General features: G+C 44.0%; 3 protein-coding genes across 5 annotated transcripts; 1 reads left to right on the forward strand and 2 right to left on the reverse strand.

Moving 5' to 3' along the window:
• Positions 1-7,780: 7,780 nt before the first annotated feature.
• On the reverse strand, positions 7,781-98,646 carry ptpdc1a (protein tyrosine phosphatase domain containing 1a). Of its 3 annotated transcripts, none has more exons than XM_064967374.1 (12): positions 98,455-98,646; positions 95,987-96,296; positions 83,715-83,804; positions 75,435-75,606; positions 54,275-54,355; positions 51,705-51,823; positions 42,705-42,842; positions 33,393-33,712; positions 25,554-26,840; positions 18,636-18,821; positions 16,614-16,724; positions 7,781-12,068 (listed from the first exon to the last, which is right to left on the reverse strand). In XM_064967374.1, exons 3-12 carry the CDS (start codon positions 83,794-83,796, stop codon positions 11,949-11,951), a joined length of 2,616 nt encoding a protein of 871 aa, XP_064823446.1. In that variant the 5' UTR covers positions 83,797-83,804; positions 95,987-96,296; positions 98,455-98,646; the 3' UTR covers positions 7,781-11,948. The 3 variants fall into 3 exon arrangements, with proteins under 3 accessions (XP_064823446.1, XP_064823445.1, XP_064823447.1); XM_064967373.1 differs by having other exon boundaries at positions 95,978-96,296; XM_064967375.1 differs by lacking the exon at positions 95,987-96,296.
• LOC135540973 (uncharacterized) lies at positions 67,071-75,429 on the reverse strand. The gene is made up of 3 exons (XM_064967127.1): positions 71,703-75,429; positions 67,453-71,564; positions 67,071-67,297 (listed from the first exon to the last, which is right to left on the reverse strand). Exons 2-3 carry the CDS (start codon positions 69,256-69,258, stop codon positions 67,265-67,267), a joined length of 1,839 nt encoding a protein of 612 aa, XP_064823199.1. The 5' UTR covers positions 69,259-71,564; positions 71,703-75,429; the 3' UTR covers positions 67,071-67,264.
• A 5,965-nt stretch (positions 98,647-104,611) lies between the features above and the next one.
• On the forward strand, positions 104,612-108,185 carry barx1 (BARX homeobox 1). The gene is made up of 4 exons (XM_064967128.1): positions 104,612-105,339; positions 106,665-106,956; positions 107,246-107,330; positions 107,500-108,185. The coding sequence occupies exons 1-4, from the start codon at positions 105,132-105,134 to the stop codon at positions 107,665-107,667; spliced, it is 753 nt and encodes a 250-aa protein (XP_064823200.1). The 5' UTR covers positions 104,612-105,131; the 3' UTR covers positions 107,668-108,185.
• The last annotated feature ends 35,994 nt before the right edge of the window (positions 108,186-144,179 follow it).

Genomic DNA, 144,179 nt, shown 5'->3' on the forward strand with positions numbered 1-144,179 from the left:
GCAAATATTACTGACACTGAATGGAAGAAAACTTGGTAGCTCCCTCACACATTCCGTATTACTGACATTGAATGGAAGAAAGCTTGGTTGCTCCCTCACACATTCTGTATTACTGACATTGAATGGAGAAAGCTTGGTTGCTCCCTCACACATTCTGTATTACTGATACTGAATGAAGAAAGCTTGGTTGCTCCCTCACACATTCTGTATTACTGACATTGAATGGAGAAAGCTTGGTTGCTCACTCACACATTCCGTATTACTGACATTGAATGGAGAAAGCTTGGTTGCTCCCTCACACATTCTGTATTACTGACATTGAATGGAGAAAGCTTGGTTGCTCCCTCACACATTCTGTATTACTGACATTGAATGGAGAAAGCTTGGTTGCTCCCTCACAAATTCTGTATGTCAATTAAAGTACCATAAATTCACTTTAAAATATTGCACAAAATATACCCTTGCAATACCTTGTCTAAATTCATGGAATTGGAGGACATATGCCTTTTCTGTGATAAAGAAGAAACTATTATACACATTTTTTATAAGTGTGACTTTATGAATGTAAAGCTATTTTGAAGCAAGTTAAGTATCTACATGTTTTATTTAATTAATTAAAAAACATTCAAATGAAAACAATACTACTGAAATAGTCATTAATATCTTCATTCTCTCTGGTAGATTTTATATACACAAATATTTGAATTCTGTCCTCAAATGCAATATATTTTTACTTGAAATCCAATATTTAATCAAATCTCTAGAATTAATCAATAAAAAACCCCCACTGTATTCTTACAACTATCACAGGTTTCCACAGATGATGCCATCTCAGATGCACACTCCACACTGCCCTTTCCCACCTGGACAAAAGGAACACCTATGTGAGAATGCTATTCATTGACTACAGCTCAGCGTTCAACACCATAGTGCCCTCAAAGCTCATCACTAAGCTAAGCACCCTGGGACAAAACACCTCACTCTGCAACTGGACCCTGGACTTCCTGACGGGCTGCCACCAGGTGTAAACGGTCCTCAACACGGGGCACGACAAAGCCTATTCCCCCTCAGGAGACTGAAAAGGTTTGGCATGAGTCCTAAGATCCTCAAAACGTTCTACAGCTGCACCATCAAGAACATCCTGACTGGTTGTATCACTGCCTGGTATGGCAACTGCTCGACCTCCGACCGCAAGGCACTTCAGAGGGTAGTGCGTACGGCCCAGTACGGCTCACTGGGACCAGCTGCACCATCAAGAGGCGGTGTCAGAGGAAGGTCCTAAAAATGGTCAAAGACTCCAGCCACCCTAGTCAAAGACTGTTCTCTCTGCTAACGCACAGCAAGCAGTACCGTAGAACCAAGTCCAGGTCCAAGAGGCTTCTTAACAGCCTCTACCCCCAAGACGTAAGACTCCTGGACAATAATCAAATGGCCACCCAGACTATTAGTCTCCACATTGACTCTGACGTACCCAGAGTATTAGCCTCCACATTGACTCTGACGTACCCAGACTATTAGCCTCCACATTGACTCTGACGTACCCAGACTATTAGCCTCCACATTGACTCTGACGTACCCAGACTATTAGTCTCCACATTGACTCTGACGTACCCAGACTATTAGCCTCCACATTGACTCTGACGTACCCAGACTATTAGCCTCCACATTGACTCTGACGTACCCAGACTATTAGCCTCCACATTGACTCTGACGTACCCAGACTATTAGCCTCCACATTGACTCTGACGTACCCAGACTATTAGCCTCCACATTGACTCTGACATACCCAGACTATTAGTCTCCACATTGACTCTGACGTACCCAGACTATTAGTCTCCACATTGACTCTGACGTACCCAGACTATTAGCCTGCACATTGACTCTGACGTACCCAGACTATTAGCCTCCACATTGACTCTGACGTACCCAGACTATTAGTCTCCACATTGACTCTGACGTACCCAGACTATTAGTCTCCACATTGACTCTGACGTACCCAGACTATTAGTCTCCACATTGACTCTGACGTACCCAGACTATTAGTCTCCACATTGACTCTGACGTACCCAGACTATTAGCCTCCACATTGACTCTGACGTACCCAGAGTATTAGCCTCCACATTGACTCTGACGTACCCAGACTATTAGTCTCCACATTGACTCTGACGTACCCAGACTATTAGTCTCCACATTGACTCTGACGTACCCAGACTATTAGTCTCCACATTGACTCTGACGTACCCAGACTATTAGCCTCCACATTGACTCTGACGTACCCAGAGTATTAGCCTCCACATTGACTCTGACGTACCCAGACTATTAGTCTCCACATTGACTCTGACATACCCAGACTATTAGTCTCCACATTGACTCTGACGTACCCAGACTATTAGCCTCCACATTGACTCTGACGTACCCAGAGTATTAGCCTCCACATTGACTCTGACGTACCCAGACTATTAGTCTCCACATTGACTCTGACGTACCCAGACTATTAGTCTCCACATTGACTCTGACATACCCAGACTATTAGTCTCCACATTGACTCTGACGTACCCAGACTATTAGTCTCCACATTGACTCTGACATACCCAGACTATTAGTCTCCACATTGACTCTGACGTACCCAGACTATTAGCCTCCACATTGACTCTGACGTACCCAGAGTATTAGCCTCCACATTGACTCTGACGTACCCAGACTATTAGTCTCCACATTGACTCTGACGTACCCAGACTATTAGCCTCCACATTGACTCTGACGTACCCAGACTATTAGCCTCCACATTGACTCTGACATACCCAGACTATTAGTCTCCACATTGACTCTGACTATTAGCCTCCACATTGACTCAGAGTATTAGCCTCCACATTGACTCTGACGTACCCAGACTATTAGTCTCCACATTGACTCTGACGTACCCAGACTATTAGCCTCCACATTGACTCTGACGTACCCAGACTATTAGCCTCCACATTGACTCTGACGTACCCAGACTATTAGTCTCCACATTGACTCTGACGTTCCCAGACTATTAGCCTCCACATTGACTCTGACGTACCCAGACTATTAGCCTCCACATTGACTCTGACGTACCCAGACTATTAGCCTCCACATTGACTCTGACGTACCCAGACTATTAGCCTCCACATTGATTCTGACGTACCCAGACTATTAGCCTCCACATTGACTCTGACGTACCCAGACTATTAGCCTCCACATTGACTCTGACGTACCCAGACTATTAGCCTCCACATTGACTCTGACGTACCCAGACTATTAGCCTCCACATTGACTCTGACGTACCCAGACTATTAGCCTCCACATTGACTCTGACGTACCCAGACTATTAGTCTCCACATTGACTCTGACGTACCCAGACTATTAGCATTACTTACCTATTTTTTACTTTACACGTATTCTTTCTTAAAACTGCATTGTTGGTTCAGGGCCTGTAAGTAAGCATTTCACTCTTGTATATGGCTCATGTGACAAATAACATTTGATTTGTACATTTTTAAACCCTAATTTTATTTTATTTTAGGTACTTTGTTTTTTTTAAATTTTACTTCAATGTTATTTTATGTTTCTTCAGAGAAAAGATGTGTATTGATGTCCTATGTTTTATTGTTGTTGTAATTTCAAACGTAATAACAAAGTACATCATATGAAATGGGATGCAACTAAATGAAACGTAGCATCGTCTATATCCTAATATTTTCAGTAGCGTAGGATTTTTCTCTCGTTACTGCGTCCTCCTTAGCCACATTAAACAACATATTACCACAGAGAATAACTGCAGTAGAGTTGCTGACGTTATGCAAATAGTTCGGAAAAGTGGAGGGAAAAAACCCATCAGACTTGGTGTGAATGGTTTACTTTGTCAAAATCGGAATCTGTATTTATTTTCTGAATTCCTCTCCAATCTGACATTTCTTAACTTGTATACTAGACTAATATTTAGAGGTAATAACGAATAATAATGAAATGCTACTGATAATAATGAAGTGTAATAGTATAATATACAAGTATAAAGTTGCAGGGAAAAGCCAAGTGTTTCTTTGGAGCCCCCCAAGTTAATTACCATAATCTCAGATACCAAGATCGTCACAGGTAAACGTGACAAGACAATCAGGATTCTCATATAAAAAAAATCTATGTATATAAGTTTCTCCCAACTACAGTCTTGTTATTTACCCCATCCAGGTAGTCCTACCTCAATGCATTTTTTGTTTGCTTCATGTTTGTCCAGCAGACACTTCATCTGTTTGGCGAAGCCCTCCTTTCTCTGCTCATACACATCAAATAGCTTGGACACTGCATGGGTGCTGTGGTGGCCAAACAGTTTACATCCTGCGCAGATCAACGTGTTATCCTGCAGACACACCTGGAAACAACCAGACAACAAAAGTTTACACTTACATTTGAGTCATTTATCAGCGGCTCTCATCCGGAGTGACTTACAGTTAGTAGTGTTTTATATATAAATAGGTAGTGTTTATATATAGGTATTGTTATATAGAGGTAGTGTTAAATATATAGGTTATATATATATATATATATATATATATATATATATATAGAGGTAGTGTTTTATATAGAGGTAGTGTTACATATGTAGGTTATGTTATTTATATATATATATAGAGGTAGTGTTTTATATATATATATAGAGAGAGAGAGAGAGAGAGAGAGAGAGAGAGAGAGAGAGAGAGAGAGAGAGAGAGAGAGAGAGAGAGAGAGAGAGAGAGAGAGAGAGAGAGAGAGAGAGAGAGAGAGAGAGAGAGAGAGAGAGAGAGAGAGAGAGAGAGAGAGAGAGAGAGAGAGAGAGAGAGAGAGAGAGAGAGAGAGAGAGAGAGAGAGAGAGAGAGAGAGAGAGAGAACGCTACATGCCCGAATGCATAGTGCCAACTGTAAGGTTTGGTGGAGGAGGAATAATGGTCTGAGGCTGTTTTTCATGGTTTGGGCCCCTTAGTTCCAGTGAAGGGAATCTTACCGCTACAGCATACAATGACATTGTAGACGATTCTGTGCTTCCAACTTTGTGGCAACAGTTTTGGGAAGGCCCTTTCCTGTTTCGGCATGACAATGCCCCCATGCACAAAGCAAGGTCCACACAGAAATGTTTTTTCGAGATCGGTGTGGAAGTACTTGACTGGCCTGCACAGAGCCCTGACCTTAACCATATCGAACACCTTTGGGATGAATTGGAATGCCGACTGTGAGTCAGGCCTAATCGCCCAACCCAACATCAGCACTAATGCTCTTGTGGCTGAATGGAAGCAAGTCCCCGCAGAAATGTTCCAACATCTAGTAGAAAGCCTTCCCAGAAGAGTCTGGCTGTTATAGCAGCAAAGGGGGACCAACTCCATATTAAGGCCATGATTTTGTAATGAGATGTTCAATGAGCAAACTTTTGGCCATGTAGTGTACTGTATATATAGAGGCAGCCTATATGGTCTTGATCAGAGCATTGTGTTCTCATACAATAGAAAATGGGTTAGGGTTAGGGTTAATGACACTATTCCCTATATGGAGCCCTATGATCCCTGGTCAGATGTAGTGCATTATATAGGGAATTAGTGTTGACTGAGAACACATTCTCATTTACAGCAATAACCTGGGGAATAGTTACAGGAGAGAAGAGGGGAAATGAATGAGTCAATTATAAGCTGGGGATGATTAGATGGCCATGATGGTATGAGGGCCAGATTGGGAATTTAGCCAGGACACCGGGGTTAACACCCCTACTCTTACGAGACATTTGGATGAATGTGAAAACTAAACATACCAGATTCATGATTTCATTATGATCAGGGCACATGAATTCCTTCAGAGCTTGCTGCTTAGCCTCGTTACTCTCTGTCCTTTCTTTCAATATCGCCACAACGTTCTCAACAAACATGTTCCTCTTCAACCCGTTGAGTCCCTTGTCAGGTAAGATGTTCACCTACAATAGACCGGTTGTGTGGTTAGAATCATATCTTACAACACAGTGATTTGATTTGGCCAAATGTGTAGGTTGTCAGATATCGTATGTCCAAGGAAAGGGGGTGTTTACAGAGGACACTGGAGTAGGCAACAACAGGCATTATGGCAACAAACATTATGGCATTACTTTTTTACCAATATTAGTGCACGATACTGGAACTATGGTACCATTTGGAAGAATAGAGACAGCAGCTTCTCTTACCTTTCTACACATGGGGCAGATGAACTTGTCCTGGGGCTTGTTGCAGTTCTGGGCGATGAGGGTCTGGTGAATACACTTCTTGCAGTAGTTATGACTACAACACAACTCTATAACAGGTGGACTGAAGACGTCTAAACACACAGGACAGCTCAGCTCTTTACCTAGTTGGACTTCCATTCTCAACACTGCTAATAGATACCTGTCCAGGCTGAAGCTTCAGGATGATCTGAGGAGAGGACAGATGCATTCCTAGTAGTATGGTCCCTGGAGGTTCCGGAACACGCCTGTCACTCATTGTGAGCACTTAGCCACGTTATGATTATAGAATCCATAGAATAATAGAATTCAATTATTTAGTCATTCTAATTCTATTGAAAGATGAAGATAATGGTTTCCTAGCAACACACCATTATCTAGATATTTTGCCAGGGGTTAGACATTAGACAGCTTCTATCTCAAGGCCATCAGACCGTTAAACAGCCATCGCTAACATTCAGTGGCTGCTGCCAACATACTGACTCAAATCTCTAACCACTTTAATAATTAAAACAATTATGTAATAAATGTATCACTAGTCACTTTAAACAATGCCACTTTATATAATGTTTACATACCCTACATTACTCACCTCATATGTACAGTATATACTGTATTCTATACCATCTACTGCATCTTGCCTATGCTGCTCGGCCATATATTTATATGTACATATTCTTTTTCATTCCTTTACTCTTGTGTGCATAAGGTAGTTGTTGTGAAATTGTTAAGATTACTTGTTAGATGTTACTGCACGTTCGGAACTAGAAGCACAAGCATTTCGCTACACTCACATTAACATCTGCTAACCATGTGTATGTGACCAATAACATCTGCTAACCATGTGTATGTGACCAATAACATCTGCTAACCATGTGTATGTGACCAATAACATCTGCTAACCATGTGTATGTGACCAATAACATCTGCTAACCATGTGTATGTGACCAATAACATCTGCTAACCATGTGTATGTGACCAATAACATCTGCTAACCATGTGTATGTGACCAATAACATCTGCTAACCATGTGTATGTGACCAATAACATCTGCTAACCATGTGTATGTGACCAATAACATCTGCTAACCATGTGTATGTGACCAATAACATCTGCTAACCATGTGTATGTGACCAATAACATCTGCTAACCATGTGTATGTGACCAATAACATCTGCTAACCATGTGACCAATAACATCTGCTAACCATGTGTATGTGACCAATAACATCTGCTAACCATGTGTATGTGACCAATAACATCTGCTAACCATGTGTATGTGACCAATAACATCTGCTAACCATGTGTATGTGACCAATAACATCTGCTAACCATGTGTATGTGACCAATAACATCTGCTAACCATGTGTATGTGACCAATAACATCTGCTAACCATGTGTATGTGACCAATAACATCTGATTTGATTTCTGACTGTACTTATGTGTCCACCCAATAGAACCCTATTCCCTAAGTAGTGCACTACAATTGGGCCACAACAAAGCCTATTTGTAATACAATCAGTGTGAAATAATTCCACACGCAGCATCACATGTTAAGCACATTTAATTTATTTATAACGAATGTAACAATGAGAGAATTGTGCTTCTTGAACAGTTAAACAGTACAACGTTGCTACAACGTACATCTGAAATCACCATCCCTTTAATGGAGCTGCAGCTCCCGTCCCTTTAATGGAGCTGCAGCTCCCGTCCCTTTAATGGAGCTGCAGCTCCCGTCCCTTTAATGGAGCTGCAGCTCCCGTCCCTTTAATGGAGCTGCAGCTCCCGTCCCTTTAATGGAGCTGCAGCTCCCGTCCCTTTAATGGAGCTGCAGCTCCCGTCCCTTTAATGGAGCTGCAGCTCCCGTCCCTTTAATGGAGCTGCAGCTCCCGTCCCTTTAATGGAGCTGCAGCTCCCGTCCCTTTAATGGAGCTGCAGCAGTTTACGTCCCTTAGTTAAACTGGAGGGCTTCTGTCAGTGTTACACGTCTGCAGTGGGCAACCGGCCCATCAAACAGACCTACATTACGTTGACAAAGTGTTGTCTTTACATTGACAAAGTGTTGTCCTTACATTGACAAAGTGTTGTCCTTACATTGACAAAGTGTTGTCCTTACATTGACAAAGTGTTGTCCTTACATTGACAAAGTGTTGTCCTTACATTGACAAAGTGTTGTCTTTACATTGACAAAGTGTTGTCTTTACATTGACAAAGTGTTGTCCTTACATTGACAAAGTGTTGTCCTTACATTGACAAAGTGTTGTCCTTACATTGACAAAGTGTTGTCTTTACATTGACAAAGTGTTGTCTTTACATTGACAAAGTGTTGTCCTTACACTGACAAAGTGTTGTCTTTACATTGACAAAGTGTTGTCCTTACACTGACAAAGTGTTGTCTTTACATTGACAAAGTGTTGTCTTTACACTGACAAAGTGTTGTCTTTACATTGTCTCCTGGGCCTGCATCCCAAATGGCACCCTATTCCATATATAGTACACTACTTTAGACCCAAAAGGAATAGTAGTGCACTATAAAGGGAGTAGGGTGCCATTTGGGACGCCAGTCCAGTAAGTGAGGTCAGAGTAGTCTTAGCGGCGACGGTGTTCAACAATCTACAGTGTTTCCTTTGGAGACAGCAGTACAGATCTTCATATCAGGCCATTATAGTAGTTAACTAATAAACACAGTGACATTATAGATCCCCATATCAGGCCATTATAGTAGTTAACTAATAAACACAGTGACATTATAGATCCCCATATAGGGCCATTATAGTAGTTAACTAATAAACACAGTGACATTATAGATCCCCATATAGGGCCATTATAGTAGTTAACTAATAAACACAGTGACATTATAGATCCCCATATCAGGCCATTATAGTAGTTAACTAATAAACACAGTGACATTATAGATCCCCATATCAGGCCATTATAGTAGTTAACTAATAAACACAGTGACATTATAGATCCCCATATCAGGCCATTATAGTAGTTAACTAATAAACACAGTGACATTATAGATCCCCATATAGGGCCATTATAGTAGTTAACTAATAAACACAGTGACATTATAGATCCCCATATCAGGCCATTATAGTAGTTAACTAATAAACACAGTGACATTATAGATCCCCATATCAGGCCATTATAGTAGTTAACTAATAAACACACTGACATTATAGATCCCCATATCAGGCCATTATAGTAGTTAACTAATAAACACAGTGACATTATAGATCCCCATATCAGGCCATTATAGTAGTTAACTAATAAACACAGTGACATTATAGATCCCCATATCAGGCCATTATAGTAGTTAACTAATAAACACAGTGACATTATAGATCCCCATATCAGGCCATTATAGTAGTTAACTAATAAACACAGTGACATTATAGATCCCCATATCAGGCCATTATAGTAGTTAACTAATAAACACAGTGACATTATAAATCCCCATATCAGGCCATTATAGTAGTTAACTAATAAACACAGTGACATTATAAATCCCCATATCAGGCCATTATAGTAGTTAACTAATAAACACAGTGACATTATAGATCCCCATATCAGGCCATTATAGTAGTTAACTAATAAACACAGTGACATTATAGATCCCCATATCAGGCCATTATAGTAGTTAACTAATAAACACAGTGACATTATAGATCCCCATATCAGGCCATTATAGTAGTTGAGGCAGAGAGCGTTTAAATGCAGAGGTGGTTGGAGGCAGGTTTTGATGAAGTCGTCCTAACCCACTGGGGACACACTGGTTGAATCAACGTTGTCTATGCCCAGTGGGAATGCCATTTCATACAGTACAATGTTTTCTCATGTCTCAGTCAGGTGTTTTTGGTGTATTATTTAAGATGAGGACAAAATGACAGTATTGCTTTAGAAGGACAATCACTGTGACCAGCTCGTTTGCATTACTTACGATAGAAAGAGCATTTCCAGTTGCATTTTAATCTAGCTAAGCAATTTACTCATTAACATATCAAGTTCTGCATTTTGTCGGTCTGCATCCCAAATGGCACTCTATTCCCTATATAGTGCACTACTTCTGACTAGAGCCCACGGCACAATATAGGGAACAGGACCCTGGTCTAAAGTAGTGCACTATATAGGGAATAGGAATCTGGTCTAACGTAGTGCACTATATAGGGAATAGGACCCTGGTCTAAAGTAGTGCACTATATAGGGAATAGGACCCTGGTCTAAAGTAGTGCACTATATAGGGAATAGGGTCCTGGTCTAAAGTAGTGCACTATATAGGCAATAGGGTGCTATTTGGGACATCCTGTTTCATCATGTTTTTCTAATCAAGAGAGAAGTTCAATAAATAAGACATTGGTTAGTTTTAGACAGTGAAAATATATTTTGGTTAAAATTAAATCAAGTTTTTATTTTTTTTCTCTTCTTCAGCTGAGCAAAGCAGAAGTTCAATTCTTCACGGAAATAAAATAACATTTACCTTCATTTCATCAGGATTCCCTTTCCAGTCAATGCTGACAAAAACCAACGTACCGACCAACACCCTATTCCCTATATAGTGCACTACATACTTTTGAAAATGACTCATTGGGCTCTGGTCTAAAGTAGTGCACTATATAAGGAATAGGACCCTGGTCTAAAGTAGTGCACTATATAGGGAATAGGAACCTGGTCTAAAGTAGTGTACTACATAAGGAATAGGACCCTGGTCTAAAGTAGTGCACTATATAAGGAATAGGGCCCTGGTCTAAAGTAGTGCACTATATAAGGAATAGGGCCCTGGTCTAAAGTAGTGCACTATATAAGGAATAGGGCCCTGGTCTAAAGTAGTGCACTATATAGGGAATAGGACCCTGGTCTAAAGTAGTGCATTACATAGGGAACAGGGCCCTGGTCTAAAGTAGTGCACTATATAGGGAATAGGGCCCTGGTCTAAAGTAGTGCACTATATAGGGAATAGGGCCCTGGTCTAAAGTCGTGCACTATATAAGGAATAGGGCCCTGGTCTATAGTAGTGCACTATATAAGGAATAGGGCCATGGTCTAAAGTCGTGCACTATATAAGGAATAGGGTGCTATTTGGGACGACCATCCGTTTCCACAGCAACACCTACAGTAGTAGATGGATGAGTCATGTAGCTGAAACATCACCTGGCACATTAACACAGTATGGCAGTTTTACATTAAAAACAAACAAAAACAAACCTTGATGCTGAAATCACATCACGTTGTCATACAACATCATCATTATTTCATCTAAAGCTTGGTAACAGTAGGGAACGCAGCGCAGCAGCAGTATCGTCCGTTAGCTAGTCAGGACAGAGCTTAATGGAAAACTCCACCTAAAAACTCTCTTTTGGTATTTGTTTCATTAGTCCAATGTTGACATAGTCCCAAACTGTTTTGCTTGTCAGCAATCAAGTTTCCAAGATATGTAACTTTCAAAATATAGAAATCATCCACATATGACGCAATTTGAAAGTTACATAACTTAAAAACTTGATTGCTGACAAGCAAAACAGTTTGGGACTATGTCAACTATGGACTAATGAAACAAATTCCAAAATATAGTTTTGGGTGGAGTTTTCCTTTAACGTTGGGCCAGGAGAGAGAAAGAAGGGGAGGAGAGGCGGGAGGAGGTTAGCTGGTCAAAACAGAGCTGGGTTAAACTAGAAGCAAAGAACAGGGGGGGTGGGGGGGAGAGGAGAGAAGAGCAACATCAGGATGAGTGGTTGGTCGACTCCATCTCCTCCTCAGCTCTGTCTCTCAGCTGATGCAGGATGGGAGTCAGGGTGGCCATCAGTGTCTGGTGTAGAACATTGTCACTCTCTGAGGAGATCTGGGAGATAAGACATAGAACATGGTCACTCTCTGAGGAGATCTGGTGGATAAGACATAGAACATGGTCACTCTGAGGAGATCTGGGAGATAAGACATAGAACATGGTCACTCTCTGAGGAGATCTGGTGGATAAGACATAGAACATGGTCACTCTGAGGAGATCTGGGAGATAAGACATAGAACATGGTCACTCTCTGAGGAGATCTGGTGGATAAGACATAGAACATGGTCACTCTGAGGAGATCTGGAAGATAAGACATAGAACATGGTCACTCTCTGAGGAGATCTGGAAGATAAGACATAGAACATGGTCACTAGGGGATCTGAGGGATAAGACATACAGAACATGGTCACTCTAGGGGATCTGAGGGATAAGACATACAGAACATGGTCACGAGGGGATCTGAGGGATAAGACATACAGAACATGGTCACTCTAGGGGATCTGAGGGATAAGACATACAGAACATGGTCACTCTAGGGGGATCTGGTGGATAAGTTATAATGAACATGGTCACTCTAGGGGATCTGAGGGATAAGACATACAGAACATGGTCACTCTAGGGGATCTGGTGGATAAGTTATAATGAACATGGTCACTCTAGGGCAGGGGTGTCAAAGTCAAATGGACGGAGGGCCAAATAAAAAATTTAGCTACAAGCCGAGGGCCGGACTGTTCGAATGTTCATTGAAAAATTTTTAAATGACGCATATAGTCTAGTGAACCTAATTGAACCTACTGAAAACCTAACAAATATATTCCAATATGATCAGATAAATAAAGCAATATTTTCTTATGGCTCTGTCAGTAATCTTTAATTTTCAACAGACACAAAAGACAAATTTCCTTTATATAAAAATCCCCATAACATGAACATTAAATGAAAGAAACCGGTATTCAAGGCACCATCAGTAGCCTATATTTTCTATTTTAGCAAAAGTGGGCTAAATTTACTTCAAAGAAAAAAACAATAATAGCAATTTTCTATCATCCACTCAACTGAAATATTTTTAAAATATAATTGGATTGAAATACAATAAAATAAAGTGCAAAAATCTATTAATCAAAAACAACACTTTGTTTAAGGAGAAGTAACATGCAGTGAAAACAAATATTAAACTTTAACTTTTAAACTTGAACTGAGTAAAAACTCTAAATATGTGATTGCACAGTAATGTTCACTTGTTTGAGGTTGAGGGTGATACTTGGTGGTGTCCCATCTTTTCCACAAGTTCATCAATGTTCGGGGTAAGGCTCTGAGCTGAGGAAATCCTCAGAATTGAGTGGAGGTGTTCAGCAGTAAGTCGACTTCTGTGTGATGTTTTGTTCAGGTTCATCAAAGAAAAAAGTTGTTCACACAGGTATGTGCTGCCAAACATAGACAACGTTTGAGCAGCCTGGATGCGCAGCTGGGGCATTGTGTCGGGGAGGAAACGGGCGAACTCCGCAGCACCCACTGCCGCATATTTTGCCCTCAGTGCATCATTGCATTGGAGGTCAATCAACTCCATTTGGAGGTTTGGTGGTGAGCTTTCCACGTCAACAGCAAATGGGTTACCGAGCAGTTCCAACCTGCTTTTTTGTGCTTCAAAGTCAGCAAATCGGCGTCGAAAGTCAGCGGCAAGCATACCTATTTTATCAGCCAACTGTGCGCTCGGGAACGCACTGGTAGAGAGCTTCTCTTTCATGGTCTGGCAGCTGGGAAAGTGGCTCAAATTTTCTTTCCGCATCTGCGTCTCCCACAGAGTCAGTTTGGTTTTAAATGCCTTCACTGTACTGTACATATCAGAGAGGACATGATCCCGACCCTGCAGCTGCAAGTTCATTGCATTCAGATGACTCGTAATGTCACACAGAAAAGCCATTTCACACAGAAACATTTCGTCTCGGAGTTGTGTTGTGTCTTTCCCTTTGCTGTCCAAGAACAGACAAATCTCCTCACGAAGCTCGAAACATCTTTGAAGCACCTTTCCCTGGCTTAGCCATCGCACCTCTGTGTGATAAGGCAAATCACCATGCTCCGTTTCTAACTCCGTCAGAAATGCCTTGAACTGGCGGTGATTCAAACCTTTGGCTCTGATAAAGTTAACTGTGCGCGTGATGATGCTCATTACATGCTCCATTTTCAAGGCTTTACCGCACAACGCTTCCTGGTGTATGATACAATGATAAGCTGTCAGCTCACCTGTCGCGTTTTCCTCTTGCATCTTTTCCCGTATCTTCGCCACCAGTCCGCTCCTGTGTCCACACATCGCAGGTGCTCCGTCGGTTGTCAAACCCACGAGTTTTTCCCAAGGCAGCTCCATCTCATTTACACATCTTGACACCTCTTCATACAAATCATGCCCCGTAGTTGTGCCATGCATAGGACGTAAAGCCAAAAACTCCTCTGTCACGCTTAGGCTGGAGTCCACTCCGCGGATGAAAATTGACAACTGGGCAATGTCAGAAATGTCGGTGCTCTCATCCACAGCCAAGGAATATGCAATGAAATCTTTTCCCTTTTTCACAAGCTGCTCTTTTAGATTGATGGACAACTGGTCTACTCTCTCGGCAATGGTGTTTCTGCTCAGACTCACATTTAAAAAGAGTTGCCTTTTTTCTGGGCAAACTTCGTCACAAACTTTAATCATGCAGTTTTTGATGAAATCCCCCTCCGTAAATGGCCGGGCTGATTTAGCGATCTCTTCTGCCAAAATAAAACTGGCCTTGACAGCAGCCTGGCCTTGTGATTTGGCTTTTTTGAACAGAGCCTGTCGAGATTTGAGGCCTCGTTTTAATTCCTCTGCCTTTTGTAGCCTTTGTTCCATGTCCATATTCTTGTTTTTGTCCGCGTGTTTCGTTTCATAATGTCGTCTCAGATTATACTCTTTCAGTACCGCCACACTTTCTCCACACAGAAGACACACAGGTTTTCCAGCTACCTCCGTGAACATATACTCCGACTCCCACCTTGTTTGAAACCCCGGTTCTCAGTGTCCACCTTCCGTTTTGCCATTTTTGATGGGTATCTGAAAGTTAATTTTACTGTGATGCTGACGACTGCTGTGCCAATAAATATTGAAATGAAGCAGCCTACTGCTCGGTGCGTCACCGTTGCATTGTGGGAAATGTAGTATTGGTGCGTGTAAAAGATCTGCGGGCTGCCGGCTTGCTGCGGTCTGCGGGCCGGTTCTAATAATAAATCAAGATCATCCCAGGGGCCGTAAAAAACCTTCTCGCGGGCCGGATGTGGCCCGCGGGCCTTGACTCTGACATATGTGCTCTAGGGGATCTGAGGGATAAGACATAATGAACATGGTCACTCTAGGGGGATCTGGTGGATAAGACATAATGAACATGGTCACTCTAGGGGATCTGAGGGATAAGACATAATGAACATGGTTACTCTATATCCTTCCTGTTTGGCCCTGTCCGGGGGTGTCCTCGGATGGGGCCACAGTGTCTCCTGACCCCTCCTGTCTCAGCCTCCAGTATTTATGCTGCAGTAGTTTATGTGTCGGGGGCTGGGGTCAGTTTGTTATATCTGGAGTACTTCTCCTGTCCAATTCGGTGTCCTGTGTGAATCTAAGTGTGCGTTCTCTAATTCCCTCCTTCTCCCTTTCTTTCTCTCTTTCGGAGGACCTGAGCCCTAGGACCATGCCCCAGGACTACCTGACATGATGACTCCTTGCTGTCCCCAGTCCACCTGGCCGTGCTGCTGCTCCAGTTTCAACTGTTCTGCCTTATTATTATTCGACCATGCTGGTCATTTATGAACATTTGAACATCTTGGCCATGTTCTGTTATAATCTCCACCTGGCACAGCCGGAAGAGGACTGGCCACCCCACATATGCTCTCTCTAATTCTCTTTCTTTCTCTCTCGGAGGACCTGAGCCCTAGGACCATGCCCCAGGACTACCTGACATGATGACTCCTTGCTGTCCCCAGTCCACCTGGCCGTGCTGCTGCTCCAGTTTCAACCGTTCTGCCTTATTATTATTCGACCATGCTGGTCATTTATGAACATTTGAACATCTTGGTCATGTTCTGTTATAATCTCCACCCGGCACAGCCAGAAGAGGACTGGCCACCCCACATAGCCTGGTTCCTCTCTAGGTTTCTTCCTAGGTTTTGGCCTTTCTAGGGAGTTTTTCCTAACCACCGTGCTTCTACACCTGCATTGCTTGCGGTTTGGGGTTTTAGGCTGAGTTTCTGTACAGCACTTTGAGATATCAGCTGATGTAATAAGGGCTATATAAATAAATTTGATTTGATTTGAAATTTGATTACTCTCCGAGGGGATTTGGGAGGGAACACACCACGTCACACCAATGCTAGTAATGGATATGTTCCAAACAGCACCCTATTCCCTATTTAGTGTACCTTTGACCAGGACGCACAGGGCTCTGGGTGACAGTATGTTAGTATGGGTATTCAGCTCAGGACCCACAGGGCTCTGGTCTAAAGTAGTGCACTATGTAGAGAACAGGGTGGCATTTAGAACACGCAAATGGCTTTCTTATTCTGAATAACAGGGAAGTCCATCTGTCCAGTACTGACCTTAGTGAACACCTTGATGGTGTGATTGAGGAAGGCAGCTTCCTCCTTGTCAGGTAAGGCCAGCAGATGAGCAGCACAGTCCAGGATGCAGAGCAGGGTCAGTCTGTGGCCCTGGAGGCGAGGGAACAACAGACATATAATTAGGCTTCCAAAATTCACAGGTTTTCTCCTGCTTGGAGAGATTATGGATTTCCTGTTTATTATATATATCACCTGACCCGGGAAGGAAGGTATAGAGGAACGGTTACCTTCACCACACAATAACCTGTTCCTTTGTAGCTCCGTTGGTAGAGCACTGCGCTTGTCACGCCAGGGTAGTGGGTTCCACTCCAACGACCACCCATACGAAAATTATATGTATCCATTATTAAATCATTTTGGACAAAAGTCTGCTAAATGCATAACATGTATTATTTGTTATAAATTCTACGGTTTACACACTCTATGTGATAAGCCACACCGACCACGCGGCAGCCCATTTTACATAAGTGATATCCCATATTAACCACGCAATAACCCATATGAAATAAGTGATATCCCAACCGAAATAAGTGATAACCCATATTAACCTCTCTGTAACCCATATCAACCACGCTGTACCCCATATTAACCACGCTGTACCCCATATTAACCACGCTGTAACCCATATTAACCTCTCTGTAACCCATATCAACCACGCTGTACCCCATATTAACCACGCTGTAACCCATATCAACCACGCTGTAACCCATATTAACCACACTGTAACCCATATTAACCTCTCTGTAACCCATATTAACCACGCTGTAACCCATATTAACCACGCTGTAACCCATATCTACCACGCTGTACCCCATATCAACCACGCTGTAACCCATATTAACCACGCTGTAACCCATATTAATCACGCTGTACCCCATATTAATCACGCTGTAACCCATATCAACCACGCTGTAGCCCATATCAACCACGCTGTACCCCATATCAACCACGCTGTACCCCATATTAACCACGCTGTAACCCATATCAACCACGCTGTAACCCATATTAACCACACTGTAACCCATATTAACCTCTCTGTAACCCATATTAACCTCTCTGTAACCCATATTAACCACGCTGTAACCCATATCTACCACGCTGTAACCCATATTAACCACGCTGTACCCCATATCAACCACGCTGTAACCCATATTAACCACGCTGTAACCCATATTAATCACGCTGTACCCCATATTAATCACGCTGTAACCCATATCAACCACGCTGTAACCCATATCAACCACGCTGTAACCCATATTAACCACGCTGTACCCCATATTAACCACGCTGTAACCCATATTAACCACGCTGTACCCCATATCAACCACGCTGTAGCCCATTTTAACCACGCTGTAGCCCATATCAACCACGCTGTAACCCATATTAACCACACTGTAGCCCATATTAATTACGCTGTAACCTATATTAACCAAGCGATAACCCATATTAACCAAGCGATAACCCATATGAAATAAGTGATAACCCATATTAAGTGATAACTCATATCGACCACGTGACAACCCATATCAACCCATATCAACCACGTGACAACCCATATCAACCACGTGATAACCCATATCAACCACGTGACATCCCATATTAAATGAGTGATACCCCACATTAACCACACAATAACCCATATTAAATGAGTGATACCCCACATTAACCACGCAATAACCCATATTAAATGAGTGACCTGCGATAACCCATATTAAATGAGTGATAACCCACAGTAACCATGCAACAGCCTATATTAAATACGCAACAACCCATATTAAATGAGTGATACCCCACATTAACCATGCAATAGCCCATATAAATTACGCAACAACCCATATTTACAAAAATGTCTAAAAACCTGTTTTCACTATCATTATCGGATATTGTGTGTAGATTTTTATTTATTTGATCCATTTTAGAATAAGGCTGTAACGTAACAAAATGTGGAAAAAGCCAAGGTCTGAATACTTTCCGAAGGCACTGTATATGACATCATCATACCTTCTCCAGAGAACTGAGTGCATGCTGAGAGTTGTAGTTCTTCTGGCCCAGGGCCTGGACATCCTGAGAGGAGATGATTGGCTCTTTGAGCTGCTCCAGCCAGGACCACATAAGACCAGCCAGCACCATAGGGTCTCTCTCTAGACTCAGCCTCTCCCAGGCTCCTTCTCTGGAGTTCAGCTCTGTCTGCCGGACCACACACACCACCGTATTAGTAGTCAACATCACACCTGGGTTCAAATACTGCATCTGTGTTTCATTGAGCTGTCGATTGCTATGGAACAATAGAACAATTCAAATGGTGCCAACCTGGCACTCCAGGCAGGCGAAAGCAAACGCTGAAAGTATTTCAAATAGTATCTGTCAAACTGTCATGTCTTACCTACCATCAGTCAAACTGTCATGTCTTACCTGCCACGTCAGTCAAACTGTCATGTCTTACCTAGCATCAGTCAAACTGTCATGTCTTACCTAGCATCAGTCAAACTGTCATGTCTTACCTACCATCTGTCAAACTGTCATGTCTTACCTAGCATCAGTCAAACCGTCATGTCTTACCTACCATCTGTCAAACTGTCATGTCTTACCTAGCATCAGTCAAACTGTCATGTCTTACCTAGCATCAGTCAAACTGTCATGTCTTACCTGCCACGTCAGTCAAACTGTCATGTCCTACCTACCACGTCAGTCAAACTGTCATGTCTTACCTGCCACGTCAGTCAAACTGTCATGTCTTACCTAGCATCAGTCAAACTGTTATGTACTTGAGTGAAGACCCAAAAGCGGTTTTAACAGAAAACAGAGTTCTTTAATGAAAAAACAGGAATGGCATAAATCCTCTTCCAACGTAGTCAATGGAACAAAAAGAACGTTAGTATAATGCAGGATGCACCTGCCAGGCAGACTCCGACAGGATAGGACAAGGTGGAAGCAAACGAGACGACAGCTTGCTTCTGGCATCAAAAACACAAACAAGAATCAGACACTGAAAGTAGCAGGAACAGAGAGAGAAATAGAGACCTAATCAGAGGGGGAAGAGAGAACAGGTGGGAAGGAGTGAATGAGCTAGTTAGGGGAGATGTAGAACAGCTGAAGAATGAGAGACAGAGAAGGTAACCTAAAAAGACCAGCAGAGAGAGACAGAGTGAAGAGAAAGGACAGGAACAGACATAACAAGACATGACAGTACCCCCCCCCCCACTCACCGAGCGCCTCCTGGCGCACTCGAGGAGGAAACCTGGCGGCAACGGAGGAAATCATCGATCAGCGAACGGTCCAGCACGTCCCGAGAGGGAACCCAACTCCTCTCCTCAGGACCGTACCCCTCCCAATCCACTAGGTACTGATGACCACGGCCCCGAGGACGCATGTCCAAAATCTTACGGACCCTGTAGATGGGTGCGCCCTCGACAAGGATGGGGGGGACGAGCGGGGGCGCGAAGAACGGGCTTAACACAGGAGACATGGAAGACCGGGTGAACGCGACGAAGATAGCGCGGGAAGAAGTCGCACTGCGACAGGATTAATGACCTGAGAAATACGGAACGGACCAATGAACCACGGGGCCAACTTGCGAGAAGCTGTCTTAAGGGGAAGGTTCTGAGTGGAGAGCCATACTCTCTGACCGCAACAATATCTAGGACTCTTGGTCCTACGCTTATTAGCGGCCCTCACAGTCTGCGCCTATTACGGCAAAGTGCCGACCTGACCCCCTTCCAGGTGCGCTCGCAACGCTGGACAAAAGCCTGAGCGGAGGGACGCTGGACTCGGCGAGCTGAGATGAGAACAGCGGAGGCTGGTACCCGAGGCTACTCTGAAAAGGAGATAGACCGGTAGCAGACGAGGGAAGCGAGTTGTGGGCGTACTCTGCCCAGGGGAGCTGTTCTGACCAAGACGCAGGGTTACGAAAAGAAAGACTGCGTAAAATGCGACCGACAGTCTGATTGGCCCGTTCGGCTTGACCGTTAGACTGGGGATGAAAGCCGGACGAGAGACTGACGGAAGCCCCAATCAAACGGCAAAACTCCCTCCAAAATTGAGACGTGAACTGCGGGCCTCTGTCGGAAACGACGTCAGACGGAAGGCCATGAATTCGGAAAACATTCTCGATAATGATCTGAGCCGTCTCCTTAGCAGAAGGGAGCTTAGCGAGAGGAATGAAATGAGCCGCCTTAGAGAATCTATCGACAACCGTAAGAATAACTGTCTTCCCCGCTGATGAAGGCAGTCCGGTGATAAAATCTAAAGCGATGTGAGACCACGGTCGAGAGGGAATGGGAAGCGGTCTGAGACGGCCGGCAGGAGGAGAGTTCCCAGATTTAGTCTGCGCGCAGACCGAACAAGCGGCGACAAATCGACGCGCGTCACGTTCCCGAGTGGGCCACCAGAAACGCTGGCGAATGGAAGCGAGCGTACCCCGAACGCCGGGGTGGCCGGCTAACTTGGCAGAGTGGGCCCACTGAAGAACGGCCGGACGAGTAGGAACGGGAACGAACAGAAGGTTCCTAGGACAAGCTCGCGGCGACGGAGTGTGAGCGAGTGCTTGCTTTACCTGCCTCTCAATTCCCCAGACAGTCAACCCGACAACACGCCCCTCAGGGAGAATCCCCTCGGGGTCGGTGGAGACCTCAGAAGAACTGAAGAGACGAGATAAAGCATCAGGCTTGGTGTTTTTTGAGCCCGGACGATAAGAAATCACAAACTCGAAACGAGCGAAAAACAGAGCCCAACGAGCCTGACGCGCATTAAGTCGTTTGGCTGAACGGATGTACTCAAGGTTCCTATGGTCAGTCCAAACGACAAAAGGAACGGTCGCCCCCTCCAACCACTGTCGCCATTCGCCTAGGGCTAAGCGGATGGCGAGCAGTTCGCGATTACCAACATCATAGTTACGTTCTGACGGCGATAAGCGATGAGAGAAAAACGCGCAAGGATGGACCTTGCCGTCAGAGGGAGAGCGCTGAGAGAGAATGGCTCCCACGCCCACCTCTGACGCGTCAACCTCAACAACAAACTGACTAGAGATGTCAGGTGTAACAAGAATAGGTGCGGATGTAAAACGATTCTTAAGAAGATCAAAAGCTCCCTGGGCGGAAACGGACCACTTAAAGCACGTCTTAACAGAAGTAAGGGCTGTGAGGGGAGCTGCCACCTGACCGAAATTACGGATGAAACGACGATAGAAATTAGCGAAGCCCAGAAAGCGCTGCAGCTCGACGCGTGACTTAGGAACGGGCCAATCAATGACAGCCTTTACCTTAGCGGGATCCATCTTAATGCCCTCAGCGGAAATAACGGAACCGAGAAAAGGGACAGAGGCGGCATGAAAAGTGCACTTCTCAGCCTTCACATAAAGACAGTTCTCCAAAAGGCGCTGGAGGACGCGTCGCACGTGCTGAACATGAATCGAGAGAGACGGTGAAAAAATCAGGATATCGTCCATGTAAACGAAAACAAAAATGTTCAGCATGTCTCTCAGGACGTCGTTAACTAGTGCCTGAAAGACAGCTGGAGCGTTAATGAGGCCGAAAGGAAGAACCCGGTATTCAAAGTGCCCTAACGGAGTGTTAAACGCCGTCTTCCACTCGTCCCCCTCCCTGATGCGCACGAGATGGTAGGCGTTACGAAGGTCCAATTTGGTGAAAAACCTGGCTCCCTGCAGGATCTCGAAGGCTGAAGACATAAGAGGAAGCGGATAACGATTCTTAACTGTTATGTCATTCAGCCCTCGATAATCCACGCATGGGCGCAGGGACCCGTCCTTCTTCTGAACAAAAAAAAACCCCGCTCCGGCGGGAGAGGAGGAGGAGACTATGGTACCGGCGTCGAGCGAAACCGACAAATAATCCTCGAGAGCCTTACGTTCGGGAGCCGACAGAGAGTATAATCTACCCCGGGGGGAGTAGTTCCCGGAAGGAGATCAATACTACAGTCATACGACCGGTGTGGAGGGAGAGAAGTGGCCTTGGAACGACTGAACACCGTGCGCAGATCGTGATACTCCTCCGGCACCCCTGTCAAATCGCCAGGCTCCTCCTGTGAAGAAGAGACAGAGGAAACAGGAGGGATAGCAGACATTAAACAGGTCACATGACACGAAACATTCCAGGATAGGATAGTATTACTAGACCAATTAATAGAAGGGTTATGGCGCACTAGCCAGGGATGACCCAAAACAACAGGTGTAAAAGGTGAACGAAAAATTAAAAAAGAAATGGTTTCGCTATGATTACCAGAGACAGTGAGGGTTAAAGGCAGCGTCTCACGCTGAATCTTGGGGAGAGAACTACCATCTAAAGCGAACAAGGCCGTGGGCTCCCTAACTGTCTGAGAGGAATGTCATGTTCCCGAGCCCAGGTCTCGTCCATAAAACAGCCCTCCGCCCCAGAGTCTATCAAGGCACAGCAGGAAGCAGATGAACCGGGCCAGCGGAGATGGACCGGAAAGGTAGTGCGTGATCCAGAAGGAGAGGCCTGAGTAGTTGCGCTCACCAGTAGCCCTCCTCTTACTGATGAGCTCTGGCTTTTACTGGACATGAGGTGACAAAATGACCAGCGGAGCCGCAGTAGAGACAGAGGCGATTGGTGATTCTCCGTTCCTTCTCCTTGGCCGAGATGCGGATACCCCCCAGCTGCATAGGCTCAGCATCCGAGCCGGCGGAGGAGGGTGGCAGTGATGCGGCAGGTGGCAGTGATGTGGAGAGGGGAGCAACGGAGAACGCGAGCTCCTTTCCACGAGCTCGGCGACGAAGATCAAACCGTCGCTCTATGCGAATAGCGAGAGCTATTAAGGAGTCCAGACTGGAAGGAACCTCCCGGGAGAGGATCTCATCCTTAACCTCGACAAGGAGACCCTCCAGAAAACGAGCGAGCAAAGCCGGCTCGTTCCAGTCACTAGAGGCAGCGAGTGCGAAACTCAATAGAATAATCCGTTATGGATCGATTCCCCTGACATAGGGAAGACAGGGCCCTGGAAGCCTCCTCTCCAAAAACAGAACGGTCAAAAACCCGTATCATCTCCTCCTTAAAGTCCTGATACTGGTTAATACACTCAGCCCTCGCCTCCCAGATTGCCGTGCCCCACTCACGCGCCCGTCCGGTAAGGAGAGAAATGACGTAGGCGATGCGGGCTGCGCTCCTGGAGTAAGTGTTGGGCTGGAGAGAGAACACCACATCACACTGAGTGAGGAATGAGCGGCACTCAGTGGGCTCCCCAGAGTAACACGGCGGGTTGTTGATCCTGGGCTCCGGAGACTCGGAAACCCTGGAAGTGGGCGGTGGATCGAGGTGGAGTTGGTGAACCTGTCTTGTGAGGTCGGAGACTTGGACGGCCAGGGTCTCAACGGCATGTCGAGCAGCAGACAATTCCTCCTCGTGTCTGCCTAGCATCGCTCCCTGGATCTCGACGGCGGAGTGAAAAGGGTCCGGAGCCGCTGGGTCCATTCTTGGTCTGATTCTTCTGTTATGTACTTGAGTGAAGACCCAAAAGCGGTTTTAACAGAAAACAGAGTTCTTTAATGAAAAAACAGGAATGGCATAAATCCTCTTCCAACGTAGTCAATGGAACAAAAAGAACGTTAGTATAATGCAGGATGCACCTGCCAGGCAGACTCCGACAGGATAGGACAAGGTGGAAGCAAACGAGACGACAGCTTGCTTCTGGCATCAAAAACACAAACAAGAATCAGACACTGAAAGTAGCAGGAACAGAGAGAGAAATAGAGACCTAATCAGAGGGGGAAGAGAGAACAGGTGGGAAGGAGTGAATGAGCTAGTTAGGGGAGATGTAGAACAGCTGAAGAATGAGAGACAGAGAAGGTAACCTAAAAAGACCAGCAGAGAGAGACAGAGTGAAGAGAAAGGACAGGAACAGACATAACAAGACATGACACAAACTGTCATGTCTTACCTGAAAAGTCAGTCAAACTGTCATGTCTTACCTAGCATCAGTCAAACTGTCATGTCTTACCTACCGTCAGTCAAACTGTCATGTCTTACCTAGCATCAGTCAAACTGTCATGTCTTACCTAGCATCAGTCAAACCGGCATGTCTTACCTAGCATCAGTCAAACTGTCATGTCTTACTTAGCATCAGTCAAACTGTCATGTCTTACCTACCATCTGTCAAACTGTCATGTCTTACCTAGCATCAGTCAAACCGTCATGTCTTACCTACCATCTGTCAAACTGTCATGTCTTACCTAGCATCAGTCAAACTGTCATGTCTTACCTAGCATCAGTCAAACTGTCATGTCTTACCTAGCATCAATCAAACTGTCATGTCTTACCTGCCACGTCAGTCAAACTGTCATGTCTTACCTACCACGTCAGTCAAACTGTCATGTCTTACCTAGCATCAGTCAAACTGTCATGTCTTACCTAGCATCAGTCAAACTGTCATGACTTACCTAGCATCAGTCAAACTGTCATGACGTACCTAGCATCAGTCAAACTGTCATGTCTTACCTAGCATCAGTCAAACTGTCATGTCTTACCTGCCACGTCAGTCAAACTGTCATGTCCTACCTACCGTCAGTCAAACTGTCATGTCTTACCTGCCACGTCAGTCAAACTGTCATGTCCTACCTACCACGTCAGTCAAACTGTCAGGTCTTACCTAGCATCAGTCAAACTGTCATGTCTTACCTACCACGTCAGTCAAACTGTCATGTCTTACCTAGCATCAGTCAAACTGTCATGTCTTACCTGCCACGTCAGTCAAACTGTCATGTCCTACCTACCACGTCAGTCAAACTGTCAGGTCTTACCTAGCATCAGTCAAACTGTCATGTCTTACCTACCACGTCAGTCAAACTGTCTGTCATGTCTTACCTTGCATCAGTCAAACTGTCATGTACACCTACCACGTCAGTCAAACTGTCATGTCTTACCTAGCATCAGTCAAACTGTCATGTCTTACCTGCCACACTGAGACCTTGTAGTGGAGATCTTCATCATTCAGGCCCAAAGCCAGAGCTCTGGCCACCAGCAGACGTCTGGCTTCCAGGGACAGCTCAGCATACAGGGTGATGACAGGGACCTCTGTCAGGCTCTCCCTGTCCTCTCTGTCCTTCCGTTCCTCTCTGTCCTCTTTTTCTCCAGCCTTCCCCCTCACTCTTTCCTCTCTGTCTCCAGCCCTGTCTACCCCACACACAGACTCCTCTCCTGTAAGGCTCATCACAGGCATGTCTCCTCTCCACGGCCTCCCCTCTGACAGCTCTTCTCCCGAGGGCTTGGACAGACTACCCCCAAACCCAAAGGACAGACTTCGCTGGCCCTCGCAGAGCTGCTTCCGTCGCTGGAAGAGAGGAGACATGTTCTTCTGGGTGTGGTGATCACTCGCCTTAGAACTCCTTTCCTGTCCTCCTCGCCTCTCCTCCCTTGTCTGCTCTCCCATGGAGAAGGGGTGGTGCTGTGGAGGGAGGCTAGGGGATGTGGGGGGCTCCCAGGCTGTGGCTAGCTGGTGCTGGGTCAGAGGATTGCCGCAAGGGATGCTCCAGATGTGGTTCTGGTTCTGCTCCTGGTCTGGGTCTCTTCTGGGGTCTAGCTTATACAAGGCTGAGTCACTGTAACTCAGCAAGCGTTTCCCCGGATGCAGAGGCTTCAGGAGGGAGGCTGCCACCCCATTCTGCCGCTGCCACAGAGGGTCCAGCTCCTGGTCACTGGACAGAACCGGGTCGTGAGCCAGGGCTGGGCTGAGAGTGGGCTCTAAGAGTAACGATGGTTCCTGGAGTAGTGCTAGGTTTGGAGTGAGAGGTCGTTCCATGTGTAGTGTGTGGGTTAGGGCTGTCTCAGGGCGGGGACAAGGCTGGGTTAGGGCTGTCTCAGGGCGGGGACAAGGCTGGGTTAGGGCTGTCTCAGGGCGGGGACAAGGCTGGGTTAGGGCTGTCTCAGGGCGGGGACAAGGCTGGGTTAGGGCTGTCTCAGGGTGGGGACAAGGCTGGGTTAGGGCTGTCTCAGGGCGGGGACAAGGCTGGGTTAGGGCTGTCTCAGGGCGGGGACAAGGCTGGGTTAGGGCTGTCTCAGGGCGGGGACAAGGCTGGGTTAGGGCTGTCTCAGGGCGGGGACAAGGCAGGCGGGGTGAAGGCACAGGGATGCCCTTCCCTCTCATCTCCTTCCCCAGCAGCTGGATGGCCTGCTGGGACACTGTCTTCTCTACCTCCGCCGTCAGGTCTGGAACCTCCAACACCGCCTCCTCCACCACCACCTTCAATCACATCATCATCATCATCATCAACAGTCAGGTCTGGAACCTCCAACACCGCCTCCTCCACCACCACCTTCAATCACATCATCATCATCATCATCAACAGTCAGGTCTGGAACCTCCACCACCACCTCCTCATCCACCACCTTCAATCACATCATCATCATCATCAGTCAGGTCTGGAACCTCCACCACCACCTCCTCATCCACCACCTCCTCATCCACCACCTCCACCACCACCTCCTCATCCACCACCTCCTCATCCACCACCTCCTCATCCACCTCCTCCTCATCCACCACCTCCACCACCACCTCCTCATCCACCACCTCCTCCACCACCTCCTCCTCCACCTCCTCATCCACCACCTCCACCACCACCACCTCCACCACCACCTCCTCATCCACCTCCTCCTCCACCACCTCCACCACCACCACCTCCACCACCACCTCCTCATCCACCTCCTCCTCCACCACCTCCTCCTCCACCACCTCCTCATCCACCACCTCCTCCACCACCTCCTCCTCCACCTCCTCATCCACCACCTCCACCACCACCACCTCCACCACCACCTCCTCATCCACCACCTCCTCCACCACCTCCTCATCCACCACCTCCTCCACCACCTCCTCATCCACCATCTTCAATTACAACAATATCATCATCATAATCAGGTGTGCAAACATTTAAACGAAATTGAGATCCTTAACATTAAGAAAAATCCCTAAACAAAATGCAGTATTTTTATTTATTTATGTAGATGCAGAAAGTAAACAGCATAGTGGGTCAATTCCCTCAACAACTAAGAGCATTGAATCGCATGTCTTAACTTCTCTGCTGTCTTGGTGCCCTGCCTACCACGCTGTGAACAGCGTGAGGCCAACCTGTGCACATGCGCAGATACTGTGTGTGAATGTGTGAGAGCGGAGCGTTGCATCTCGCTCAGCTCAATATTCTAGCCTATTAATTGATGATAGGCCCTGCTTTACTGAAGATGCGAAACATTGCAAGCCAAGAAATTGCAAGATATAGCTTCTGATTGATGATAGATAGGCATAGTACACAGTTCTAACTAGGTCTGCCTGGTGGCCAACTTACCTATACTGATAGATAGGCATAGTACACAGTTCTGACTCGGTCTGCCTGGTGGTCCAACCTACCTATACTGATAGATAGGCATAGTACACAGTTCTGACTCGGTCTGCATGGTGGCCAACCTACCTATACTGATAGATAGGCATGGTACACAGTTCTGACTCGGTCTGCCTGGTGGCCAACCGACCTATACTGATAGATAGGTATGGTACACAGTTCTGAATCGGTCTGCCTGGTGCTCAACATGGCTACTGTGCCCCTCCCCTCACTAGCTTGCTATGCCAGGACAACAACCTCTCCCTCAACGTCAGCAATTCAAAGGAGCTGATTGTGGACTACAGGAAAAGAAGGGCCGAGCAAGCACACATCCACATTGATTGGGCTGTAGCAGAGTGGGTCAAGAGCTTCAAGTTCCTCGGCGTAGATATCACAAAGGAATTAACATGGTCATCCAGGACCTCTATACCAGGCGGTGTCAGAAGAAGGCGCTAAGAACTGTCGAAGACTTAAGCCACCAAAGCCAGAGACGATTCTTTAATGCTTAACCATCTGAAATGGACACAATGTGATACCATAATACCATATACCATAATAATGTACTACCCATCTATACCATAATAATGTATTACCTGTCTATTATACCATAATAATGTACTACCTGTCTATTATACCATAATAATGTACTACCCATCTATACCATAATAATGTATTACCTGTCTATTATACCATAATAATGTATTACCCTTCTATACCATAATAATGTATTACCTGTCTATTATACCATAATAATGTATTACCTGTCTATAATACCATAATAATATATTACCTGTCTATTATACCATAATAATGTATTACCTGTCTATTATACCATAATAATGTACTACCCATCTATACCATAATAATGTATTACCTGTCTATTATACCATAATAATGTATTACCCTTCTATACCATAATAATGTATTCCCCGTCTATAATACCATAATAATGTATTACCTGTCTATTAATGTATACCTGTCTATACCTGTCTATAATACCATAATAATATATTACCTGTCTATTATACCATAATAATGTACTACCCATCTATACCATAATAACGTATTACCTGTCTATTATACCATAATAATGTATTACCTGTCTATAATATCATAATAATGTATTACCTGTCTATTACACCATAATAATGTATTACCTGTCTATTATACCATAATAATGTATTACCTGTCTATTATACCATAATAATGTACTACCCTTCTATACCATAATAATGTATTACCTGTCTATAATACCATAATAATGTATTACCTGTCTATTATACCATAATAATGTATTACCTGTCTATTATACCATAATAATGTATTACCTGTCTATTATACCATAATAATGTATTACCTGTCTATTATACCATAATAATGTAGTCCCCGTCTATTATACCATAATAATGTATTACCCTTCTATACCATAATAATGTATTACCTGTCTATTACATAATAATGTATTACCCGTCTATACCACAATAATGTATTACCCGTCTATAATACCGAAATAATGTATTACCTGTCTATTATACCATAATAATGTATTACCCTTCTATACCATAATAATGTACTACCCATCTATACCATAATAATGTATTACCTGTCTATTATACCATAATAATGTATTACCTGTCTATTATACCATAATAATGTATTACCTGTCTATTATACCATAATAATGTATTACCTGTCTATTATACCATTATAATGTATTACCTGTCTATAATACCATAATAATATATTACCTGTCTATTGTACCATAATAATGTACTACCCATCTATACCATAATAATGTATTACCTATCTATTATACCATAATAATGTATTACCTGTCTATTATACCATAATGATGTATTACCCTTATATACCATAATAATGTATTACCTGTCTATTATACCATAATAATGTATTACCTGTCTATAATACCATAATAATATATTACCTGTCTATTGTACCATAATAATGTATTACCCTGCTATACCATAATAATGTATTCCCCGTCTATAATACCATAATAATGTATTACCTGTCTATTAATGTATACCTGTCTATACCTGTCTATAATACCATAATAATATATTACCTGTCTATTGTACCATAATAATGTACTACCCATCTATACCATAATAATGTATTACCTGTCTATAATATCATAATAATGTATTACCTGTCTATTACACCATAATAATGTATTACCTGTCTATTATACCATAATAATGTATTACCTATCTATTATACCATAATAATGTACTACCCTTCTATACCATAATAATGTATTACCTGTCTATAATACCATAATAATGTATTACCTGTCTATTATACCATAATAATGTATTACCTGTCTATTATACCATAATAATGTATTACCTGTCTATTATACCATAATAATGTACTACCCATCTATACCATAATAATGTATTAACTGTCTATAATACCATAATAATGTATTACCTGTCTATTGTACCATAATAATGTAGTCCCCGTCTATTATACCATAATAATGTATTACCCTTCTATACCATAATAATGTATTACCTGTCTATTATACCATAATAATGTAGTCCCCGTCTATTATACCATAATAATGTATTACCCTTCTATACCATAATAATGTATTACCCTTCTATACCATAATAATGTATTACCTGTCTATTACATAATAATGTATTACCCGTCTATACCACAATAATGTATTACCCGTCTATAATACCGAAATAATGTATTACCTGTCTATTATACCATAATAATGTATTACCCTTCTATACCATAATAATGTACTACCCATCTATACCATAATAATGTATTACCCTTACATCCCATAATAATGAATTACCCGTCTATAATACCATAATAATGTATTACCTGTCTATTATACCAAAATAATGTACTACCCATCTATACCATAATAATATATTACCTGTCTATTATACCATAATAATGTATTACCTGTCTATTATACCATAATAATGTATTACCTGTCTATTATACCATAATAATGTACTACCCATCTATACCATAATAATATATTACCTGTCTATTATACCATAATAATGTATTACCCGTCTATAATACCATAATAATGTATTACCTGTCTATTATACCAAAATAATGTACTACCCATCTATACCATAATAATATATTACCTGTCTATTATACCATAATAATGTATTACCTGTCTATTATACCATAATAATGTATTACCTGTCTATAATACCATAATAATATATTACTTGTCTATAATACCATAATAATATATTACTTGTCTATAATACCATAATAATATATTACCTGTCTATTGTACCATAATAATGTACTACCCATCTATACCATAATAATGTATTACCTGTCTATAATACCATAATAATGTATTACCTGTCTATTATACCATAATAATGTATTACCTGTCTATTATACCATAATAATATATTACCTGTCTATTATACCATAATAATGTATTACCTGTCTATTATACCATAATAATGTATTACCTGTCTATTATACCATAATAATGTATTACCTGTCTATAATACCATAATAATATATTACTTGTCTATAATACCATAATAATATATTACCTGTCTATTGTACCATAATAATGTACTACCCATCTATACCATAATAATGTATTACCTGTCTATAATACCATAATAATGTATTACCTGTCTATTATACCATAATAATGTATTACCTGTCTATAATACCATAATAATATATTACCTGTCTATTGTACCATAATAATGTACTACCCATCTATACCATAATAATGTATTACCTGTCTATTATACCATAATAATGTATTACCTGTCTATTATACCATAATGATGTATTACCCTTCTATACCATAATAATGTATTAACTGTCTATTATACCATAATAATGTATTACCTGTCTATTATACCATAATGATGTATTACCCTTCTATACCATAATAATGTATTACCTGTCTATTATACCATAATAATGTATTACCTGTCTATAATACCATAATAATATATTACCTGTCTATTGTACCATAATAATGTATTACCCTTATATACCATAATAATGTATTCCCCGTCTATAATACCATAATAATGTATTACCTGTCTATTATACCATAATAATGTACTACCCATCTATACCATAATAATGTATTACCTGTCTATTATACCATAATAATGTATTACCTGTCTATTATACTATAATGATGTATTACCCTTCTATACCATAATAATGTATTAACTGTCTATTATACCATAATAATGTATTACCTGTCTATTATACCATAATAATGTACTACCCATCTATACCATAATAATGTATTCCCTGTCTATTATACCATAATAATGTATTACCTGTCTATTACACCATAATAATGTATTAACCTTCTATACCATAATAATGAATTACCCGTCTATAATACCATAATAATGTACTACCCATCTATACCATAATAATGCATTACACGACTATACCATAATAATGTATTACCTGTCTATAATACCATAATAATGTATTACCCTTCTATACCATAATAATGTATTACCTGTCTATTATACCATAATAATGTATTACCCGTCTATTATACCATAATAATGTATTACCCTTCTATACCATAATAATGTATTACCTGTCTATTACATAATAATGTATTACCCGTCTATACCACAATAATGTATTACCTGTCTATTACACCATAATAATGTATTACCTGTCTATTACACCATAATAATGTATTACCTGTCTATTATACCATAAGAATATATTACCTGTCTATTATACCATAATAATGTATTACCCTTATATACCATAATAATGTATTACCTGTCTATTATACCATAATAATGTATAACCTGTCTATTATACCATAATAATGTATAACCTGTCTATTATACCATAATAATGTACTACCCATCTATACCATAATAATGTATTACCTGTCTATTATACCATAATAATGTATAACCTGTCTATTATACCATAATAATGTACTACCCATCTATACCATAATAATGTATTACCTGTCTATAATACCATAATAATGTATTACCTCTCTATTATACCATAATAATGTACTACCCATCTATACCATAATAATGTATTACCTGTCTATAATACCATAATAATGTATTACCCTTCTATACCATAATAATGTATTACCTGTCTATTATACCATAATAATGTATTACCTGTCTATAATACCATAATAATGTATTACCCTTCGATACCATAATAATGTATTACCTGTCTATTATACCATAATAATGTATTACCCTTCTATACCATAATAATGTATTGCCTGTCTATTATACTATAACAATGTATTACCTGTCTATTATACCATAATAATGTATTACCTGTCTATTATACCATAATAATGTATTACCTGTCTATAATACCATAATAATGTATTACCCTTCTATACCATAATAATGTATTACCTGTCTATTGGCAGCGATGTCCAGGAGGACCTTGCAGACCAGCTGGACGATCTTTGGCACGTTCTTCATCTGCCGCGCCTCGTACCCGTGCAGCAGGTGGCGTTGGCGAGTCAGGTACTGGGACAGCGTAACAGCGTTGGCCCGGGGTTCTGCGCAGGAGAACACGTTCCTCAACGGAACCAGGAACTGGGCGAACTCCCGGACACACAGCAGCTGGCCTCGGGTCTGGATGGAGTTGGGCCGCTTGGCTCTGACAAACAGGATGGCCTGGTCCGCACTCATACGAGAGGTGAACACCAGATAACACGCCAGTAATACACCTGGTAAATAGAGTAACACACCAGTAACACACCTGGTAAACACAGAGGCACACCTGGTAAACACAGTAACAGGTAAACACAGTAACACACCTGGTAAACACAGTAACACACCTGGTAAATACAGTAACAGGTAAACACAGTAATACACCTGGTAAACACAGTAACACACCTGTTAAACTCAGAAACACACCTGGTAAACACAGTAACAGGTAAACACAGTAATACACCTGGTAAACACAGTAATACACCTGGTAAACAAAGTAACACACCTGGTAAACCCAGAAACGCACCACGTAAACACAGTAACAGGTGAACACTGTAACACACCTGGTAAACACAGTAGCACACCTGGTAAACCCAGAAACGCACCACGTAAACACAGTAACAGGTAAACGCAGTAACACACCTGGTAAACACAGTAACACACCTGGTAAACCCAGAAACGCACCACGTAAACACAGTAACAGGTGAACACTGTAACACACCACGTAAACACACCTGGTAAACACAGTAACACACCTGGTAAACACAGAGGCACACTTGGTAAACACAGTAACAGGTAAACACTAATACACCTGGTAAACCCAGAAACACACCTGGTAAACACAGTAACAGGTAAACCCAGAAACACAACACGTAAACACAGTAACACACCTGGTAAACCCAGAAACGCACCACGTAAACACAGTAACAGGTGAACACTGTAACACACCACATAAACACACCTGGTAAACACAGCAAAACTCCTGGTAAACACACCAGTAACACACTTGGTAAAGACAGTAACACACCTGGTAAACAACCAGTGGCATCCTAGTAGCCACTGGGCGACAGAGAGCATAGCGGTAAAGAGCTAGTTTCTCGAGGCAAATAACACTGAAACATACATGATAGCACCTGCTGTTCCGGGAGACTGTGTGATCAGGCTCTTCGCAGCCGATATGAGTAAGACCTTTAAACAGGTCAACATTCACAAAGCCGCAGGGCCAGATGGATTATCAGGACGTGTACTTAGAGCATGCGCTGACCAACTGGCAAGTGTCTTCACTGACATTTTAAACCTCTCCCTGTCCGAGTCTGTAATACCAACATGTTTCAAGCAGACCACCAAATTGTTCTTCGGCAAAGGCACTAAGGTAATCTGCCTAAATGACTACCGACCCGTAGCACTCACATCTGTAGCCATGAAGTGCTTTGAAAGGCTGGTCTTGACTCACACCAACACCATCATCCCAGAAACAAATAGACTCACTCCAATTTGCATACCGCCCCAACAGATCCACAGATGATGCAGTCTCTATTGCATTCCACACTGCCCTTTCCCACCTGGACAAAAGGAACACCTGTGTGAGAATGCTGTTCATTGACTACAGCTCAGGGTTCAACACCATAGTGCCCTCAAAGGTCATCACTAAGCTAAGGACCCTGGGACTAAACACCTCCCTCTGCAACTAGTTAAATAAAGGTACCTGTCCTCCCCAGCCCACTGTAATGTACCTGCACTCCCCATCGCATCATAACGTACATGTCCCCCCAAGCCCATTATACGTACCTGTCCTGTACCTGTCCTGTACCTGCCCTCCCCATCGCATCATAATGTACCTGTCCCCCCAAGCACATTATACGTAACTTTCCTCCCGATCCGATTATAATGTACCTGTCCTGTACCTGTCATGTACCTGCCCTCCCCATCGCATTATAACGTACCTATCCCCCCCCCAGCCCACTATACGTACCTGTCCTGTACCTGCCCTCCCCATCGCATCATAACGTACCTGTCCCCCCCAGCCCATTATACGTACCTGTCCTCCCCATCCCATTATAATGTACCTGTCCTGTACCTGCCCTCCCCATCGCATCATAACGTAACTGTCACCCCCAGTCCATTATACGTACCTGTCCTCCCCAGCCCATTATAATGTACCTGTCCTGTACCTGTCCTCCCCAGCCCATTATAATGTACCTGTCCTGTACCTGTCCTCCCCAGCCCATTATAATGTACCTGTCCTGTACCTGTCCTGTACCTGTCCTCCCCAACCCATTATAATGTACCTGTCCTGTACCTGTCCTCCCCAGCCCATTATAATGTACCTGTCCTGTACCTGTCCTCCCCAGCCCATTATAATGTACCTGTCCTGTACCTGTCCTCCCCAACCCATTATAATGTTCCTGTCCTGTACCTGTCCTCCCCAGCCCATTATAATGTACCTGTCCTGTACCTGTCCACCCCAGCCCATTATAATGTACCTGTCCTGTACCTGTCCTCCCCAGCCCATTATAATGTACCTGTCCTGTACCTGTCCTGTACCTGTCCTCACCAGCCCATTATAATGTACCTGTCCTGTACCTGTCCTCCCCAACCCATTATAATGTACCTGTCCTGTACCTGTCCTCACCAACCCATTATAATGTACCTGTCCTGTACCTGTCCACCCCAGCCCATTATAATGTACCTGTCATGTACCTGTCCAGTACCTGTCCTCCCCAGCCCACTGTAATGTACCTGCCCTCCCCATTGCATCATAACGAACCTGCCCCTGTCCTCCACAGTCCATTATAACATACCTGTACTTTACCTGTCCACCTCCCAACCAATTATAACGTACCTGTCCTCCCCAGTCCATTATAACGTACCGTGTCCTCCACGGTCCATTATAACGTACCGTGTCCTCCCCAGCCCATTATAACTTAACCTGTCCTCCCCAGTCCATTATAACGTACCGTGTCCTCCACGGTCCATTATAATGTACCCTGTTCTCCCCAGTCCATTATAACGTACCCTGTCCTCCACAGCCCATTATAACATAACCTGTCCTCCCCAGCCCATTATAATGTACCCTGTCCTCCCCAGTCCATTATAACATAACCTGTCCTCCCCAGTCCATTATAACGTACCCTGTCCTCCCCAGCCCATTACAACATAACCTGTCCTCCCCAGACCATTATAACATAACCTGTCCTCCCCAGTCCATTATAACGTACCCTGTCCTCCCCAGCCCATTATAACATAACCTGTCCTCCCCAGTCCATTATAACATAACCTGTCCTCCCCAGCCCATTATAACGTACCCTGTCCTCCCCAGTCCATTATAACATAACCTGTCCTCCCCAGTGCATTATAACGTACCCTGTCCTCCCGAGTCCATTATAACATAACCTGTCCTCCCCAGTCCATTATAACATAACCTGTCCTCCCCAGTGCATTATAACGTACCCTGTCCTCCCCAGTCCATTATAACATAACCTGTCCTCCCCAGTCCATTATAACGTAACCTGTCCTCCCCAGTGCATTATAACGTACCCTGTCCTCCCCAGTCCATTATAACATAACCTGTCCTCCCCAGTGCATTATAACGTAACCTGTCCTCCCCAGTCCATTATAACATAACCTGTCCTCCCCAGTCCATTATAACATAACCTGTCCTCCCCAGCCCATTATAATATACCTGTCCTAACCTGTCCATTATAATATACCTGTCCTAACCTGCCCATTATAATATACCTGTCCGACGACGTGCCCATTATAATGTACCCGGTCCATTATAACATAACCTGTCCTCCCCAGCCCATTATAACGTACCCAGTCCTCCCCAGTCCATTATAACATAACCTGTCCTCCCCAGTCCGTTATAACGTACCCTGTCCTCCCCAGTCCATTATAACATAACCTGTCCTCCCCAGTCCATTATAACATAACCTGTCCTCCCCAGTCCATTATAACGTACCCTGTCCTCCCCAGTCCATTATAACATAACCTGTCCTCCCCAGTCCATTATAACATAACCTGTCCTCCCCAGTCCATTATAACGTACCCTGTCCTCCCCAGCCCATTATAACATAACCTGTCCTCCCCAGTCCATTATAACATAACCTGTCCTCCCCAGTCCATTATAACGTACCCTGTCCTCCCCAGTCCATTATAACATAACCTGTCCTCCCCAGTGCATTATAACATAACCTGTCCTCCCCAGTGCATTATAACGTACCCTGTCCTCCCCAGTCCATTATAACATAACCTGTCCTCCCCAGTCCATTATAACGTAACCTGTCCTCCCCAGTGCATTATAACGTACCCTGTCCTCCCCAGTCCATTATAACATAACCTGTCCTCCCCAGTGCATTATAACGTAACCTGTCCTCCCCAGTCCATTATAACATAACCTGTCCTCCCCAGTCCATTATAACATAACCTGTCCTCCCCAGCCCATTATAATATACCTGTCCTAACCTGTCCATTATAATATACCTGTCCTAACCTGCCCATTATAATATACCTGTCCGAACGTGCCCATTATAATGTACCCTGTCCATTATAACATAACCTGTCCTCCCCAGCCCATTATAACGTACCCAGTCCTCCCCAGTCCATTATAACATAACCTGTCCTCCCCAGTCCATTATAACGTACCCTGTCCTCCCCAGTCCATTATAACATAACCTGTCCTCCCCAGTCCATTATAACATAACCTGTCCTCCCCAGTCCATTATAACGTACCCTGTCCTCCCCAGTCCATTATAACATAACCTGTCCTCCCCAGTCCATTATAACATAACCTGTCCTCCCCAGTCCATTATAACATAACCTGTCCTCCCCAGTCCATTATAACATAACCTGTCCTCCCCAGTCCATTATAACATAACCTGTCCTCCCCAGTCCATTATAACATAACCTGTCCTCCCCAGTCCATTATAACATAACCTGTCCTCCCCAGCCCATTATAACATAACCTGTCCTCCCCAGTCCATTATAACGTACCTGTCCTCCACAGCCCGTTATAACATAACCTGTCCTCCACAGCACGTTATAACATAACCTGTCCGCCCCAGCCCATTATAACCTACCCTGTCCATTATAACGTAACCTGTCCTTCCAAGTCCATTATAACATAACCTGTCCTCCCCAGCCCATTATAACGTACACTGTCCTCCCCAGTGCATTATAACGTACCCTGTCCTCACCAGTCCATTATAACATAACCTGTCCTCCCCAGTCCATTATAACGTACCTGTCCTCCCCAGTCCATTATAACATAACCTGTCCTCCCCAGTCCATTATAACGTAACCTGTCCTCCCCAGTCCATTATAACATAACCTGTCCTCCCCAGTCCATTAAAACGTAACCTGTCCTCCCCAGTCCATTATAACATAACCTGTCCTCCCCAGTCCATTATAACATAACCTGTCCTCCCCAGTCCATTATAACGTAACCTGTCCTCCCCAGTCCATTATAACGTAACCTGTCCTCCACAGCCCATTATAACATAACCTGTCCTCCCCAGCCCATTATAACATAACCTGTCCTCCCCAGCCCATTATAACCTAACCTGTCCATTATAACGTAACCTGTCCTCCACAGTCCATTATAACGTAACCTGTCCTTCCAAGTCCATTATAACATAACTTGTCCTCCACAGCCCATTATAACATAACCTGTCCTCCCCAGTCCATTATAACATAACCTGTCCTCCCCAGCCCATTATAACATAACCTGTCCTCCCCAGTGCATTATAACATAACCTGTCCTCACCAGTCCATTATAACATAACCTGTCCTCACCAGTCCATTATAACGTACCCTGTCCTCACCAGTCCATTATAACATAACCTGTCCTCCCCAGTCCATTATAACATAACCTGTCCTCCCCAGTCCATTATAACATAACCTGTCCACCCCAGCCCATTATAACATAACCTGTCCTCCCCAGTCCATTATAACATAACCTGTCCTCCCCAGCCCATTATAACGTACCCTGTCCTCCCCAGCCCATTATAACATAACCTGTCCACCCCAGCCCATTATAACGTACCTGTCCACCCCAGTCCATTATAATGTACCTGTCCTCCACAGCCCATAATAACATAACCTGTCCTCCACAGCCCATTATAACGTTCCCCTGTCCTCCCCAGTCCATTATAACATAACCTGTCCTCCACAGTCCATTATAACATAACCTGTCCTCCACAGCCCATTATAACATAACCTGTCCTCCCCAGTCCATTATAACATACCCTGTCCTCCCCAGCCCATTATAACGTACCCTGTCCTCCCCAGTCCATTATAACATAACCTGTCCTCCACAGTCCATTATAACATAACCTGTCCTCCACAGCCCATTATAACGTTCCCCTGTCCTCCCCAGTCCATTATAACGTTCCCCTGTCCTCCCCAGCCCATTATAACGTACCCTGTCCTCCCCAGTCCATTATAACATAACCTGTCCTCCACAGTCCATTATAACATAACCTGTCCTCCCCAGTCCATTATAACATAACCTGTCCTCCCCAGTCCATTATAACGTTCCCCTGTCCTCCCCAGCCCATTATAACGTACCCTGTCCTCCCCAGTCCATTATAACATAACCTGTCCTCCCCAGTCCATTATAACGTTCCCCTGTCCTCCCCAGCCCATTATAACGTACCCTGTCCTCCCCAGTCCATTATAACATAACCTGTCCTCCCCAGTCCATTATAACGTTCCCCTGTCCTCCCCAGCCCATTATAACATAACCTGTCCTCCCCAGTCCATTATAACATAACCTGTCCTCCACAGTCCATTATAACATAACCTGTCCTCCCCAGTCCATTATAACATAACCTGTCCGCCACAGTCCATTATAACGTACCCTGTCCTCCCCAGTCCATTATAACATAACCTGTCCTCCCCAGCCCATTATAACGTACCCTGTCCTCACCAGTCCATTATAACGTACCCTGTCCTCACCAGTCCATTATAACATAACCTGTCCTCCCCAGCCCATTATAACATAACCTGTCCTCCCCAGTCCATTATAACATAACCTGTCCTCCACAGTCCATTATAACATAACCTGTCCTCCCCAGTCCATTATAACGTACCCTGTCCTCCCCAGCCCATTATAACATAACCTGTCCTCCCCAGCCCATTATAACATAACCTGTCCTCCCCAGTCCATTATAACATAACCTGTCCTCCCCAGTCCATTATAACGTTCCCCTGTCCCCCCAGCCCATTATAACATAACCTGTCCTCCCCAGTCCATTATAACATAACCTGTCCTCCCCAGTCCATTATAACATAACCTGTCCTCCCCAGCCCATTATAACATAACCTGTCCTCCACAGTCCATTATAACATAACCTGTCCTCCCCAGTCCATTATAACATAACCTGTCCTCCCCAGTCCATTATAACGTTCCCCTGTCCTCCCCAGCCCATTATAACATAACCTGTCCTCCCCAGTCCATTATAACATAACCTGTCCTCCACAGTCCATTATAACATAACCTGTCCTCCCCAGTCCATTATAACATAACCTGTCCTCCCCAGTCCATTATAACGTTCCCCTGTCCTCCCCAGCCCATTATAACGTACCCTGTCCTCCCCAGTCCATTATAACATAACCTGTCCTCCACAGTCCATTATAACATAACCTGTCCTCCCCAGTCCATTATAACATAACCTGTCCTCCCCAGTCCATTATAACGTTCCCCTGTCCTCCCCAGCCCATTATAACGTACCCTGTCCTCCCCAGTCCATTATAACATAACCTGTCCTCCCCAGTCCATTATAACGTTCCCCTGTCCTCCCCAGCCCATTATAACATAACCTGTCCTCCCCAGTCCATTATAACATAACCTGTCCTCCACAGTCAAATTATAACATAACCTGTCCTCCCCAGTCCATTATAACATAACCTGTCCGCCCCAGTCCATTATAACGTACCCTGTCCTCCCCAGTCCATTATAACATAACCTGTCCTCCCCAGCCCATTATAACGTACCCTGTCCTCACCAGTCCATTATAACGTACCCTGTCCTCACCAGTCCATTATAACATAACCTGTCCTCCCCAGCCCATTATAACATAACCTGTCCTCCCCAGTCCATTATAACATAACCTGTCCTCCACAGTCCATTATAACATAACCTGTCCTCCCCAGTCCATTATAACGTACCCTGTCCTCCCCAGCCCATTATAACGTACCCTGTCCTCCCCAGCCCATTATAACATAACCTGTCCTCCCCAGTCCATTATAACATAACCTGTCCTCCCCAGTCCATTATAACGTTCCCCTGTCCTCCCCAGCCCATTATAACATAACCTGTCCTCCCCAGTCCATTATAACGTTCCCCTGTCCTCCCCAGCCCATTATAACATAACCTGTCCTCCCCAGTCCATTATAACATAACCTGTCCTCCCCAGTCCATTATAACATAACCTGTCCTCCCCAGCCCATTATAACATAACCTGTCCTCCACAGTCCATTATAACATAACCTGTCCTCCCCAGTCCATTATAACGTACCCTGTCCTCCCCAGCCCATTATAACGTACCCTGTCCTCCACAGTCCATTATAACATAACCTGTCCTCCCCAGTCCATTATAACGTACCCTGTCCTCCCCAGCCCATTATAACGTACCCTGTCCTCCCCAGCCCATTATAACATAACCTGTCCTCCACAGTCCATTATAACATAACCTGTCCTCCCCAGTCCATTATAACATAACCTGTCCTCCCCAGCCCATTATAACATAACCTGTCCTCCACAGTCCATTATAACATAACCTGTCCTCCCCAGTCCATTATAACGTACCCTGTCCTCCCCAGCCCATTATAACGTACCCTGTCCTCCCCAGCCCATTATAACATAACCTGTCCTCCCCAGTCCATTATAACATAACCTGTCCTCCACAGTCCATTATAACATAACCTGTCCTCCCCAGTCCATTATAACGTACCCTGTCCTCCCCAGCCCATTATAACGTACCCTGTCCTCCCCAGCCCATTATAACATAACCTGTCCTCCCCAGCCCATTATAACGTACCCTGTCCTCCCCAGTCCATTATAACATAACCTGTCCTCCCCAGCCCATTATAACGTACCCTGTCCTCCCCAGTCCATTATAATGTACACTGTCCTCCCCAGCCCATTATAATGTACCTGTCCTGTACCTGTCCAGCCATGTGACTTTATAGGTTTAGTGATGCTGTGATTGGGTAGATTTGATGTACCTGTTCTCCCTAGGCCGGCGTGACAGTGCACGGCCATCTTTCCCTCCTGGATGGCGAACGACATCACCTTGACCATGTCCAGTATAGTAGTTAGGGACGCCACGCCATAGTCCTTCCAGCCAAAGTTATAGAAATAAACTGGAAACAGAGGAAAGAAAACAGGACTTCTCACAGGCTGAACATGACAGGCATCGCAAAAGACACACTATTCCCTAAATAATAAAACTATTGACCAAAGCGATGCACTATATAGAGAATAGGGTGCCAATTGAGACGCAGTAAGAACATGAACTACAATCTACCCCAATGATGTGTTATACATTGTTACAAAGAAGGTCCAGAAGTATACAGAATGGTGTCGTCTGCGTAGAGGTGGATCAGAGAATCACCAGCAGCAAGAGCGGTGATGTGTTATACATTGTTAAAAAGGCCTGATTCAACCTGAAGAATGATGTTCACAGTGTTCCGAATGTCAAGGGAGCATCCGAGCAGTATACACTACCACAGACTCACAGTACCGCAGACTCACAGTACCGCAGACTCACACTACCACAGACTCACAGTACCGCAGACTCACAGTACCGCAGACTCACACTACCACAGACTCACACTACCACAGACTCACAGTACCGCAGACTCACAGTACCGCAGACTCACACTACCACAGACTCACAGTACCGCAGACTCACAGTACCGCAGACTCACAGTACCGCAGACTCACAGTACCGCAGACTCACAGTACCGCAGACTCACACTACCACAGACTCACAGTACCGCAGACTCACAGTACCGCAGACTCACACTACCACAGACTCACAGTACCGCAGACTCACAGTACCGCAGACTCACAGTACCGCAGACTCACACTACCACAGACTCACAGTACCGCAGACTCACAGTACCGCAGACTCACAGTACCGCAGACTCACACTACCACAGACTCACAGTACCGCAGACTCACAGTACCGCAGACTCACAGTACCGCAGACTCACACTACCACAGACTCACAGTACCGCAGACTCACAGTACCGCAGACTCACAGTACAGCAGACTAGCAGTACCGCAGACTCACAGTACCGCAGACTCACAGTACCGCAGACTCACACTACCACAGACTCACAGTACCGCAGACTCACAGTACCGCAGACTCACAGTACAGCAGACTAGCAGTACCGCAGACTCACAGTACCGCAGACTCACAGTACAGCAGACTCACACTACAGCAGACTCACAGTACTGCAGACTCACACTACAGCAGACTCACAGTACCGCAGACTCACAGTACCGCAGACTCACAGTACCGCAGACTCACACTACAGCAGACTCACAGTACCGCAGACTCACAGTACCGCAGACTCACAGTACCGCAGACTCACAGTACCGCAGACTCACAGTACCGCAGACTCACACTACAGCAGACTCACAGTACCTCAGACTCACAGTACCGCAGACTCACAGTACCGCAGACTCACAGTACCGCAGACTCACAGTACCGCAGACTCACAGTACCGCAGACTCACAGTACCGCAGACTCACACTACAGCAGACTCACAGTACCGCAGACTCACAGTACCGCAGACTCACAGTACCGCAGACTCACAGTACCGCAGACTCACAGTACAGCAGACTCACAGTACCGCAGACTCACAGTACAGCAGACTCACACTACAGCAGACTCACAGTACCGCAGACTCACAGTACCGCAGACTCACAGTACCGCAGACTCACAGTACCGCAGACTAGCAGTACAGCAGACTCACAGTACCGCAGACTCACACTACAGCAGACTCACAGTACCGCAGACTCACAGTACCGCAGACTCACAGTACCGCAGACTAGCAGTACAGCAGACTCACAGTACAGCAGACTCACACTACAGCAGACTCACAGTACAGCAGACTAGCAGTACCACAGACTAGCAGTTCAGCAGACTCACACTACAGCAGACTAGCAGTACAGCAGACTCACAGTACCGCAGACTCACAGTACCGCAGACTAGCAGTTCAGCAGACTCACACTACAGCAGACTAGCAGTACCGCAGACTCACACTACCACAGACTCACAGTACCGCAGACTCACAGTACCGCAGACTCACAGTACAGCAGACTAGCAGTACCGCAGACTCACAGTACCGCAGACTCACAGTACCGCAGACTCACACTACCACAGACTCACAGTACCGCAGACTCACAGTACCGCAGACTCACAGTACAGCAGACTCACACTACAGCAGACTCACAGTACTGCAGACTCACACTACAGCAGACTCACAGTACCGCAGACTCACAGTACCGCAGACTCACAGTACCGCAGACTCACACTACAGCAGACTCACAGTACCGCAGACTCACAGTACCGCAGACTCACAGTACCGCAGACTCACAGTACCGCAGACTCACAGTACCGCAGACTCACACTACAGCAGACTCACAGTACCTCAGACTCACAGTACCGCAGACTCACAGTACCGCAGACTCACAGTACCGCAGACTCACAGTACCGCAGACTCACAGTACCGCAGACTCACAGTACCGCAGACTCACACTACAGCAGACTCACAGTACCGCAGACTCACAGTACCGCAGACTCACAGTACCGCAGACTCACAGTACCGCAGACTCACAGTACAGCAGACTCACAGTACCGCAGACTCACAGTACAGCAGACTCACACTACAGCAGACTCACAGTACCGCAGACTCACAGTACCGCAGACTCACAGTACCGCAGACTCACAGTACCGCAGACTAGCAGTACAGCAGACTCACAGTACCGCAGACTCACACTACAGCAGACTCACAGTACCGCAGACTCACAGTACCGCAGACTCACAGTACCGCAGACTAGCAGTACAGCAGACTCACAGTACAGCAGACTCACACTACAGCAGACTCACAGTACAGCAGACTAGCAGTACCACAGACTAGCAGTTCAGCAGACTCACACTACAGCAGACTAGCAGTACAGCAGACTCACAGTACCGCAGACTCACAGTACCGCAGACTAGCAGTTCAGCAGACTCACACTACAGCAGACTAGCAATACCGCAGACTCACAGTACCGCAGACTCACAGTACCGCAGACTCACAGTACCGCAGACTCACACTACAGCAGACTAGCAGTACCGCAGACTCACAGTACCGCAGACTCACAGTACCGCAGACTCACAGTACCGCAGACTAGCAGTACCTCAGACTCACAGTACCGCAGACTCACAGTACCACAGACTCACAGTACCGCAGACTCACAGTACCGCAGACTCACACTACCACAGACTCACAGTACCGCAGACTCACAGTACCGCAGACTCACAGTACAGCAGACTCACAGTACCGCAGACTCACAGTACCGCAGACTCACAGTACAGCAGACTCACACTACAGCAGACTAGCAGTACCACAGACTAGCAGTTCAGCAGACTCACACTACAGCAGACTCACAGTACCGCAGACTCACAGTACCGCAGACTCACAGTACCGCAGACTCACACTACAGCAGACTCACAGTACCGCAGACTCACAGTACCGCAGACTCACAGTACCGCAGACTCACACTACAGCAGACTCACAGTACCGCAGACTCACAGTACCGCAGACTCACAGTACCGCAGACTCACAGTACAGCAGACTCACAGTACCGCAGACTCACAGTACCGCAGACTCACAGTACCGCAGACTCACACTACAGCAGACTCACACTACAGCAGACTCACAGTACCGCAGACTCACAGTACCGCAGACTCACAGTACTGCAGACTCACAGTACTGCAGACTCACACTACAGCAGACTCACACTACAGCAGACTCACAGTACCGCAGACTAGCAGTACCACAGACTAGCAGTTCAGCAGACTCACACTACAGCAGACTCACAGTACCGCAGACTAGCAGTACAGCAGACTCACAGTACCGCAGACTCACAGTACCGCAGACTCACAGTACCGCAGACTAGCAGTACCGCAGACTCACAGTACCGCAGACTCACAGTACCGCAGACTAGCAGTACCACAGACTAGCAGTTCAGCAGACTCACACTACAGCAGACTCACAGTACCGCAGACTCACAGTACCACAGACTCACAGTACCGCAGACTCACAGTACCTCAGACTCACAGTACCGCAGACTCACACTACAGCAGACTCACACTACCGCAGACTCACACTACAGCAGACTCACACTACAGCAGACTCACAGTACCACAGACTCACAGTACCGCAGACTCACAGTACCTCAGACTCACAGTACCGCAGACTCACACTACCGCAGACTCACACTACAGCAGACTCACAGTACAGCAGACTAGCAGTACCACAGACTAGCAGTTCAGCAGACTCACACTACAGCAGACTCACAGTACCGCAGACTCACAGTACCGCAGACTCACAGTACAGCAGACTCACACTACAGCAGACTCACACTACCGCAGACTCACAGTACCGCAGACTCACAGTACCGCAGACTCACAGTACAGCAGACTCACAGTACCGCAGACTCACAGTACCGCAGACTCACAGTACCGCAGACTCACACTACAGCAGACTCACACTACAGCAGACTCACAGTACCGCAGACTCACAGTACCGCAGACTAGCAGTACCGCAGACTCACAGTACCGCAGACTCACACTACAGCAGACTAGCAGTTCAGCAGACTCACAGTACCTCAGACTCACAGTACCGCAGACTCACAGTACCACAGACTCACAGTACCGCAGACTCACAGTTTCGCAGACTCACAGTACCGCAGACTCACAGTACCGCAGACTCACAGTACCGCAGACTCACAGTACCGCAGACTCACACTACAGCAGACTCACAGTACCGCAGACTCACAGTACCGCAGACTAGCAGTACAGCAGACTAACAGTACCGCAGACTCACAGTACCGCAGACTAGCAGTACAGCAGACTCACACTACAGCAGACTAGCAGTACCACAGACTAGCAGTTCAGCAGACTCACACTACAGCAGACACACAGTACCGCAGACTCACAGTACCTCAGACTCACAGTACCGCAGACTCACAGTACCGCAGACTCACAGTACCGCAGACTCACACTACAGCAGACTCACAGTACCTCAGACTCACAGTACCGCAGACTCACAGTACCGCAGACTCACAGTACCGCAGACTCACAGTACCGCAGACTCACAGTACCGCAGAGTCACAGTACCGCAGACTCACAGTACCACAGACTCACACTACAGCAGACTCACAGTACCGCAGACTCACAGTACCGCAGACTCACAGTACCGCAGACTCACAGTACAGCAGACTCACAGTACCGCAGACTCACAGTACCGCAGACTCACAGTACCGCAGACTCACACTACAGCAGACTCACACTACAGCAGACTCACAGTACCGCAGACTCACAGTACCGCAGACTCACAGTACCGCAGACTCACAGTACCGCAGACTAGCAGTACCGCAGACTCACACTACAGCAGACTCACAGTACCGCAGACTCACACTACAGCAGACTCACAGTACAGCAGACTAACAGTACCGCACACTCACAGTACCGCAGACTAGCAGTACCGCAGACTAGCAGTACCGCAGACTCACAGTACCGCAGACTCACAGTACCGCAGACTCACACTACCGCAGACTCACAGTACCGCAGACTCACAGTACCGCAGACTCACACTACAGCAGACTCACAGTACCACAGACTCACAGTACCGCAGACTCACACTACAGCAGACTCACAGTACCGCAGACTCACACTACAGCAGACTCACAGTACCGCAGACTCACAGTACCGCAGACTCACAGTACCGCAGACTCACAGTACCGCAGACTAGCAGTACCGCAGACTCACACTACAGCAGACTCACAGTACCGCAGACTCACACTACAGCAGACTCACAGTACAGCAGACTAACAGTACCGCACACTCACAGTACCGCAGACTAGCAGTACCGCAGACTAGCAGTACCGCAGACTCACAGTACCGCAGACTCACAGTACCGCAGACTCACACTACCGCAGACTCACAGTACCGCAGACTCACAGTACCGCAGACTCACACTACAGCAGACTCACAGTACCACAGACTCACAGTACCGCAGACTCACACTACAGCAGACTCACAGTACCGCAGACTCACAGTACCGCAGACTAGCAGTACCGCAGACTCACACTACAGCAGACTCACAGTACCGCAGACTCACAGTACCGCAGACTAGCAGTACCGCAGACTCACAGTACCGCAGACTCACAGTACCGCAGACTCACAGTACCGCAGACTCACACTACAGCAGACTCACAGTACCACAGACTCACAGTACCGCAGACTCACACTACAGCAGACTCACAGTACCGCAGACTCACAGTACCGCAGACTAGCAGTACCGCAGACTCACACTACAGCAGACTCACAGTACCGCAGACTAGCAGTACCGCAGACTCACACTACAGCAGACTCACAGTACCGCAGACTCACAGTACCGCAGACTCACAGTACAGCAGACTAGCAGTACCACAGACTAGCAGTTCAGCAGACTCACACTACAGCAGACTCACAGTACCGCAGACTCACAGTACCGCAGACTAGCAGTACAGCAGACTCACAGTACAGCAGACTAGCAGTACCACAGACTAGCAGTTCAGCAGACTCACACTACAGCAGACTCACAGTACCGCAGACTCACAGTACCGCAGACTCACACTACAGCAGACTCACAGTACCACAGACTTACAGTACAGCAGACTCACACTACAGCAGACTCACAGTACCAGACTCACAGTACCGCAGACTCACAGTACCGCAGACTCACAGTACCGCAGACTCACAGTACTGCAGACTCACAGTACCACAGACTCACAGTACCGCAGACTCACAGTACCGCAGACTCACAGTACTGCAGACTCACAGTACAGCAGACTCACAGTACCGCAGACTCACAGTACAGCAGACTAACAGTACCGCAGACTCACAGTACTGCAGACTCACAGTACCACAGACTCACAGTACAGCAGACTAGCAGTACAGCAGACTCACAGTACAGCAGACTCACACTACAGCAGACTCACACTACAGCAGACTCACAGTACCGCAGACTAGCAGTACAGCAGACTCACAGTACCACAGACTAGCAGTTCAGCAGACTCACACTACAGCAGACTCACAGTACCGCAGACTAGCAGTACAGCAGACTCACAGTACCGCAGACTAGCAGTACAGCAGACTCACAGTACCACAGACTAGCAGTTCAGCAGACTCACACTACAGCAGACTCACACTACAGCAGACTCACAGTACCGCAGACTAGCAGTACCGCAGACTAGCAGTACCGCAGACTCACAGTACCACAGACTAGCAGTTCAGCAGACTCACAGTACCGCAGACTCACACTACAGCAGACTCACAGTACCGCAGACTAGCAGTACAGCAGACTCACACTACAGCAGACTCACAGTACAACAGACTCTGTGAATCATTTATTTGGGCTGCAGTCTGAGGTGCAGTTAACTCTAATCAATCTACACACAACACCCCATAACAACAAAGCAAAAACAGGCTTTTTAGAAATTTGTACAAAAAAAAAACAGAAATACCTGATTTCCATAAGTATTCAGACCCTTTGCTATGAGACTCGAAATTGAGCTCAGGTGCATCCTGTTTACATTGATCATCCTTGAGATGTTTCTGCAACTTGATTGGAATCCACCTCTGGTCAATTCAATTGATTGGACATGATTTGGAAAGGCACACACCTGTCTATATAAGGTCCCATAGTTGACAGGGCATGTCAGAGCAAAAACCAAGCCGTGAGGTCAAAGGAATTGTCTGTAAAGCTCCAAGACAGGATTGTGTCGAGGAACAGATCTGGGGAAGGGTACCAAAAATGTATGCAGCATTGAAGGTCCCCAAGAACACAGTGGCCTCCATCATTCTTAAATGGAAGAAGTTTGGAACCAACAAGACTCTTCCTAGAGCTGGCCGCCCGGCCAAACTGAGCAATCAGGGGAGAAGGGCCTTGGTCAGGAAGGTGACCAAGAACTCAATGGTCACTCTGACAGAGCTGCAGAGTTTCTCTGTGGAGATGGGAGAACCTTTCATAAGGACAACCATCTCTACAGAACTCCACCAATCAGGACTTTATGGTAGTGGACAGTCAGAAGCCACTCCTCAGTAAAAGGCACATGACAGTCCGCTTGGTGTTTACCAAAAGGACTCTCAGACCATGAGGAACAAGATTCTCTGGTCTAATGAAACCAAGATTGAACTCTTTGTCCTGAATGTCAAGCGTCACGTCTGGAGGAAACCTGGCACTATGAACAGACAAAGTACAGAGAGATCCTTGATGAAAACCTGCTTCAGAGCGCTCAGGACCTCAGACTGGGGTGAAGGTTCACCTTCCAACAGGACAACAACCCTAAGCACACAGCCAAGACAACGCAAGAGTGGCTTCGGGACAAGTCTCAACGTCCTTGAGTGGCCCAGGCAGAGTCCGGACTTGAACCCGATCAAACATCTCTGGAGAGACCTGAAAATAGCTTTGCAGCAACACTCCCCAACCAACCCGAGAGGATCTGCAGAGAAGAATGTGATCAACTCCCCAAATACAGGTGTGCCAAGCTTGCAGCTTCATAACCAAGAAGAGTTGAGGCTGTAATCGCTGCCAAAGTTGCTTCAACAAAGTACTGAGTAAAGGGAATAAATACTTACATAAATGTGGTATTTCAGTTTTTTCTATATAAATTAGCAAAAATGTCTAAAAACCTGTTTTTGGTTTGTCATAACGGGGTATTGTGTGTCGATTTAATCAATTTTAGAATAAGGCTGTAATGTAACAAAATGTGGAAAACGTCAAGGGGTCTGAATACTTTCCTAAAGCGCTGTGTAGACATATGGAATGGAATGTTTACTGTTCATTTTTTATTCTTTATTTAAATGTAGTATCTATTTCAATTGCTTTGGCTATGTAAACATGTTTCCCATGCCAATAAAGCCCTTTGAATTGAATTGATTCAGAGGTAGAGATACTCACTGCCAGCCTCCATGAACACCTCAGGTCTGTAGGTGAATCCAGAGGCGTGTTCCAGAGGGTTGCCACAGCTGGCGTGTTCCCCGGGACGCTGCAGGTTGATCACCGTACGAAGGCCACATCTGGAGGGAACATGTTGCCAGTTATCAACACCACCAATAGGCCTGCACATCACACCTGAGACCACCAGGAGAACACGAGTTGTCACTAGCTATTAGCACCACCATGAGACCACTAGCTGTCACTAGCTATTAGCACCACCATGAGACATTTACATTTTACATTTAAGTCATTTAGCAGACGCTCTTATCCAGAGCGACTTACAAATTGGTGAATTCACCTTCTGACATCCAGTGGAACAGCCACTTTACAATAGTGCATCTAAATCATTAAGGGGGGGGGGGTGGTGAGAAGGATTACTTATCCTATCCTAGGTATTCCTTGAAGAGGTGGGGTTTCAGGTGTTAGACCACTAGCTATTAGCACCACCAGGAGACCACTAGCTGTCACTAGCTATTAGCACCACCAGGAGACCACTAACTATTAGCACCACCAGGACACCACTAGCTGTAACTAGCTATTAGCACCACCAGGAGACCACTAGCTATTAGCACCACCAGGAGACCTCAAGCTGTAACTAGCTATTAGCACCACCAGGAGACCACTAGCTATTAGCACCACCAGGAGACCACTAGCTGTAACTAGCTATTAGCACCACCAGGAGAACACTAGCTGTCACTAGCTATAAGCACCACCAGGAGACCACTAGCTGTCACTAGCTATTAGCACCACCAGGAGACCACTAGCTATTAGCACCACCAGGAGACCTCAAGCTGTCACTAGCTATTAGCACCACCATGAGACCACTAGCTATTAGCACCACCAGGAGACCACTAGCTGTCACTAGCTATTAGCACCACCATGAGACCACTAGCTATTAGCACCACCAGGAGACCACTAGCTGTCACTAGCTATTAGCACCACCATGAGACCACTAGCTATTAGCACCACCATGAGACCACTAGCTATTAGCACCACCAGGAGACCACTAGCTGTCACTAGCTATTAGCACCACCATGAGACCACTAGCTATTAGCACCACCATGAGACCACTAGCTATTAGCACCACCAGGAGACCACTAGCTGTCACTAGCTATTAGCACCACCATGAGACCACTAGCTATTAGCACCACCAGGAGACCACTAGCTGTCACTAGCTATTAGCACCACCAGGAGACCACTAGCTATTAGCACCACCAGGAGACCACTAGCTATTAGCACCACTAGGAGCCCACTAGCTATTAGCACCACCAGAAGACCACTAGCTATTAGCACCACCAGGAGACCACTAGCTGTCACTAGCTATTAGCACCACCAGGAGACCACTAGCTGTCACTAGCTATTAGCACCACCAGGAGACCACGAGCTGTCACTAGCTATTAGCACCACCAGGAGACCACTAGCTATTAGCACCACCAGGAGACCACTAGCTGTCACTAGCTATTAGCACCACCATGAGACCACTAGCTGTCACTAGCTATTAGCACCACCAGGAGACCACTAGCTATTAGCACCACCAGGAGACCACGAGCTGTCACTAGCTATTAGCACCACCAGGAGACCACGAGCTGTCACTAGCTATTAGCACCACCAGGAGACCACGAGCTGTCACTAGCTATTAGCACCACCAGGAGACCACTAGCTGTCACTAGTTATTAGCACCACCAGGAGACCACTAGCTGTCACTAGCTATTAGCACCACCAGGAGACCACGAGCTGTAACTAGCTATTAGCACCACCAGGAGACCACTAGCTATTAGCACCACCAGGAGACCACTAGCTCCTGGTGGTGCTAATAGCTAGTTACAGCTCGTGGTCTCCTGGTGGTGCTAATAGCTAGTGGTCTCCTGGTGGTGCTAATAACTAGTGGTCTCCTTGTGGTGCTAATAGCTAGTGGTCTCCTGGTGGTGCTAATAGCTAGTTACAGCTCGTGGTCTCCTGGTGGTGCTAATAGCTAGTGACAGCTAGTGGTCTCCTGGTGGTGCTAATAACTAGTGACAGCTAGTGGTCTCCTGGTGGTGCTAATAGCTAGTGGTCTCCTGGTGGTGCTAATAGCTAGTGACAGCTAGTGGTCTCCTGGTGGTGCTAATAGCTAGTGGTCTCCTGGTGGTGCTAATAGCTAGTGACAGCTCGTGGTCTCCTGGTGGTGCTAATAGCTAGTGACAGCTCGTGGTCTCCTGGTGGTGCTAGCTAGTTACAGCTTGAGGTCTCCTGGTGGTGCTAATAGCTAGTGGTCTCCTGGTGGTGCTAATAGCTAGTTACAGCTTGAGGTCTCCTGGTGGTGCTAATAGCTAGTGGTCTCCTGGTGGTGCTAATAGCTAGTTACAGCTTGAGGTCTCCTGGTGGTGCTAATAGCTAGTGGTCTCCTGGTGGTGCTAATAGCTAGTGACAGCTAGTGGTCTCCTGGTGGTGCTAATAGCTAGTGGTCTCATGGTGGTCTCAGGTGTGTAGGCCTATTGGTGGTACTAATAACTATTGACAGCTAGTGTTTTGTCTTCTAAAACACCAAATACCTTGTAAACTGCTCTATGATATTGTATTTCTCAAGGATTTCAGTAGAAGGCCTTGCCATCGCCAGCAAGTTGTCAGTTATCCTGCAGAGAAAGAGACACAGAGCGAGAGAGAGAGAGCGGAATTACATGGTGATGACACATCAGGACAGTTCACACACCGTTAATAAATCACATGCAGTACATGTAATATGAATTATTTGAACAGAGCAGCCCGGAAAACAAGTGGATGAATGATACTACCAGTTAAGCTGTTGGGCGTTAGTTACTGGCCATGTGTGGCAGTGGAGGAGAGTGGAAAAGGGTGAGGAGCGTGTACTGATTACTTTGTGTTTACTTATTGATCAGATATCTGTTTACAATAGGACACCACCCAGCTGGCTGCCTCAGACATGGGAGGAGCAGCGTAGCACAGGACTTACAGGAAAAATACAGAATATATAGGATACCCAGAGAATACGCAATACAACGCGAATATAGAATACAGAGAATACACAATACACAGCGAATATAGAACATGCAGAGAATATAGAATACAGAGAATATAGAATACAGATAATATAGAACATGAAGAGAATATAGAACACAGAGAATATAGAACATGCAGAGAATATAGAATACACAGAGAATATAGAACATAGAGAATATAGAATACAGAGACTATAAAACACAGAGAATATAGAATACACATATAAATGTAGAATACACAGATAATATAGAACAGCGGTAGGCCTGATCACTGACAACGATGAGACCGCCTATAGGGAGGTCAGAGACCTGACCTTGTGGGGCAAGGACAAAAACATCTCCCTCAACATGATCAAGACAAAGGAGATGATTGTGGACTACAGGAAAAGGAGGACAGAGCACGGCCCCATTCTCATCGACGGGGCTGTAGTGGAGCAGGTTGAGAGCTTCAAGTTTCTTTACTATTCCATGCGAGAAATTGCCAAGAAACTGAAGATCTCGTACTTGGCTGTGTCCTACTCCCTTCAGCGAACAGCACAAACTGGCGCTAACCAGAATAGAAAGAGGAGTGGGAGGCCCCAGTGCACAACTGAGCAAGAGGACAAGTACATTAGAGTGTTGAGTTTGAGAAACAGACGCCTCACAAGTCCTCAACTGGCAGCATCATTAAATGGTACCAGCAAAACACCAGTCTCAACGTCAACAGTGAAGAGGCAACTCCAGGATGCTGCCCTTCTAGGCAGAGTTCCTCTGTCCAGTGTCTGTGTTATTTTGCTCATCTTAATCTTTTATTTTTATTGACCAGTTGGAAAAAAGGCTTTTTCTTTGCAACTCTGTCTAGAAGGTTTCTGTTTCTCAAACTAGACACTAATGTACTTGTCCTCTTGCTCAGTTGTGCACCAGGGCCTCCCACTCTTTCTATTATGGATAGTGCCTGCGGCTCTGGAACCCTGACCTGTTCACCGGACATGCTACCTGCCCCAGACCTGCTGTTTTCAACTCTCTCGAGACAGCAGGAGCGGTAGAGATACTCTGAATGATTGGCTATGAAAAGCCAACTGACATTTACACTTGAGGTGCTGACTTGTTGCACCCTCGACAACTACTGTGATTATTACTATTTGACCAGGCTGGTCATTTATGAACATTTGAACATCTAAGCCATGTTCTGTTATAATCTCCACCCGGCACAGCCAGAAGAGGACTGGCCACCCCTCATAGCCGTGTTCCTCTCTAGGTTTCTTCCTAGGTTTTGGCCTTTCTAGGGAGTTTTTCCTAGCCACCGTGCCCCTCCACCTGCATTGCTTGCTGTTTGGGGTTTTAGGCTGGGTTTCTGTACAGCACTTTGAGATATCAGCTGATGTAAGAAGGGCTATATAAATACATTTGATTTGATTTCATCACATTCTGAGTGGGTCAGAAGTTTACATAAACTCAATTAGTATTTGGTAGCATTGCCTTTAAATGGTTTAACTTGGGTCAAATGTTTCGGTAGCCTTCTACAAGCTTCCCAGAGTAAGTTGGGAGAATTTTGGACCATTCCTGCTGACAGAGCTGGTGTAACTGAGTCAGGTTTGTAGGCCCCCTTGCTCGCACAACCTTTTTCAGCTCTACCCACACATTTTCTACAGTTTGTGATGGCCACTCCAATACAATAAGACTTTGTTAAGCCATTTTGCCACAACTTTGTAAGTATGCTTGGGGTCATTGTAGATTTGGAAATCCCATTTGCAAACAAGCTTTAATTTCCTGACTGATGTCTTGAGATGTTGCTTCAATATATCCACATCATTTTCTCTCTCATGATACCATCTATTTTGTGAAAGGCACTTGCCCCTCCTGCAGCAAAGCACTCCCACAACATGATGCTGCCACCCTGGTGATTCATGGTTGGGATGGTGTTCTTCGGTTTGCAAATATAACGATGGTCATTATGGACAAACAGTTCTATTTTTGTTTCATCAGACCAGAAGACGTTTCTCCAAAAAGTAGGATCTTTGTCCCCATGTGCAGTTGCAAACCGCAGTCTGGCTTTTTTATGGCGGTTTTGGAGCCATGGCTTCTTCCTTGCTGAGCGGCCTTTCAGGTTATGTCGATACAGGGCTCGTTTTACTGTGGCTATAGTTTTGTACCTGTTTCCTCCAGCATCTTCACAAGGTCCTTTGCTGTTGTTCTGGGATTGATTTGCACTTTTCGCACCAAAGTATGTTCATCTCTAGGAGACAGAACGCGTCTCCTTCCTGAGCGGTATGACGGCTGCGTGGTCCCATGGTGTTTATACTTGCATACTATTATTTGTACAGATGAACGTGGTACCTTCAGGCATTTGGAAATTGCTGCCAAGGATGAACCAGACTTGTGGAGGCTGATTTCTTTTGATTTTCCCATGATGTCAAGCAAAGAGGCACTGAGTTTGAAGGTAGGCCTTGAAATGCATCCACAGGTACACCTCCAATTGACTCAAATTGAAAGCATTTCTAAAGCATGACATAATTTTCTGGAATTTTCCAAGCTGTTTAAAGGCACAGTTAAAGTAGTGTATGTAAACTTCTGACCCACTGGAATTGTGATACAGTGAATTATAAGTGAAAAAAATCTGTCTGTAAGCAATTGTTGGAAAAATGACTTGTGTCATGCACAAAGTAGACCGACTTGCCAAAACTATAGTTTGTTAACGAGACATTTGTAGAGTGGTTGAAAAACAAGTTTTAATGGCTCCAACCTAAGTATATGTAAACTTCCAACTTCAACTTTATAATACAGAATACACAATAGTTATAGAATACAGAATACACATACAATATAGCATACAAAGAGAATATAGAATACACAGAGAATATAGCAATATAGAATACAGTATACACAGAGAATATAGAATGTACAGTGCCTTGCGAAAGCCCCCTTGAACTTTGCGACCTTTTGCCACATTTCAGGCTTCAAACATAAAGATATAAAACTATATTTTTTGTGTGAAGAATCAACAACAAGTGGGACACAATCATGAAGTGGAATGACATTTATTAGATATTTCAAACATGATTGTGTCCCACTTGTTGTTGATTCTTCACAAAAAAATACAGTTTTATATCTTTATGTTTGAAGCCTGAAATGTGGCAAAAGGTCGCAAAGTTCAAGGGGGCCGAATACTTTCGCAAGGCACTGTATATATATATGTCCTGTATATATATACACAATAGAATGTAGTATACACAGAGAATATAGAATGTAGTATACACAGAGAATATAGAATGTAGTATACACAGAGAATATAGAATGTAGTATACACAGAGAATATAGAATGTAGTATACACAGAGAATATAGAATACACCAGTGGTGTAAAGTACTTAAGTAACAAAACCTTAAAGTACTACTTAAGTCATTTTTGGGGGGTATCTGTACTTTACTATTTATATTTTTGACAACTTTTAATTTTACTGTTAGTACTTTTTACTGTACTTTTCACTCCATACACTCAAAAGTACAAAAGTTTCATTTTGAATAGAAAATGGTCCAATTCACAAACCTATCAATAGAACATCCCTGGTCTTCCCTACTGCCTCTGATCTGGAGGACTCACTAAACAGAGAACATCCCTGGTCATTCCTACTGCCTCTGATCTGGAGGACTCACTAAACAGAGAACATCCCTGGTCATTCCTACTGCCTCTGATCTGGAGGACTCACTAAACAGAGAACATCCCTGGTCATTCCTACTGCCTCTGATCTGGAGAACTCACTAAACAGAGAACATCCCTGGTCATTCCTACTGCCTCTGATCTGGAGGACTCACTAAACACTAATGTTTCTTTGTAAATGATGTCTGAGTGTCTGAGTGTGCCCCTGGCTATCTGTAAAGTATGTCTGAGTGTCTGCGTGTGCCCCTGGCTATTGTAAAATTAAAAAATTAAAATCCTTGTGCTGTCTGGTTCACAAAATATAAAGGCATTTTAAATGATTTATACTTAATTAGGTATATTTTATTGATTACATGTACTTTTTTTTTACATTATATTTACTTTTGATACTTACTTAAGTACCAGTCATAAATTTGGACACAGGTTTTTACTATTTTCTATAATGTAGAATAAAACTATGAAATAACACATATGGAATCATGTAGTAACCAAACAAATCTAAATATATCTTAGATTTGAGATTCTTTAAAGAATCCCTTTGCCACTCTTCTTTGTTGTTCTATTACATAGAGCATATTCATTTATCTGTATTACTATATTTCTTAGGAAGATCAGCGTTAATATGCGGACAGATTATCGTTCAATAATTGCCATTGTCTGCAACATTTCCAATCCCCTTTATATTTTGGGGGTAAATATATATATTTATATACATATCCACATATATTTAAGCAATAAGGCTTGGGTGTGGTAAATTGCCAATATACCACAGCTAAGGGCTGTTCTTGGCATGACGCAAAGCAGAGTGCCTGGATACAGCCCTTAGCCGTGGTATATTGGCCATATACCAAAGCCCAGAGGTGTCTTATTGCTGTTATAAACTGGTCACCAACCTAATTAAAGCAGTAAAAAGAAATGCTTTGTCATACCCGTGGTATACGGTCTGATATACCACGGCTGTCAGCCAATCAGAATTCAAGGCTCGAATGACCCAGTTTACAAATATATATATAAATAAACATGCATACATATACACATACACATACATACAAATACGCATACATAAATACATTTTTATTTTGCTACTCTTGGCATTCTCTCAACCAGCTTCACCTGGAATGCTTTTCCAACCATCTTGAAGGAGTTCCCACATTTGCTGAGCACCTTGGCTGCTTTTCCTTCACTCTGCGGTCTAACTCATCCCAAACCATCTCAATTGGGTTGAGGTTGGGTGATTGTGGAGGCCAGGTCATCTGATGCAGCACTCCATCACTCTCCTTCTTGGTCAAATAGCCCTTACACAGCCTGGAGGTGTGTTGGGTCATTCTATTGTTGAAAAAGTGAAAATAAAAAAATAATTGGTCCATGCATATGTATTCACCCCCTTTGCTATGAAGCCCCTAAATAAGATCTGATGCATCCAATTACCTTCAGAAGTCACATAATTAGTTAAATAAAGTCCACCTGTGTGCAATCTAAGAGTCACATGATCTCAGTATATATACACCTGTTCTGAAAGGCCCCAGAGTCTGAAACACCACTAAGGAAGGGGCACTATGGAGACCGAGGAGCTCTCCAAACAGGTCAGGGACAAAGTTGTGGAGAAGTACATATCAGGGTTGGGTTATAAAACATATCAGAAACTTTGAACATCCCACAGAGCACCATTAAATCCAGTATTTAAAAAATGAAATAATATAATAATATGGCACCACAAGGTGTTGGTAAAGCCCCATCTTATCTCAGCTCACTGGTCACCATAGCAGCACGCGCTCCAGCAGGTATATCTCACTGGTCACCCCCAAAGCCAATTCTTTCTTTGGCCACCTCTCCTTCCAGTTCTCTGCTGCCAATGACTGGAATGAACTGCAAAAATCTCTGAAGCTGGAGACTCTTACCTCCCTCACTAGCTTTAAGCACCAGCTGTCAGAGCAGCTCACCGATCACTGCACCTGTACATTGCTCATCTGTAAATAGCCCATCCAATCTACCTCATCCCCATACTGTATTTATTTATTTATCTTGCTCCTTTGCACCTCAGTATCTCTACTTGCACATTCATCTTCTACACACCTTACCATTCCAGTGTTTAATTGCTATACTGTAATTACTTCACCACCACCACCATTATTGCCTAACCTCTCTTATCCTACCTCATTTGCACACACTGTATATAGATTTTTCTACTGTATTATTGATTGTATGTTTGTTTTACTCCATGTGTAACTCTGTGTTGTTTTATGTGTCAAACTACTTTGCTTTATCTTGGCCAGGTCGCAGTTGCAAATGAGAACTTGTTCTCAACTAGCCTATCTGGTTAAATAAAGGTGAAAAACAACAAACCTGCGAAGAGAGGACTGCCCACTAAAACTCATGGACCAGGCAAGGAGGGCATTAAGCAGAGGCAACAAAGAAACCAAAGATAACACTGAAGGAGCTGCTCCACAGTGGAGATTGGAGTATCTGTACATAGGACCACTTTAAGCTGTACACTCCACAGAGCTGGGCTTCACGGAAGGGTGGCCAGAAAAAAGCCATTGCTTAAAGAAAAAAATAAGCAAACACGTTTGTAGTTTGCCAAAAGGCATGTGGGAGACTCCCAAAACAAATGGAAGAAGGTAATCTGGTCAGATGAGACAAAAATGTTGCTTTTTGGCCATCAAGGAAAACACTATATTGGGCGCAAACCAAATACCTCTCATCACCTCGAGAACACCATCCCCATGGTGGTGGCAGCATCATGCTGTGGGGATGTTTTTCATCGGCAGTGACTGGACAACTGGTCAGAATTTAAGGAATGATGGATGGCGCTAAATACAGGGAAATTCTTGAGGGAAACCGGTTTGTCTTCCAGAGAGGAGAGACTTAGAAGGAGGTTCCCCTTCCAGCAGGACAAACACCCTAAGCATACTGCTAAAGTAACACTCGTGTGGTTTAAGGGGAATCATTTAAATGTCTTGGAATGGCCTCGTCAAAGCCCAGACCTCAATCCAATTGAGAATCTGTAGTATGACTTAAATATTGCTGTCCACCAGCGGAACCTATCCAACTTGAAGGAGCTGGAGCAGTTTTGCCTTGAAGAATGGGCAAAAATCCCAGTGGCGCAATGTGCCAAGCTTATAGAGACATACCCCAAGAGACTTGCAGCTGTAATTGCTGTAAAAGGTGGCTCTACAAAGTATTGACTTTGGAGGGGTGAATAGTTATGCACGCTCAAGTTCTGTTTGTCTTATTTCTTATGTTTTACAATAAAAATGCATATTCAAAGTGGTAGGCATGTTGTGTAAATCATATGACACAACACCCCCCCTCTATTATTCTCTCTTGTAATGTGAAGAGAATAATAGTAGTATACTAATAGTTTATACTGGTAATGTGAAGAGAGAGACTAATAGTTTATACTGGTAATGTGAAGAGAGAGACTAATAGTTTATACTGGTAATGTGAAGAGAGAGACTAATATTTTATACTGGTAATGTGAAGAGAGAGACTAATAGTTTATACTGGTAATGTGAAGAGAGAGACTAATAGTTTATACTGGTAATGTGAAGAGAGAGACTAATAGTTTATACTGGTAATGTGAAGAGAGACTAATAGTTTATACTGTAATGTAATAGTTTATACTGGTAATGTGAAGAGAGACTAATAGTTTATACTGGTAATGTGGTAATGTGAAGAGAGACTAATAGTTTATACTGGTAATGTGAAGAGAGAGACTAATAGTTTATACTGGTAATGTGAGAGAGACTAATAGTTTATACTGGTAATGTAGTTTATACTGGTAATGTGAAGAGAGACTAATAGTTTATACTGGTAATGTGAAAGAGAGACTAATAGTTTATACTGGTAATGTGAAGAGAGAGACTAATAGTTTATACTGGTAATGTGAAAGAGAGACTAATAGTTTATACTGGTAATGTGAAGAGAGACTAATAGTTTATACTGGTAATGTGAAGAGAGACTAATAGTTTATACTGGTAATGGTAATAGTGGTAATGTGAGAGAGACTAATAGTTTATACTGGTAATGTGAAGAGAGACTAATAGTTTATACTGGTAATGTGAAGAGAGAGACTAATAGTTTATACTGGTAATGTGAAGAGAGAGACTAATAGTTTATACTGGTAATGTGAAGAGAGAGACTAATAGTTTATACTGGTAATGTGAAGAGAGACTAATAGTTTATACTGGTAATGTGAAAGAGAGACTAATAGTTTATACTGGTAATGTGAAGAGAGAGACTAATAGTTTATACTGGTAATGTGAAAGAGAGACTAATAGTTTATACTGGTAATGTGAAGAGAGAGACTAATAGTTTATACTGGTAATGTGAAGAGAGACTAATAGTTTATACTGGTAATGTGAAGAGAGAGACTAATAGTTTATACTGGTAATGTGAAGAGAGACTAATAGTTTATACTGGTAATGTGAAGAGAGACTAATAGTTTATACTGGTAATGTGAAGAGAGACTAATAGTTTATACTGGTAATGTGAAGAGACTAATAGTTTATACTGGTAATAGTTTATACTGGTAATGTGAGAGAGACTAATAGTTTATACTGGTAATGTGAAGAGAGAGACTAATAGTTTATACTGGTAATGTGAAGAGAGACTAATAGTTTATACTGGTAATGTGAAGAGAGACTAATAGTTTATACTGGTAATGTGAAGAGAGACTAATAGTTTATACTGGTAATGTGAAGAGAGAGACTAATAGTTTATACTGGTAATGTGAAGAGAGAGACTAATAGTTTATACTGGTAATGTGAAGAGAGACTAATAGTTTATACTGGTAATGTGAAGAGAGACTAATAGTTTATACTGGTAATGTGAAGAGAGACTAATAGTTTATACTGGTAATGTGAAGAGAGACTAATAGTGTATACTGGTAATGTGAAGAGAGAGACTAATAATTTATACTGGTAATGTGAAGAGAGACTAATAGTTTATACTGGTAATGTGAAGAGAGAGACTAATAGTTTATACTGGTAATAGTTTATACTGGTAATGTGAGAGAGACTAATAGTTTATACTGGTAATGTGAAGAGAGAGACTAATAGTTTATACTGGTAATGTGAAGAGAGACTAATAGTTTATACTGGTAATGTGAAGAGAGACTAATAGTTTATACTGGTAATGTGAAGAGAGAGACTAATAGTTTATACTGGTAATGTGAAGAGAGAGACTAATAGTTTATACTGGTAATGTGAAGAGAGACTAATAGTTTATATGGTAATGTGAAGAGAGAGACTAATAGTTTATACTGGTAATGTGAAGAGAGAGACTAATAGTTTATACTGGTAATGTGAAGAGAGAGACTAATAGTTTATACTGGTAATGTGAAGAGAGACTAATAGTTTATACTGGTAATGTGAAGAGAGACTAATAGTTTATACTGGTAATGTGAAGAGAGAGACTAATAGTTTATACTGGTAATGTGAAGAGAGAGACTAATAGTTTATACTGGTAATGTGAAGAGAGAGACTAATAGTTTATACTGGTAATGTGAAGAGAGAGACTAATAGTTTATACTGGTAATGTGAAGAGAGACTAATAGTTTATACTGGTAATGTGAAGAGAGAGTAATAGTTTATACTGGTAATGTGAAGAGAGAGTAATAGTTTATACTGGTAATGTGAAGAGAGAGTAATAGTTTATACTGGTAATGTGAAGAGAGACTAATAGTTTATACTGGTAATGTGAAGAGAGAGTAATAGTTTATACTGGTAATGTGAAGAGAGACTAATAGTTTATACTGGTAATGTGAAGAGAGAGACTAATAGTTTATACTGGTAATGTAGTAATAGTTTATACTGGTAATGTGAAGAGAGAGACTAATAGTTTATACTGGTAATGTGAAGAGAGAGACTAATAGTTTATACTGGTAATGTGAAGAGAGAGTAATAGTTTATACTGGTAATGTGAAGAGAGACTAATAGTTTATACTGGTAATGTGAAGAGAGAGACTAATAGTTTATACTGGTAATGTGAAGAGAGAGACTAATAGTTTATACTGGTAATGTGAAGAGAGGGACTAATAGTTTATACTGGTAATGTGAAGAGAGAGACTAATAGTTTATACTGGTAATGTGAAGAGAGAGACTAATAGTTTATACTGGTAATGTGAAGAGAGAGACTAATAGTTTATACTGGTAATGTGAAGAGAGAGACTAATAGTTTATACTGGTAATGTGAAGAGAGAGACTAATAGTTTATACTGGTAATGTGAAGAGAGAGACTAATAGTTTATATGGTAATGTGAAGAGAGAGACTAATAGTTTATACTGGTAATGTGAAGAGACTAATAGTTTATACTGGTAATGTGAAGAGAGAGTAATAGTTTATACTGGTAATGTGAAGAGAGAGACTAATAGTTTATACTGGTAATGTGAAGAGAGAGACTAATAGTTTATACTGGTAATGTGAAGAGAGAGACTAATAGTTTATACTGGTAATGTGAAGAGAGAGACTAATAGTTTATACTGGTAATGTGAAGAGAGAGACTAATAGTTTATACTGGTAATGTGAAGAGAGAGACTAATAGTTTATACTGGTAATGTGAAGAGAGAGACTAATAGTTTATACTGGTAATGTGAAGAGAGAGACTAATAGTTTATACTGGTAATGTGAAGAGAGAGACTAATAGTTTATACTGGTAATGTGAAGAGAGAGACTAATAGTTTATACTGGTAATGTGAAGAGAGACTAATAGTTTATACTGGTAATGTGAAGAGAGAGACTAATAGTTTATACTGGTAATGTGAAGAGAGAGACTAATAGTTTATACTGGTAATGTGAAGAGAGAGACTAATAGTTTTTACTGGTAATGTGAAGAGAGAGACTAATAGTTTATACTGGTAATGTGAAGAGAGACTAATAGTTTATACTGGTAATGTGAAGAGAGCCTAATAGTTTATACTGGTAATGTGAAGAGAGCGACTAATAGTTTATACTGGTAATGTGAAGAGAGAGACTAATAGTTTATACTGGTAATGTGAAGAGAGAGACTAATAGTTTATACTGGTAATGTGAAGAGAGAGACGAATAGTTTATACTGGTAATGTGAAGAGAGACTAGTAGTTTATACTGGTAATGTGAAGAGAGAGACTAATAGTTTATACTGGTAATGTGAAGAGAGACTAATAGTTTATATGGTAATGTGAAGAGAGAGACTAATAGTTTATACTGGTAATGTGAAGAGAGAGACTAATAGTTTATACTGGTAATGTGAAGAGAGAGACTAATAGTTTATATGGTAATGTGAAGAGAGACTAATAGTTTATACTGGTAATGTGAAGAGAGAGACTAATAGTTTATACTGGTAATGTGAAGAGAGAGACTAATAGTTTATACTGGTAATGTGAAGAGAGAGACTAATAGTTTATACTGGTAATGTGAAGAGACTAATAGTTTATACTGGTAATGTGAAGAGAGACTAATAGTTTATATGGTAATGTGAAGAGAGACTAATAGTTTATACTGGTAATGTGAAGAGAGAGACTAATAGTTTATACTGGTAATGTGAAGAGAGAGACTAATAGTTTATACTGGTAATGTGAAGATAGACTAATAGTTTATACTGGTAATGTGAAGAGAGAGACTAATAGTTTATACTGGTAATGTGAAGAGAGAGACTAATAGTTTATACTGGTAATGTGAAGAGAGAGACTAATAGTTTATACTGGTAATGTGAAGAGAGAGACTAATAGTTTATACTGGTAATGTGAAGAGAGAGACTAATAGTTTATACTGGTAATGTGAAGAGAGAGACTAATAGTTTATACTGGTAATGTGAAGAGAGAGACTAATAGTTTATACTGGTAATGTGAAGAGAGAGACTAATAGTTTATACTGGTAATGTGAAGAGAGAGACTAATAGTTTATACTGGTAATGTGAAGAGACTAATAGTTTATACTGGTAATGTGAAGAGAGAGACTAATAGTTTATACTGGTAATGTGAAGAGAGAGACTAATAGTTTATACTGGTAATGTGAAGAGAGACTAATAGTTTATACTGGTAATGTGAAGAGAGAGACTAATAGTTTATACTGGTAATGTGAAGAGAGACTAATAGTTTATACTGGTAATGTGAAGAGAGAGACTAATAGTTTATACTGGTAATGTGAAGAGAGAGACTAATAGTTTATATGGTAATGTAAAGAGACTAATAGTTTATACTTGAAGCTAAACGTTCTGATCTGTTGCATCAGCCTCATTGCGTAAAACATTTTGTTTAATGCTATTTAGTGGTTGTATTAATTTGGGATCTATCGCATCCCACAACTGTCCCAGACTATGTTTGGAATATTTATTTATTACACAGAATAGGTCAACTTTTGTACTATTGAAGATAGTAGATTGACATAGGCTAGTACTTTTGATGTTTGTTAGGCCTAGTCATCTTGTTGGCTGACGAAAAGTAAATGTGGACCGTTATCTTCAATGTGCGGAATTGGATAAGGATGCATGCAGTTGCATCCCCAATGTGTCGGTCTTCACTTGTAGCCTGTGAGAAAGACCAGATCAGGTGATGGAGAGCCGTGTGAGTGAAGTGCGTCAGAGCAGGCAGCACTCCGGGAGAAGGGCTGCAAAAGGCAGCATTACGGCCACACAAAGGGGATGCCACCAGGAAATTTGAGGAATTATTAAAAATGTGTTTGATTTGAAATATGAACGCTGGTAATATGATCAAATATATGTTTTATTTATTTAACTGGGCAAGTCAGTTAAGACCAAATACATTTTTTACAATGACAGCCACCCCCGGCCAAACCCGGACGACGCTAGGCCAATATTGTGCCGCCCTATGGGACTTCCAATCATGCCCAGATGTGATGAAGCCTGGATTCGAACCAGGGACTGCAGTGACGCCACTTCGACTGAGATGTCTTAGACCGCTGCGCCACCTGGGAGGCCTGAACACTGGTAATATGATAAAAAGCAGAACAGTAAGTTATGTTAGATGTGAACACAGGTGATATTGATTGATTTAGGAATCAACCACTGTTTTAAACAGGGTGCCTGTGAGAATCATGTGGGTTGTTTTTACTGGTGGGGATTGCGGTAGTAGTGGTCACCTGGGATGGGGTTAGCGGGTGCAGCAACATTGCCCACTCCTGATTCTGCAGCTGCGAGCTGGCCCTGCAGGTGATGCCTATTCTGAGGAAGAGGCTGGTCCTGCAGGTGATGCCTATTCTGAGGAAGAGGCTGGTCCTACAGGTGATGCCCATTCTGAGGAAGAGGCTGGCCCTGCAGGTGATGCCTATTCTGAGGAAGAGGCTGGTCCTACAGGTGATATCCATTCTGAGGAGAAGGCTGGTCCTACAGGTGATGCCCATTCTGAGGAAGAGGCTGGTCCTAAAGGTGATGCCCATTCTGAGGAAGAGGCTGGTCCTGCAGGTGATGCCCATTCTGAGGAAGAGGCTGGTCCTACAGGTGATGCCCATTCTGAGGAAGAGGCTGGTCCTACAGGTGATATCCATTCTGAGGAAGAGGCTGGTCCTACAGGTGATGCCTATTCTGAGGAAGAGGCTGGTCCTGCAGGTGATATCCATTCTGAGGAAGAGGCTGGTCCTACAGGTGATGCCCATTCTGAGGAAGAGGCTGGTCCTACAGGTGATGCCTATTCTGAGGAAGAGGCTGGTCCTACAGGTGATGCCCATTCTGAGGAAGAGGCTGGTCCTGCAGGTGATGCCTATTCTGAGGAAGAGGCTGGTCCTACAGGTGATATCCATTCTGAGGAAGAGGCTGGTCCTACAGGTGATATCCATTCTGAGGAAGAGGCTGGTCCTACAGGTGATATCCATTCTGAGGAAGAGGCTGGTCCTACAGGTGATATCCATTCTGAGGAAGAGGCTGGTCCTACAGGTGATGCCCATTCTGAGGAAGAGGCTGGTCCTACAGGTGATATCCATTCTGAGGAAGAGGCTGGTCCTACAGGTGATGCCCATTCTGAGGAAGAGGCTGGTCCTACAGGTGATATCCATTCTGAGGAAGAGGCTGGTCCTGCAGGTGATATCCATTCTGAGGAAGAGGCTGGTCCTGCAGGTGATGCCCATTCTGAGGAAGAGGCTGGTCCTGCAGGTGATATCCATTCTGAGGAGAAGGCTGGTCCTACAGGTGATGCCCATTCTGAGGAAGAGGCTGGTCCTACAGGTGATATCCATTCTGAGGAAGAGGCTGGTCCTACAGGTGATATCCATTCTGAGGAAGAGGCTGGTCCTACAGGTGATATCCATTCTGAGGAAGAGGCTGGTCCTACAGGTGATATCCATTCTGAGGAAGAGGCTGGTCCTACAGGTGATGCCCATTCTGAGGAAGAGGCTGGTCCTGCAGGTGATATCCATTCTGAGGAGAAGGCTGGTCCTACAGGTGATGCCCATTCTGAGGAAGAGGCTGGTCCTACAGGTGATGCCCATTCTGAGGAAGAGGCTGGTCCTACAGGTGATGCCCATTCTGAGGAAGAGGCTGGTCCTACAGGTGATGCCCATTCTGAGGAAGAGGCTGGTCCTGCAGGTGATGTCCATTCTGAGGAAGAGGCTGGTCCTACAGGTGATGTCCATTCTGAGGAAGAGGCTGGTCCTACAGGTGATGCCCATTCTGAGGAAGAGGCTGGTCCTACAGGTGATATCCATTCTGAGGAAGAGGCTGGTCCAGGTCTCCATCATCATCCTCAGGCTCCACAATGTCCTGGTTGCTGAGGCAGACGTGCAGCATTCAACCACCTCAGACACAAAGGTAGGCTTCACCTCCAGGCCTTCATGATGGAGCTTCACAGGGTCTCCATAATCCTGAAGGACCGCTCCACCACATTCCTCACCTTGGAACGCTTTGAATTGTAGGTGGCCTCCACTGCACCCATCACTGGCTGCCTGTAGGGTCATTATACAGATGGGCTCGGCCAGGCAGAGTCCATCCCTTAGGATGGAGGGTAAAGGACTGTTACAGCCCTGGCGTCGTGCACAGACCCGGGGAAGGCAATGTAGATGAAACTGCACCTGTGGTCACAGATGGCCTGTAGCTGATATGAATTAAATTCTTCATGATCCCATGAATGACGACCCTATGGATGACATGGAGCACTGTGGTCCGGCGGACATCAACTGCCTCGGACACAACACAATACAAAGTGGCACTGGCCAGCCATTAGAGAAACAGGAGGCTTCCAAGGTCTGGCCCCAGCCATGGTCCTGGTCTTCATGCTGCAAGGCCTCTACCAGCCTGTCAAAAGAGGGTCATTCGGAAGTGGGGCTTGAGGTCAAGGTCGTCCAGGATGGGTACATTGGGTTTTTGCAGTAGGGTCCTCTGCCACCAGTCTGTGATGAGAAAAGGCAACTTTACCAAATTGAAACAAAATAAATAGCTTTCACATGATTTGATATGTAGGCCTATTCTGCCATGTGTGTGCATTATTGAATGTAGCCTGTAGGCTACACTAAACGACATGTTCTACTATTATAATCCAAGTACATGTATCAAATTGACAATGAACTTGGCTACATACAGACCAGTACAGTGTAATAATTGACTTAGAATGTGGCCTACCTACATTTGCATTCTGGTCAAGGAGAATACAGCGCCTCAACAGCGCCCTCCTTTGACCAGATGCCTGTCGTCTCCTCCTCCTTCCAGCCTCGGTCTTCTGAACAGCCAACTGGCGGCAGTTCATCATTATAGCCAGGACAACAAATACAGCTGCCATGAACGCTAAATACATGTCTAACAACGACAGATAGACAGCAAGGACTATGAGATGTGGTGAGTTGCCGCTGCAGGTAACGTTAAAGTGTGTGGTATGTCTGTCTCGAGTCTCATACAGTGAACGGTGTGCCGAGTGGAGTCACAGAGGGTTTAACATACTATAACAATGGACACAAATGGACACTTCCAATACAGACAAACAACGACACATCCAATACAGACAAACAACGACACATCCAATACAGACAAACAACGACACATCCAAAACAGATGGAAGAAAACAGACACAAACAACAACACATCCAATACAGACAAACAACAACACATCCAATAGAGACAAACAACGACACATCCAATACAGACAAACAACGACACATCCAAAACAGACAAACAACAACACATCCAATACAGACAAACAACAACACATCCAATACAGACAAACAACGACACATCCAATACAGACAAACAACGACACATCCAAAACAGATGGAAGATAACAGACACAAACAACAACACATCCAATACAGACAAACAACGACACATCCAATACAGACAAACAACGACACATCCAAAACAGATGGAAGAAAACAGACACAAACAACGACACATCCAATACAGACAAACAATGACACATCCAAAACAGACAAACAACAACACATCCAATACAGACAAACAACAACACATCCAATACAGACAAACAACGACACAGCCAAAACAGATGGAAGAAAACAGACACAAACAACGACACATCCAATACAGACAAACAACGACACATCCAATACAGACAAACAACGACACATCCAATAGAGACGTAGGAAAACATTTATTGACTTGATTATTCACATCTTTCTTAGCGGTATAGTCGTTGTGTGTTCTCAATGGACATTGTTAATGAAGTTGTAAGATGTCTAGATAGTAATTTGTTATGCTAACAAGCTAGCATCAACCTCCAATAGACAGGCGAAGCGCTAGTACACTTGACTGAAAGGACACCGTGCGTTTACAGTATACTATAGTATATACTCATGAAGTATACAGTATGTTAGCATGGGAACACAGCTCCGGTCTTTGGCTCCTCAACTGAACCTACACTGCCTTTACAGACTAACTTGCCTCAACTTGATCCCAAACCGACTGACATGCTTTCAATCTCCGTCATTTACATATTTATCTGTTGTCTTACTTTTGATGCGCTTTGAGATTCTTTGAAAAGTTAAAGAATGTATTCATTATTATTATTATTATATCTGTAACTCAAGCATGCCTAGTAGGTATACTGTGCTTGTTAATGCTTAGAGACATTTATTTAAGAGGACCACAATGGAAATACTGTTTCAAACTGTTTTAGTGTGTCATCCTCAATTATTTAAAATGGCTTTATCCACATGAGGTTTTATTGTGTTTTAAATGATCAAATAGATCTAACTACATATCTACATATCTATATATCTCCATATCTATCTACATATCTAATTCCCTATCTAACTACCTATCTTACTACCTATATCTATCTATCTTACTACCTACATATCTATCTAACTACATATCTACATATCTATATATCTCCATATCTATCTACATATCTTACTACCTACATATCTAACTCCATATCTATCTATCTTACTACCTATATCTATCTATCTTACTACCTACATATATATCTATCTTACTACCATCAATCTACCTATCCATCAATCTACCTATCCATCAATCTACCTATCCATCAATCTACCTATCCATCTAAATATCTATCCAACAACATATCTATCTATATTACAACCCATCTACAGATCTATCTATCTATCTTACTACCTACATATACATCTATCTATCTACCCATCTACCTACCTATCCATCTACCTATCCATCTACCTACCTCCCATCTAAATATCTATCCAACAACATATCTATCTATATTACAACCCATCTACCTACCTATCGATCTATCTACAGATCTATCTAACTATCTATTTATTAAATTTAAGGGGCTTTATTGACATGGGAAACATGTGTTAACATTGCCAAAGCAAGTGAGGTAGATAATATACAAAAGTGAAATAAACAAAAATTAACATTACACATACAGAAGTTTTAAAATAATAAAGACATTACAAATGTCATATAATATAATATAATATAATATATATATATATACACATACTGCTAAAAAAAAATAAAGGGAACACTTAAACAACACAATGTAACTCCAAGTCAATCACACTTCTGTGAAATCAAACTGTCCACTTAGGAAGCAACACTGATTAACAATAAATGTCACATGCTGTTGTGCAAATTGAATAGACAACAGGTGGAAATTATAGGCAAAGACACCCCCAATAAAGGAGTGGTTGTGCAGGTGGTGTCCAGATTAGTGTCCAGAGCATGGAGGCGGACCACTTCTCAGTTCCTATGCTTCCTGGCTGATGTTTTGGTCACTTTTGAATGCTGGCGGTGCTTTCACTCTAGTGGTAGCATGAGACGGAGTCTACAACCCACACAAGTGGCTCAGGTAGTGCAGCTCATCCAGGATGGTACATAAATGCAAGATGTGGCAAGAAGGTTTGCTGTGTCCGTCAGCGTAGTGTCCAGAGCATGGAGGCGCTACCAGGAGACCGGCCAGTACATCAGGAGACGTGGAGGAGGCCGTAGGACAATTTTGCTTCTGGTGTCCTTTGACAGCTCTTTGGTCTTGGCCATAGTGGAATTTGGAGTGTGACTGTTTGAGGTTGTGGACAGGTGTCTTTTATACTGATAACAAGTTCAAGCAGGTGCCATTAACAGGTAACGAGTGGAGGACAGAGGAGCCTCTTAAAGAAGAAGTTACAGGTCTGTGAGAGCCAGAAATCTTGCTTGTTTGTAGGTGACCAAATGCTTATTTTCCACCATAATTTGCAAATAAATTCATTAAAAATCCTACAATGTGATTTTCTGGATTTTTTTTCTCATTTTGTCTGTCATAGTTGAAGTGTACCTATGATGAAAATTACAGGCCTCTCATCTTTTTTAAGTGAGAGAACTTGCACAATTGGTGGCTGACTAAATACTTTTTTGCACCAATGTATGTATAGTTTTTTGTGTGCTCCAGGGCAACAGTGCCTAGATGGAATTTGTATTTGTGGTCGTGGCGACTGGACCTTTTTTGGGACACCAGGGCCTGTCAGGGCCCAGGCCTGTCAGGGCCCAGGTCTGACAGAATCTGTGCAGAAGATCTAGGTGCTGCTGTAGACCCTCCTTGGTTGGTGACAGAAACACCAGATCATCAGCAAACAGCAGACATTTGACGTCAGATTCTAGTAGAGTGAGGCCGGGTGCTGCAGACTGATCTAGTACCCTCGCCAATTCGTCGATATATATGTTGAAGAGGGTGGGGCTTAAGCTGCATCCGTCTCACCCCACGGCCCTGTGTTTTTTGACAATTTTAACCGCACACTTGTTTGTGTACATGGATTTTATAATGTTGTATGTTTTTCCCTCAACACCACTTTCCATCAATTTGTATAGCAGACCCTCATGCCAAATTGAGTCAAAGGCTTTTTTGAAATCAACAAAGCATGAGAAGACATTGCCTTTGTTTTGTTTGTTGGTGTGCAGGGTGAACACGTACGTACGGTAATTTGGTCAAAAAAATTGCCATTTGCTCAGTACATTGTTTTCACTGAGGAAATGTACAAGTCTGCTGTTAATGATAATTGTTTTAGTGATTCACCATAGTGAAGGCGTAGACTCAGGTTTTCTGGGTATCTATGTTTTTGGTTGGACAGGTTTCTCAATTTCTTTCTTAGATGTTTGCATTCTTCATCAAACCATTTGTCATTGCTGTTAATTTTCTTCGGTTTTCTATTTGAGATTTGATAGGGAAGCTGAGAGGTCAAATATACTGTTAAGATGTTCTACTGCCAAGTTTACACCTTCACTATTACAGTGGAACGTTTTACCCAGGATATTGTCTAAAAGGGATTGAATTTGTTGTTGCCTAATTGTTTTTTGGTAGGTTTCCACACTACTTTCCTTCCATCTATAGCATTTCTTAATGTTACTCAGTTCCTTTGGCTTTGATGCCTCATGATTGAGTATTTCTCTGTTCATGTAGACTGTGATTTTGCTGTGGTCTGATAGGGGTGTCAGTGGGCTGACTGTGAACACTGAGAGACTCTGGGTTGAGGTCAGTGATAAAGTAGTCTACAGTACTACTGCCAAGAGATGAGCTATAGATGTACCTACCATAGGAGTCCCCTCGAAGCCTACCATTGACGATGTACATACCCAGCGTGCGACAGAGCTGCAGGAGTTGTGACCTGTTTTTGTTGGTTATGTTGTCATAGTTGTGCCTAGAGGGGCATACGGGGGAGGGAATGCTGTCACCTGCAGGCAGGTGTTTGTCCCCCTGTGTGCTGAGGGTGTCAGGTTCTTGTCTGGTTCTGGTATTTAGGTCGCCACAGACTAGTACATGTCCCTGGGCCTGGAAATGATTGATTTCCCCCTCCAGGATGGAGAAGCTGTCTTCATTAAAGTATGGGGATTCTAGTGGGGGGGATGTAGGCAGCACACAGGAGGACATTTTTCTCTGTTAGGATCATTTCCTTTTGAATTTCTTGTTAAATGTAAAATGTTCCTGTTTTGATTCATTTAATGGAGTGAGTTAGGTCTGCTCTATACCAAATTAGCATACCCCCTGAGTCCCTTCCCTGTTTCACACCTGGTAGTTTGGTGGATGGGACTACCAGTTCTCTGTAACCTAGAGACCAACCAGTGGGTCCATCTCCCCTATACCAGGTTTCTTGTAGGATGACAATGTCTGTATTACCGATTTCTTTGGTGAAGTCCAGGTTCCTCTTTAGGCCAAAGGCAGATGACCTCAGGCCTTGGATATTCCAGGATGATATAGTGAAGGCTTTGTGTTCCATAAAGTGTCCAATGTTGTTGGTCGTGTGGTTTGGCCTCAGGCCAGTAAGTGTGAGCAGAGCCTGCTGAGCATCTGGTACATGCCATTGGCTTGGGCTAGTGTAAGAGTGGAGGTTATCTATATGTCTATCTTACTACCTTTCTTTCTTTATATATATATTACTATCTATCCATCTATCTAACTACCTACCTCACTTCATGTCTATATCTAACTACCTGTCTATCTATCTAACTATCTTACTACTTGTCTAACTGCCTATATATATTACCTATCTAACTACCTATCCAGAGCTGTAGGATCCTATCTATCTTACTACCTATCGATCAAACTAGCTATCTATCTTGCCACCTACCTATCCATCTAACTACCTATCCAGAGCTGTCTGATACTATCTATCTATCTATAAGCCCAGAAGAGAGACAGAGGACAGACATGGGATGTTAGACAGAGACTTACCATGAGGAGTACAGTCCCTTAACGGCCTGCTCCTTGTCACTCCAGCGGGCCGGGTTCTCATATTTACAGGCCCTCCCTCCACACGCCATGGAGCACTGCATGTGACCTGGGATCACATGTCTCAAAGTCTCCCCCACCTTGGTGTACTTGGCTGTGGGGACCCGAGTACTGACTGCAGAGCGAGAGAGAGAAAAGAGGAGAGATCAACAAGCACATCCCACTAGACTACATACTAGCTGCATTCTGTGTGACTAGGCTACATCATCTCCATTATGTGTGACTAGGCTACATCATCCCCATTCTGTGTGACTAGACTACATCATCCCCATTCTGTGTGACTAGACTACATCATCCCCATTCTGTGTGACTAGGCTACATCATCCCCATTCTGTGTGACTAGGCTACATCATCCCCATGCTGTGTGACTAGACTACATCATCCCCATGCTGTGTGACTAGACTACATCATCCCCATTCTGTGTGACTAGACTACATCATCCCCATTCTGTGTGACTAGACTACATCATCCCCATTCTGTGTGACTAGACTACATCATCCCCATGCTGTGTGACTAGACTACATCATCCCCATGCTGTGTGACTAGGCTACATCATCCCCATTCTGTGTGACTAGACTACATCATCCCCATTCTGTGTGACTAGACTACATCATCCCCATTCTGTGTGACTAGACTACATCATCCCCATGCTGTGTGACTAGACTACATCATCCCCATGCTGTGTGACTAGACTACATCATCCCCATTCTGTGTGACTAGACTACATCATCCCCATGCTGTGTGACTAGACTACATCATCCCCATGCTGTGTGACTAGGCTACATCATCCCCATTCTGTGTGACTAGGCTACATCATCCCCATTCTGTGTGACTAGACTACATCATCCCCATGCTGTGTGACTAGGCTACATCATCTCCATGCTGTGTGACTAGGCTACATCATCCCCATGCTGTGTGACTAGGCTACATCATCCCCATTCTGTGTGACTAGGCTACATCATCCCCATTCTGTGTGACTAGGCTACATCATCCCCATTCTGTGTGACTAGACTACATCATCCCCATTCTGTGTGACTAGACTACATCATCCCCATGCTGTGTGACTAGACTACATCATCCCCATTCTGTGTGACTAGGCTACATCATCCCCATTCTGTGTGACTAGGCTACATCATCCCCATTCTGTGTGACTAGGCTACATCATCCCCATTCTGTGTGACTAGACTACATCATCCCCATTCTGTGTGACTAGACTACATCATCCCCATGCTGTGTGACTAGGCTACATCATCCCCATGCTGTGTGACTAGGCTACATCATCCCCATGCTGTGTGACTAGACTACATCATCCCCATGCTGTGTGACTAGACTACATCATCCCCATGCTGTGTGACTAGACTACATCATCCCCATGCTGTGTGACTAGACTACATATTCTCCTGCTGTATTTCATGTTGGCTTTTCTCTCCAACAACAGACACCTCTTTGAAAACACACGTTCACAGACGATACATTTCCCTAGCAACTAAAGCCTTCTCCCCTCATTAATGCGGGTTAGCATCTCAGCATCTTTACCTCAAGGTAAACTAAACTAGCACTGGCAGGTCTTCAACCAGCTCCTCTGACTAGCCCTGTCATACTGAGTTCAGACAGATCTGGACCGGCCAGGTTAACAGAGAGGTGTTCAGACAGATCTGGACCGGCCAGGTTAACAGAGAGGTGTTCAGACAGATCTGAACTAGCCAGGTTAACAGAGAGATGTTCAGACATTTGAACTAGCCAGGTTAACAGAGAGATGTTCAGACATTTGAACTAGCCAGGTTAACAGAGAGATGTTCAGACATTTGAACTAGCCAGGTTAACAGAGAGGTGTTCAGACATTTGAACTAGCCAGGTTAACAGAGAGGTGTTCAGACAGATCTGAACCAGCCAGGTTAACAGAGAGATGTTCAGACAGATCTGAACCAGCCAGGTTAACAGAGAGATGTTCAGACAGATCTGAACTAGCCAGGTTAACAGAGAGGTGTTCAGACAGATCTGGACCAGCCAGGTTAACAGAGAGATGTTCAGACAGATCTGAACTAGCCAGGTTAACAGAGAGGTGTTCAGACAGATCTGAACCAGCCAGGTTAACAGAGAGATGTTCAGACAGATCTGAACCAGCCAGGTTAACAGAGAGATGTTCAGACATTTGAACTAGCCAGGTTAACAGAGAGGTGTTCAGACAGATCTGAACTAGCCAGGTTAACAGAGAGGTGTTCAGACAGATCTGAACTAGCCAGGTTAACAGAGAGGTGTTCAGACAGATCTGAACTAGCCAGGTTAACAGAGAGGTGTTCAGACAGATCGAAACCAGCCAGGTTAACAGAGAGATGTTCAGACAGATTTGAACTAGCCAGGTTAACAGAGAGATGTTCAGACAGATTTGAACCAGCTCGGCCAGCAGTGGATCTGTACAAAGCAAGAGAAGCCTTGATTGTGATCTAGCAGTGTCATTACATTGGTGTGGTCCCGTGGTGGTGCCTGTGTTGCCATCGGAGGGCTCCTCAGCCATATATGTCCCTGTCTCTGTGTCTAACCATCTACCTCTTATTTGTCTCTCTGCTGTTCTGCCATCTGTGAGGCACCCAGCGTCAAGCTCAGTCTCAACCTGTGACAGGTTCAACAACCCCGTCTCTTCCTCACGCAGACATCATTGACAGTCCCTATGCGTCCTGCTGCATGCAGACCCACCCGACTGTCTGCCGCTCTCTGTCCTCAAGGTCCCCCTGCGGCTCTCTGTCCTCAAGGTCCCTCAGCGTCTCCGCTGTCCTCAAGGTCCCTCAGCGTCTCCGCTGTCCTCAAGGTCCCTCAGCGTCTCCGCTGTCCTCAAGGTCCCTCAGCGTCACCGCTGTCCTCAAGGACCCTCAGCGTCACCGCTGTCCTCAAGGTCCCTCAGCGTCACCGCTGTCCTCAAGGTCCCTCAGCGTCTCCGCTGTCCTCAAGGTCCCTCAGCGTCACCGCTGTCCTCAAGGTCCCTCAGCGTCACCGCTGTCCTCAAGGTCCCTCAGCGTCACCGCTGTCCTCAAGGTCCCTCAGCGTCACCGCTGTCCTCAAGGTCCATCAGCGTCTCCGCTGTCCTCAAGGTCCCTCAGCGTCTCCGCTGTCCTCAAGGTCCCTCAGCGTCACCGCTGTCCTCAAGGTCCCTCAGCGTCACCGCTGTCCTCAAGGTCCCTCAGCGTCACCGCTGTCCTCAAGGTCCCTCAGCGTCACCGCTGTCCTCAAGGTCCCTCAGCGTCACCGCTGTCCTCAAGGTCCATCAGCGTCTCCGCTGTCCTCAAGGTCCATCAGCGTCTCCGCTGTCCTCAAGGTCCCTCAGCGTCTCCGCTGTCCTCAAGGTCCCCCTGCGGCTCCGCTGTCCTCAAGGTCCCCCTGCGTGTCCCCTGTCCTCAAGGTCCCCCTGTGTCTCCGCTGTACTCAAGGTCCCTCAGACTCCTTGTCTAACTGACACAGTCCTCCTAGCTGCCTCAGTCTAATCCTGTGCCATGGACCTAGTACAGCCCCCGCCTCTCCCTGCCCTGTCTAACCAGCCCCTCTCTCTCCCTGCCCTGTCTAACCAGCCCCTCTCTCTCCCTGCCCTGTCTAACCAGCCCCTCTCTCTCCCTGCCCTGTCTAACCAGCCCCTCTCTCTCCCTGCCCTGTCTAACCAGCCCCTCTCTCTCCCTGCCCTGTCTAACCAGCCCCTCTCTCTCCCTGCCCTGTCTAACCAGCCCCTCTCTCTCCCTGCCCTGTCTAACCAGCCCCTCTCTCTCCCTGCCCTGTCTAACCAGCCCCTCTCTCTCCCTGCCCTGTCTAACCAGCCCCTCTCTCTCCCTGCCCTGTCTAACCAGCCCCTCTCTCTCCCTGCCCTGTCTAACCAGCCCCTCTCTCTCCCTGTCATGTCTAACCAACCCCTCTCTCTCCCTGTCCTGTCTAACCAGCCCCTCTCTCTCCCTGTCCTGTCTAACCAGCCCCTCTCTCTCCCTGTCCTGTCTAACCAACCCCTCTCTCTCCCTGTCCTGTCTAACCAGCCCCTCTCTCTCCCTGTCCTGTCTAACCAGCCCCTCTCTCTCCCTGTCCTGTCTAACCAGCCCCTCTCTCTCCCTGCCCTGTCTAACCAGCCCCTCTCTCTCCCTGTCCTGTCTAAACAGCCACTCTCTCTCCCTGCCCTGTCTAACCAGCCCCTCTCTCTCCCTGTCCTGTCTAACCAGCCCCTCTCTCTCCCTGTCCAGTCTAAACAGCCCCTCTCTCTCCCTGCCCTGTCTAACCAGCCCCTCTCTCTCCCTGCCCTGTCTAACCAGCCCCTCTCTCTCCCTGCCCTGTCTAACCAGCCCCTCTCTCTCCCTGTCCTGTCTAAACAGCCACTCTCTCTCCCTGCCCTGTCTAACCAGCCCCTCTCTCTCCCTGTCCTGTCTAACCAGCCCCTCTCTCTCCCTGCCCTGTCTAACCAGCCCCTCTCTCTCCCTGTCCTGTCTAACCAGCCCCTCTCTCTCCCTGCCCTGTCTAACCAGCCCCTCTCTCTCCCTGCCCTGTCTAACCAGCCCCTCTCTCTCCCTGCCCTGTCTAACCAGCCCCTCTCTCTCCCTGCCCTGTCTAACCAGCCCCTCTCTCTCCCTGTCCTGTCTAACCTGTGTATTGACAGTCAGTGAGCCTGCATGCTGGCTAAACGGAGCGATCCAGTGACTCATCGCAGTACAGTAGCCCGCTGGCACAAAGAGAGGCCAATACAATTCATCATTACTTTCATCACACAGTCACTGTCCCCATGACAACCAACTCACTCCTAAATCCTCTGTGGGTGGGAGCCGGTATGTCGGTGTGTCTGTATGTTGCGGTGTTCATTATGGAGTGACAGTGGTGATGGAGTACTCCCATCACAGGGATCTGGTCTAAAGTAGTGCACTACATAGGGAATAGGTCCCATTTGGGGTCAAAAGTAGTGCACTACATAGGGAATAGGTCTCATTTGGGGCCGCCCTCAGCGACTAAACACAATGGGTTTGGAATGAAGCTGTTATTCTAGTGTTTACATCTCAACAACAATAAGAGTGGTTTATGGAACAGAATAACACAAAGAGATGTTGTTCTGATACAGAGAGAAGCTGCTGTTCAAACCTCCAGAGATCAGAGAGTTATAACGAGAGAGAGAGAGGCTGCTGTTCAAACCTCCAGAGATCAGAGAGTTATAACGAGAGAGAGAGAGAGAGAGAAGCTGCTGTTCAAACCTCCAGAGATCAGAGAGTTAGAGAGACAGACCTGTTGCCACAAGAAAAGGGCAACCAGTGAAGAACAAACACCATTGTAAATACAACCCATATTTATGCTTATTTATTTTCCCTTGTGTACTTTAACCATTTGTACATTGCTACAACACTGTACATATATATATATATATATAAATAAATAATTTGACATTTGTAATGTCTTTATTGCTTTGAAACTTCTGTATGAGTAATGTTTACTGTTCATTTTTGTTTGTTTCACTTTTGTATATTATCTACCTCACTTGCGTTGGCAATGTTAACACGTGTTTCCCATGCCAATAAAGCCCCTTGAATTGAATTGAGAGAGACAGAGAGACAGAGAGAGAGAGAGACAGCTGTGGGGATGTTTTTCAGTGGCAAGGTTTGGTCAGGATTTAGGAAAAGATGAACGGAGCAAATTACAGAGAGATCCTTGATGAAAACCTGCTCCAGAGCGCTCAGGACCTCAGACTGGGGTGAAGGTTCACCTTCCAACAGGACAACGACCCTAAGCACACAGCCAAGACAACGCAAGAGTGGCTTCGGGACAAGTCTCTGAATGTCCTTGAAGGGCCCAGCCAGAGCCCGGACACAGAGAGAAGAACAGGATTAACTACTCAAATGCAGATGTTTTATTTCACCTTTATTTAACCAGGTAGGCTAGTTGAGAACACCTTTATTTAACCAGATAGGCCAGTTGAGAACACCTTTATTTAACCAGGTAGGCCAGTTGAGAACAAGTTCTCATTTACAACTGCGACCTGGCCAAGATAAAGCAAAGCAGTGCAACAAACAACAACACAGAGTTACACATGGAATAAACAAACGTACAGTCAATAATACAATAGGGGGAAAAAAGTCTATATACATTGTGTGCAAATGGCGTGAGGTGGTAAGGCAATAAATGGGCCATAGTAGAAAACTAATTACAAAATAGCAGATTAACACTGGAGTGATAAATGATCAGATGGTCATGTACAGGTAGAGATATCGGTGTGCAAAAGAGCAGAAAAGTAAATAAATATAAAACAGTATGGGGATGAGGTAGGTAAAATTGGGTGGGCTATTTAACAATGGACTATGTACAGCTGCAGCGATCGGTTAGCTGCTCAGATAGCAGATGTTTAAAGTTGGTGAAGGAGATAAAAGTCTCCAACTTCAGCGATTTTTACAATTCGTTCCAGTCACAGGCAGCAGAGAACTGGAACGAAAGGCGGCCAAATGAGGTGTTAGCTTTAGGGATGATCAGTGAGATACACCTGCTGGAGCGCGTGCTATGGGTGGGTGTTGCCATCGTGACCAGTGAACTGAGATAAGGCGGGACTTTACCTAGCATGGCCTTGTAGATGACCTGGAGCCAGTGGGTCTGGCAACGAATATGTAGCGAGGGCCAGCCAACGAGAGCATACAGGTCACAGTAGTGGGTGGTATACGGTGCTTTAGTAACAAAACGGATGGCACTGGGATAAACTGCATCCAGTTTGCTGAGTAGAGTATTGGAAGCTATTTTGTAGATGACATCGCCGAAGTCGAGGATCGGTAGGATAGTCAGTTTTACAAGGGTAAGCTTGGCGGCGTGAGTGAAGGAGGCTTTGTTGCGGAATAGGAAGCCGATTCTAAATTTAATTTTGGATTGGAGATGATTAATGTGAGTCTGGAAGGAGAGTTTACAGTCTAGCCAGACACCGAGGTATTTGTAGTTGTCCACATATTCTAGGTCGTAACCGTCCAGAGTAGTGATGCTAGGTAGTGTGCCAAGCTTGTAGTGTCACACCCAAGAAGGCTCGAGGCTGTAATCGCTGCCAAAGGTTCTTCAACAAAGTACAGAGTAAAGGATCTGAATACTTATGTAAATGTAATATTGCAGTTTTTTTTTTATACATTTGCAAAAATGTCTAGAGAACTGTTTTTGCTTTGTCATTATGGGGTATTGTGTGTAGATTGATGAGGGTAAAAAAAAAACGTAATCCATTTTAGAGTAAGGCTGTAACGTAACAAAATGTGGAAAACGTTAAGGGGTCTGAATACTTTCCAAATGTACTACAAACACTGAGCACTTTGGATTGATATGGATTTGACGGGTTTTTTTAAAACATATATACTGAGGAAAAATCTAAACGCAACAATTTCAAAGATTTTGCTGAGTTACAGTTCATATAAGGAAATCAGTCAATTTAATTAAATTAATTAGGCCCTAATCCATGGATTTCACATGACTGGGATGGCCTGGGAGGGCATAGGCTGGGGAGCCAGGCTCAGCCAATCAGACTTTGTTTTCCCCACAATAGGGAAACACTCCTGTTTAATCAGCTTCTTGATAAACCACGTGTGTCAGGTGGATTATCTTGACAAAGGATTAAATACTAGCAGGGATGAAAACGTTTTGGTTGAAGGTGTCTAAAAACATTAAAGGTGTCTTTTTCTACAGAAACAGATTGTGCCTTTCTCTCAACAATATGAAGCAGATTATTCAGTCAATCTTTCACCTGTTCTTTATAATGGGGATATTATTCATCAAAGTGCAGCTGCTACTGTACCACTCTTAAACCTTTGGATGCCGTCTACCACAGTGCCCTTCGTTTTGTTACAGGTGACAGTTTTGATACTCGTCACTGCATGCAGTATCTATAGGTTGGCTGGACTTCACTAAAGACCCATCGATCTCTACATTCATAAACGTCCATCTTTTCTAACTTCCATGTTGAATTGCCTAACCTGTTCACAGAATTGGTTAACCCTTGAGATTCCTAGGCTTTCCTCTCCACCCAGGTAAATATGTTGTTAGTTTTTTATGCACCGTATTGCAGGAACAAGAGTCAAAAATACACCACTGGTCATAACTTTTAGGACACCGACTCATTCAAGGGTTTTTCTTCATTTTTTTATATTTTCTACATTGTAGAATAATATTGAAGACATCAAAACTATGAAATAACACATGGAGTAACAAACAAACGTGTACACGATAGACACATTACTACTGTAGAATAGTAACACCTACCTGTGTTCATGCTGTTGCCTGTGTTGAGGTCCCCAGAGGAAGAGTAGGGCACATCAGTCAGCAGGCTAACACCAGCCGCCATGGCACACTCTGGAAGAACAGAGGTAACAGGCTGTAACAGAGACAGGTAACACTAACGAACAGAAACACACACAGGTGAGGCTGTAACAGAGACAGGTAACACTAACGAACAGAAACACACACAGGTGAGGCTAAGACAGAGACAGGTAACACTAACGAACAGAAACACACACAGGTGAGGCTGTAACAGAGACAGGTAACACTAACAAACAGAAACACACACAGGTGAGGCTGTAACAGAGACAGGTAACACTAACGAACAGAAACACACACAGGTGAGGCTGTAACAGAGACAGGTAACACTAACAGGTGAGGCTGTAACAACAGAAACACACACAGGTGAGGCTGAGACAGAGACAGGTAACACTAACGAACAGAAACACACACAGGTGAGGCTGTAACAGAGACAGGTAACACTAACGAACAGAAACACACACAGGTGAGGCTGTAACAGAGACAGGTAACACTAACGAACAGAAACACACACAGGTGAGGCTAAGACAGAGACAGGTAACACTAACGAACAGAAACACACACAGGTGAGGCTGTAACAGAGACAGGTAACACTAACGAACAGAAACACACACAGGTGAGGCTGTAACAGAGACAGGTAACACTAACGAACAGAAACACACACAGGTGAGGCTGAGACAGAGACAGACAGGTAACACTAACGAACAGAAACACACACAGGTGAGGCTGTAACAGAGACAGGTAACACTAACGAACAGAAACACACACAGGTGAGGCTGTAACAGAGACAGGTAACACTAACGAACAGAAACACACACAGGTGAGGCTGAGACAGAGACAGAGACAGGCTAGGTAACACTAACGAACAGAAACACACACAGGTGAGGCTGAGACAGAGACAGGTAACACAAACGAACAGAAACACACACAGGTGAGGCTGAGACAGAGACAGGTAACACTAACGAACAGAAACACACACAGGTGAGGCTGAGACAGAGACAGGTAACACTAACGAACAGAAACACACACAGGTGAGGCTGAGACAGAGACAGGTAACACTAACGAACAGAAACACACACAGGTGAGGCTGAGACAGAGACAGGTAACACTAACGAACAGAAACACACACAGGTGAGGCTGAGACAGAGACAGGTAACACACAACAGGTGAACAGACAAACACACACAGGTGAGGCTGAGACAGAGACAGGTAACACTAACGAACAGAAACACACACAGGTGAGGCTGAGACAGAGACAGGTAAGGTAACACTAACGAACAGAAACACACACAGGTGAGGCTGAGACAGAGACAGGTAACACTAACGAACAGAAACACACACAGGTGAGGCTGTAACAGAGACAGGTAACACTAACGAACAGAAACACACACAGGTGAGGCTGTAACAGAGACAGGTAACACTAACGAACAGAAACACACACAGGTGAGGCTGAGACAGAGACAGGTAACACTAACGAACAGAAACACACACAGGTGAGGCTGCTGAACAGAGACAGGTAACACTAAGAACAGAAACACACACAGGTGAGGCTGTAACAGAGACAGGTAACACTAACGAACAGAAACACACACAGGTGAGGCTGTAACAGAGACAGGTAACACTAACGAACAGAAACACACAAGGTGAGGCTGAGACAGAGACAGGTAACACTAAAACAGAAACACACAGGTGAGGCTGTAACAGAGACAGGTAACACTAACGAACAGAAACACACACAGGTGAGGCTGAGACAGAGACAGGTAACACTAACGAACAGAAACACACACAGGTGAGGCTAACAGAGACAGGTAACACTAACGAACAGAAACACACACAGGTGAGGCTGTAACAGAGACAGGTAACACTAACGAACAGAAACACACACAGGTGAGGCTGTAACAGAGACAGGTAACACTAACGAACAGAAACACACACAGGTGAGGCTGTAACAGAGACAGGTAACACTAACGAACAGAAACACACACAGGTGAGGCTGTAACAGAGACAGGTAACACTAACGAACAGAAACACACACAGGTGAGGCTGTAACAGAGACAGGTAACACTAACGAACAGAAACACACACAGGTGAGGCTGAGACAGAGACAGGTAACACTAACGAACAGAAACACACACAGGTGAGGCTGTAACAGAGACAGGTAACACTAACGAACAGAAACACACACAGGTGAGGCTGAGACAGAGACAGGTAACACTAACGAACAGAAACACACACAGGTGAGGCTGAGACAGAGACAGAGACAGGTAACACTAACGAACAGAAACACACACAGGTGAGGCTGAGACAGAGACAGGTAACACTAACGAACAGAAACACACACAGGTGAGGCTGAGACAGAGACAGGTAACACTAACGAACAGAAACACACACAGGTGAGGCTGAGACAGAGACAGGTAACACTAACGAACAGAAACACACACAGGTGAGGCTGTAACAGAGACAGGTAACACTAACGAACAGAAACACACACAGGTGAGGCTGTAACAGAGACAGGTAACACTAACGAACAGAAACACACACAGGTGAGGCTGTAACAGAGACAGGTAACACTAACGAACAGAAACACACACAGGTGAGGCTGTAACAGAGACAGGTAACACTAACGAACAGAAACACACACAGGTGAGGCTGTAACAGAGACAGGTAACACTAACGAACAGAAACACACACAGGTGAGGCTGAGACAGAGACAGGTAACACTAACGAACAGAAACACACACAGGTGAGGCTGAGACAGAGACAGGTAACACTAACGAACAGAAACACACACAGGTGAGGCTGAGTAACACTAACGAACAGAAACACACACTGAGACAGAGACAGGTAACACTAACGAACAGAAACACACACAGGTGAGGCTGAGACAGAGACAGGTAACACTAACGAACAGAAACACACACAGGTGAGGCTGTAACAGAGACAGGTAACACTAACGAACAGAACACACACAGGTGAGGCTGTAACAGAGACAGGTAACACTAACGAACAGAAACACACACAGGTGAGGCTGTAACAGAGACAGGTAACACTAACGAACAGAAACACACACAGGTGAGGCTGTAACAGAGACAGGTAACACTAACGAACAGAAACACACACAGGTGAGGCTGTAACAGAGACAGGTAACACTAACGAACAGAAACACACACAGGTGAGGCTGAGACAGAGACAGGTAACACTAACGAACAGAAACACACACAGGTGAGGCTGTAACAGAGACAGGTAACACTAACGAACAGAAACACACACAGGTGAGGCTGAGACAGAGACAGGTAACACTAACGAACAGAAACACACACAGGTGAGGCTGTAACAGAGACAGACACACACACAGGTGAGGCTGAGACAGAGACAGGTAACACTAACGAACAGAAACACACACAGGTGAGGCTGAGACAGAGACAGGTAACACTAACGAACAGAAACACACACAGGTGAGGCTGAGACAGAGACAGGTAACACTAACGAACAGAAACACACACAGGTGAGGCTAAGACAGAGACAGGTAACAGGTGAGGCTAGACAGAGACAGAAACACACACAGGTGAGGCTGAGACAGAGACAGGTAACACTAACGAACAGACACACACACAGGTGAGGCTGTAACAGAGACAGGTAACACTAACGAACAGAAACACACACAGGTGAGGCTGTAACAGAGACAGGTAACACAAACGAACAGAAACACACACAGGTGAGGCTGTAACAGAGACAGGTAACACTAACGAACAGAAACACACACAGGTGAGGCTGTAACAGAGACAGGTAACACTAACGAACAGAAACACACACAGGTGAGGCTGTAACAGAGACAGGTAACACTAACGAACAGAAACACACACAGGTGAGGCTGTAACAGAGACAGGTAACACTAACGAACAGAAACACACACAGGTGAGGCTGAGACAGAGACAGGTAACACTAACGAACAGAAACACACACAGGTGAGGCTGTAACAGAGACAGGTAACACTAACGAACAGAAACACACACAGGTGAGGCTGTAACAGAGACAGGTAACACTAACGAACAGAAACACACACAGGTGAGGCTAAGACAGAGACAGGTAACACTAACGAACAGAAACACACACAGGTGAGGCTGTAACAGAGACAGGTAACACTAACGAACAGAAACACACACAGGTGAGGCTGTAACAGAGACAGGTAACACTAACGAACAGAAACACACACAGGTGAGGCTGTAACAGAGACAGGTAACACTAACGAACAGAAACACACACAGGTGAGGCTGTAACAGAGACAGGTAACACTAACGAACAGAAACACACACAGGTGAGGCTGAGACAGAGACAGGTAACACTAACGAACAGAAACACACACAGGTGAGGCTGTAACAGAGACAGGTAACACTAACGAACTGAAACACACACAGGTGAGGCTGTAACAGAGACAGGTAACACTAACGAACAGAAACACACACAGGTGAGGCTGAGATAGAGACAGGTAACACTAACGAACAGAAACACACACAGGTGAGGCTGTAAGAGACAGGTAACACTAACGAACAGAAACACACACAGGTGAGGCTAAGACAGAGAGACAGAGCCTGAGGCAGAGAGACAGCGAGCGAGACAGACAGGCACACAAACACCCTATATAATCCAACCCAGATCAGGACCCCACCCCTGCAGCAAGGACCTCAAAATGGCAGCCACACAAATGCCCAGGTTGTGAAAACAGACCCAACCAAGCCCCATCCATCGACCGAAGAGGCATTCACCAGACGCTCAGCATAACGTTGCACAGTATACCGAAGCATAGATTTTTTATTTTTTTATTTACGGTTTGATACTAGAATTTTTGGTACTTCATTCAAATGTGTCTCAGGTGATCGAGAGGATCAACTCTGTATCTGCCCCTTCATAGCACGAAGAGCAAAGAGCCTGCTCCACTTCCTGATTCATTACTAGAGCCGTCTGTCCACTTCCCGATTCATTACGAGAGCCGTCTGTCCACTTCCCGATTCATTACTAGAGCCGTCTGTCCACTTCCCGATTCATCACTAGAGCCGTCTGTCCACTTCCCGATTCATCACGAGAGCCGTCTGTCCACTTCCCGATTCATCACTAGAGCCGTCTGTCCACTTCCCGATTCATCACGAGAGCCGTCTGTCCACTTCCCGATTCATTACTAGAGCCGTCTGTCCACTTCCCGATTCATTACTAGAGCCGTCTGTCCACTTCCCGATTCATTACTAGAGCCGTCTGTCCACTTCCCGATTCATTACTAGAGCCGTCTGTTCACTTCCCGATTCATTACTAGAGCCGTCTGTCCACTTCCCGATTCATTACGAGAGCCGTCTGTCCACTTCCCGATTCATTACGAGAGCCGTCTGTCCACTTCCCGATTCATTACTAGAGCCGTCTGTCCACTTCCCGATTCATTACGAGAGCCGTCTGTCCACTTCCCGATTCATTACTAGAGCCGTCTGTCCACTTCCCGATTCATTACTAGAGCCGTCTGTCCACTTCCTGATTCATTACTAGAGCCGTCTGTCCACTTCCTGATTCATTACTAGAGCCGTCTGTCCACTTCCTGATTCATTACTAGAGCCGTCTGTCCACTTCCTGATTCATTACTAGAGCCGTCTGTCCACTTCCTGATTCATTACTAGAGCCGTCTGTCCACTTCCTGATTCATTACTAGAGCCGTCTGTCCACTTCCTGATTCATTACTAGAGCCGTCTGTCCACTTCCTGATTCATTACTAGAGCCGTCTGTCCACTTCCTGATTCATTACTAGAGCCGTCTGTCCACTTCCTGATTCATTACTAGAGCCGTCTGTCCACTTCCTGATTCATTACTAGAGCCGTCTGTCCACTTCCTGATTCATTACGAGAGCCGTCTGTCCACTTCCTGATTCATTACTAGAGCCGTCTGTCCACTTCCTGATTCATTACGAGAGCCGTCTGTCCACTTCCTGATTCATTACGAGAGCCGTCTGTCCACTTCCTGATTCATTACGAGAGCCGTCTGTCCACTTCCTGATTCATTACGAGAGCCGTCTGTCCACTTCCTGATTCATTACTAGAGCCGTCTGTCCACTTCCTGATTCATTACTAGAGCCGTCTGTCCACTTCCTGATTCATTACTAGAGCCGTCTGTCCACTTCCTGATTCATTACTAGAGCCGTCTGTCCACTTCCTGATTCATTACTAGAGCCGTCTGTCCACTTCCTGATTCATTACTAGAGCCGTCTGTCCACTTCCTGATTCATTACTAGAGCCGTCTGTCCACTTCCTGATTCATTACTAGAGCCGTCTGTCCACTTCCTGATTCATTACTAGAGCCGTCTGTCCACTTCCTGATTCATTACGAGAGCCGTCTGTCCACTTCCTGATTCATTACTAGAGCCGTCTGTCCACTTCCTGATTCATTACGAGAGCCGTCTGTCCACTTCCTGATTCATTACGAGAGCCGTCTGTCCACTTCCTGATTCATTACTAGAGCCGTCTGTCCACTTCCTGATTCATTACTAGAGCCGTCTGTCCACTTCCTGATTCATTACTAGAGCCGTCTGTCCACTTCCTGATTCATTACTAGAGCCGTCTGTCCACTTCCTGATTCATTACTAGAGCTGTCTGGCTGTGTTGTTAGCTCCCTGCTCATCATGTTGAACACAGCTCCACTTCCTGATTCATTACTAGAGCCGTCTGTCCACTTCCTGATTCATTACTAGAGCCGTCTGTCCACTTCCTGATTCATTACTAGAGCTGTCTGACTGTGTTGTTAGCTCCCTGCTCATCATGTTGAACACAGCTCCACTTCCTGATTCATTACTAGAGCCGTCTGTCCACTTCCTGATTCATTACTAGAGCTGTCTGTCCACTTCCTGATTCATTACTAGAGCTGTCTGGCTGTGTTGTTAGCTCCCTAATCATCATGTTACACAGCTCCAGGGATCTATCAGCACCCATTTAACACAGCTCTGCTCCGAGGCAGACTTCCTCCATGAGGAGGGATCTCAGATTACTATGAAACAGAACAAGAAACAGTTTGAAGAAAGCAGAATGATTCTAAGCCTAAACAGTATGGGGATGAGGTAGGTAAATTGGGTGGGCTATTTACAGATAGACTATGTACAGCTGCAGCGATCAGTTAGCTGTTCAGATTGCAGATGTTAAAAGTTGGTGAGGGAGATAAAAGGGAAAATTTACCATCCGCCAATGTGGCAGGTGAAATATACATTCTTACACGCCAATACCTACATCTACCTGCACGAGCCAATACCTACATCTACCTGCACGAGCCAATACCTACATCTACCTGCACGAGCCAATACCTACATCTACCTGCACGAGCCAATACCTACATCTACCTGCATTGGGCAGGGAGGGAGGATAGAACCAGCTGGGTTAGACTCAGCCTGAATCCACTAGCCAATACCTACATCTACCTGTATAGGGCAGGGAGGGAGGATAGAACCAGCTGGGTTAGACTCAGCCTGAATCCACTAGCCAATACCTACATCTACCTGTATAGGGCAGGGAGGGAGGATAGAACCAGCTGGGTTAGACTCAGCCTGAATCCACTAGCCAATACCTACATCTACCTGTATAGGGCAGGGAGGGAGGATAGAACCAGCTGGGTTAGACTCAGCCTGAATCCACTAGCCAATACCTACATCTACCTGTATAGGGCAGGGAGGGAGGATAGAACCAGCTGGTTTCGACTCAGCCTGAATCCACTAGCCAGGGAGGGAGTGAACATAAGCTATAATTACATTTTCAAATATTAAAATGGGGTCATGGGACAAAAAAGCTAGCATGTTATTTCTGTGTGCTAGTCCATTGTGGAGGGAAGCTAGCATGTTCTTTCTATGTGCTAGTACATTGTGGAGGGAAGCTAGCATGTTCTTTCTATGTGCTAGTCCATTGTGGAGGGAAGCTAGCAAGTTCTTTCTATGTGCTAGTCCATTGTGGAGGGAAGCTAGCATGTTCTTTCTATGTGCGAGTCCATTGTGGAGGGAAGCTAGCATGTTCTTTCTGTGTGCTAGTCCATTGTGGAGGGAAGCTAGCATGTTCTTTCTATGTGCTAGTACATTGTGGAGGGAAGCTAGCATGTTCTTTCTGTGTGCTAGTCCATTGTGGAGGGAAGCTAGCATGTTCTTTCTGTGTGCTAGTCCATTGTGGAGGGAAGCTAGCATGTTTTTTCTATGTGCGAGTCCATTGTGGAGGGAAGCTAGCATGTTCTTTCTGTGTGCTAGTACATTGTGGAGGGAAGCTAGCATGTTCTTTCTGTGTGCTAGTCCATTGTGGAGGGAAGCTAGCATGTTCTTTCTGTGTGCTAGTACATTGTGGAGGGAAGCTAGCATGTTCTTTCTATGTGCTAGTACATTGTGGAGGGAAGCTAGCATGTTCTTTCTATGTGCTAGTCCATTGTGGAGGGAAGCTAGCAAGTTCTTTCTGTGTGCTAGTCCATTGTGGAGGGAAGCTAGCATGTTCTTTCTATGTGCTAGTCCATTGTGGAGGGAAGCTAGCATGTTCTTTCTGTGTGCTAGTCCATTGTGGAGGGAAGCTAGCATGTTCTTTCTGTGTGCGAGTCCATTGTGGAGGGAAGCTAGCATGTTCTTTCTATGTGCTAGTCCATTGTGGAGGGAAGCTAGCATGTTCTTTCTGTGTGCTAGTCCATTGTGGAGGGAAGCTAGCATGTTCTTTCTGTGTGTGAGTCCATTGTGGAGGGAAGCTAGCATGTTCTTTCTGTGTGCTAGTCCATAGCATGTTCTTTCTGTGGAGTACATTGTGGAGGGAAGCTAGCATGTTCTTTCTGTGTGCTAGTACATTGTGGAGTCCATTGGAAGCTAGCATGTTCTTTCTGTGTGCTAGTCCATTGTGGAGGGAATGCTAGCATGTTCTTTCTGTGTGCTAGTCCATTGTGGAGGGAAGCTAGCATGTTTTTTCTGTGTGCTAGTCCATTGTGGAGGGAAGCTAGCATGTTCTTTCTGTGTGCTAGTACATTGTGGAGGGAAGCTAGCATGTTCTTTCTGTGTGCTAGTCCATTGTGGAGGGAAGCTAGCATGTTCTTTCTTGTGCTAGTACATTGTGGAGGGCTAGCATGTTCTTTCTGTGTGCTAGTCCATTGTGGAGGGAAGCTAGCATGTTCTTTCTGTGTGCTAGTACATTGTGGAGGGGAATGTTCTTTCTAGCATGTTCTTTCTATGTGCTAGTCCATTGTGGAGGGAAGCTAGCATGTGCTAGTCTTTCTATGTGCTAGTACATTGTGGAGGGAAGCTAGCATGTTCTTTCTATGTGCTAGTACATTGTGGAGGGAAGCATTGTGCTAGTACATTGTGGAGGAAGCTAGCATGTTCTTTCTGTGTGCTAGTCCATTGTGGAGGGAAGCTAGCATGTTCTTTCTATGTGCTAGTCCATTGTGGAGGGAAGCTAGCATGTTCTTTCTATGTGCTAGTCCATTGTGGAGGGAAGCTAGCATGTTCTTTCTATGTGCTAGTCCATTGTGGAGGAAAGCTAGCATGTTCTTTCTATGTGCTAGTTCATTGTGGAGGGAAGCTAGCATGTTCTTTCTGTGTGCTAGTTCATTGTGGAGGGAAGCTAGCATGTTCTTTCTGTGTGCTAGTTCATTGTGGAGGGAAGCTAGCATGTTCTTTCTTTGTGCTAGTCCATTGTGGAGGAAAGCTAGCATGTTTTAAGCCTATTTTCTTGCCAAACCTCTGTTTTACTGGTAATATAGACATTGAATTGTTCAGACGTCCTCTTCACTTGGACCTTGACCTTTTCTGTTGGAATATTTATTTTGCATCTGGATTCCGTTGGAGTTTCCTTTTTGTTGGCTTTTTTCGGCCTTATTTCTTAGGATAACTTTGGACTTGGAATTTCATACCAGGACTAAAAGGTTCAACCGGAGGTGCTGGTAGGAGTTAGCTTTCTAACAGTGATGTTGACTCATTTGTTGTTGATCATTGAATTATTATTTTGTTGTTTTTATGCTGAGCCCCATTTGATTTTTCCTGTCAATACACCATTGCACTGAACACGTTTCCTAATCTTTATTTCTGACAAGGTTGTGTGGTTTACTCAGGTTTGGTACAGAAAATGGCACCCCAGATGGGCCAATCCGGCTGCAAGACTGACTTCAATGTGGTCCACAGGAAGGGAAAGCCCAACACGACCTGATGCCTTGTCCTGTTCTCTCTCGCCACCTGACTCGATAGCTGCTGCCTGTATAATGAGTGAGACTATCCAACCTTCCAGCCGATTGGTCAGAGACTGCAGATGCGCAAGCCACTGACAAGGAGATGCAAGTTGTCATAGACAAGGTCAAGAAGGGAAGTCAAGACCAGGCCGAAACCCCTGCATCCTGGAAAATGACGACATGTTCAGACAGATACCAGGGCAGAGCTTTGGTTACCTGTCCTAGAGACCTCCTGTTCAGACAGATACCAGGACAGAGCTGTGGTTACCTGTCCTAGAGACCTCCTGTCCTAGAGACCTCCTGTTCAGACAGATACCAGGACAGAGCTGTGGTTACCTGTCCTAGAGACCTCCTGTCCTAGAGACTCCTGTTCAGACAGATACCAGGACAGAGCTGTGGTTACCTGTCCTAGAGACCTCCTGTCCTAGAGACTCCTGTTCAGACAGATACCAGGACAGAGCTGTGGTTACCTGTCCTAGAGACCTCCTGTCCTAGAGACTCCTGTTCAGACAGATACCAGGACAGAGCTGTGGTTACCTGTCCTAGAGACCTCCTGTTCAGACAGATACCAGGACAGAGCTGTGGTTACCTGTCCTAGAGACCTCCTGTCCTAGAGACTCCTGTTCAGACAGATACCAGGACAGAGCTGTGGTTACCTGTCCTAGAGACCTCCTGTTCAGACAGATACCAGGACAGAGCTGTGGTTACCTGTCCTAGAGACCTCCTGTCCTAGAGACCTCCTGTTCAGACAGATACCAGGACAGAGCTGTGGTTACCTGTCCTAGAGACCTCCTGTCCTAGAGACTCCTGTTCAGACAGATACCAGGACAGAGCTGTGGTTACCTGTCCTAGAGACCTCCTGTCCTAGAGACTCCTGTTCAGACAGATACCAGGACAGAGCTTTGGTTACCTGTCCTAGAGACCTCCTGTCCTAGAGACTCCTGTTCAGACAGATACCAGGACAGAGCTGTGGTTACCTGTCCTAGAGACCTCCTGTCCTAGAGACTCCTGTTCAGACAGATACCAGGACAGAGCTGTGGTTACCTGTCCTAGAGACCTCCTGTCCTAGAGACTCCTGTTCAGACAGATACCAGGACAGAGCTGTGGTTACCTGTCCTAGAGACCACCTGTCCTAGAGACTCCTGTTCAGACAGATACCAGGACAGAGCTGTGGTTACCTGTCCTAGAGACCTCCTGTCCTAGAGACTCCTGTTCAGACAGATACCAGGACAGAGCTGTGGTTACCTGTCCTAGAGACCTCCTGTCCTAGAGACTCCTGTTCAGACAGATACCAGGACAGAGCTGTGGTTACCTGTCCTAGAGACCTCCTGTCCTAGAGACTCCTGTTCAGACAGATACCAGGACAGAGCTGTGGTTACCTGTCCTAGAGACCTCCTGTTCAGACAGATACCAGGACAGAGCTGTGGTTACCTGTCCTAGAGACCTCCTGTCCTAGAGACCTCCTGTTCAGACAGATACCAGGACAGAGCTGTGGTTACCTGTCCTAGAGACCTCCTGTCCTAGAGACCTCCTGTCCTAGAGACTCCTGTTCAGGGGACGGCTGAAAAGACTGTTGCGGCTGGATGAAGCTTACTGGCCACAAGTCAGAAACGAGGTATGGGCATACAGCAGAAACAGTCCATCCCCTCCAGGATCAAGATCTCTGTTGCCTAAACGGTTGTGTGAGTCATAAAACAAACTATTACCGGAAGTGTGTTTTCCCCCAGGTATGGTACAGAAAATGGTATAAACATCTGGATACCACCCACCCACCCCTAACACACACACACACACACACACTACTAATAGGCCTCATCACTTGCAGTGCTGATCATTGTGGGTGAGACACCTGTTCCTCTGCCTTCTTCCAAAATGCTATCCTTATTTAGTGCACTACTTTAAATAGGGAAAAGGGTTCCATTTAGGACAGACTATTTTTCTTTCTGTATTAATTCATCTCAAACATGAACAGCCAGAACTAGTTAGACCCAGACTACAATCAAGACACATTTCACCTGACGCACCAACTCCGGGCCGTAGTCACCTGACGCACCAACTCCGGGCCGTAGTCACCTGACGCACCAACTCCGGGCCGTAGTCACCTGACGGACCAACTCCGGGCCGTAGTCACCTGACGGACCAACTCCGGGCCGTAGTCACCTGACGGACCAACTCCGGGCCGTAGTCACCTGACGGACCAAATCCGGGTCGAAGTCACCTGACGGACCAACTCCGGGTCGTAGTCACCTGACGGACCAACTCCGGGTCGTAGTCACCTGACGGACCAACTCCGGGTCGTAGTCACCTGACGGACCAACTCTGGGCCGTAGTCACCTGACGGACCAATAGAAACTCTTGTTTTAGTAAAAGAAAACATCAAACCGGTGCAGGCCAAAGGCTTGAATAGGTTCAGTTAGTATTGTTTCAACATTCATCTGATAGCATCTGGTTAATTCATGTTGGGAACACAGACCGGTGTGTGGGTGTAGACTAGCGTTTTCTCCACTAATTTACATTCATTGTAATGTACACTGACTGACAGATCCAGCAGAGACATAGTGAGACAGCAGCTCAAACCAGCCAACTAGGCCACTTCAACAATTCCATAGGTAGCATCCCAAATGGCACCCTATCCCCTGTGGTGCACTACATAGGGAATAGGGCCCTGGTCTGAAGTAGTGTACTATATAGGGAATAGTGCCCTGGTCTAAAGTAGTGTACTATATAGGGAATAGTGCCCTGGTCTAAAGTAGTGTACTATATAGGGAATAGTGCCCTGGTCTAAAGTAGTGAACTATATAGGGATTAGGGCCCTGGTCTAAAGTAGTGCACTATATAGGGAATAGTGCCCTGGTCTAAAGTAGTGTACTATATAGGGAATAGTGCCCTGGTCTAAAGTAGTGTACTATATAGGGAATAGTGCCCTGGTCTAAAGTAGTGTACTATATAGGGAATAGTGCCCTGGTCTAAAGTAGTGTACTATATAGGGAATAGTGCCCTGGTCTAAAGTAGTGCACTATATAGGGAATAGGGTCCTGGTCTAAAGTAGTGCACTATATAGGGATTAGGGCCCTGGTCTAAAGTAGTGCACTATATAGGGAACATAGAAATTCAATCAGCTGCTGACGTCAGGCTGATGTCACATTGGAATCTGACGCTGGTACAATCACCACCCTGTTCTCTACAGGCCTATACACATTCTCCTCCCTCCCACTCACCTGCACAATGCTGCCAACAGCACAGAGAGAGAGAGGAGAGAAAGACTGTCCTTCAGTTCATACATTACCTGATGTTAAGACTGAGAGGTGAGGTACAATTACACTCACTGGATGTAGCATCCCAAGACGAGAGAGAGAGAGAGTAAGAGAGAGCCAGAGAGTAAGAGAGAGAGAGAGAGTAAGAGAGAGAGAGTAAGAGAGAGAGAGAGAGGATGACTCTCTCAGTGCGTAGGATATTGTGCAGTGAGTGGTACTAGTCATCCCCCACTGGGCTTGTTAATAAATAAGCATGCTCTGTCAGAGCTCGGTCTCTCCCACACGTCTGTTGGGGTCTCTAAAGGATTGGTGAGATTCAATTCAAGCGCTCTACAGTGCCACCATTTTACTTGCATAAGCGCCTAAATATTTTGTGTGCGACCGATATTTTTAATTTAGGAGCACCCCAGTGTGCCAAGAAAAACATCACCCAGATGGTAATTGAATGATTACTTCTCTGTACAGCAGCCCCTGAGTGGAGAATACACTGAGCATCGTTTCATGACCTTCATGCTTGCACCATTACTACAAATAAAATGGATTTCTATCTCATTTTTCATTGTGCTCCTAAAAATTGTTCTACTTAAGCGCAGACATGCTCCTTGTAAAAAAAAAGGTCAGAGTAGAATCTTGAATACAGTTATTGTGCCAGCTATGTAGGTCTGGTATGACTGTCAAAACTGGTCTTGTAAAATAAAATAGCCCACTGGTGGATCCCTTGACTGCATTGAGCATCAACAGCCTTTGAGCTGATAGCCCTTAGTGACTGTGCCAGTCTATGCCACTACCTATGGCAATACAGTTAATCCATGGTATTGTTTCAATACAATGCTTTGAAGTAGGTAGAATCTGTTCATGATTGGCTAGCTACTATTCATATGAAATAGTCACAGCCTACTGGTCTGGTTCATGAAAAGATCAACTGACATTCAAAAGGAAGAAAACAGCTAGCCATCTGCTTCCATACTCTGTTCATCCACTGTTAGGCATGATTGCTATTGTTCTGGGGAGGATAGGCTTCATGCTAGTAACTAGCTAGCTGGACACGACAAAACAAACGAGTAACCGTCTGGGATCTGCTAGATAGCTAATATTTGTTTGATTGATTGATCATAGGTAACTTTAGCTACCCACCGTTTTTTTTTTATCAGAGTTAGCTAGCTCGTTACATCCTCAATCGCTAACAGCTAATGTTTTAGCATTTAACTATCTAACGGCTAACAAGGAACTGCAAATACCTTAGTCTTCTCTTTTGATTGTGCTGCTTTCGATGACTTTTGACTGAAGCGAACTCAGCTAAAAGCAAGACAATCGTTCACGTTGCAACACCATATCTTCTTAACCGCTGTTAAATAACCTGTATCTATTTATTTCTGTCCATTGTGAATGAACTTATCCTGCAGGCTAGCTAACTAGATAGCAACCTGACATGTTGTCAAATGAAAAGTGCTGTGCTCATTGGCTGTTCCAGTATCATATGACCACGCCCCGCTTCAGTAGTAGGATGCGTTCCAGGATGACTGCATTTCGGCACTGCGCTAAAAGTGATTTCAAACGAGACGGCTCGAATTCTTTACTGCTCCTGGCAATGTTTTTGCAATTGACTTGTTCACTTGAAAATATAGCGAGTGGTACTCAGATATGTGTTGTATTGGATTTCCCCCAAACCTCACACCTGCCCCATTGACCTTATCCCTGGAATAATCCAAAATGCACCACAAACAGGTATAGAATGGAAAATATTAAACAAACTTGGAAATAGTAGAGTACCTCGTCAATTAAACTAACAATAATTATTGCCATTACAATAAATACTTTTCTATAATTTAATTATCAATGGACAATACGTCACATTCCGTAGTATCAGGACATAACAGATAAAATAATGTGGAAAATATAACCAACACCAAAATGGAACAGACAGACCTAATTCATATCATAGAAAATGCAATGTATTTGCCACATGCACCGAATACAACAGGTGTAGACTTGCACTGCAGTGAAATGCTGAATACAACAGGTGTAGACTTGCACTGCAGTGAAATGCTGAATACAACAGGTGTAGACTTGCACTGCAGTGAAATGCTGAATACAACAGGTGTAGACTTGCACTGCAGTGAAATGCTGAATACAACAGGTGTAGACTTGCACTGCAGTGAAATGCTTAATACAACAGGTGTAGACTTGCACTGCAGTGAAATGCTGAATACAACAGGTGTAGACTTGCACTGCAGTGAAATGCTGAATACAACAGGTGTAGACTTGCACTGCAGTGAAATGCTTAATACAACAGGTGTAGACTTGCACTGCAGTGAAATGCTGAATACAACAGGTGTAGACTTGCACTGCAGTGAAATGCTGAATACAACAGGTGTAGACTTGCACTGCAGTGAAATGCTTACTTACTAGTCGTTTCCCAACAATGCAGAATTTAAAAAGTAAGACATTGGCTAATGAAAGAAGAATATAAGACAATAAAATAGCAATAACAAAGGCCAATGGCGAGATTTTCATACCCCTTGACTTCAATGCCCCTTGATTTTGTTGTTACAGTCTGAATTCAAAATGGATTAAATGTATATTTATTCTCACCTATCTACACATAATACACCAAAATGACTACGTGAAAACACATATATATATATATTTCTTTTTTTACAAGTTTATTAAAATTTAAATACAGAAATATCACATTTACATAATTATTCACACCCCTGAGTCAATACTTTGTAGAAGCAGCTTTGGCAGTGATTACAGCTGTGAGTCTTTCTGGGTAAGTCTCTAAGAGCTTTCCACACCTGGATTGCGCAACATTTGCTCATTATTCTTTTCTAAATTTTCCAAGCTCTGTCAAACTGGTTGTTGATCATTGCTACACAACATTTTTCAGGTCTTGCCATGGATTTTGAAGTAGATTTAAGTCAAATCTGTAACTCAGCCACTCAGGAACATTCACTGTCTTCTTGGTGAGCAACTCCAGTGTAGATTTGGCCTTAAGTTATTGTCCTGCTGAATTAATCTCCTAGTGTCTGGTGTAAAGCAAACTGAACCTGGTTTTCCTCTAGGATGTTGCCTGTGCTTAGCTCCATCCCATAAACATAACACTTTCTATTCAGGACAATACGTGAATTGCTTTGCTACATTTGTGATGTGTTGCAAACAGGATGCATGTATTGGATTACTTTTATTCTGTACAGGCTTCCTTCTTTTCACTCTGTCAATGAGGTTCGTATTGTGGAGTAAGACAATGTTTTGATCCATCCTCAGTTTTCTCCTGTAAGAGCCATTCAACTCTGTAACTGTTTTAAAGTCACCATTAGCTTCCTTTCCAACTGAGTTAAGAAGGGCGCATGTATCTTTGTAGTGACTGGGTGAATTGATAAAGGACAACAACCCTCAGCACACAGCCAAGACAAAGCAGGAGTGGCTTCAGGACAAGTCTTTGAATGCCCTTGAGTGGCCCGGCCAAAGCCCGATTGAACATCTCTGGGGAGACCTGAAAATAGCTGTGTAGCAACGCTCCTCATCCAACCTGATAGAGTTTGATAGGATCTGCAGAGAAGAATGGGAGAATCTCCGCAAATACAGGTGTGCCAAGCTTGTAGCGTCATATCCAAGAAGACTCGAGGCTGTAATACCCAAGAAATGTGATATTTCAGTTTAAAAAATATATATATACATTTGCAAACATTTCTAAAAATCTGTTTGTGCTTCATCGTTATGGGGTATTGTGTGTAGATTGATGAGGGGGGAAAACATTGTAATCCATTTTAGAATAAGGCTGTAACATTACAAAATGTGGAAAAAGTAAAGAGGTCTGAATACTTACGGAATGCACCGTAAATCACAGCCACTGACAAAGCACATGCCTACTAACGTTACATCGTAGCTCAGCAACAAAGAGTGGTTTCATCACAGTAACACATTCAGAGATAGATTTATAGCCATTATTCTACAATAATTAATAGATTTTAAACAATCAATTTCTGTTTCTCATAGACAGGCAATACTCATTTGAGATGAAAGGCGAGTTCCTAACGACTTCAGAAAACCAAGCTAGAGCTCTGTGAGAAGTCCACAGCAATGGAGGTAGACATTTTCTAATATGTATTTTTCCGTTATAAGGACAGTGAAATCTTATACTTAGTCGTTTTATAATTTGTTTATGGAATATTTAGAAAGCTTATCAGTCATTTCAAACCTTATTTATAAAGTGTATTTTAAATTGTTTCCATCTTATAAAAAATGTCACACTTGTATCGTATTCGTACTGCGTACTTGAGTTTGTTTCGTCAGAAGTGACTAGACCTCAGCAATGTGTAACTATTTTCACCCGAAAAGTGAGATTTGAATCTTTCATGGATTATGCAGCATTACTAGTTATTGTTTATGGCCCTCGTGATAAATAATAACTTTTGGGGATTACGTAAATTACATTTTCGATTACATTTAGTGAATGCTACCATGATTACGAATAATCCTTGAATGAATCATGAATAACGAGTGAGAAAGTTACAAAGAAAGTTTCCAAGATATGCTAACCCCCCTGTATTTGTATTGGTGAGGGGTTAGCATATCTTGGGGGAAGATATTTGTGCATCTGTAACTTTCTCACTCATCATTATTCAATATTCATTCAGGATTATACGTAATCATGGTAGCATCCACATTAATGTAGAAAAGTTTAGAAATATATTCGACTCTTATTTACCATAAAAGTGACTCCAAAATGACACAATACATTATTTATCATTAATTTCTATTGGTCACGACCTAATCTGAAACACAAGCAAAACAAACAGCAAATGCATCCACCATGTTTGCGTGCTATGAACTTGGCATCAAATACAACCTTCTGACTACTTTAATACACATATAAGTGAATGTGTCCCGAATAGTTTTGGTCCCCAAAATGGGGGGATTATATACAAAAAGAGCTGTAATTTCAAAACGTTCACCTGATATGGATGAAAATACCCTCAAATTAAAGTAGTCTGCACTTTAACCTCATAGTCATTGTATAATTTAAAATCCAGGCAGTGGTAGAGTGTGGTAGTGGTGTAGTGTGGTAGTGGTAGAGTGAGGCAGTGGTAGAGTGAGGTAGTGGTGTAGTGTGGTAGTGGTAGAGTGCAGTAGAGTGAGGCAGTGGTAGAGTGGTAGAGTGAGGTAGTGGTAGAGTGAGGTAGTGGTAGAGTGAGGTAGTGGTAGAGTGTGGTAGTGGTAGAGTGTGGTAGTGGTAGAGTGAGGTAGTGGTAGAGTGAGGTAGTGGTAGAGTGTGGTAAGTAGAGTGTGGTAGTGGTAGAGTGGTATAGTGGTAGAGTGAGGTAGTGGTAGAGTGAGGTAGTGGTAGAGTGAGGTAGTGGTAGAGTGAGGTAGTGGTAGAGTGAGGCAGTGGTAGAGTGAGGTAGTGGTAGAGTGAGGTAGTGGTAGAGTGAGGTAAGTAGAGTGTGGTAGTGGTAGAGTGGTATAGTGGTAGAGTGAGGTAGTGGTAGAGTGAGGTAGTGGTAGAGTGAGGTAGTGGTAGAGTGGTAGGTAGAGTATGGTAGTGGTGGAGTGGTATAGTGGTAGAGTGAGGTAGTGGTAGAGTGAGGTAGTGGTAGAGTGAGGTAGTGGTAGAGTGTAGTAGTGGTAGAGTGTGGTAGTGGTAGAGTGTGGTAGTGGTAGAGTGAGGTAGTGGTAGAGTGTGGTAGAGTGAGGTAGTGGTAGAGTGTGGTAGTGGTAGAGTGAGGTAGTGGTAGAGTGTGGTAGTGGTAGAGTGTGGTAGTGGTAGAGTGAGGTAGTGGTAGAGTGAGGTAGTGGTAGAGTGAGGTAGTGGTAGAGTATGATAGTGGTAGAGTATGATAGTGGTAGAGTGAGGCAGTGGGAGAGTGAGGTAGTGGTAGAGTGAGGTAGTGGTAGAGTGTGGTATGTAGAGTGTGGTAGTGGTAGAGTGTGGTAGTGGTAGAGTGAGGTAGTGGTAGAGTGAGGTAGTGGTAGAGTGGTATAGTGTGGTAGTGGTAGAGTGTGGTAGTGGTATAGTGTGGTAGTGGTAGAGTGAGGTAGTGGTAGAGTGAAGTAGTGGTAGAGTATGATAGTGCTAGAGTGAGGCAGTGGGAGAGTGAGGTAGTGGTAGAGTGAGGTAGTGGTTCAGTTTGTTATATCTGGAGTACTTCTCCTGTCCTATCCGGTGTCCTGTGTGAATTTAAGTGTGCTCTCTCTAATTCTCTCTCTCACTTTCTTTCTCTCCCTCGGAGGACCTGAGCCCTAGGAACATGCCTCAGGACTACCTGAAATGATGACTCCTTGCTGTCCCCAGTCCACCTGGCCGTGCTGCTGCTCCAGTTCCAACTGTTCTGCCTGTGATTATTATTATTTGACCATGCTGATCATTTATGAACATTTGAACATCTTGGCCATGTTCTGTCATAATCTCCACCCGGCACAGCCAGAAGAGGACTGGCCTCCCCTCATAGCCTGGTTCCTCTCTAGGTTTCTTCCTAGGTTTTGGCCTTTCTAGGGAGTTTTTCCTAGCCACCGTGCCCCTCCACCTGCATTGCTTGCTGTTTGGGGTTTTAGGCTGGGTTTCTGTACAGCACTTTGAGACATCAGCTGATGTACGAAGGGCTATATAAATGGCTATATAAATACATTTGATTTGATTTGGTAGAGTGGTATAGTGTGGTAGTGGTAGAGTGAGGTAGTGGTCGAGTGAGGTAGTGGTCGAGTGAGGTAGTGGTCGAGTGGTATAGTGTGGTAGTGGTAGAGTGAGGTAGTGGTAGAGTGGTATAGTGTGGTAGTGGTATAGTGTGGTAGAGTGAGGTAGAGGTAGAGTGAGGTAGAGGTAGAGTGAGGTAGAGGTAGAGTGAGGTAGTGGTAGAGTGAGGTAGTGGTAGAGTGAGGTAGTGGTAGAGTGAGGTAGAGGTAGAGTGAGGTAGTGGTAAAGTCAGGTAGTGGTAGAGTGGTATAGTGTGGTAGTGGTAGAGTGAGGTAGTGGTAGAGTGAGGGATTCATCTTATTGAACCAAACAAAGAGATTGATGCTCCTCTGGCCATCAGTGCATATTTCTACTCAGGCATGACCTGATTTGTTGATGTATTTGGGTGTGTGACTGAATTGCATGTCTATAAATAGATTCCAAAATATATATTTTTATATTTATTTGATCAAAATGTTTACTTTCTACCCCTAAAAAATGGAACATTCATTGTAAATGCATTTCAAAGACGTATATACGCCATGGGCCCTTCAAATGGACGAGCATTCCTTTCCTTCAACATTGTGCACAATAAATCCTTCTATCTCTCGCTCTCTTTCTTTCTCAGAGTAGGGAGGTAGGCTAATTTGGCCTAACCAAATTTCGTAATTTGTTTAAAGAATTATTTTAGCATGCAAATTCATGTTAATCGATGTTTCCTTCCTCTGGGTCTGAGAGACTGGCTGGTCTGAAGAGAGGAGGGGCATAGAGAGCGTACTCTTATAAACCTTCAACTGCATATCTTCCTCAATCCATAAACACGGCGATGCTCGTCTACTGGTGTAAACAGGGGTACGCTTCATTAGGCTTCTCGATATTGGCCGGAAATTAAACGTGTTGATGAAACGTTTTGGACGTTTGGTTCCATACTGAATTCGAAAGCAAAATTGGGATTCAGCAGCAAAGAAAAAGTTGGAGAAGTTTACGTCTAAGGCGAATAGAAGAAGAGGACGCATCGGATTCTGCAACAGCAAAGGACTGTTATTTACTTCAGTGTCCATTTCAGGATGTTATTAACTTCCTTCATCAGAGTGTCTTCTTCTCTCCCCGTGATCTAGAATAAGGAAGGACGTATTGTTAATGTGAATGCCTGTCTCTACGGTAGAGAAAGACTAAACCCAAGGAGGAAGAAACAGTGAAGCTTTTATTGCGCTCCGCCTTTCCCGCGTGCTGAACTGAACCATGCAGCATCCCTTGGACTTGGGGGCTCACTATTATCCCCCGGAGGTTCACCCCGACCACCGCTCCCACTCACACCGCTACCGAAGCTTTATGATCGAAGAGATTCTCACCGACCACCCGGACCATAAGGTGTCTACCCCGGCAGGGGAGCTGCTCAAGTTCGGAGTACAAGCTCTGCTCTCGGCGCGGCCATACCACAATCACCTGGGTAAACTGCGATGCTTTTGGTACTAGCTTGTTTTTATAGGGGAGATGTAGGCTACTCAACTTTGTATTCAAAATGACTAAAATTATTATATTGTATTTTCTATTAGTCTTTGTTAGTCTTCTCTTGAGGACTGCTTATGGTTTTCCACTCAAAACAACTCGTTCTGTCATAAACCTAATTGTCCTAAATGGCGAGCGTAAAACATTGATTTAAAACATATTTGCATATGATTTACATTCGTTTCCTTCGTATTATTTTCTTATACAAAGTGCACAATCTAGATTATTAAAAAAAATGTATGTCGAAACCTAGGCAATAGGGCAGGCTTGCCAACGGGTTCCTTTGATGCTTCGCAAAATAAGTAATCGACAAAAGTGCGTTGTAGTGCGTGCCATAGCTCAATATTCAACATACTTTTTTGGGAAAAACAAGATTCCAATTCCATTGGACTTTCAACAAGGATTCTATATAGTCATATAAACTGTAGTCTATCGAAATGTATAGACAAGTCTGAGTCATTTGTGAATATTTCCACTCGTGGAGCGAATGGTCACACTGGGTCACCAAACTTCAGAAAAGACGATGCGGGCCGTCTTCTTCTTCTTCTTAACGCAGCCAGGTCTCTACAGGGTATTGGGCTCATGTCTATGTACAATTACCATAGTATTATCATTTTCTTAAAGCTGTTTACATTGATTGGCCATACAATTTGTAAAACGAGGCCTTGTTTATCGAATACCACTATGTTTTGCATATCAGCAGTCATGGGCCATATGAATTTGGCTCAGGGAAATTGTATTGGTGGAGGGAAAAACAGACAAATTCAAACATTTCATGAAGTACATGCATAATAGGTTTGCTTATCAACATTTCAACCAAGTTATTACATTTCTACATTTCCTGACATTGACCGAATTTAGCATTTAATTGTTATTAATTCCAATATAATAAACTATTATAAGCATGATAATAATCAAATAATTACAATTACATTCAACAATTAAATAATTATTATTTGTAGTAGGTCTATGTCTCGTCTAATAGACCTAATAAAACGACAATACATATCTATTACTACTAGTACTGTACTACTCCTTAAATACTTTCATAAGAACTCATAAGAACAATTATTATTTTAGAATTATAGAATAAAATGTTACTGTATTTATTTTAACCTATATTTTACTAGAAAATATAATCATCACGTAGAACCAATTAAGAAAATAGCCAAGTGTGTAGCCTATAGGCGTTGTTAAATGTATTATTTTCGTGTAGGAGTTCAATGGGGGTATTCACATTTATACGTGAAATTGTTTGATTTTCAGTTTTGAAGGCAGACCAATCGGGTATCCTGAAGTTCCCGATGTCACCACTCTCCTGCTCACTGGGATCACCGTTAGGCTCCGCTCTCCTATCCGGGGCTCCGGGGCTCCACGGCGGCTCAGCTTCCCACCACCTCCCGTTGGACCTCCACCTCCGGAGCAAGCTGGAGCACGGCGGAGACGGCAACAGCAAGACCAAGAAAGGCCGCCGGAGCAGGACGGTCTTCACTGAGCTACAGCTAATGGGCTTGGAGAAAAGATTTGAGAAACAGAAGTACCTTTCAACACCAGACAGGTATTTAAATTAATTAAACCATTCAATTGACCTTATTTATCCCCAGGTTGGCTATTATTGCTGTGGGTAAAAGTGACTCGCAAATTATTCAGACATACAACACAATAACATAGGCCTACAATCAGTCATATCTCTCTCTAAGACGGATGACACGAATGCAAGATATTGACACCAATGTAATATATATCTTAACATTTTAGATATTGACTGACATGTTGTTTAGTGCAAGATGTGAAATTGGATTGAAATTAAAGAAAATCTGTGTAATCGCCACTTTGTCCTCATACAGAATAGATCTGGCTGAGTCTCTGGATCTGAGTCAACTACAAGTCAAGACCTGGTACCAGAACAGACGAATGAAATGGAAGAAAATAGTGAGTTCTTATTTCTTATTATGAACAATATGACAAGGAGGCGAGTGGTTTTGATAAATAATAATATTAGTTTACTTGTCCATTAACTTGGTTTTATGGTAGGCCTAAACAGTTTAATTGTAGATTATGTTTTTGTCGTTTTAAAACTTGAATTGTTTCTACTGTACAGGTCCTACAAGGAGGAGGATTGGAATCTCCAACCAAACCAAAAGGCCGTCCGAAGAAGAATTCCATCCCGTCGAGCGAGCAGCTTTCGGAGCAGGAGAGGTCTGGAGACGTCGACCGTCAGTCGGACGGTTCCACCTCGTCACATTCAGACACTAACCAAGAGGAATAATAATGTTGGTGCTCCGACTAACTGACAACTCTCTGAAGACGTTCGCCAGACGTTCATACAGCCTCTGGGATGCGTAATGGTGGTCGACGGTTGAATCGAAGTGCCTTGCCCTTGACTTCGATATTTTTGGCACTTACATAGAGAGACTGATGTTGGCCTCCCGTAGGAGAGGCGGAACTCTATTTTTATTACTAGTATCGTCCTCCAGACACTTCCTCCTTGGGACGAGGTTACTTTTTGTATGCTATTGTCACATCTTCTTTCGTAATCAATGTGTTGTCAATACCTATGCTTCCATCCGCCTCACGCCGAACGAACCGTTATGGAGCGGTTGCGGAGGGAGGGAGGGAGGGACACACATCGAGCAGTAGGTGCACTCTTTCATTGCCTCCATTCAAATGACCCACTTTACACATACGTCTTCTGTTCTGCTTTTGTTTAGCATATTTACATGTTTTATTGGGCTGTGTTTTTATTATAAGGACATTGTTGGATGTAATTAAATATTTTTTCACTTACACTTAATCGTTCTTTTATTTTTTTAGATTGAAAGGAAATTAGACCAAATTTGCTATTTCCTGCAATCACATGAGAATGTTGATGTTGTTGGCAGCTGGGAGGTAATTTTACCCCCAAAGCATTTCCATTCACCGACACATACAGTTTATATTCCAGCGCTGTGATGTAAATCGTTTACTTGCAACATTTTACCAGTGCTAAAATTTCTTGGTAGATAGTTCTAACATTACGCACAATTCTGCATGATATGGAGCTCTGGGTTGAGTCGAACGAAAACTAAATATGACGACCAAACGAAAGAGGAACGTTCAATAATACTACTTTACGGTAATTTGACAAGTATAGTCTTACGCCATTACAGAGGCAACTTCTCGGTTCTTCAATGTGAAGACTCAGAACTGCGATTCTCGGTCTAGAGGCAAATCCAATAGTCTAACAATTAGTGTCGCCACTCCAATTGCAAATGATACTGTCCCGTTGCAAATATTGCAAACATAACTATCTAATCACACCTGTTTAATTAGGAAACAAATAACCATTCTGGTTAAATTACATCTCAACTAAATGCTGGCCTTTAGACTCGGAGTGCATTGTAATTCTCTTTCAACAATGGTGTTACCATAGTGCAGGGAGGGTATGCGTGAAGAACGCTCTACGACATATGTAGTTTTTCAATACAACCGAATAGTGTCCTCTCATATTCCCAATGGGCCCGATTCAGACTTAGGAAATGTATGCTTTTCCTACCCATTTCTCAGTAGTTGGTATTCAGACATACCGTATGAAGGTGTGTAATTGGCTTTGCAGGCGTGGTTCTCTTGCGTGGTTCTCTTGCTCACATTGAATACATTTAATTCAACGGCTGAAAACCATGCCACTTGCTGGCCTATATATTTTCTTGTGGAGTTTTCAGGACATTTATGAAAATCCATCCCTTTAAATTTGGTTTACCTTTAATTTGCTCTACAGACTCACTAGAATATATGGAGTGAACATTCAGAATACTAGGGATCAATGAAAGATAGCCATGTAGATTCTGCTCCATTCCAGCACCGGTTTGTAGATTTAAATATACCTGATCCTGTATATGATGGGGGGTTAGGAAAGTATCTATGTATAATAATAAAAACTAGTTTGGAGATCCTTAATGTACGAAATATATTGATGAATCAACAAATTCCATGGTTTGATTAATCCTAAAAGTTGCCATATTTAATTGTTCAATCCATTAAATATTGGAAGGTGAGAGAAGTGTACAATAAGGGGTCGACCAGTAGTCCTGTACATCTACGCTGATAATCCTCACTAGTCATGGAACTGTGATGCCAATAGTGCAGTCTTTGGGAACCGTGCTCCAGGCTCCAGGTTTAAACCGCTACATATGGTCTGCTGTACCATAATGATTCCCATAGGCCACATGTACCAAATTATTGCAGAAGTTGTAATACGTTAGCCTAATATGATCCACTATTGAATTATTGTTGCCAGCGATTTATAACGTGCAATAGATCTAAAATATTTATAATGTATATTTACAATTCCCTTCTCCAAACAGATCAAGTTGTAAATGACAGTTCGTGGAGAATGGTGTTATTTACAGTGCATGGATAATGGTGTTATTTACAGTGCTTGGATAACGATGTTATTTACAGTGCGTGGAGAATGGTGTTATTTGCAGTGCATGGAGAATGGTGTTATTTACATGGGTAAAAAAATAAGTAGATGCTTTTCCCGCTTGGAACCCACAGGTTGCTCAACATTGTTCATGTTTCTCCTCGCATGTAAATGTGGTGGAATTATGAGGTAATTAAATCAAGGTAAGAATACGGCGTCTCTGTAGACACATCTCCGCCACACCTTCATTCATTCGATTCCCACCCCAAACTAATAGCGGGTGAATAGCATGCTATTCTCATGCTTAAAATAGTCAGAATATGTGTAGAGAGAAATGTGCATAAAATGGAAATTATGTTCTACTTATGCACGCCTAACTAGGGTCGGAATTCCCCCAATAAGAATGATAATCGATGTGCCTCAGCAGAGATCCAGTGTTCCTGACTGGGTTCCGGACCATATACAGTAAGAATAGTGTCCTACTCCTATCGTCCATTGTAGCTAAGGTCAGCTCCACATTTTGTCCGGGTCCAGCAACCAAACAAGTATGTCCCGAATCTTATCAACAAATTCAAACGCCACTAATTTACAAAAAAAGAAGTTGTCTCTTTCAGTCAGACATTATAACCTATAGCTGTTCAAATCAAATCATATTCTATTGGTCACATACACATGGTTAGCAGATGTTAATGCAAGTGTAGTGAAAGGCCTGTGCTTCTAGTCCCGACAGTGCAGTAACATCTCATAAGTAATTAACAATTCCACAACAACTACCTAATACACACAAATCTAAAGGGGTGAATGAGAATATGTACATATAAATATATGGATGAGTGATGGCCGAGCGGCATAGACAAGATGCAGTAGGTGGTATAGAGTACAGTATACACATGTTATATGTGTAGTGTAAGATATGTAAACATTATTAAAGTGACATTATTTACAGTGGCATTGTATAAAGTGACAAGTGATCCATTTAGTAAAGTGGCCAGTGATTTGGACTCAATGTTGGCAGCAGCCCCTCTGAGTTAGTGGTGGCTGTTAGCAGTCTGATGGCCTTGAGATAGAAGCTGTTTTTCAGTCTCTCGGTCCCAGCTTTTGCAGTAGAGAAGAAGAGGCAAAGCTAGAGGTTTCACTCTCGCCAAAATATGTCAAAAATAAGCCCAATGCGTTTCTATCGGCTTATTTTGGATCTAAACTTCTTGCTTGCCTTCATGCCTTTGGGACAGACTCGCATAGTTATGGCGGAGACATGAGCATCTCGTCATATGCATATCTTTGTTTGCAGTCACGTTGCCCGTTTGACAAGATATATAAAAATATAATTATGTTTTACTGGTGACGTTAAACATTTCTCCAATAATTGTTGAGATCTGATATTCTGTGGAGCGCAAGGCGAGGCTTCATAGGCCAATGTAATATCGAGCACATATGAAATCCTTTCGTTCTAAATTCGAGCTAAAGTTAGAGTACAATTAACTGCTTACAAAAAAAGCATGCTCCTGACGAAGAGCTCAAAGTAAGTAAATGGCCGTTTTAGACAGAATAGATATATGGTGATGAGACTGAAAAGTTAGAAGCTGATTTCGCCAACCTTGTGATGCTCTCCATGCTAGTTAGTGCCCATTCAACATATTTGCTGCTTCTTCACTCAATTCGGTATTTAAAGTCTCCCTTCCTGTTTTACATTCCCTGAGACCAACCAGAAATTATTCCCTTGGCCAAGTATTCCCAGCTTTTTATAAAACCGTCACACATTTGGTATCTTGTTTCTGCATGACCACATTTTGCACGAGTACAAAAACTATAGGCAAGCTTCAACGATCTCCATCCGTGCAGCTGGACGTTTTACTTGTCCCAAATGTCCGGCTAAATCATCTCTTTGTCCTACATTTGAGTATTTTAAATGTGGTCCCCCTAATTGTAGCTGTAACAATCTTTGATAAGAAAGGACTGTCTTGATGCATTCGTTTGTATCAAAGTGTGGGATCAATACTCACAATTAAATCTAAACGTTTTGCAAATGTAACAATATAGCGAAAATTAAGATTTAGGTTACACTGTATCCACATATCAGATTGCAACAGTCTCTGAAAGATTATCAAACACGATGTAACAGGAGCATCAACTATTTAGCATCTAACAAATATCGCGGTAGCATTTTTATGTTTTTAGTCGCAGTGACATTGACATTTTCCTCCTTTCAAAGTGATATATATTTATAGTTCTACAAACAATATAACCTCAGCCTAGCGCTGGCGACGCTCTTCAAATAAAGCCGTTTGGTTGAACCACATCACAGGATGATGGCTTTTTAAATGTTTCATTTCAGGACGAAGTGTTTAGCAATAAAGTTGGTTGCGGGAGATCTTCAATTTTCATTAAACCCTCCAGCTCTGTGAGGGAGTGTTTACACTGCCTGGTAAATATGTGGTAACGCAAGAATATTTTCAGAGATTCGAAGTTATTTATTCTTACAGAAATATTTACAGAAGTCTCCACATCAAAGGGTTTGACTTAAATTAACTTCTGTTGATTTGAATATAGGCTAATTAGTGTAGATTCCAAGGCAACGGACGGATTGGTTAAATAACCTTGGTCGACATTTCTTCATAATGGCCTTCTCCAGAATCACTGGGTTGAAAAACTCTCAATGATGTTTGTCTTACTTGAGGAGTATTGTTTTTACATCGTCATATAACACGTCCTCTGTCCCCATTAACCTGGGGTTTGACAAAGTGGAATACAGTTACGAACAGAAGTGACTTTTTCGTAGCAGGTTAGGAGAACTAATGTTGCAGGTTAGGATTTAATTTTTTATTTTACCTTTATTTTACCTTTATTTTACTAGGCAAGTCAGTTAAGAACAAATTCTTAGGGGCAGAACGACAGATTGTACCTTGTCAGCTCGGGGATTCGGTTACTAGTCCAACGCTCTAACCACTAGGCTACCCTGCCGCCCCGGATAATTAATGTAGCAGGTTAGGATAATGAATGTAGCAGGTTAGGATAATGAATGTAGCAGGTTAAGATAATGAATGTAGCAGGTTAAGATAATTAATGTAGCAGGTTAAGATAATTAATGTAGCAGGTTAAGATAATTAATGTAGCAGGTTAAGATAATTAATGTAGCAGGTTAAGATAATTAATGTAGCAGGTTAAGATAATTAATGTAGCAGGTTAGGATAATTAATGTAGCAGGTTAGGAGAATTAGGTTACTGTAGATGTAATCCATCTAGTCACAACCATTTATACCGCGTTCAAATGCTACTCAGAACTAGGAAACTCTGAAATGTCTGACTTGCTTTCGATGAACGCTGCACTTGTATAACTACAACCAGTAGCAAGGCTGAAATCTCAGAGTTCCGACAAGCACTTGAACGTGCCGCGCACTTTTATGCACAGTTATGCTGTCTCTCCTGTGGCAGGTGTAATGGTGCTTTCAAGACAACTGGGAACTCGGAAAAGTCAAATAATGACAGTGATCTCCAGGTCGTAAATTCGGAGTTTTAGAAAGATGTCGGAGTTGGATGACCGTTCAAAACGATTTTCCCAGTTGGAGCTTTTTTTTTTTTTTTTAAGTCCCCGGTTTTTTTTAACCCGGCATAAGATAAGAAGCTCACCTATCAGTCATTTTGCAGAAAGAATAGACCCTCCAATCACAGAGATGCGATCCGTGCCCGTTTTCTACACAAGCAGGCAGCAGATTCATGCTGCATTCAAAAAACTGGGAACTCGGATCTCAGAACTTGGACAGGGAAAAATCATTTTGAACCGTCACCTAACTCGGAATTCCAAGTCGGGAATTTGGGCCTCTTTCTTGAGCTCCGACTTTCCGTCCTGAAAACCATTGACGTCATGATTTTACTTCACTTTTAATTTATTTTTGTATTTTTTTGCCAAGGTCCCATTTGTCTTGAAAGCACAAAATAGCCGCTTGAAACACGTTGGCCCGTGACAATATGACAGACTACAGTTGATTTGTGTTTACGTAAAATGAAAGTGTTTCATATTCAATCTACTCCTACGGTCCGACTAAGTAGCGATATAACAAGCACTTTTCGGGGAACGATGTTGGATGCATACTAGCCTAATAAAATAGGCATGAATAGGCCCAAAACCAAACAATTCCAGAATACTATTGGAATTCACAATTTTTACCCTAATGTTCCTGGTCAATAGGCCTATAACATTAATGAATTATGCTACAATTAAATACAATACATAATTTAGGCCATAGCAAAATATTTAAGTTAAATTTAATCGCTTTTTGATAGCTTATACTTATTTTTAATTTTTTTACATCGACATAGTATCATGTCACACCAAAAAACGTTGACATATTGTATCATATCACACCAAAAAACGTAAGCTTAGCCTATTAACTAGAACTGAACTTCTAGGCTAGGCTCTAGCCAACACTTAAATATTATATTCTATAGGCTACTAATGTCAGTGTAAAAAAACAAACAAATAGGGCAGTAAATAAAGGAAAGGCCCTTGTCAAATACAAAATCTTAATGATCCATGTTTCACATAGCCTGCAGATACAGTATGTGTCAGTACTGATAGGAAGTACAAGGACAATACAATACAAGGACAATACCAATTCAACATCTAAGACAAATAGGCCTAATCAGCCGACTACTATTACCAACACAGTATAGTGTAGCGCTTTGTAGCCTACAGTGCTTTCGCTTAAAGGAACTAAATCTTTCAATATAAACTAAACTTTGTGATGACATCTAACCAAGAAAAACGAAAGGCCTAAATGGATTGTAATACAAAACAACAAGTCAATGCCACATGAATAAAACAATACATCGACATGCCGTAAACATATTTTTATTTCGCGCTTCTTGTTTATTTTTCTAGATTTTTCCGCACTACTAATGGGTTCCCTAATTTCAGCAAAACTTCATCCACGAAGAACTGAAGAAACCTATGACTCCCCTTTCCAAAATGTGATACAATTTAAAAAGCACTTTACGTGGCATTCAACATGCCTAATTACATGACTGTTTGGATGTAAGGTAGCCTACCGGCCCAGGGACCCGTATCACTTTACCAAGATGGCTAGCCCTTATGGAAAAGTAGATTTATAATCTGTAGATGAATATCCAAAGAACCTCAACATATAAACACCTGCAGGTTTTACCCTTCTGGAGACTCTGGTCCATTCACTGGTGTGGTGGGGATTGAAACAAAAAAATAAATGGCATCATTTATTCATATGGAATTGTTAAAAATGTCATTGATTTGTTTTGAACAAAATGCCAATATTTCGGTTAAATGACTATTGATGTTTGGCCTTGTACGTGGTCTGGAAGCAATAAGAATGCTGCAGATTGATCAACAGGCTTGATTTGATTTAAATAATGTTTATACTAACCCAACACTATTATTGAACTAGTTCCCATGGCTACAGTGTCAAATACTGTGTTTACTTGAAGTATAGTTCCCACTTAAATGTATAATCCTGTATCACTAATCCAAGGGTAAAGGCCTACTCATCTAACAGGATATAGGAATCTAAGGGTAAAGGCCAACTCATCTAACAGGCTATAGGAATCCAAGGGTAAAGGCCAACTCATCTAACAGGCTATAGGAATCCAAGGGTAAAGGCCTACTCATCTAACAGGATATAGGAATCCAAGGGTAAAGGCCTACTCATCTAACAGGCTATAGGAATCCAAGGGTAAAGGCCTACTCATCTAACAGGCTATAGGAATCCAAGGGCAAAGGCCTACTCATCTAACAGGCTATAGGAATCCAAGGGCAAAGGCCTACTCATCTAACAAGCTATAGGAATCCAAGGGTAAAGGCCTACTCATCTAACAGGCTATAGGAATCCAAGGGTAAAGGCCTACTTATCTGTCAAATCCAAGATGGCGTAGCAGTCAGACGTCTTGTCCTGTCGTGTCCCTTGTATATATCGTTTTACATATTTCTCTTCGCATATCTTTTAAAACATTTTGCTAAACCTCAACATCTAAATACTCTCCTGCAACCCACCTCAGCCAATGGAGCGTGGATCTGCTTTTTTTAAATCTAAAGTATTTATATTTACTTCGGATCTGGAACCCCTCAACTGAAGCTAGCCAGCTAACTACCAGCTATCAGTCAGCAAACCATTGCAAGCGGTCATCAGCTAACCTTTAGCTCGGAAAGCTCTCACCAGTTCGAACAACGCGACTCTAACCAGAGCATAACGGACCTATTATTTTTATCCCCGGATTCCCACCGCAAACGGAACATTTTCATCTGGATCTTCACAACGAGCTAACCAGCTAACCGCAACCCCGGATGACTACTCCTGGCTAGTGTTTCCATCCACTTAGCTTGAAGCTAGCCCTGGCCAGAGCTCCTGTGCTACCACCGAAGCATACTCCTGGGCTACAATATCCGGACCCACGACCGGTCTATCGATGTCACCGCATGAAGAGGCATATAAAGGCAAATAAACAGACTTAAACCCATTGTGACGTTCCCGAAAGGCTAACTTTCTAGCCCTTGCTATCTGCTTGCTAATTCGGCCTGCTAACTGCTAGCCTGCCCCGGTCTGCTAACTGCTAGCTTGTTTAGCCCCGGCCTGCTAACTGCTAGCCTGCCCCGGTCTGCTAACTGCTAGCTTGTTTAGCCCCGGCCTGCTAACTGCTAGCCTGCCCCGGTCTGCTAACTGCTAGCTTGTTTAGCCCCGGCCTGCTAACTGCTAGCCTGCCCCGGTCTGCTAACTGCTAGCTTGTTTAGCCCCGGCCTACTAACTGCTAGCCTGCCCCGGTCTGCTAACTGCTAGCTTGTTCAGCCCCGGCCTACTAACTGTTAGCACAGGCCTGCTATCTGTCTGAATCGCCACGTCCCCAGCCAGCCCAACTCACTGGACCCATATTTATTTTCTAGCTCTTTTCGATTTTTAATTCGATTATACCTTCCGGTAACCTGCCTCACCCAATGTAATACGGAATCGCTATTATTTTTAATTTTTAGAACACATTCAAAAACCTCCAGAAGCTAACCAGCTAACTAGCTACAAGCTATTTAGTCATTGTTAGTGTTACGAATCCCTTTTGGCCCGACAGTCTAGGGGGGGGGATGGTAATGGGACCCGTAACATAACTCATGCAATTTATAATAGTGACAAAGTAGAAGTGTGAACGAAATAACCACAACAACTGAAATCTACCGTCAAACTCTGGGTTTATTAGAAAACACACGGTAATGGGGGGAGCAGGAAAAGGGGCTGAGCTGGACCCAAGGAAGGAAACAATAAGTATTCAAAAACACCCCTAAGCTAGACCAGCCTATTTCAACAGCTAACTAACTAACCAAAAAAATACAGTGGGTGGTCCGCCCAATTCTAACTAGTGTATTTAACAAAGTTTACCAATGGTTAGTGTATGCCCATGGGCGACTTGTCTTGGTTTCCCCTTCTCCCACCAGCAAACAAACACACACCATAACCAAAAACAATACTCACTGGTGAGGACAAAGTGATATGGAGGTGGTCAATACATAAAGTGAGCGTGAACCAGAGAAACCTACAGACATGGCATTTACAGAGAGATTGCGCTCTAGAGCAAACAACTGACAGGGTTTTTAAACCAAGGGAAAGGAACTGTGATTGGGTAGGAAACAGGAGGAGGTGTGTCTTCTGATTGATGATTGTTTGGTGACTGATTGGGGAGTGATGATTTTCCTCTGTGAGGGGAGAAGGAGAGAAAAGAACACAGGATACATACACACAAACAGGATACTTGTATCTGTAACAGTTAGCCACTGCTAGCGGCTATTACCTTCTGCACAGCCAGCCAGTTATTTTTAGCCTGGATAATACTCGCCAGTCTAGCTTCCCTGTCCCATCTACCGCTGCCCCCTGGACACTGTGATCACTTGGCTACATAGCGGATGCCTGCTGGACACTGTGATCACTTGGCTACATAGTTGATGCCTTCTGGACTGTCCATTAATCACGGTACTCCATTCTGTTTGTTTATGTTTTTATCTGTCGGCCCCAGCTGCACTCAGGCTCTGTGTGTAGTTAATCCGACCCTCTCTGCCTAGTCAACGCCATTTTACCTGCTGTTGTTGTGCTAGCTGATTAGCTGTTGTTGTATCACCTACTGTTTTAGCTAGCTCTCCCAATTCAACACCTGTGATTACTGTATGCCTCGCTGTATGTCTCTCTCAAATGTCAATATGCCTTGTATACTGTTGTTCAGGTTAGTTATCATTGTTTTAGTAGTTTACAATGGAGCCCCTAGTTCCACTCTTCATACCCCTGATACCTCCTTTGTCCCACCTCCCACACATGCGGTGACCTCACCCATTACAACCAGCATGTCCAGAGATACAACCTCTCTTATCATCACCCAGTGCCTGGGCTTACCTCCGCTGTACCCGCACCCCACCATACCCCTGTCTGCGCATTATGCCGTGAATATATTCTACCATGCCCAGAAATCTGCTTCTTTTATTCTTTGTCCCCAACGCTCTAAGCGACCAGTTTTGATAGCCTTTAGCTGCACCCTCATACTACTCCTCCTCTGTTCCGCGGGTGATGTGGAGGTAAACCCAGGCCCTGCATGTCCCCAGGCACCCTCATTTGTTGACTTTTGTGATCGAAAAAGCCTTGGTTTCATGCATGTCAACATCAGAAGCCTCCTCCCTAAGTTTGTTTTACTCACTGCTTTAGCACACTCTGCCAACCCTGATGTCCTTGCTGTGTCTGAATCCTGGCTCAGGAAGGCCACCAAAAATTCGGAGATTTCCATACCCAACTATAACATTTTCCGTCAAGATAGAACTGCCAAAGGGGGTGGAGTTACAGTCTACTGCAGAGATAGCCTGCAAAGTAATGTCATACTTTCCAGGTCCATACCCAAACAGTTTGAACTACTAATTAAAAAATTACTCTCTCCAGAAATAAGTCTCTCACTGTTGCCGCCTGCTACCGACCCCCCTCAGCTCCCAGCTGTGCCCTGGACACTATTTGTGAATTGATCGCCCCCCCCCCATCTAGCTTCAGAGTTTGTTCTGTTAGGTGACCTAAACTGGGATATGCTTAACATCCCGGCAGTCCTACAATCTAAGCTAGATGCCCTCAATCTCACACAAATCATCAAGGAACCCACCAGGTACAACCCTAAATCTGTAAACGAGGGCACCCTCATAGACGTCAGCCTGACCAACTGGCCCTCCAAATACACCTCCGCTGTCTTCAACCAGGATCTCAGCGATCACTGCCTCATTGCCTGTATCCACTATGGATCCTCAGTCAAACGACCACCCCTCATCACTGTCAAACGCTCCCTAAAACACCTCTGTGAGCAGGCCTTTCTAATCGACCTGGCCCGGGTATCCTGGAAGGATATTGACCTCATCCCGTCAGTTGAGGATGCCTGGTCATTCTTTAAAAGTAACTTCCTCAACATTTTAGATAAGCATGCTCCGTTCAAAAAATTCAGAACTAAGGACAGATATAGCCCTTGGTTCACTCCAGACCTGACTGCCCTCGACCAGCACAAAAACATCCTGTGGCGGACTGCAATAACATCGAATAGTCCCCGTGATATGCAACTGTTCAGGGAAGTCAGGAACCAATACACGCAGTCAGTCAGGAAAGAAAAGGCCAGCTTCTTCAGGCAGAAATTTGCATCCTGTAGCTCTAACTCCAAAAAGTTCTGGGACACTGTAAAGTCCATGGAGAACAAGAGCACCTCCACCCAGCTGCCCACTGCACTGAGGCTAGGTAACACGGTCACCACGATAAATCCATGATTATCGAAAACTTCAACAAGCATTTCTCAACGGCTGGCCATGCTTCCTCCTGGCTACTCCAACCTCGGCCAACAGCTCCGCCCCCCCCCCCCCCGCAGCTACTCGCCCAAGCCTCTCCAGGTTCTCCTTTTCCCAAATCCAGATAGCAGATGTTCTGAAAGAGCTGCAAAACCTGGACCCGTACAAATCAGCTGGGCTTGACAATCTGGACCCTCTATTTCTGAAACTATCCGCCGCCATTGTCGCAACCCCTATTACCAGCCTGTTCAACCTCTCTTTCATATCGTCTGAGATCCCTAAGGATTGGAAAGCTGCCGCAGTCATCCCCCTCTTCAAAGCGGGAGACACCTTGGACCGAAACTGTTACAGACCTATATCCATCCTGCCCTGCCTATCTAAGGTTTTCGAAAGTCAACAAACAGGTCACTGACCATCTCGAATCCCACCGTACCTTCTCCGCTGTGCAATCTGGTTTCCGAGCCGGTCACGGGTGCACCTCAGCCACGCTCAAGGTACTAAACGATATCATAACCGCCATCGATAAAAGACAGTACTGTGCAGCCGTCTTCATCGACCTTGCCAAGGCTATCGACTCTGTCAATCACCATATTCTTATCGGCAGACTCAGTAGCCTCGGTTTTTCTGATGACTGCCTTGCCTAGTTCACCAACTACTTTGCAGACAGAGTTCAGTGTGTCAAATCAGAGGGCATGCTGTCCTCTCTGGCAGTCTCCATGGGGATGCCACAGGGTTCAATTCTCGGGCCGACTCTTTTCTCTGTATGTATAAATGATGTTGCTCTTGCTGAGGGCGATTCCCTGATCCACCTCTATGCAGACGACACCATTCTGTATACTTCCGGCCCGTCCTTGGACACTGTGCTATCTAACCTCCAAACGAGCTTCAATGCCATACAACACTCCTTCCATGGCCTCCAACTGCTCTTAAATGCTAGTAAAACCAAATGCATGTTTTTCAACCGTTCGCTGCCTGCACCCGCACGCCCGACTAGCATCACCACCCTGGATGGTTCCGACCTAGAATATGTGGACATCTATAAGTACCTAGGTGTCTGGCTAGACTGTAAACTCTCCTTCCAGACTCATATCAAACCTCTCCAATCTAAAATCAAATCTAGAGTCGGCTTTCTATTCCGCAACAAAGCCTCCTTCACTCACACCGCCAAACTTACCCTAGTAAAACTGACTATCCTACCGATCCTCGACTTCGGCGATGTCATCTACAAAATAGCTTCCAATACTCTACTCAGCAAACTGGATGCAGTTTATCACAGTGCCATTCGTTTTGTTACTAAAGCACCTTATACCACCCACCACTGCGACCTGTATGCTCTAGTTGGCTGGCTCTCGCTACATATTCGTCACCTGACCCACTGGCTCCAGGTCATCTACAAGTCCATGCTAGGTAAACCTCCGCCTTATCTCAGTTCACTGGTCACGATGGCAACACCCACCCGTAGCACGCGCTCCAGCAGGTGTATCTCACTGATCATCCCTAAAGCCAACACCTCATTTGGCCGCCTTTCGTTCCAGTTCTCTGCTGCCTGTGACTGGAAAGAATTGCAAAAATCGCTGAAGTTGGAGACTTTTATCTCCCTCACGAACTTCAAACATCTGCTATCTGAGCAGCTAACCGATCTCTGCAGCTGTACATACTCTATCGGTAAATAGCCCACCCAATTTGACCTACCTCATCCCCATACTGTTTATATTTATTTACTTTTCTTCTCTTTTGCACACTAATATCTCTACCTGTACATGACCATCTGATCATTTATCACTCCAGTGTTAATCTGCAAAATTGTAATTATTCGCCTACCTCCTCATGCCTTTTGCACACAATGTATATAGACTCTTTTTTTTCTACTGTGTTATTGACTTGTTTATTGTTTACTCCATGTGTAACTCTGTGTTGTCTGTTCACACTGCTATGCTTTATCTTGGCCAGGTCGCAGTTGCAAATGAGAACTTGTTCTCAACTAGCCTACCTGGTTAAATAAAGGTGAAATTAAAAAATGAAAAATAAAAAATAACGGGCTATAGGAATCCAGGGGTAAAGGCCTACTCATCTAACAGGTTATAGGAATCTAAGGGTAAAGGCCTACTCATCTAATAGGCCATAGGAATCCAAGGGTAAAGGCCTACTCATCTAACAGGCTATAGGAATCCAAGGGTAAAGGCCTACTCATCTAACAGGCTATAGGAATCTAAGGGTAAAGGCCTACTCATCTAACAGGCTATAGGAATCTAAGGGTAAAGGCCTACTCATCTGACAGGCTATAGGAATCCAAGGGCAAAGGCCTACTCATCTAACAGGTTATAGGAATCCAAGGGTAAAGGCCTACTCATCTAACAGGCTATAGGAATCCAAGGGTAAAGGCTTACTCATCTAACAGGTTATAGGAATCCAAGGGTAAAGGCCTACTCATCTGACAGGCTATAGGAATCCAAGGGTAAAGGCCTACTCATCTAACAGGCTATAGGAATCCAAGGGAAAAGGCCTACTCATCTAATAGGCTATAGGAATCCAAGAGTAAAGGCCTACTCATCTAACAGGCTATAGGAATCTAAGGGTAAAGGCCTACTCATCTAATAGGCTATCGGTATCCAAGGGTAAAGGCCTACTCATCTAACAGGCTATAGGAATCCAAGGGTAAAGGCCTACTCATCTAACAGGCTATAGGAATCCAAGGGTAAAGGCCTACTCATCTAACAGGCTATAGGAATCCAAGGGTAAAGGCCTACTCATCTAACAGGCTATAGGAATCCAAGGGTAAAGGCCTACTCATCTAACAGGCTATAGGAATCCAAGGGTAAAGGCCTACTCATCTAACAGGCTATAGGAATCCAAGGGTAAAGGCCTACTCATCTAACAGGTTATAGGAATCCAAGGGTAAAGGCCTACTCATCTAACAGGCTATAGGAATCTAAGGGTAAAGGCCTACTCATCTAACAGGTTATAGGAATCCAAGGGTAAAGGCCTACTCATCTAACAGGCTATAGGAATCCAAGGGTAAAGGCCTACTCATCCAACAGGTTATAGGAATCCAAGGGTAAAGGCCTACTCATCTAACAGGCTATAGGAATCTAAGGGTAAAGGTCTACTCATCTAACAGGTTATAGGAATCCAAGGGTAAAGGCCTACTCATCTAACAGGCTATAGGAATCCAAGGGTAAAGGCCTACTCATCTAACAGGCTATAGGAATCCAAGGGTAAAGGCCTACTCATCTAACAGGCTATAGGAATCCAAGGGTAAAGGCCTACTCATCTAACAGGCTATAGGAATCTAAGGGTAAAGGCCTACTCATCTAACAGGCTATAGGAATCTAAGGGTAAAGGCCTACTCATCTAACAGGCTATAGGAATCCAAGGGTAAAGGCCTACTCATCTAACAGGTTATAGGAATCCAAGGGTAAAGGCCTACTCATCTAACAGGCTATAGGAATCCAAGGGCAAAGGCCTACTCATCTAACAGGCTATAGGAATCCAAGGGTTAAGGCCTACTCATCTAACAGGCTATAGGAATCTAAGGGTAAAGGCCTACTCATCTAACAGGCTATAGGAATCCAAGGGTAAAGGTCTACTCATCTAACAGGTTATAGGCAATTATGAATTATACTAATAATTCTGATAACTATGACATTTCTGACCTGAATGAATTATCTCTCTCTAATGTGTTGGTTAGCCTCAGGGCCAGACATAGGCAAAATAAATGGCTGCTTAGGGCCCGGGGCTCAGTCAGGGTATTAAACAATAGCATATAAGAATATCAAAATACACCAGGTGAAATATCGAAATTTGGTTGTGCATCAGCAGTTTTTCAAATAACAACAAGTAGGCCACTGACAGATGTCAGGGTTGCTAGCTAGCTAGCATGCTAACCTTTTCTAGCTAATTCATGTTATCTGTTGTTACTACACCATATCCAAGAGATTAGACAACTGGCTAGGCTTTGGCTGGTTCTTGAACTGGATTTGTCATAAGCATGTGGGGAAAACTTCACCACAGGTGGAAACCAGATGGACAGGGGAAACCAGATGGACAGGGGAAACCAGATGGACAGGGGAAACCAGATGGACAGGGGAAACCAGATTGACAGGAGAAACCAGATGGACAGGGGAAACCAGATGGACAGGAGAAACCAGATAGACAGGGGAAACCAGATGGACAGGGGAAACCAGATGGACAGGGGAAACCAGATTGGCAGGAGAAACCAGATGGACAGGGGAAACCAGATGGACAGGGGAAACCAGATTGACAGGAGAAACCAGATGGCTAGAGGAAACCAGATGGACAGGGGAAACCAGATGGACAGGAGAAACCAGATAGACAGGGGAAACCAGATGGACAGGGGAAACCAGATGGACAGGGGAAACCAGATTGACAGGAGAAACCAGATGGCTAGGGGAAACCAGATGGACAGGGGGAACCAGATGGACAGGGGAAACCAGATGGACAGGGAAACCAGATGGACAGGGGAAACCAGATAGACAGGGGAAACCAGATGGACAGGGGAAACCAGATGGACAGGGGAAACCAGATGGACAGGAGAAACCAGATGGACAGGGGAAACCAGATTGACAGGAGAAACCAGATGGCTAGAGGAAACCAGATGGACAGGGGAAACCAGATGGACAGGAGAAACCAGATGGACAGGGGAAACCAGATGGACAGGGGAAACCAGATGGACAGGGGAAACCAGATTGACAGGAGAAACCAGATGGCTAGGGGAAACCAGATGGACAGGGGGAACCAGATGGACAGGGGAAACCAGATGGACAGGGAAACCAGATGGTCAGGGGAAACCAGATGGACAGGGGAAACCAGATGGACAGGGGAAACCAGATGGACAGGAGAATCCAGATGGACAGGGGAAACCCAGATGGACAGGGGAAAACCAGATGGACAGGGGAAACCAGATTGACAGGAGAAACCAGATTGACAGGAGAAACCAGATTGACAGGAGAAACCAGATGGCTAGGGGAAACCAGATGGACAGGGGGAACCAGATGGACAGGGGAAACCAGATAGACAGGGGAAACCAGATGGACAGGGGAAACCAGATTGACAGGGGAAACCAGATGGACAGGAGAAACCAGATGGACAGGGGAAACCAGATTGACAGGAGAAACCAGATGGCTAGGGGAAACCAGATGGACAGGGGGAACCAGATGGACAGGGGAAACCAGATGGACAGGGAAACCAGATGGACAGGGGAAACCAGATAGACAGGGGAAACCAGATGGACAGGGGAAACCAGATGGACAGGAGAAACCAGATGGACAGGGGAAAACCAGATGGACAGGGGAAACCAGATGGACAGGGGAAACCAGATTGACAGGAGAAACCAGATGGCTAGGGGAAACCAGATGGACAGGGAAACCAGATGGACAGGGGAAACCAGATAGACAGGGGAAACCAGATGGACAGGGAAACCAGATGGACAGGGGAAACCAGATGGACAGGGGAAACCAGATGGACAGGAGAAACCAGATGGACAGGGGAAACCAGATGGACAGGGGAAACCAGATGGACAGGAGAAACCAGATGGACAGGGGAAACCAGATGGACAGGGGAAACCAGATGGACAGGGGAAACCAGATGGACAGGAGAAACCAGATGGCTAGAGGAAACCAGATGGACAGGGGAAACCAGATGGACAGGGGAAACCAGATGGATAGGAGAACCAGATGGATAGGGGGAACCAGTATCTTTGACTTCATCATCTATTGTTATCTCCAAAGTTGTGCATCTTCCATAAATTGCATCTGTGAATCTCCCATAGAAATGGAATGACTAAGACGATAATAAGAAAAGATAATTAGGTGTGTGCTCATATTTGTCCTATTTCAGACCACAGTGTGACAACATTATAACTGAGTCCATATCCCACTCCCCCTGAGACACCCTCGCAGAGTGGGGTCAGAGCCAGGGATCAGCCATTATTGACAGCGACCCTGGAGCAATTAAGGTTAAGTGCCTTGCTCAAGGGCACAACAACACATTTTTCACCTAGGAAATGAACTTTAAAACTTAAATGTTTCTCTCCGCCATCAGGAGAGGGACCACTAAAATGTTTTGCCGCGAGGTAGGGGGCCCCACAACCAAATCTCTCTTAGGGCCAACAAAAGGCTAGAGCCGGCCCTGGTTAACCAACAACAATACCACTACGGCAGAAAGACCATGGCGACAGAAATAACACTCGTTTTATGAGTATAGTAACAAGGGACTTACAGGCCGTTTAAATAGGCTAGCTAGCCCACGAGGTGGATATTTCATCCCAAGTGTGCCAGCCTAACGGTAACGGTGGAATTCCATCCATGTTGCTCTCTATCCCCTTCTAATAAAACAAGTGATGCATCGTGAAATGTCTTGTCATTTTTTGGCATCTGACCACTTTCAACAGGAGCCAGGAGATGCCAACGCCTAACATGCAAATAACCCCTTCTGTATTTCTTAATAATAATAATGTGTTGTTAATGTTTCGTTATAAAATGCGCATGTAAGGAACAAGGAGTTTAATACAAATTTAACAGGCACAAACCACTGGGCAAAAACTGGTTGAATCAACGTTGGTTCCACAAATTTCTACTTTGTGCTATATCTGTAATGACATTGAATCAACATGAAAAACTGATTGGATTTTTTTTTAAGTCGTCAACTAAGAGAATGTTGTATTTTCTTCACCCTTCACCCTACCTTTAACCTAGATCCAATGTCATGGTGAAATGTTTTATTTGACTTCATGTTGAATTCAGGTTAGTTGACAACCAAATGTAAATCAAAACTCGACGTTGAACTGACGTCTGTGCCCAATGGGAAGCGTTTATTACATGCAAGCAAACGTCCAAATGCGCCAAACACTATCATTATTAGCCGACATGTCATCTATATCATTACTGTAAAAAAAAAAGAAAAAAATAGAAAGAAAAACCAAAAAGCCAGAACATGCTTTTACATTCTTGTGGAATTTATAAAGAATTAATAAAAACATGTATTCTGTTTATAGCTGGCAATGCCATTAGTTTGAATGTAGACACAACGTCGTACTTCTAGACACCCCAGAGGTAGAATAATATTAGCTTGTAACTGTGAGCAGTACATGATCATGAAAAGGTCATTAGTATGTTGTGGTACAGTAATTAGGCTAAGCTCTGCCTCAGGTAACGTATAGCGCCACCATTGAGGCTCGCTACCAACAGAAGCCTCTCTCATTATGCAGTATTTAATCAATCATTTATGAGTAATCAATCCTTTGAACTGGGTCACCTTTTCCTTCAACTCATTCTCTCAGTTGATGACTTGTGGTAACGCTCATTTACCCACCCGACCTTGACTCTTCAACGCGCACCTCCTTCAAGCGCAGCACAGCTTCGCTCCCTCTACACAGCGTAATTACGCATAATCACTTCCTGATGTTAATCGATAGTTGGCCAGATACCCAGAGGAAAATAGAAATTACATCGAAGTAGTTTAATGTGTTTTGTTATTGTGCTAATTTCCCAAGAAGTCAGGATGCTGGCTAGGGACGTCAAACGTTCAGCCTGCTGCACAGACCGTATGGTCGCTCTAGACTAGAGCTCCTGGTTTAGTTGGGCTTAGAAATATAAAGTCGTGAATTTTCTTAATTTACTATAATTCTATGTTAAGGTATTGAATTATTTTGCAATACCTAATTAAATGATGTTATGCTACTTTACATGATGTGAACAGTATGTTTTACTACATTAGCTCACACAAGCTGAAGTTTTGGCCAGATCAAGTTGGGGGGAATTACACAACCTTTTTACCTCAGATTGGTGATGTTAGTATATACGTTTATAGTCAACAGATGATACAAGATCACTTGTTTAAAACAGATCAATGTCGTTGGTTTTGTACTGTTGATTTTGTCACCCATGATACAGGTCAGTCAGTATTCGGTTGGGAGATGACGTGGAAACCGGTCACTAGGGGCAACAGTGACGCTGTTCAAATCAAATCAAATCAAGCTTTATTTCTGCAACACATTTCAGACATGGAATGCAACCCAATGTGCTTCACAGGGAAAACCTAATAAAAACTATGAAAATAAAAAACTTTCATATTTACTACACAACAAAAATTAGAGGATAAAAAAACACAAGAATAACAATATGACTAAAAAGAACCCTAAGGAAAAGCAAAACTAAAAATATATATTTTATATACAGTACCAGTCAAAAGTTTGGACATATCTACTCATTCAAGGGTTGTTCTTAATATTTACTCTTTTCTACATTGTAGAATAATAGAGAAGACCTCAACACTATGAAATAACACATATGGAATCATGTAGTAACCAAAAAAGTGTTAAACAAATCAAAATATATTGTATATTTAACATTCTTCAAAGTAGCCACCATTTGCCTTGATGACAGCTTTGCACACCCTTAGCATTCTCTCAACCAGCTTCACCTGGAATGCTTTTCCAACAGTCTTGAAGGAGTTTCCACATTTCCTTTACATTATACCATTTGAAGAGCTAATACTCCATTGATTTAAGAAGTGGAGAAGCCCGATGCACAATACAACAGTCCCCTCCTGTAGTAACTCCCTGTCAGAGACTGACTAGAGGGTTAGGCAGGAGGCCCTGGGCCAATGGAGACTGACTAAAGGGTTAGGCAGGAGGCCCTGGGCCAATGGAGACTGACTAGAGGGTTAGGCAGGAGGCCCTGGGCCAGTGGAGACCGACTAGAGGGTTAGGCAGGAGGCCATGGGCCAATGGAGACTGACTAGAGGGTTAGGCAGGAGGCCCTGGGCCAATAGAGACTGACGAGAGGGTTAGGCAGGAGGCCCTGGGCCAGTGGAGACTGACTAATAATAAAACAGTAAGCTCCATCATAATAGAGCAGTTAGCTCCATCATAATAGAGCAGTAAGCTCCATCATAATAGAGCAGTAAGCTCCATCATAATAGAGCAGTAAGCTCCATCATAATAGAGCAGTAAGCTCCATCATAATAAAGCAGTAAGCTCCATCATAATAGAGCAGTTAGCTCCATCATAATAGAGCAGTAAGCTCCATCATAATAGTATCGTTGATGCACATAATCATCCAGACAAAAACACAGAGATTACGATATTAAAGGCCTAATATAAGTTTCATGTCCAAAGTGAATACATTTGATTTAATGTGTATCATACAGGTGTCTGAACTAAAACATATATCTTAGACAAGATTAAAGAATGGGACAAAGTGAATATGAACCTGTGTTTGCGTTCATAGCAGTTGGTATAAATTATAGTGGTTATGTACTATACATGTTGATGGAATGGCTGTCATACAGACAGAGACTGTTGCTGTACTCCCAGGTGAGGCCCAAGCTTCCAGAACTCCTGAAGACTATTTGAAGCCTATCCCAAACCTTAACAATTCTGAATTAATGCCTATCATTTTCTTTCCGACTCCCAGTGTAAAAGACCCAACTGACTCCCAGTGTAAAAGACCCAACTGACTCCCAGGGGAAAAGACCCAACTGACTCCCAGTGTAAAAGACCCAACTGACTCCCAGGGGAAAAGACCCAACTGACTCCCAGGGGAAAAGACCCAACTGACTCCCAGTGTAAAAGACCCAACTGACTCCCAGTGGAAAAGACCCAACTGACTCCCAGGGGAAAAGACCCAACTGACTCCCAGTGTAAAAGACCCAACTGACTCCCAGTGTAAAAGACCCAACTGACTCCCAGGGGAAAAGACCCAACTGACTCCCAGTGTAAAAGACCCAACTGACTCCCAGTGTAAAAGACCCAACTGACTCCCAGGGGAAAAGACCCGACTGCCTCCCAGGGGAAAAGACCCAACTGACTCCCAGTGTAAAAGACCCAACTGACTCCCAGGGGAAAAGACCCAACTGACTCCCAGGGGAAAAGACCCAACTGACTCCCAGTGTAAAAGACCCAACTGACTCCCAGTGTAAAAGACCCAACTGACTCCCAGGGGAAAAGACCCAACTGACTCCCAGTGTAAAAGACCCAACTGACTCCCAGGGGAAAAGACCCAACTGACTCCCAGGGGAAAAGACCCAACTGACTCCCAGGGGAAAAGACCCAACTGACTCCCAGTGTAAAAGACCCAACTGACTCCCAGGGGAAAAGACCCAACTGACTCCCAGGGGAAAAGACCCAACTGACTCCCAGTGGAAAAGACCCAACTGACTCCCAGGGGAAAAGACCCAACTGACTCCCAGGGGAAAAGACCCAACTGACTCCCAGTGGAAAAGACCCAACTGACTCCCAGGGGAAAAGACCCAACTGACTCCCAGTGTAAAAGACCCAACTGACTCCCAGGGGAAAAGACCCAACTGACTCCCAGTGTAAAAGACCCAACTGACTCCCAGTGTAAAAGACCCAACTGACTCCCAGGGGAAAAGACCCAACTGACTCCCAGTGTAAAAGACCCAACTGACTCCCAGTGTAAAAGACCCAACTGACTCCCAGTGTAAAAGACCCAACTGACTCCCAGGGGAAAAGACCCGACTGCCTCCCAGGGGAAAAGACCCAACTGACTCCCAGTGTAAAAGACCCAACTGACTCCCAGGGGAAAAGACCCAACTGACTCCCAGGGGAAAAGACCCAACTGACTCCCAGGGGAAAAGACCCAACTGACTCCCAGGGGAAAAGACCCAACTGACTCCCAGGGGAAAAGACCCAACTGAATCCCAGTGTAAAAGACCCAACTGACTCCCAGGGGAAAAGACCCAACTGACTCCCAGGGGAAAAGACCCAACTGACTCCCAGTGTAAAAGACCCAACTGACTCCCAGGGGAAAAGACCCAACTGACTCCCAGTGTAAAAGACCCAACTGACTCCCAGTGTAAAAGACCCAACTGACTCCCAGTGTAAAAGACCCAACTGACTCCCAGTGTAAAAGACCCAACTGACTCCCAGTGTAAAAGACCCAACTGACTCCCAGTGTAAAAGACCCAACTGACTCCCAGTGTAAAAGACCCAACTGACTCCCAGGGGAAAAGACCCAACTGACTCCCAGGGGAAAAGACCCGACTGACTCCCAGGGGAAAAGACCCAACTGACTCCCAGTGTAAAAGACCCAACTGACTCCCAGGGGAAAAGACCCAACTGACTCCCAGGGGAAAAGACCCAACTGACTCCCAGGGGAAAAGACCCAACTGACTCCCAGTGTAAAAGACCCAACTGACTCCCAGTGTAAAAGACCCAACTGACTCCCAGGGGAAAAGACCCAACTGACTCCCAGTGGAAAAGACCCAACTGACTCCCAGGGGAAAAGACCCAACTGACTCCCAGGGGAAAAGACCCAACTGACTCCCAGTGGAAAAGACCCAACTGACTCCCAGGGGAAAAGACCCAACTGACTCCCAGGGGAAAAGACCCAACTGACTCCCAGTGGAAAAGACCCAACTGACTCCCAGTGTAAAAGACCCAACTGACTCCCAGGGGAAAAGACCCAACTGACTCCCAGTGTAAAAGACCCAACTGACTCCCAGTGTAAAAGACCCAACTGACTCCCAGGGGAAAAGACCCAACTGACTCCCAGGGGAAAAGACCCAACTGACTCCCAGTGTAAAAGACCCAACTGACTCCCAGTGGAAAAGACCCAACTGACTCCCAGTGGAAAAGACCCAACTGACTCCCAGGGGAAAAGACCCAACTGACTCCCAGGGGAAAAGACCCAACTGACTCCCAGTGGAAAAGACCCAACTGACTCCCAGGGGAAAAGACCCAACTGACTCCCAGGGGAAAAGACCCAACTGACTCCCAGTGGAAAAGACCCAACTGACTCCCAGTGTAAAAGACCCAACTGACTCCCAGGGGAAAAGACCCAACTGACTCCCAGTGTAAAAGACCCAACTGACTCCCAGTGTAAAAGACCCAACTGACTCCCAGGGGAAAAGACCCAACTGACTCCCAGGGGAAAAGACCCAACTGACTCCCAGTGTAAAAGACCCAACTGACTCCCAGGGGAAAAGACCCAACTGACTCCCAGGGGAAAAGACCCAACTTCGTAGTCGATTTTTTTGTTACACAGATAACAAAACATGCTGAAAAGCTGCTGTGTTGTTCAATATACATGTAGCCAGGTCAAAAATCCCACCCTATGGTTCACTGTGCTCCCAGGTGTGTAAATAGAGCCTGCGAGAAGAGCCCTGTGGCTTCAGGCTATTCGGTGTGGGAGAGTGGGGAACGGTTGTGGCGTGGTGTCCAAGTACACGTAGGTGGTTATGTGTGTGGAAAACGTCACCTCTATGTTAATATGGCAAAACATTTGCTAGTTAACTAACCAAAAACGGTAACAAGGTATTTGAGAGACAAGTGCTCATTGTGCAACTTTATTTAGGTTTTCAATAACTTTGGACATTAAATATAGTTCACATGATATCAACAATCTAAGCCGACCACGACTGTTTTGACCAATGCTTGCTCACGTGTCGGTTTTGTTACTAAACAACCCAACCCGTCTATAAAAGTTGCTGGCCACACACCAAACCACGGATTTGACAGTCAAACTATCACTGAAATAGCAACCAACCGTTGTCCCTGTTGATATCCTATGCCGCGTCGTGATTGGTGAAGTTATTAACGAACAGAACAAGTGGATTGTTCCCTGTTCTGTGATGGCAGCCGGCCGAAATCAACATCCCACATCCCAACATATACACAGAACCCTTCTACACATTCTTATCTGACCAATCATGTGTTTCAAATCAGATGTATTTATATAGCCCTTCGTACATCAGCTGACTACCTCTCTACCAAATCAGATGGATTTATATAGCCCTTCCTACATCAGCTGACTACCTCTCTACCAAATCAGATGTATTTATATAGCCCTTCCTACATCAGCTGACTACCTCTCTACCAAATCAGATGGATTTATATAGCCCTTCGTACATCAGCTGACTACCTCACTCTACCACTCTACCAAATCAGATGCATTTATATAGCGCTTCCTACATCAGCTGACTACCTCACTCTACCACTCTACCATATCAGATGTATTTATATAGCCCTTCGTACATCAGCTGACTACCTCACTCTACCACTCTACCAAATCAGATGTATTTATATAGCCCTTCCTACATCAGCTGACTACCTCACTCTACCACTCTACCAAATCAGATGCATTTATATAGCCCTTCGTACATCAGCTGACTACCTCACTCTACCACTCTACCAAATCAGATGCATTTATATAGCCCTTCGTACATCAGCTGACTACCTCACTCTACCACTCTACCAAATCAGATGCATTTATATAGCCCTTCCTACATCAGCTGACTACCTCACTCTACCACTCTACCAAATCAGATGCATTTATATAGCCCTTCGTACATCAGCTGACTACCTCACTCTACCACTCTACCAAATCAGATGCATTTATATAGCCCTTCCTACATCAGCTGACTACCTCACTCTACCACTCTACCAAATCAGATGCATTTATATAGCCCTTCCTACATCAGCTGACTACCTCACTCTACCAAATCAGATGTATTTATATAGCCCTTCCTACATCAGCTGATATCTCAAAGTGCTGTACAGAAACACAGCCTAAAACCCCAAACAGCAAGCAATGCAGGTGTAGAAGCACGGTGGCTAGGAAAAACTCCATAGAAAGGCCAAAACCTAGGAAGAAACCTAGAGAGGAACCAGGCTATGAGGGGTGGCCAGTCCTCTTCTGGCTGTGCCGGGTGGAGATTATAACAGAACATGGCCAAGATGTTCAAATGTTTTTTTCTAAGTTTCACTGTGGCCTTTGAATAGTGTTAGGTTAAACAGCACTACACCCCAAACATTTGTCCCCCTGTTCTATTGTTTTCTGAGTAATATCAATGGAAGTGATTAACAAAAAAAGTGTTGCTTTACATTTACCGTGTTGGTGACTCACTTTAATCAAAATGCAACATGTAAAAATGTAGCTAGCTGTCTTCTAAGAATTGTCCTCTAACCCGTGATGTACATATTATTCACAGATTCTGTGTGGTTTTTGAGCTGTTATTTTATCAGGACTTGCAGCCTCATCCCCCTCTTCCACACTTGATTTCAACACGATATCGTTATGACTGATTGACAAAACAGTGTTGCGTTTCTTTTTCTGTTTTGGTGACCCTCATATAAAAAGGCAACATTCCAACATGTATCTGACTGTATTCTGCAGATTGTCTTCTAACCGATGTAAAAATATCTCCAGTTTCCATGTGGTTTTTGAGTTGTGGTCGTTTCAACAACACATCTCACTGGGAAAAAACTGGTTCAATCAACATTGTCATTTCAACACAAATAAATCAATGTGATGACATTGAATCAACGTGGAAAACGAATTGAATTTGCAAGAAGACTAAGTGCATTTATTTTTTTCCACCCAACCTTTAATCCAATGACATGGTGATTTTTTGTTGTTGTTGATTTCACGTTGAATTCACTTTAGTTGACAACTCAACCAAATTTAAATCAAAACTAGACGTTGAACTGATGTCGGTGCCCAGTGGGATATTCTCCTATTTTCAACATTTCAATCAGAAAGAAGTAAAATATTATTTTGATCTGACCCAAAGATGAAAGTGGAAAACGGAAGTTTATCGGATTTAATTATCAAAGGATAATGAAGAGATATCACACCTTGTCACAGTGTTATCCACAACTTTAGCAAAACAATCTGTATCTGTTCACTGGAAAGCAGTCTGAACCAGGTTTCCCTCTAGGATTTTGCCTGTACTTATTCTCCATTCTGTTTATTTTTTTATCCTTAAAAACTCCCCAGTTCTTAACGATTACAAGCATACCCATAACATGATGCAGCCACCACTATGCTTGAAAATATGGAGAGTGGTACTCAGTAATGTGTTATATTGGATTTGCCTCAAACATAACACTTTGTATTTAGGACAAAACATTTACAGCTTTGCCACATTTTTTTCAATACTACTCCAGTGCCTAGTTTCAAACAGGAAGCATGTTTCAGAATGTTTTTATTCTGTAAAGGCTTCCTTCTATTCCCTCCGTCATTTATATTATTATTGTGGAGTAACTACAATGATGTTGATCCATCCTCAGTTTTTATCCTATCACAGCCATTAAACTCTGTAACTGTTTTAATGTCACCATTGGCTTCTTGGTGAAATTCTTGAGCAGTTTCCTTCCTCTCCGGCAACTGAGTTAGGAAGGACGCCTGTATCTTTGTAGTGACTGGGTGTATTGATACACCATCCAAAGTGTAATTAATAACTTTGCCATGCTCAAAGGGATATTCAATGTCTGCTTTAAAAAAAACAATCTACCAATAGGTGATCTTCTTTGCGATTCATTGGAAAACATCCCTGGTCTTTGTGGTTGAATCTGTTTGAAATTCACTGCTCGAATGAGGGACCTTACAATTGTATGTCTGGGTTACAGAGATGAGGTAGTCATTCAAAAATCATGTTAAACAGTATTATTGCACACAGAGTGAGTCCATGCAACGTATTATGTGAATTGTTAAACACATTTTTACCTGTAAAGTTATTTAGGCTTGCCATAACAAAGGGGTTGAATACTTAAAACATTTTTTTTTTTGTAAAAACGTCAAATAAAATTAATTCCACTTTGACATTATGGGGTATTGTGTGTTGGCCAGTGACACAAAATCTCATTTTAGTCCATTTTAAATTCAAGCTGTAACACAACAACATGTGGAGAAGGTCCAGGGGTCTGAATACTTCCTGGAAGCACTGTAACTATTAAATACTTCAGGAGTTAAGAATGAGCATCATTATTTTGTCTAGTATGAGATAATAGTTCAGGAAACTTTTTTTTAAAGCTTTGTCTCGAGTCTCGACCACAATGAAAAGTTTATATTATACATTTGTTCTGTGTAGTTTTATGTGGGATACTGCCAAGTTTAATTTAATGCTCGAGTCAATCATACCCAGAACATTCATTTTCATAGCTGTTATTTCCGACTGGTTAAAACAAGAATGGAATTCCCTATTTGAACCGTTTCCAGTTGGAATGTTGTACACAGTAAAGACCGTTCTAGAATCCTCTCAATTATCTGGGATTGGAATCATTGGATGCTTGGAATTCCTCCTAATCATCCAAGAAGGGCTCCGTTTTGCCAAATGCACCTTTCCTAAGCCTGGTGGTCCATCCACGCTCGGCAACATGATCAGTTTCACTTAAAGAGCTCTCTGTGACTTGTACATCTGCTGTACCCCTCCTCCCTCCCCCCTCCCTCCCTCCCTCCCTCCCTCCCTCCCTCCCTCCCTCCCTCCCTCCCTCCCTCCCTCCCTCCCTCCCTCCCTCCCTCCCTCCTCCCTCCCTCCCTCCCTCCCTCCACTCTTCTGAGGCACACAGCTAATCAGCCCCCCCCCCCCTCCCAGCATGTCAGGCTAATGTCAGGGACTAATCATATGCAGATTAATGACAGGTCAGTGTAAACAGCAGCCTGGTGTGGTCATATGGCCGTGAGCCCTCACATTACATACAGAAGAAGAAAAACACCCCCATTCATAACTTCAATTGGCTTTTTCTTTCTCAAAGGCACTTATAGTTAGTCCGAGATTGTATGATGCAGACTGAGCAGTACTGATGATGGTTATGTCCCAATTATCTATCCTCTCTCATGTAGTGTGCACTTCACTTCCCTTCATGGATTTGTAAGGACGTATTGTGGAGCCCATGCCAGCACAATCCAATGTTTTTTTTTAATATTGTGGGGAGTAGTGAACGAGTGCACACTTCAGGAGGAAAGGAGAGATTATTGGGGCGCAAACCTATATGATGCTATAGGAAGGATCCACATGCCGGGGTCCTCTCTGGGGTATTTGGAACAGGCAGAGTGTTGGACAGCTAAGACTTATGACATAAATTACAATCAGTGGGAAGAGAAAAGTCAGCCGCCAGGAATCTGTTGCCCTGGAACACTCATGTTGGAACCAATTCAACCATTAAAGTGGAAGTTAAAGTGGTGGTGGCATGATAGGAGAGGAGGTGTATGAGAAGGAGGATGGGTAGGAGGAGGAGGGGAGAGAGGAGGAGGAGGAGGGGAGAGGGGAGGAGGAGAGGTGAGGGAAGGAGAGGGGAGAGGAGAGAAGTAGAGGAGAGGTAGAGGAGAAGGAAGGAGAGGTAGAGGAGACAGGAAGGAGAGGGGAGGAGTAGAGGAGGAGAGAGGAGAGGAGATGGGAGGAGGAAGAGGGGAGGAGAGGAGGAGAGGTGAGGGAAGGAGAGGGGGAGAGGAGAGGAGAGAAGAGAAGTAGAGGAGAGGGGAAGAGAGGGAGAGGAGTGGACAGGTAGAGGAGAAGGAAGGAGAGGTAGAGGAGAAGGAAGGAGAGGTAGAGGACACAGGAGAAGGAGAGGGGAGGAGTAGAAGAGGAGAGGGGAGGGGAGGAGGGAAGGGGAGGAGAGCAGAGGAGGAGAGAAGAGGAGTTGTAGAGGAGAGGTAGAGGAGATGAGGAGAGGAGAGGGGAGAAGAGAGAGGAGGGGAGAGAAGGAGAGGAGAGAGGAGAAGAGAGAGAAGGAGAAAGATTAAGAGAAAGAGGAGGAGAGGCGAACCCTAAGTCAAAAGGTAAGTCTTAAACAAAACAGTGGACTGGAGGCCTGTGGTAGAATGAACACACACACACACACACACACACACACACACACACACACACACACACACACACACACACACACACACACACACACACACACACACACACACACACACACACACACACACACACACACACACACACACAGTTAATTTCTCCACGATTAGAGTCTTGCTGATTAATCTAGCGTATGTGCCAGAAGTGCGTATGATCCTCATTATAGTGAAACCCAACTCTCTGTCCAGACCCAGCTCTCTCTCTCTCACTCACAGCGCTACACCGGTAAATAAACACCCTCTGTGTGTGTCCTAGACCTCACAATTATGAATTATTATGAATGATTTACTATACATGTTAGCTGCCATATCTGTCTACTGCAGGCACGTTAGCAAATTGCAGCATATTTTGGCAAAATACACCCCTGGGAACATGATGAAGATCTCTATGTATTTACTACGGTCAACTACCATTACTGTTGTGTTAATGATGGTAATTCATGGGAGTTAACCAATAGAATTAGTATACAGGGACCACATCCTGCTAGTATAATTTGATTTAACCAGGTTAGTCTCGTTCGGATTAAAATCTATACTGAACAAAAATAGGAATTCAACATGCAACAATTTCAACGATTTTACTGAGTTACAGTTCATATAACAAAATCAACCAATTTAAATAAATTCATTAGGGCCTAATCTATGGATTTCACATGACAGGGGCACAGCCATGGGTGGGCTTGCCAGGCCCAGCCAATCAGAATACATTTTTCCCCACAAAAGGGCTTTATTACAGACAGAAATACAGCTGTCCAGGTGGCTGGTCTCAGACGATCCCGCAGGCGAAGAAGCCGGTTGTGGAGGTCCTGGGCTGGCGTGGTTACACGGTTATGACACCAGTTGGACGTACTGCCAAATTCTATAAAATAATGTTGGAGGTGGCTTATGGTAGAGACATTAACATTTAATTTTCTTGCAAAAGCTATGTTGGACATTTCTGCAGTCAGCATGCCAAATGCTTGCTCCCTCAAAACTAGAAACATCTTTGGCATTGTGTTGTGTGACAAAACTGCACATTTTAGATTGGCCTTTAATTGTCCCCAGCACAAGGTGCACCTGTGTAATGATCATGCGGTTTAATCAGCTTCGTGATATGCCACAACTGTCAGGTGGACGGATTATCTTGGCAAAGGAGAAATGCTCACGAACGGATGTAAAAAAAATCTGCCCCAAATTTGAGAGAAATAAGCTTTTTGTGCAAATTTAAAATTTCTGTGATCTTTTATTTCAGGTCGAAACATGGGACCAACACTTTACATGTTGCGTTTATATTTGAGTCTTGTCTCAACAAGAAGAGTTTAATGAAACAATGGACGTCTGCACTCTTTATATAGAAAAGATCAGGAGGAGAGGCGTAGGTTAAGAGTTAGAGCACACTGTTGGAAACAATGAGGCTCATACACAAAAAGTATCGGTCGGTCGGTCGGTCGGTCGGTCGGTCGGCCAGCCAGTCAGCCAGTCAGCCAGTCAGTCAGCCAGTCAGCCAGTCAGTCAGCCAGTCAGCCAGTCAGCCAGCCAGCCAGTCAGTCAGCCAGTCAGTCAGCCAGTCAGCCAGTCAGCCAGTCAGTCAGCCAGTCAGCCAGTCAGCCAGTCAGTCAGCCAGTCAGCCAGTCAGCCAGCCAGTCAGTCGGCCAGTCGGCCAGTCGGCCAGCCGGTCAGTCGGTCAGTCGATCAGTCGGTCAGTCAGTCAGTCAGTCAGTCAGTCAGTCAGTCAGTCAGTCAGTCGATCAGTCGATCAGTCGATCAGTCGATCAGTCGATCAGTCGATCAGTCGATCAGTCGATCAGTCAGTCAGTCAGTCAGTCAGTCAGTCAGTCAGTCAGTCAGTCAGTCAGTCAGTCAGTCAGTCGATCAGTCGATCAGTCAGTCAGTCAGTCAGTCAGTCAGTCAGTCAGTCAGTCAGTCAGTCAGTCAGTCAGTCGATCAGTCGATCAGTCGATCAGTCAGTCAGTCAGTCAGTCAGTCAGTCAGTCAGTCAGTCAGTCAGTCAGTCAGTCAGTCTGTCTGTCTGTCTGTCTGTCTGTCTGTCTGTCTGTCTGTCTGTCTGTCTGTCTGTCTGTCTGTCTGTCTGTCGTTGAGGCTTCTCCTTTTCAATGATGACCTTTCTCCACTATCATCAGTCTCTGTCAGTCGGTCTGTCTGAGTCTGTTGCCAACCTTTTAATGGGTCTCCTCAAAAAATCCACATTGTTTTCTGTCACAGAGATGTGTTGTGTTCAGGAAGATATTCTGGGCAGCTTCAGTGTTTTCACATTACATTTTGTGGCTTATTGGTTAATGTCCAATCATTTATTTTTGAAAAGTAACAGCAAAACTGAAAGGTGCCACTTTGGCCAGCAGGGTGGCCCTGGCTTGGAACAAAAACACCTTCAACCTTTTTTCACTTCAAACATCACGGCTCCGTTTATAGCCAGCTCTTGAAATGTGGTTTGGCATTTTGGCTGCAGGAATTTATGAATTGATTCATTCATTTCTCTCTCAGAAAAATATTATGTCTCACAGAGTGGCTTTATAAATATAACATTACAGTCATTATAGAGGAGTCAGTAAGCCTTCTAATGGTTTTCCATTGAGACAGTTAGCTGGTTACATTTTTTACAGGGACAGTGCACATTAATCAACGTTTCAGTAAAAGTGTCGGTTTTAGCCAGCCGGCGAATTTTAAAAGGTAGTCCCTGGGCAGGTTATTAAAAACAATTACAATAACACTACAGCCAATCAATGAGCAGTGAGACCATGCAGAGCAACATAGAACAAGCATCACATAGCACGCAGACAGATTAACATAGAACAAGCATTGCGTAGCACGCAGACAGATTAACATAGAGCAAGCAACACGTGGCATGCAGACAGAGCAACATAGAACAAGCAACAAAACAAAATACATAGCAACAAAGTGTTTCCACACCTCACCAGCTACAGACAACATGGAAAGCGACAATATACAGCTATGGATTATGTTCACTAGTCTGATTGGTCTTCATGTTCACTAGTCTGATTGGTCTTTATGTTCACTAGTCTGATTGGTCTTTATGTTCACTAGTCTGATTGGTCTTTATGTTCACTAGTCTGATTGGTCTTTATGTTCACTAGTCTGATTGGTCTTTATGTTCACTAGTCTGATTGGTCTTTATGTTCACTAGTCTGATTGGTCTTCATGTTCACTAGTCTGATTGGTCTTTATGTTCACTAGTCTGATTGGTCTTTATGTTCACTAGTCTGATTGGTCTTAATGTTCACTAGTCTGATTGGTCTCTATGTTCACTAGTCTGATTGGTCTTTATGTTCACTAGTCTGATTGGTCTTTATGTTCACTAGTCTGATTGGTCTTTATGTTCACTAGTCTGATTGGTCTTTATGTTCACTAGTCTGATTGGTCTTTATGTTCACTAGTCTGATTGGTCTTCATGTTCACTAGTCTGATTGGTCTTTATGTTCACTAGTCTGATTGGTCTCTATGTTCACTAGTCTGATTGGTCTTCATGTTCACTAGTCTGATTGGTCTTTATGTTCACTAGTCTGATTGGTCTTCATGTTCACTAGTCTGATTGGTCTTTATGTTCACTAGTCTGATTGGTCTTTATGTTCACTAGTCTGATTGGTCTTTATGTTCACTAGTCTGATTGGTCTTTATGTTCACTAGTCTGATTGGTCTTCATGTTCACTAGTCTGATTGGTCTTTATGTTCACTAGTCTGATTGGTCTTTATGTTCACTAGTCTGATTGGTCTTCATGTTCACTAGTCTGATTGGTCTTTATGTTCACTAGTCTGATTGGTCTTTATGTTCACTAGTCTGATTGGTCTTTAGCCATGTCTTTATTGATTTATTTTACATTTGAAATGTAACCTTTATGTAACTAGGCAAGCCTGTTAAAGAACAAATTCTTATTTACAATGACGGCCTACCAAAAGGCCTCCTGCGGGGACGGGGGCTGGGATTAAAAATAAATGATAAGTAAAATATGAATATAGGATAAAACACACATCACGACAGGACAGACAGCACAACAATACATAATGAGAGACCTAAGACAAGAACATAGCAAGACAGAAACACATGAAAACACAGCATATAGCAACACAACTTGACAACAACATGGTAGCAGCACAAAACATGGTACTAACAGTATTGGGCACAGACAACAGCACAAACGGCAAGAAGGTAGAGACAACAATACATCACACAAAGCAGCCACAATTGTCAGTAAGAGTGTCCATGATTGAGTTTGAATAAAGAGATTGAGACGAAACTGTCCAGATTGAGTGTTTGTTGCAGCTCGTTCCAGTCGCTAGCTGCAGCGAAAAGACAACGCTACCCAGAGATGTGTGTGCTTTGGGGACCTTTAACAGAATGTGACTGGCAGAACAGGTGTTGTATGTGGAGGATGAGGGCTGCAGTAGATATCTAAGATGCTGCTGAGAGTTAGAATAGTAGAATACCAGATGGTTGTGAATCAGCAGTCACTCTGTGTCAGCTAAAATGTGTTTTTTTTTGTTGGTAAGTTAGTCTAGCGGCCAACTAAACATAATATCATCACTTCTTGAAGAGTCAGAACTACACATCTCTGATTATTCTACATGTATCTCCATCAGGGTTATACAGGAATTAACTGCATGCTATTCATGATCAGTAAACATCAATTGATCATGTCATTTCAGATACGTGAGGGTAGACAGACAACATCTCTCAATTTTGGCCTCCATTAATTGGATATTTGAGTGATATATAATTAAGCAGCAGAAGGTGCATTTGCCAATGTACTGTTAGTTGATACCGGTAGAAACCTTACAGTTGGCTAAACATAGTGGTAAGTAGAACAAATGTACTTTCTTCTCCAAACAACGTAGGCCTACCTAACGAAATTAGTAAACATTATCCCCTTTTCTGCCTCCCTTCTCATCAACGGGGCTGTAGTGGAGCAGGTTGAGAGCTTCAAGTTCCTTGGTGTCCACATCACCAACAAGCTAACATGGTCCAAACACACCAAGACAGTCATGAAGAGGGCACGACAAAACCTATTCCCCCTCAGGAGACTGAAAAGATTTGGCATGAGTCTTCAGATCCTCAAAAGGTTCTACATCTGCACCATCGAGATCATCTTGACTGGTTGCATCACTGCCTGGTATGGCAACTGCTCAGCCTCCAACCGCAAGGCACTACAGAGGCTAAAGCGTATGGCCCAATACGTCACTGGGGCCAAGCTTCTTGCCATCCAGGACCTCAGAAGAAGGCCCTAAAAATTGTCAACGACTCCAGCCACTAGTCGTAGACTGTTCTCTCTGCTACCGTACGGTAAGCGGCACCGGAGCGCCAAGTCTAGGTCCAAGAGGCTTCTAAACAGCTTCTACTCCCAAGCCATAAGACTCCTGAACATCTAGTCAAATGGCTACCCAGAATATTTGCATTGCCCCCCCCTCTTTTACGCTGCTGCTACTCTCTGTTATTATCTATTCATAGTCACTTTAATAACTCTACCTACATGTACATATAACCTCAATTACTTTGACTAACCGGTGCCCCCCACACAGACTCTGTACTGTATATAGCCTCGCTATTGTTATTTTACTGCTGCTCTTTCATTATTTGTTACCTATATATATATATATTTTTTTCTTCTTAAAACAGCATTGTAAGTAAGCATTTGACAGTATGGTCTACACCTGTTGTAATCTGCGCATTTGATTTTATTTGATTGCTGCTGGAGACATGATAGACTAATTGATTGATGGACCATGTCAAATTAGCTAGCTAGCTAATAACAGATCACGTCAGTATGGCTAGCCAACAAGCTAATAACAGATCACATCAATATGGCTAGCTAACAAGCTAATAACAGATCACGTCAATATGGCTAGCCAACAAGCTAATAACAGATCACATCAATATGGCTAGCTAACAAGCTAATAACAGATCACGTCAATATTGCTAGCTAACAAGCTAATAAAAGATCATGTCAGTATGGTTAGCTAAAAAGCTAATAACAGATCATGTCAATATGGCTAGCTAACAAGCTAATAACAGATCACATCAATATGGCTAGCTAACAAGCTAATAACAGATCACGTCAATATGGCTAGCTAACAAGCTAATAACAGATCACATCAATATGGCTAGCTAACAAGCTAATAACAGATCACGTCAATATGGCTAGCTAACAAGCTAATAACAGATCACATCAATATGGCTAGCTAACAAGCTAATAACAGATCACATCAATATGGCTAGCTAACAAGCAAATAACAGATCACATAAATATGGCTAGCTAACAAGCTAATAACAGATCACATCAATATGGCTAGCTAACAAGCTAATAACAGATCACATCAATATGGCTAGCTAACAAGCTAATAACAGATCACATCAATATGGCTAGCTAACAGATCACATCAATATGGCTAGCTAACAAGCTAATAACAGATCACATCAATATGGCTAGCTAACAAGCTAATAACAGATCACATCAATATGGCTAGCTAACAAGCTAATAACAGATCACATAAATATGGCTAGCTAACAAGCTAATAACAGATCACGTCAATATGGCTAGCTAACAAGCTAATAACAGATCACATAAATATGGCTAGCTAACAAGCTAATAACAGATCACATCAATATGGCTAGCTAACAAGCTAATAACAGATCACATAAATATGGCTAGCTAACAAGCTAATAACAGATCACATAAATATGGCTAGCTAACAAGCCAATAACAGATCACATCAATATGGCTAGCTAACAAGCTAATAACAGATCACATCAATATGGCTAGCTAACAAGCTAATAACAGATCACATCAATATGGCTAGCTAACAAGCTAATAACAGATCACGTCAATATGGCTAGCTAACAAGTTAATAACAGATCACATAAATATGGCTAGCTAACAAGCCAATAACAGATCACATCAATATGGCTAGCTAACAAGCTAATAACAGATCACGTCAATATGGCTAGCTAA

Source organism: Oncorhynchus masou, chromosome 6 (genome assembly GCF_036934945.1).
Source record: "Oncorhynchus masou masou isolate Uvic2021 chromosome 6, UVic_Omas_1.1, whole genome shotgun sequence".
Lineage (NCBI taxonomy): Eukaryota > Metazoa > Chordata > Actinopteri > Salmoniformes > Salmonidae > Oncorhynchus > Oncorhynchus masou.

What these genes read in the sequence shown, in the direction of transcription:
- LOC135540973 (XM_064967127.1), bottom strand. Translation starts at nt 69,258, where the DNA reads ATGACCCTACAGGCAGCCAGTGATGGGTGCAGTGGAGGCCACCTACAA. An exon ending in ACCCGCTAACCCCATCCCAG is followed by an intron (nt 67,298 to 67,452) that starts GTGACCACTACT and finishes TCATATTACCAG; the next exon opens with TGTTCAGGCCTCCCAGGTGG.
- ptpdc1a (XM_064967375.1), bottom strand. Translation starts at nt 83,796, where the DNA reads ATGGCGGCTGGTGTTAGCCTGCTGACTGATGTGCCCTACTCTTCCTCT. An exon ending in GGTGTTCATGGAGGCTGGCA is followed by an intron (nt 42,843 to 51,704) that starts GTGAGTATCTCT and finishes CTCTGTTTCCAG; the next exon opens with TTTATTTCTATAACTTTGGC. An exon ending in CACTCAGTTCTCTGGAGAAG is followed by an intron (nt 16,725 to 18,635) that starts GTATGATGATGT and finishes CCTCGCCTCCAG; the next exon opens with GGCCACAGACTGACCCTGCT.
- barx1 (XM_064967128.1), top strand. Translation starts at nt 105,132, where the DNA reads ATGCAGCATCCCTTGGACTTGGGGGCTCACTATTATCCCCCGGAGGTT. An exon ending in GCCATACCACAATCACCTGG is followed by an intron (nt 105,340 to 106,664) that starts GTAAACTGCGAT and finishes TTTGATTTTCAG; the next exon opens with TTTTGAAGGCAGACCAATCG. An exon ending in GAATGAAATGGAAGAAAATA is followed by an intron (nt 107,331 to 107,499) that starts GTGAGTTCTTAT and finishes TCTACTGTACAG; the next exon opens with GTCCTACAAGGAGGAGGATT.